Genomic DNA, 144,179 nt, shown 5'->3' with positions numbered 1-144,179 from the left:
TAAAATTCCAGTAAAGTGTATTTATTTCTTTGGATTTACACAGTACTATAAACATGTTAGCAACCAACCATCTGAATGCACCACCCGGGTGGTGCCAATGCAATTGGGGCACGTTCTTGTCTTGCCAAAGCTGTTTGATGCATCCTTCTGTGAAGACTTAGCCCTCCTTGGAACCCAGCGGTCTGAGGATCTGATCCAATACCTTAAATCAGGGGCCCAACCCACCTGTTCGGCAGGCGCTCGGTTCTCTTTCTGGAAAAGCCCTCTGGCTCCGGAGGGATCCGGAGTTCGGTCCCAGAAGGGTGAACGGAGCCGGTTGGCAACAAAAGCCCCGCGCTTTGGCACTGACGCGCATCGCCCAGTGACTCAAACCGACGTCAGCCGCGCCCCACCACAAGACACTCTCCCTTCCCGGGGAAAGAGGAGCCGCTCCGAGTGATGCTCTTCCGACGCATCCGCTGGATGTTGTCTTGACAGTTGCGGGGATCCAGCCGGCGCGGGGAGGCCGATCTACCTGAGCACCGGAGAGGGCTGGAAGCGGACCGCTCTCAGCCCTCCTGCAGTCGCAGACAGCCGACCCTGAAGCGGCGGGGAGGGAGGCCAGAGCAACTGGGTCGTGGGCGAGAGCGCCGGGGCGAGCGTAGCAGCGGGAGACTTGCGGCGCGCAGCTTTGCAGGCCAATTTACCCGGGTCAGCTTCCTTGGCGGCGGGCTCCTGGGCCCCATCCTGCCAGCGCCCCCGAGGAGTTCCTTCGCTGCACACCGACGGGGCTCTCGACATCAGCAGCTGGTCCACCCAAAGGTAAGGCGCCCTGGCGGCCTCTGTCACGCTCCGTCTCGGCAACGGCTCCGTTTCCTGCCTCGCCCTCCATCTGTTCCCTCCCTCGCCCTTTCCCAGGTAGGACCTGCTTGTTTCCATCGCTTGCAAAAGAAAGGAAAAGCTCCCGCGGTTGCTAGGCGAGAGCGGGAAAAGGGCTCACGCGTCTCCTGGGAGGAGAGAGCGGGTGGGCTGAGGGCGGAGAAGGAGAATGGAAAGAGGCGAGCGCATCACCTGAAGCCTAAAAATACCCAGCGATGCGGAACCGGAGGACCGAAGCCTTTGCAGCCAGCCAGGCTTGGCAGGGCAAGGAGAGAGGGAACGGGCTCTGCTGAATTAGAATGCATTGTTTGCTCTCCTTGGAGGGTACAGCTGACAGAGCTGAAAGATCTTTCACGTCCCTGCAGAAGAGTGACCTTCATTGTAACATTGGGAAAGGAAGCAGAAACCACTCCACCCTCATGAATATTTAAACACGGGAACTAGAATCCCCCCCCCCTCCCCTAAGGCGGTTCACACCAGAAACCTCATGTAGGGCTCGGCTCAGATATGGGCTACTGAGAAAGGGGTGGAAGAGGGAATATTGATAGGATATATTTTGCTTTTATATATATAAATATATATCATGGTCTGACACTCAGTTGTGGCATGAGTCCAGTTCTAGGGCCATTTTTACCTCTGATGTAAATAGACTCCTCCTCCCACCTACGAGGGGAAAGAAGGATGCAGTTCTTTCACATAAACCTGGTACTCTTGACTCATTTGAAAGAGCTTATAAATTAAGAGCTGCGCGATTCCTGGCTGATGCATCTAAGACTTTGACATTTACAAGTCCAGAATGACTTTATTTCAAAAAGTACAGGATAGACAAAGTAGACTGCTGTTTGACTGCAGCGTATCTATCTATATGAAATAGTTTGCGTTTGTGGCTTCTACTCCTAGCATACATTCAATTGGAGGCAGGTGTGTGAATTTCCAGTAGCACTTCCAGACTTAAACTCTAGTGTGGGTCTAGGTTTATATGACTTTCAGAGGAGAAGGCATGATGAAGCCCTTAGCATGCCCTTAATGATTATGTTCTTATCTCAGATAGATATGTGGTGCCCTAGATTAACAGTTCCCTTGGTGCTACCTTATCCCAGGAGTAGGCCTCTTGGAGCCTTCTCACCCATTTTAGTTGGTCCTGTCACTTGCCTAGCATGGTATAGTTGCTAAGAGCAGTGGACTCCAATCTGGAGAACTGGGTTTGTTTCCCCACTCCTCCACAGGAAGCCTGCTGGGTGACCTTGTTTTAATCACAGTTTTCTCTGAACTCTGTCAACCCCACCTATCTCACAAAGTGTCTGTTGTGGGGAAGGGAGGGCAATTATAAGCCACTTGACTCCTTAAAGATGGAGAAAAGCTGGATATAAAAAATTCTTCTCCTCTTTCACTACTTCCAAGACATTTAAAATATCTGAGGCTTCCACCTAGGATTACTTGGTAGTTAGGCTAGCATGATATGATATTCTCTGGACAAATGGCACCGAATTCTCTTGAAAATCCCACTATAAATTAGAATAGCATTTGGTGCACACACATGTAATATCTACGTTATGGTAAGGTGTGCTCTGGAACTGTGGCTTTGTAGCTAAAATTACATCCTTTTAGAAGAACATCTTTATTCATATTGATGTTCTCAAGGGAACATGACTTAAGATGCCCTTCCTCCAGCACTACCATTCTGTGATGATGCCAAGAGTCAATATGGACCACCAGATAGTTTGCTGGTTGTAGAAAAACATGGGTTTCTAACACTAACTATGGATTGTGTGACTGTGATTTGTAGTGATTGCGTGTCCCAGAGCAACCACAAAAAAGGGGGAGCAAGGGGATACATTTAAAATGGGAAGGCTATTAAAAGTGCCATCAACGTTATTAAGCATGAAAAGTAATGCCAGGTAGCCATTGAAATTATTTAGTCAGAGCTGCTTCTCCATCTGTCCTTCCCATCCCTCCCTTTCTCAAGGGGAACCTCAGGAAAGAACACAAGAAGAGCCCTGCTGGATCAGACCAGTGATCCATCTAATCCAGCATCCTGTTTCACACAGCAGCCAACCAGTGGTCCTGGATGGCCAACAAATAGGACATGGAGGTCAAGACCATCCCCTGATTCCTACTAGCACTGGGATTTACAGGATGATTGCCTCTAAATGTGGAGGCTTCCTTTCTCCTTCCAGTGGCTCTGGGCCTTGCAGCTGCACCTTTCTGCCTCTGCACTGCTTTTACCGCTCACAGAACCATTTCCTTTCTCTGGTTATTTCAATGACAGCAGTTTTTGGACCTGAGAGCCTAACTCAGCATATGGTGGAATAGGGAGAGGAGGCGATTATATCCAGGAGCACATCTTTGGATTTATTTTATAATGGTGATGCTGCCTTATGTGACTGAGTAGTTCTTTTTTAAAAGCATAGTCCCTGGCTGCTGTTCTCTGGAGGGAGATGGGGATTGTGTTCTTATAATAGATTACTATTCTCTCCTCTGGCTCCAAGTAGAAAAATATCGTCTTGTGAATGTATTCATAGCATTAAGGAAGTCATATGATTAGTGACTTTCAAGGCTTCAAAAAAGAGTTATATAGTTACAGCTAGTGTTCATTGTTATTTCACCAATCAAGAAATGAAAATAGACTGTACCAAATTAATAGTCTTTTTTTATTTACTTTTTGGCTAATAATGTTGCAAAGTTTTAGGCTGGTCTTAAAAAAAGAAAGGGGATAGAGGGAAGAAGAGAGAGACTGTTATGAAAACATTTAATTGCGGGTTAGAAAGTTCAGATGTTTTTTAAATTACATTAACTCCCTGTCCCTCCTGGCTGGACTTCTATATGTTATTCTGTTAATTGGCTACATAACACTTGATATAATGTATTGGTGTCTTGACTCCTCTGTTTCCAGTGCAAGTGTACAATTTGTTATATATTGTTATATATACAAATATTAATACATTTCTGTAACTCTTTTATAATTTTTACAGCATTCACAACAAACCCATATGGCAAGTGACTATTATTAATGTGTTACAGATAGGGAATTGGGGTGGCAGGATTGAGATTATCTCAAGGACAGTCACTGAATTCATAGTGAATTTGAGCTAACATCTCCCTGGCAGAAGGCCAGCAACTATTGACCTGCAATCATTCTCCTGTGAAAGATGGCCCCCGAGACAGTTCATGTCCAGAGCTTTGCGTATTCTGTGTTATAAATAAAATAAAATTCTGTACTTATCAGGCATGTTTATTTGTTCAAAACCAAAAGTCATCCAGTCAAATACCATATGTCAAAATAATGTGAAAGTAGAAAAGGACCAAGTGCCACAGGAAGGACAGTATCAATGGGACCATATTTCTGTCCCAAAGTAGACTCAGTTATTCTTTGGTCACATAAACACTTATTCTGCATAGTTTATTCCATATCACAACAAACAGCAAACAATTACATCTACATTGGCCACCCCATGACTAATTGAAACCTATGGTTCCTTCCTGGATTTAGAGATTTTACTATGGACTGCCTGTTTGCTATCTATTTATCCATGTCTGCTACCTCCAGGAAACTCTGGCCAGTGTACATGACTCTCTCATCCTACTTTTTATCCTCAGAAGAAGCCTATGAAGTAGGTTAGGCTGAGAGAGTGATTGGCCCAAGGTCATCCAGCGAGTTTCATAGATGAGTGGGAGTCTGAACATTTTGTTCAATTCCTGATGCATAACATTAACCACTGAACCACGCTGGATGTCTTCCAAAGCCATATAAATAGGCTTCAGAACTCAAAACTTCTTTATTTTATAAAATTTATGTCCTGCTTTTCTGCCCCCCAAAGGTCACCAAGGTGGCTAACAAATTAAAACACCTTAATAAAGCCACCTTTTAAGACCATCAAAATGAAGACCCCCAAAATACACATATACACATCATGAAACACAGCTGAAAATACATAAAGATATTAACACAATAATTTGAACACCAGTACAGAAGGAGGGATCACTGAGAGAATGCCAAACAGAACAAATAAGTTTTTACCACTGATGGAAGAAGTCAACCAAAGGGGGCATGTGAATCTCCCTGAGAAGAGAATCCCAAAGTTCTGGTATCACAACTGAGAACACCCCCTCCTGGGTTGCCGCCCACTTAATATCAGAAGATGACATTGCCTGAAGCATGGCCTCCTAAGATGACTATAGTGGTCAAATGGGTTCATAAGGAAGTAGGTGGTCCTTCAGGTATGTTGGTCCCAAACCATAAAGGGCTTTGAATGTCAAGACCAGCACCTTGAATTGTGTCCAGAAGCAAAGTGGGAGCCAATGCAGATAGCCAAGGCTAGAGTGATATGGACTCTAGTCAATTCACTCCAGTCAAAATCCTAGCAGCAGAATTCTGCATCGGCTGAAGTTTCTGAACGCTTCTCAAGGACAGCCCTATGTAGAACACATTGCAGTCATCTAATCTAGATGTAACCAGAGCATGCACCACACTGGCCAGATCTTTTCTGACCAGGAAAGGCTGCAGCTTGCTAACCAGTCAAAGCTGGTAAAAGGTACTTCTGGCCACAGCTGCTACCTGCTTATGGAGCACTAGGCCTAGGTCAAAGAGCACCCCCCAGAATGTAGTCCTGTTTCTTCAAGGGGAGTACAACTCCAAAACAGGTGGCACCTTAAATCCCAGGTCAGACATTTCACTCGTCAATAGCACTTCTGTCTTGTTCAGGATTAAACTTCAGCTTATTAGCCTGCTCAAAGTGACTCCCAATTTCTGCATTTGAAGAGGCAATCTTAGTATGATAGAATATATTGAGTTCTGACAATATCCAGTCAGGAACTTTTTTTTGCATCTTTTGTGCTCTTTGAATCAGGATTAATTCTTCCTGCAGCTTAGTGGGACAGGTTGATGGAAGAGAATCCTGTGCTATCTTTGCACCTCACAGCATGCAGACTGTTCGCATTCCTACTGTTCTAGCCCTCTGAGTTACCTCCAGCTCCTCATCAGAATCAACAGGTGGGGAACTGATCAAATATAGAGTCATTAGAGCAACACTATTGTAAATAGGATTCACCTGACATTGCAAACTGACCCAGAATGCTGTTTTGGTATACCATCTTGGAACAGCACTCCTGTACCAATAACAGCCACCATCACCAGATATTGTGTAGCACCATCACACAAGGCAGTTGAAAGGAATACAGAAATAGTTTTCCCCACATTTATCTGTTCTGCTGTGTAAACAAAGGGGTTGCAATTCAGGAATTAAAATATCTGCATGTAAAGCTGTACACATCACAGGTCACCTATTGAGAAAGAGGGAAAGGATTTCAGACAGACCAAATGTCCTGTCCTGTTCCTACTCCAGATTACTCATCATACTGAAGTATCTCTCTGTGGTAATCTGATACTGGGGGGGGGGTTAAGTTTGGGGTTTTGCCTGGTATGTTGGGAAGTGAATCAGATTAATCTATTTTGCTTTCCAAGAAAAGACATTAGGTCAATTGTGATCATGACACGTTTGTATCTATATATCTCAATAGTTTTGTAGAGGCAGATAAAAACATTTTTTTCAAAAATCTGTATAATACTCGTGAAATGCCATGAAAAATACATATTGCTGATGACTCTTGAAAACCAAAAGTCACGATATGGATATGCAAAACATAGAGGTCAGGAAACACCACTGGCACAAGAAGCCAGGAAACACCACTGGCACAAGAAGATTTTAAGAAGCCAAATCCAAATCCAAATCCAAAACCTTTATTAGGCATAAAATTTTAAGAAGCCAGCTCAGTCAATGGAGTTATGTATAGTGGATTGTGATCCACAGGATCTTAATCCTGCTGCGTATTCAATACATGATGAACATGTTTTGTGATTAATCTCATGGGACCCTGAAGCTACCTGTGTTTAGATCCCTCAGCATTGCTTTTGACATTAGAGTAACTATAAATAGGCACATTTTCCAGGGTTACAGGAAGAACACAGGGCATATTTGGAAGAGATTTTACAGTGCAGTAGTTATGAACTATTAAAATCTCAGGTCTACTATGAACTATTAAAATCTCAGGTTAAACAAGTACCTGTCTCTCTATTTCAGCCCCTCATCAATATATATGAAAGCTGTAATACTGGACCATCATGTAGGGTTGAATTTTAACAGCAGTTGATTGTGTACCTTGACAATCAAATTATAATAATGTATACTAAAAGCAAAAGAGAGTCTTGTGCAGCTTGAGGACCAGCAGATTTATTGTGGCATAAGATGGCATGACCTGAAGCTCATGAAGAACCTATGCATGGGCATGGAGAAGAAATGTAACTAGTGAGGTCAAAAAGGTCATGAAATGCAAGAGGTACAGTTTGTGATATCTGTGTTCAAATGACTACAAAACAGCATGGTGACCATGGTGATTGGAAAAACCAGCAGAGTCTTTCTAGGGTAATTTAACTTCTGAGATTAGACTCAGAACAAACTGCTTCTTTGAAGCAGGTGCTGATGAACTCCCAAAAGAAAGTTGGCTCTAGGCTTCCCTGTTGCTCATTCACATATCCGTTGAAGTCTGTGAAAAGCCTCCCAGGAAGTTCAAGGAAGATTTAAGTTCACAAGTCTTTGTAAATGACAAAGAGCATTCACATTCACATTCACACTGGTAGGCCCCTTTCAAGTTTAAAAATTAAGTTAGTGATGAATTGAAGAATCCAGTTTCCATGATAAAAGAAATTGCATGGTAGATGGTAAAGGAAATCGTATGATGTGCAACCATCTAGAGCCAACCTATTGAAGCAGAATATGAACCTTAAGCAGAGATTGTTCTTATATGTTGCCATTATATGCAGGGGGATGTGGAATGGTATAGTATAGCCCAATCTCCTCAGATGCTGAGTTGGTACTTGGAAGGGAGACCTCCAAGGAAGACTCTGTAGAGGAATGCAATGGTAAACCATCTCTGCGTCTCACTTGCCTTGAAAACCCTGTAAGGGATTGCTATAAGTTGCTGGAACTTGATGGCAGTTTACATACATTATATGCAGTGGTAGAAGGAAAGATCAGCACCAAGGATAGCAGCCCCTTCTCATGAGGTCTCAGGATCCTGTTTGTTTACTATGGGCCTCATTCTGTTTTCATTTCACTGGTGCAACCTTAACTGGCCAAATTGGTGGCCAACTTAGTAGCCATGATGAAGGGAGAAAGGCGGGGTATACATTTTGTAAATAAACAACTCATAGAATCAAACATATTGACTGAGCAACTGCAGAAATTGTGGAATAAAATAAGTCAGGCAGTTGTCTGGAAAGGACCTGCCTGAAATGTTGGAAAGCTGGTGTCGATGCGACAATTCTAGGCTAAAAAAATTAATGTTCTGGGTCTTCACTGGGAAGTTCTGTATATTACTGAAATACTTTCTTCAGATTTAAAATGGACTGGATGATCATCATACATCATTGGGAGTTCATATGGAAGTTAAAATGTGCCTGTGTGAGCACTGCTGAGAGACACAGTATTTCTGGTAATGTTTGTGAAATCCAACTCAGACAGTAATTGCAAGCTTCTTGAAATGCAAACGATTTGCTGGTAGCTTTAAAAAGGCTCACAAGGGAATAAAAATGCTTAGCAGAGAGATATTTTGGACTGTTTTGCTTCCTCACCTCATTATTTTCCTCTTTTTGAGAACTCACAGTTCACCAGTCCAGTTCCTGCTTCTATTAGAAATGCTATTTTAAGTTGCCTGTTGCTAAGATACATGTCAGTTCTGTGGCTAGTGCCCAAGAATGATATATCCTATCAATTTAAGTAGTTTCCCAGATTAAAACAAAAAGTACAATAAGGTCTACTTTGGTTACAGTGTGCCAGTCATACTGTCCTTTTGCACCTTATGGCAGTCACTGCAGGATATTCTATCTCTGAAAACTGTGTCCTTTGCTGAGCCTCATAAAATCTCACATTCTGGAGTATGATTATCACAGGGTCAAGAAGAGCTTTTCTGTTCCCTAGATCACAGTACATATTAAAAGGCAAGAGTGTTAATAAAAATAAGGCCATTGGATTTTGTGTCCAGGTACCTAATGATCTCACCCCAATCATATGTTTTTGGTACTGGCTTAAAAATGTTGATTGTTTGTACGAGGCAGGAACCTTATTTCACTTCTATTATTGGAAATGAAGGTTTTGTACCATGTAGCATTGTCATCTTTCTCAGATCACAGTAATTCAGGATAACTGAAGTGTCACCTTGATAGAAGCAGTTCTCATTACAAAGCACATGAAAGCAGATCACAGATAAAGATAGGTAAGAAATGACAATTGTTGAGTTGACTCACACAAAGTAAAAGAAAATAAACTACTAAATGAGGCCTCTGCAGTTTCAATCCACAAAAAGTGAAGCAGTAAATGCAATCTTTGGTATTGTCTTAGGGTAGCATAACCAGGACTCAATTCTGGCAGCTCATCTTTTTGCATTTGCTCATATGGACTTGGACTACAGGTTTCCTTCACTATATTTCTTTCTATATCACTATATCACTCTTGGTTGGAGTCCCCTCTAATGTAAAATATTAGTGAGCTGAGCAATGCACCCCAAAACCACCTTCACACTCATCCACATTCTCAACCAGATTCAGGAGCTCTGGTAGCTCAGGTGCCTCTGGTGCTCAGCAGCACCACATGGCAATGATAGCTGTGAAGCCAACATGCAGCCAGTGCCTCCATCTCTGCCAGCATGGGGACATGAGTCTCTGTTGCCCAGGTGGAAGGGATGAGATAGATGTGCAGTTTTCCCTGATCCCTGCGGCAATGCACATTACCCAATGGAAATGGAGTTGAAGGCTTGGGGGAACAACAGCTTCCCAACAACCACAGGTGTGACCCCCACTGGCAACCCCTAACCTCTGTTTCAAATGAGTGCAACCCCTCCTTGAGAGGATGGCAAGCAGAACACACCATCAAGTGTTGCTCAACTGCAGCACCAGGCATGAGTTAAAGGGACTGATGTTCCAACAGCAAGGACAAAGGGGACAGAGTCTGTGGTACCAACAAAATAAACCCCATCCCCAAAGGCACTTGACTGGACTGGTGCAACATCCCATTGTTGGACCATTCTTGACCCCATCCCCCAGATTGCATTGTTAGACCAGAGAAAACTGAATTCAATTCCAGGTCAGATGTGAAGTTCACTGAAAAACCTCATTCAAGTCTACTTCCTATGTTTATTTTGATTATGAAAGGTGCAGATTCCACATAGAACTCCTTGGAGAACAAGTAGGTTATGAATGGGAGCAATAAAGCAAGTATTAACTGTGCCAATTCTGATAAACTCTTTCTGAGGAATTTATAAATGATTATTGTGATATAGCAGCTAACACTCTGTCACTTCGTATTGTACCAAGGAATGCTACAATGGGCCATAGCCAGGTCCATTACATAAAAGTCTTTTAAACAATTTAGTAGCTATAGAAGAAGATCAAAAATTATTAACAGGGGCTAGCTTTAACATCAGCTGTAAGACATAGTGCGTCATGTTACTGTCAACATGTCCAGATGTTAACTTATACAACTATTCTGTCACTCAAAGTTGAAATTGTGTATGTGTGTGTGATGTGCTGCCAAGTTACTTCTGGCAGATAACCCTATGAATCAATGCCCCCCAAGTATCCTATCATTAACAATATTGCTCAGATCTTGCATACTGAAGCATGTGGTCTCCTTTATTGAGTCAATCTTCCTTTTTTCCTACTGTCTTCAACTTTTTCCAGCAGTATTGTCTTTCCAGTTAGTCTCGTCTTCTCATAATGTAACCAAAGTACAATGGTCTCAGTTTACCCCTTTTAGCTGAAGCTTTGATCTGTTCTAGAAACTGCTTATTTCGAGGTGGGGGTGGGGTGTGATCTGTGGTATCCTTAAAAGCCATCTCCAATGCCATATTTCAAATGAATCAACTTTTCTTCCTGTTGGTTTATTAAAATTCTTATCCATGTATATTCTGGCTATATATCAGTAGGTTGGATTGCACCATTTTGTTCCATGAATTCCCCACAATCTCCACTATCTTGTGATGTTCTTACTTCAGCCCCAGAGCATCTTATATCAATGGGAGGACCTTTGACAACAGACGTATGGGCATTGAAGAAAATGATGGATTCCAAATTTATATTTGAAGATAAATGGAGTCATCAGAGATTATTCCCATGCTAATGGTATCACTTGTCAGTATTTGAACTGGTTAGGAAATTGTGGGATTATTTGTTTGATTCATGGTATGTTGTCCCAAGAGATACAATGGCTCAATATTTAATAAGCCCTGCTCTGCTAACTCTGATTTTGCTTAGAGACCCAGCCTCATGTAGCTTTACATATATATGGGGTTTTTTTAAATTAGGAAAAGCCTTTGCATTACCAGTTCTTGGTTGGGAAATTGCTGGAGGGGCGAAGTCTGGGAATGGCAGGATCTGAGGAATGAGAGGGATCTCACTGGGGTAAATGCCATACATTCCACCCTCCACATCAGCCATTTTTTTCCAGGAGAACTGGGGTCTCATCAGCCATTTTCTCCAGGAGAACTAATCTCTGTACCATCTGGACATCAGATTTATTTCAGGAAATCTCCAAACTACCAGAATTGAAGGCTGCCAAGTCAGCTTTCAGTGGTATATAAGTACATGTGCAGGAATACTAGATATGGTGTTAATACTCAGATGCAAATTGCCAGATATTATTGTCCAAAATTTCCTAGAATTATTTAATAATGTAGCTAGGATAAGAGTGTCCCAGTGAGAAATTTTGCCACACAAGTATACTATCTCTCTCCCATTAGAAGTCTCTGCAAGAACAGAAATTAGTAATAATAACTGATGATCTTTCATAGTCATGGCCAATAACTGTTCAGTTTTTTAAAATTAAAATTCTGTTCTCTCAGAAAGCCAGATAGTTACTGGTGTATTGATTTGCACAAATTAACATTTGATTGATTTGTTAATCATCTGTAGCAGTCAGAGAAACAGTGATACATTTTAACTTTACATGTGACTTTCTTGGGTTTAGAAATAATATTTATTGTAACTTCAGTAAAATATCTTAGAATGCTTTTTTCTAAGGGGGCTAAATTGCACACCACAGAAGTGATGCATGTATGCACTGGCAGATCCCTCCCCCCCCTTGGTTACACCACTGCCCCGGCTTATGCCACCCTTTTGGCGTAAATCCACTGAGCTCAATAGAGGGCTCTTTGGTGGTGGGGTGTTTGTTTGTTTTTTGCCTCCCTGTACCCCCAGAAAGCCCAGTAGGGCAGTGCTGTTGTGGTGCTGCATCCTGCCACCAGGTTTCTGGATGGGACTGCCTGTCTTGATCCGTATGCACCACAGAAAAAGTGTCACATTCAAGCACTGTTATCACTCTTAATGCAACTATGCTTCTGACAGACCTTCCTTCTCACTATTTCATACTGCCACACTTTCAAGGAAGTCATACACTGCAAATATGGAAACTGTTCAGAGTCCAATCTCTGGCAGAGATTCAGTGAATTCAGTGGGGCTGCTCTGGTTTGCATTGACTGGGATCTCTGTGAAACAACAAGAAGCCCTTTGAATGGACAGGCAGGGAAATCAATTGCTCTACACGTAGTGCCAAATATTTTTGCAGATACTATCTGTTGTAAAATTGTCACAGGCAATTTAACTAGAGGCTTCCTCCTAGTCATTCCAATTGTTGCGATAATGTCAGCAGCCAAGAGATAACCTTGGGGCTTGCTGCTGTCATATAAGAACTACTGAAGCCTGCCCGGTTATGTAGTGCCACAATATTTTAAGCTAAATAGCACCTGACATATTACTGGCACTGAACTTGAAGACAGATGGAGAGAAAGCTTTAGGAGCAGGTCATTGCCAACCCATACATCCAATACAATGAGGAGAAGAAATAGCAGTTAAGAAGTGAATTGGGTCATTTAAGAGAGCTTTTTAAAAACTGGATATACCGAAAGCTACGCAGCGTCAGTATATATACTGAGACCAGGGGATTTCCAGGTTCTAGTTCTCACTTGGCCATGCTCACTGTGTGACCTTTGGCCAGTCATTTGCATTCAGCATAACGTACTTTACAGGTAATTTCAGAGGGCAGCCATGCTGGTCTACAATGGAAAAGCGAGATTTGATTCCGGTAGCACATGACACATAACAAAGTTTTCATTCTCAAAAATATTGTTGGTCTCTAAGGTGCTATTGGACTTGACTTGATCTGTTCTATTTCACAGAATTGTGAAAATTAGTTGGAGGAAGGGAGGACCATAAGCTCCTTGGAGGAAAAATGTAATAATAAATTGTAATAATAAATTGAGTATCAAGGAAAAACTGCAAACTTCCTGACTGGGTCCCCTCCACCTGGCAGATTCCAATATTTTTAAGAAATTGCCAACATACTTTCAAGCCTTAAGAACTAGAAACTTGCTCTTTTTCAAAATAACAAAGGCTGAGTTTCTCAGGGCACTGAGTTCTGCAGGCTGTATCAGTTTCTGCAGTTACGTAATGCGATTGTAGAACAATATATATCATGTTCTTGGTTAACAGCAAGAAAAAATGGGTTTTATGATTTAATTTCATTTTGCTTTGTTTTGCAGGTCCTACAGATGACCAGGATCTGAGAATTTGTCTCCAAAGCCTTTTCAGATAACCCACAAATCCTCTCCTGGGGCAGGAGTAGCTGAACCTGATCATCTCGATGCCTAAAAACAGCAAAGTGACACAGAGGGAACACAGTAATGAGCCTGTCACAGAATCAGTGGCAGATTTATTGGCCCATCAAGAGCCTGTGGACTACAGGCACAGTGTCTTAAACGTAGCTGCCGAGAACTGGAACAAACAGCAGGATGGAGAGGGAGCTGACGAGGAGAGGCCAGCATGGAATAACAAGATAGAGTACATTCTGGCTCAGATTGGCTACTCTGTGGGGCTGGGGAACGTCTGGCGTTTTCCATATTTGTGTCAAAAGAATGGTGGAGGTAAGAGGCTAAAGAAAAAGTACAATGCACAGCTCAAAAGTCATTTTTACAAGCATGCCATATGCATTCCTCCTGTGATCTATAGGAAGGGAGCGCAGACTTGGTCAGACCTCAGAGCTTTTGCCCAGATGGATTTTGCTTTAGAACTAGTTGAATTGTCTGTAGTTCCAGGGATCTGAAAGCAGAAAAAAAGGTTACTTGGAGTTGTTATTCCAACTCAAACTCTGTTTGGATTTATCTATTCCTTCAAGGGTTATTTCTCCATAATGTTTATTATTTAATATAATATATTATATGCCTCCATTATAATATATTATTTATTATATGCCTCCATTATAATATATTATTTATTATAATATATTATATGCCTCCATTTTGCCCAGTCGGAGCCATCAAGACAACTGAGATTTTACTCTGTGATTCTGCCACACACAGCCAGTCTACCCATTTTCCTACTTGCTGCTGGGGAATCACAGTTGAGGACATCAGAGACCTCCTACTTATAATTGGTTGCAGTAAATTTTTGTTAATATCTCAAATTATGTGATTGTGTAAAAAAAACCTCCTGCTATTAACACCTACTCAATAATTTTATTTAATTTGGCCAAGTCTTTTGGTGATTTAAATTTGTTTAGCTCAATTATGCCTGAAATACCACTGGACTCTATTGATTTATTTTGTTTATTTTGATATTTATATCCTGCTTTTCTTTCCTAAGGGACTCAACGTGATTTAAAATATTGCCCCTCTTTTCCATTTTATTCCCACAACAATGACCTGTGAGGGAGATTGGACTGTGAGTGTGAGTCTGGCCCAAGGTCATTCAAATCAGCATGCTCCCTTGGAAGAGGGAAGATTCAGTCTAGGGTGTTCCTGATCCTAATCTGACATACGGTAACCATTATGCTATGCTGGCTTTCAAGTCTCATTTCAGATATACAGTTCATAAGCCATCAACTATTAGGTGTTTGGTTTACCGTGACTGATAGTTTCTGTCTCATTCACTGTGTGTCTCCAATATAGGATGATCATTATTTTTGAACTTCCTGGAGAAAATGATGAAGTACAGATAAGGTATTCTAGACAGAAGAGTGGGAAGAGTAGATAGGGAGTGCTAACTTTTTCAGGTTGACAATTAGAGATACACTGATGAACACTGCTCTTCGGAAAATGTTAATCGACCTTTACATTATCATGTTTTATCATAAAGGTGATCCCATTAGGCCACTTGTTTCTTGAATCTGGACTCTAATCTGGAGAACCGGGTTTGATTCTGCACTCCTCCACATGAGTAGTGAACTGTTACCTGGTGAAATAGATTCGTTTTCTTGTTCCTCCACATGAAGCCTGCTGGGTGACCTTGGGCCAGTCACAGTTCAGTTGTCTCAGAAATCTTTCAGTCCCACCCACCTCACAAGGTGTTTGTTGTGGAGAGAGGAGAAGAAGTTTGAAAGCTGCCTTGAGTTTCCTTACAGGAGAGAAAGGCGGGATAGAAATCCAAACTCCTCCTCATCCTCTTCTTCTTTTAATGGGCGAACATCAAAGACACCTCCCACCTAACTGGGGGGACCTGGGGATCTTCTGGGTGAGTCCAGAGTGGGACCAGGGGATCCTCCAGAATTACAGCTCATCTCTGGACTACATAAATCAGTTCCCCTGGAGAAAATGAATGCTTGGGAGGGTGGACTTTATGACACTGTACACCTCTCTGAGGTCTTGTCCTCCCCAGGCTCAATCCCCAAATCTCCAGGAGTTTCCAAACCTGGATCTGATGATGCTACCACCCCTATCCCCCACAGGTGGCCGGCGGGGATCTGATGACTTAACCCAAGGCCGGGGGGGGGGGGGATCTGGCAACTCAACCCAGGTGGGCCCTAGGGTTGACTCTCCTCAGAAGAACTCCCAAGTTTGGTGAAGTTTTGGTGGGCCATTCAGTTCTATGGACATCCAGTTATCCTTGTGATTGGGCTTCAATTTTTAAAAGGATTTTTATAAAAGGGCCATGGTACTAGGCTGTGGGAAAAGCCAAAAAAGATTTTGGGCTTCATCCAGATAGCTAGCGGGGGTGGGGGGTTCAAGAAAAAAAACATGTCAAAACAATGTATTGTCAAAGGCTTTCACGGCCGGAATCACTGGGGTGTCAAAACACTTTGTGAGGGAGGTTATTTTCAGTTTGGTTTTATCCGCATGCAGAGCCCTAATTCAGGATATTATAAGCAACTGGCCTAGATTAGAGGATGACTCTGCTCAGTAGAAAAAAATGACTGTGCTGGTTTTGTCCAGAATGCAGCAATGTGAATGGAATCTTGATTTCAGAATCCCAGAACATGTCTGTGTATTGTTTGAAATAGATCCCACTTACAGAAGGCAAGGCCAAAATAGAATGGTAGCATGGCTCCAGGTTTTCAAAGGTTGCCGTGCCCTAAAGCACAATCATGGTAGTTAAAAAATGTCAGATCATCATAATATGGAGTAAGTATTGGAGCAATTATTGACAATGAAATACAGTTATCCTTTCCACATCGTTGGCGTTAAGGGCATGACACCCCCTGCAATTTGGAAATCTGTGTAAAAAAAATTTGTACTAGAGAATGAGTCCGAATTTTTTCTTTTTCTTTTCTTTTAACTTTTAAAAAGAAATTGTGTACATTTATGGCATTAAAAGATAAAAATATGTTGATATTATACAATACTATACATATACCCTCTCTGAGACTATGGAATAGGGCAGATAATAAATGTAAATATAATAGAATAGATACCATGCATTTCTGAGTTTCTAAACCTTTTGTGTGTCATCTGCTGGCTTTTGTGTGTCATCTGTGGCTTCTGCAAAACTCCCACAAAATTCCCATTTAATTTCTTATGCTGACACACATTATATCAAAACCATGATGGAGAATGTCATGATGTGGAAGGGATAACTATATAGCTCTAGCTTTGGTTAAGCAGTGGTGAATTTTCTCCTTGGTGAGTTAATTCCACCAAAAATCGGCAAACAAAACCATAGATTGTGTTCAAAATACAAGTGAGGCTGTGGTGATAGCAGGAGAAATTTTCCTATGAGATGGACTTGCATAATTTTGAAAAAAAAATGGAGGTAAGTAACAAGAACAACTGTGCAAATGTTATGAATCATTGGCACTCTAGAAACCCCTCTGTTCATTTTCTTAGGTTACTTAAATGGCTTTTTCAGGTGTTTTCCACACAATCAAAATATTCTGGGATGGGCAAGTGAAATATCCTGGTTTGTGCAGGATTTTTGCATGGTTCCCGATCCTAAATCGTGTCTGCTCTGGGGTTGCCCTGTGATATTTCCCTTATCCTGAGATTTTCAAAAATCGCCAAATTGGAGGGTTTTCCCCCCCAAAAAAATCCTGTGGTGAGCCTACTAAAGCTTGCTACCATTCAAAAACCAATCAGGAGCAGATCCGGTTTATTTTTCCTGCCAGCTGCCTGATCTCCCCGCCTGACGTTCATTCAAGCTGCCATTACAAAACAACAGCCAATCAGAAAATGGGACACCGGGCATAAGAGGCTTTCAGCTAGCAGCTTTCAGCTGCCACTCAAAAACAACACCCAATCAAAATGTGGGACACTTGCAATGTGAATACAGAAGTCCCAGGCTCGGCAAAAGAAATGTTAATATTTCACCTCAGTCTTAAATTGATGCCTTCATGGAAACGCGCAGCCATGCAAAGGGAGGAGCCAGGATAAAATTACCCCAGAATTTATGATCCCAGTTCTACCGGTGAAATTATGCAGTGCGGAAAACACCTCATGGTATTTTTTGAAGAACTTAGTCATTGGCTGCAAGAAAGATAGGGATCACAGGCCATTGACAAAGCTCAAGTTCTTTTGTACACACTAAGTCTGAAGTATTGGCAATCTTTAACATCATTGCAAACTATATTAAATTGCTAAAAAGACAAATTAGTAAAATTGAGCACGATTCACAGAAACAAAAATGAACAAAACAGGTTCCAGTGATACCTTAAAGACTCACACAACTTATTCCAGCTTTTGTGAGTAAGAGGTCGCACAGCAATCCCCCCTCATCATTATAATTTTTAATGTGGTAATTCTGTGTGAATTCTGCAGGGCCTGCAAGACTGAGCTATTCCACCGGGCCTTTGGGGAGGCCAGCTGCTGATATCCGTGCCCGTTAACAACAACTAAGGCCCGCTGTTCCCCTCTTAGAGGAGTTTAGTAGTCGGACGCCATCTGTATTTAACTGGTTGCGATAATCTGAGCGCTGTATTTTAATTGTAATTTTGCATGTTTTTATCTATCCACTTGTTTGCTGTTAATGTTGTGAACCGCCCTGAGCCCTCCAGGGGAGGGCGGTATATAAGTGGAACAATCAATCAATCAATCAATCAATCAATCAATCAATCAATCAATCAATCAATCAATCAATCAATAATACTGTGGTTTACTAAAAGATATACAAGAAGTGAATATTTAAATAATAAACAATCCAAGATGAAAGGAGGTTTTCTATATCAGCACAAAATTGTTGGATGCAGATATTCCTTTACCTGGGTTCTGTCTCTTTTGTGAATTTGTTATAGGTTTTTTTCGTTGGAACGAATGTGGTATAGTGGCTAGAACAAACTGCTTCCTGGATACTCAGGTTCAAATCCCAGTCCTGTTGTGGAAGCTGGTTGTGTAACCTCTGGCCAGTCACATGTTCTCAGCCTAACCTACCTCACAGGAGCATTAGAATGCGACTTGACAAATTCATGGAGAATACTGCTTCCAGAAGGCTTTTTAAATACGCAAATAATTTACTAGATAACAGTGAAAATACTGCAGAATATATCAGCCACATGTTATCATATTCCTAGACTGGATTATTGACAGACTGATTATTTTTGTGATGAGTACAATTACTTGATTTGTGATAGGTGTTCTGCCATTTGGAACAAGTGTTTTGTACTAAAAACACTGTTATATGTGGGGGTGGAAACTTTGTTTTTTCCCTCAGTAATGACACGTGCCTATGTTTTGCAGAGAAAACAGCTTTCCATTAGAAAAAGGGTGATAGTGAGGACAATTCTACAGAACACTTTGTGCTCAAGAGCTCACACAATGATGCTGCACTCGATAAGAGCCCCACCCATCTCACAGGGTGTTTGTTGTGAGGGGGGAAGGGCAAGGAGATTGTCAGCCCCTTTGAGTCTCCTGCAGGAGAGAAAGGGGGGATATAAATCCAAACTCTTCTTCTTCTTCTTCTATTGAAACTCAGTATCATTGTGGTCCAGCTGTATACCCAGACTGGAAAGGCAAATCAATATTCTCTAATAATATTCTCTAACTAGCAGGGCTGGAGTGAGGGGGAACTGCGACCGGGGCACAAATGCGCCCTGCACCGCCCCCCCCCCCAACGTCCGCCCTGTAACACCCCCTTTATGCCCCCACACCGATGCACACCCAGTATGTCGCACCTCTCCCCTTGGTGCTACGCCACTGCTAATTAGTTATATTAGTTGGGCACTAGGATCCAAGCGGAGCATTCTGAAACAAAGATGGTCCAGCACATGGCAGCTGAAGTTACAATTCTACCTAGTTCTTTTTGTTGAAAGGGTATGGGGCTGTGCACCATTTTTTTCTGTATTTTTTCTGTATATTTCAGATTCATGTTTATTGGACCCAAGTTGAATACCAATACTGGCAAATGAGTTGCGGGGGTGTGTGGTGGTGGTGGAGGAGGAGGATTTTTTTTTGTGGAAACCTGAATTTTTTTGGCTCTATTAAAGTCTATGGGGAATTTTTTCAAGGCTCAGGGGAGGGGCTCTTTTTTTTAAAGTAGAGGCATCAAATTTGCAGCATAGCTGCAGAAAGACAGGTGACCTTTCTTAAAAGAACCCCCAAGTTTAATGAAGTTTGGTTCATGAGGTACAACTGTATGGGCCCCTAAAGGGGGGTATGCCATCTTCAATTGGAAACAACGAAAACTCCAATGGAAGATGGGGCATTCTTTTTGGGAGCCCATAAAATTGGGTCCCCTGTGCCAAACTTCACTAAACTTGGAGGTTCTTCTAAGGAAAGTCACCTGCAGCTAAGCTGCAAATTTGGAGCATCAACTTTGAAAAACAGCTCCCTGGAGCTCCCCCCTCTCCTCAAATCTCCATAGACTCCATAGGCCACTGTCACAGTTGAGTATTGGCAGGGAAAGAAGTTCCTACCATAGACTTTAATGGAGGCTGGATAATTGCTTTGCTCCAATTGCATTCAGTTGGAGACTTCTGGGGGGCTTTTGGGGGAGGGGCTGTTTTTCAAGGTAGAGGCACCAAATTTGCTGCTCAGCTGCTAGTGACCTTCCTGAAAATAACTCCCAAGTTTGGTGAAGTTGCAGGGACAATTGTATGAACACCCAAAATAGAGGAAAACTGGATTCTCACAGAATTGAGCCCTCACCCAAACTTCACCAAACCCACAAGAAAATACCAAAACATCCACCCAAAACTGTGCAACCAACCAATTAAACTGCAAAGTCACAGGAAGTACCTCACAAACAAGCTAATACAACCAACAAGTTTATCAGGCCTCAGAAGGATTTCTGATCTGTCATCCCCCCTGTCCTGTGCCAGAAGAGAAGCATTTTAAAGAAAAAAGAGGCCAAGGAAGCCCCTCCAAATAATGCCCAAGAAAAGGAGCTCTGGAAAAACCTCCCGCACAGCATCCACACAAACAAGGGTCTAAAAATACAAAAACAACTTTAACAACTTTAAACAAACTGGGAAACCAAACCAAAGTCTAGACAATTAAGACCCTTTAGGCCTTGCTAGGAAACCAGCCGTGGGGCAGGAACAGGGCAACAGGAGACTGCTCCTTTAACAGCAACCCAGCAAAAAGGGTCTTTTTTGCCAGCACATCAAAACCGCCCTCGAAGCCCACTAGGTCACCAGACAAGGTAAATTGAACGGGAGAGAGTTAAAATTTGAAGTCCAATCACTAGCCTCATTATTTTTCATTTCCTTATATGGGTGGTGGGAATTGGGCCATGGAAAAAGCCAAAAGCTTGAAAAAGCCAAAATGTTCTCTGACTTTTTTCAGCTTTTGGCTTTTCAGGTTTATCCAGAGTGCTGGTTTTTATTTTTGGTCAAAAATAAACCTTAAATATTTATTTTCAGTTTGTCTGTTTGTAACCCCCATGCTCAGAATGGGTTGGCCCAGTAAGGGGTGGAGACTCAGAGCAGCATGAGGCAGCGGACCTCATGTAGTTGGAGGAGACAAGGCTACCAGACTGGGACCTTGATTTCTATAAGCCCTTAACACCTTGTTAAGGGTTTCTTTTTGTGGTTGTAATGGGTGAGAGTTCTCCTGGAAACCTTCATGATGTGGAATCCTGTTCACCAAGCCCTTGGAGTCTTCAGGAGCCAACCCACTTGCAAAGAAGAAATGGACTTGGCAGTATCAGTAGACTGTAAATATAAGGACTTGAAATTGCAACCTGAACAGGACTTTGAAATGTGATATTAAATGTTGATGTTATATGTTATGTGTTAAGAAAGTAAACCATTTTGTTTTTAAAAATTGTTGTTGCAAACTCATTCCAGGTTCTGCCCCACAGAACCCACAATCTGAGGTTACATGTTCACAGCCCTAGTTGTTGTTTGGCTTGATCAGATGTTTCCAGTGATTTTTTCTTAGCTTTAGTATGTTGGGGTTGACCCAGTTGAGAAGCTGTGTGTGTGTGTGTGTGTTTTGTAGGACCTGGCTGAAATGTTATGAATTGTGTCAAAAATTAAGAAGTAGGATGTGCCTAATTGTTTAAAAACCTTCTGACATTTCTAAATGTGAAGTAGTAGAAAACATTCTGCACCTGCAGTCACTTTATCCATTAGAATTATGACCATACCTGTGACACTGATTCTTTCCTTTGAAACACTGGTCAACCTGGATCTCCAGCATGAGGCATTTGGTCACTTAGGTTGGAGATTTATGCAGCTCAGACGGCCCATTTCTCTCCAATTAGCCAGAGATTGATGGTGTTGATGTTTAAAGAAAGTCCTTTATGGAGAGCTTTCATTTAGCCCTTCTAGGAGTCATTCTCCTTAATTACAAAACTGGCACTAGAATAACAATGGTCAGGGCAGCATAGAATTGCACTATATATACGTGAGAGTATGAATGAGTTTTTTAAGACGTGTGTCTTTGTATCTCTACAGATACAAATGAGGGACCTACAAAGGGGTCATTTTCCCCTTTATCACCCTCCCTCACTATTTTCTTTTTCCTTTCTCTAACAGCCCCCATAGCCTACCCCCTTTTCTTGCTTTCTTCTCTCCTTCACACCCACCAGCCAACCTATCCGTACTGCCCCCTGTCTTCACTCCCCACCCCCATCGCACCCTTTTCCTGGCTAATGTCTGGCCCAGTTATGAGGAAGCTGCCACACAGGGTTGCTTGGTTTCCTGCAGAGCTTGGCCAAGTCAGTTGTGTGGTGCACTCTAGTCCTGGCTACAGTTACAAACTTCTGGCTGGGAAACACCTGGAGATATTGGGGGTAGAGCTGGAGGAGGGTGGGGTTCGGGGAAGGGAGGGACTTCAATGGGGTATAATACCACAGAGTCCACCTTACAAAGTCGCCATTTTCTCCAGGTCTCTGTCACTTGGAGATGAGTTGTAAGCAGGAGATTTCCAGTCACCACCTAGACATTGGCAACCATTGTCTTGGGTCAAGTTGGGCCAGTTGTGTAGTGGCTGCTGCCAGTCCATCTTCTCTATACTTTGGCTAGGCTGCTATTATGAGGCATATCTCAATGTTGCCACATGATGGAGCTGGGTAAACCAGGTTCAATTTCCAGTCTTTTTTGCTAACCAGTATTCTTAGACTACACATAGCAAATTTCATACTTTGATATATTTTAAAAATATCTTGTTTTATTTTTACACTGGTTTGTTATGATTTTAAAGTGTTTTTAATTATAAGCTGCTTTGAGGAAGACTCTGGAAAGATGACATAAAATGTCCTTCAATCAATCAATCAATCAATCAATCAATCAATCAATCAATCAATCAATCAATCAATCAATCAATCAATCAATCAATCAATCAGTCTGTTATAGAAATACCTTATTGGTTTTGATCCCCTTTCATGAATTAGTGATGACCAAGTTTCTTTACATATATAAATATTGTTTGTACATATTCTGAAGCGGAAGTTTTTTCCGTTTTAAATTGATTAATTTAGGCATTCATAAGATTCAGTACAAATAACGGAGAAATTGTGATCTTTGTGAAATTTATTCTGTTAACGCTCTCTGGCTCAGTAGACATGTAATATTCTTGAACTCCTACTTCTGGCTGTGAAATTGACAGCACCATTCTAACCAGAATGGATTTAGAAGCCTGCAGTTCTACATAGGACGGCTGCACTGCCATAGAGTGCCAGCAGTTCACATGTTCCTTCTCCTGCACAAATTCTCTGCTTCCTTTCATGATTTGTTTTAACCATGGCTTAGCACTAATTCTGTATGGGCTTGGTTAATGCCAAACAGGGTTGATCTTAAACCACAGTTTGAAACTATAGTTGGTGGGAGAGAGGAAGGAGTGCGACCATAGTTATGAGGTAGTTGATGCTAGTTGTAATTAACAGTAATGTAGACATAATATTATGCAATCCATAGAAGAGATGATGGGATCTGGATGACAGAAGGAAAGTATCATGAGCCTGTGGAAATAGGGATTATTAAATCTCCACTTGGCATTTGCCACTATAATATTCAGGATTTTGTTGTTTTTGTTTCTGTTTTTTCAGTCATTGTGCCTTATAGATTTTCAGAAGGAACCTAGTAATGAACATAAATTCAAAGAACACTTGCTTTTGTAAACATTCACAGTTCTTCAGAACTAGGATATTCATGTTCAGTAAAACATGTCAAATGATAAATCTGAGAAGTGCAAAGTTTACTTTGTTATTGTTGTTTTCGTCTGTGTGAATATTTCTACCACTACTTAGAATGGTATATATACCTTTGATGTATGCTTTGGGATATGTGCCTACTAGATACTAATAGATAGGGTGTTTTCTCTCTGAGGATCGTGTAGGGATCAACTGATGGATAAAGCACAAGCATGATAGAAAATCCTATGTCGTAGCATTAATGGGTCAGACAAGTGATGTAAAGCAGATGTGGCTTAGAGGATACAATCTTCTTGCTGCCTTTTGGCCTGTTTCCACTTTCACTGATCTTTGCTTTATATAATGTAATGTGGATATCACTAATAGTCCTTCTCTTTCCTGACAGGTGCCTACCTTGTCCCATATTTGATACTGCTAATCATCATTGGAATCCCTCTCTTTTTCCTGGAATTAGCTGTGGGTCAGAGGATCCGCAGGGGCAGTATAGGAGTGTGGAATTATGTCTGTCCTCGGTTGGGGGGCATTGGATTCGCCAGTTGCCTTGTGAGTGCTTGGATGAGGCATGCAACTACTGGTTGAATGCCCAGGTGGTTTTACATGGGTTGTCTAGCAAAATGTATATGATATGCCCTTTTACTATTCAATTTAAAGTGGTTGGTTATTGCTGAACACAAACAGAAGATACCAAGCTGTGAAATAGATTAACCCAAGATTGACTTAAATCTTAAATCTCTAAAATCTTAATAAGTGCAGGCCATGAAGTCTGACCTTCTTGAATTTCTCCCAAACCATCTGGGCCAGTTTTTTACACACAGTTGAACAGAGCAGACATATTCTTTAAGGTTTATAATGATGTGCCTTAACCATTTGAACTTCTGTATGTATAATACACAACGAGCCTCGTTGGGGCCCGCTGGAGGGGGAAGATCAGCTGGTAGTGTGCTGAGATAAAGGTGCACTGTACCTTGTTGCTCTGCTACTAGAGAACCCAGGCTCAGCACTGCTACTCACACACAGTTTTAGCTTAGCTTAGTTGTACCAAACATCTTACTTTCAAGCAGAGGGATGGTGGCCCTGTGTCCTAAGGCCCTGTGTCCTAAGGACCCTCAGAGTGGCTTGGATCTGCTCATTTGTTTTTATTATCAATTATCAGTTTTGTGAGCTGCTGGAAGCATGACCAAATTAACAACATTTAGCAGTGGTGGGATTCAAATAATTTAACAACCAGTTCCTGTGGTGGGATTCAAATAATTTAACAACTGGTTGTTTACAAGCACCATTTTAACAACCGGTTCTGTCAAAGTGATGTGAACCTGCTGAATCCCACCGCTGCATTTAAGTCAATGACACTTCCTATTAATATTTCTTGGATTTTCTAAAATTTTAAAAATGTTACTTGTATGTTTCCTGTCTTATTCTATAACCCAGGGGCTATGGTACCCTTTCACAGCTCCTGGTCATTTCAGTGAGGCTGGCCGAGGGGCATTTTGTGTCAGAAGTATATAACCCAAGGGCATAGCCAGGCAATATACATGAAAGTAGGAAATTTACAGGTGCACATCAAGATGTTGATGGGCCAAGATATTTGTTCTGGTTCAGTTTCTGCAAGTCAGTTTGCATAGTATTTCTTATACAGATATTAGATTAAACATGTTTAAAAATATTATCACAGACTTTTAGTGTACTATAAATGTGGTGTATATTATAGATTCAGACTATATTCATCAATAAGGATTAATCAGTTGTTAAAATTATTTCGCCTCTTAGTAACTTATCACTGGAAGGATATGAATTAACCCATTCCATAATCATGTAAAACCCATTATTTAGAACAAAGCTGTTTAGTTCAGTTTCTTTCAGTGCCAATTATCCCTTCTCTCATTTCCTTTCTGAGAATATTCTGAATTGAGTTTATTCATAAATTCATAGGTGGCAGATACTATATCATCCCAACCCAGAACCTTGCATATGCTTTAATTTGTATGCACATGCAAACTGCTACATTACATTCAATTGAGGAAGCAGTCATTGCTTGTTCTGCTATATTAGCAAGATGGGGGGCTTGTATCATAAAGGCATACTTTGCCATCCATGCAAAATAAGCACAATGTTTGTCTAAAGGACATGTTGTCAGACAGGCTCCAACATTTTACATTCTCTTTTTGCCAGGTTTGCTTGTTTGTCGGGCTCTATTACAATGTGATCATAGGGTGGAGCATCTTTTACTTTTTTAAATCCTTCCAGTATCCTCTGCCATGGAGTGAGTGCCCCATCACAAAAAATGGCACAGTGTCTGGTGAGTACCTTGTTTTTCCCCCCCAATGATATATTCTGTGGGCAATAACAAAATTCAGCTTTGGGGTTGCCATCATTCTAGTAACTTAGAACTCAAAGGACTTAGAACTTAGAACTCAAAGGACTAGACCAGTGATAGGGGTTTTTTCATTTCTTTTTCTTCTTATTTATCTGTTGGTGGTGAGTGTTATTTTTTAATTCACATAATCAATTTTGGTAATGATATATATTGTTTTTATTATAGAACATTTGATTGAAATGTACTTTTAAAAGTAATGGCTGTGAACACACATATAGGTAGATAAATTTACTCATTTTTCCATCTTCACAAGACAGAAAAAGAAAGACCACCCACACACTATACTTAGTAGTAATTTATTTCATTAGAAGTACTGGTAGGAACCAGCACCCCAGTCCAAGCAATGGCAGCAACTGAGGTTTGTTTCCAGCTGGTATGCCTTGTTCAACATAAAGAACCAAGGACAACTGTGAATAAATATGCCCCCACTTCTTTCTGGAACTTCTTTGTGGAGTAATGCTCCGCTGGGGTCCTAGTTGGGGTCCTAGTGCCTCCCTTTCTCCCTCCGTTCACTGCCTTGGCTTCCCTTCCTTCCCTTTGGTCCCTGTTCCAGGTCTCTTTTTTAAAATGGTGGAGTTGGCATCTCTCTCCAGTACCAGCAATACTCTGGGTCTTTGTAAGTGTTGGCATAAAAGCAGCACTGGCAATTGTACCCATATCAGCTGAAGAACTTGTATAGGGAAAGCACTACGGAGACATCTCTTTGTGCAAAAAATCAAACAAGACTCTAGACAAGTGGAAACCATTTTGGTTTTTGATACTATGGGAGAAGAGCAATAATTAAAATAGCGTTCTGCTTGAGGATTAATGTATTACCTATCCAACAGAACCTACCAGTAATACTATCAGATAAAATATTTCAGAAGTGGAAAATAATAATTAACAAATTCATATGGAATGGTAAAAGGAAAAGAGGCAAATATTTGCAAAATGATTAAAGCCACCTCTATGGAGGTTTTGCGTGCCAGACCTGCCTCCTCATCTGGCTGTGAAAAGCATGTGTCAGTTACCTGGACTAAAGCATGGATAAATTAAAATACTAATCTGCTTACATTAGGGGTTACAATTTGCCACAGAGGGCTGTGAGCCGCGTTCTTATTCCCCATAGAACACAATAAAAACTTTAATAACTTCAACACACATTTAATAAAGAAAGCACTAGCCAAGAATATGAAGTTTAAAATACAAAAATTGGTTCTGAGAGACTCCATATGGATTTAGAGTAGAATCCTTAAAATTGAAAGAATTCAGCAATACAGAGAAATGGGAAACTTACAGATTTGCTTCAAAAATAGAAGGCACAACAATTAACCTAAAAGAAGAGAAGAGATAATGAATTCAGGGAAAGAATGTCAATGGTTCCATTATATACAGATAAAAGAAACATATAGGAAAGATTCAGAAAAAGGTTTTCAGATAAAGAAAAAAATGAGTTTGAAAAAAGCAACATTAGAAGACAATAAAGAAAACAATTCAAAAAAAATATACAATATGTTGTTAGGTTATAAAAGCGGAACAAGAAAACATAAGCGATAATATGACAATCTGGGCCCAAGATATAGGAAGAAATATAACAACAGATGAATGGGAGAAAATGTGGTGGAATAATGCACAGTAACTGGTGGAGCCATGGACCTCTGAAAACTGCCAACCTTACCGGGAGCTCCCTTGGTATTTTGCAGCCAGTAAAATTACAAAATGAAAAGCATGAACAATGATAAATGTTGGAATGTAAAAAAAAAAAGCAGAACGTTTTACATATGTGAGGTAAGGAATGTAAAATAATAAAAAATTATTGGGAAGAGATAATTAATCTTATTGAAGAAATCCTAAAAACTAAACTACAAAAAAAAGCAGAAATTTTTCTCCTGGGTCTATATAATAACAACAAAATAATACAACGAAATAACAACTTGTTTATGTACCTAATCACCACGGCAAGAATGGAAATTGCAAAATATTGGGAAAAAGACCACTGCCCTCCAGCTCCAGTCCAGTCTGGGTTAGAAGACTTTTTACTCAAGTAATGGAGGCGATAAATTAGCATGTTAAAAGATAACCCAGAAAAAATTTAAGAGAACATGGAAACTATATGTGGATTATTTAGAGAAGCGTTAAAATAAGCGGAAAAAAAAATTGTTTATATAACTGAAGATATTGGCATAGAACTCTCTCTCTCTCTCTCTCTCTCTCTCTCTAAAGGAAAGCAAAGAAAATGATGAAGACAGACAACATACAAATGCAATAAGAAGATTGTCTCTCTCTCTCTCTCTCTCTCTCTCAGAGTTTAAGGTTAAGTCGATACAGCAACCTAATAACCGGGACTGTGAGGAGGAGGGATAAGAGTTTAACAGGGTACAAGGTATTAAAAAAAAAGAGATTTGTACGAAGGATGTACACAATGTTTAATGACAAGATGTTACTATTTATACAGTTAAAGACATACTTGCCTTAAGATATAGAATTAAGAACAGGAAAGGCAGAAGAAATTAATAGTATAAGATTACCATACTCCTCAGAAAAGTTATAACATTCAGAGCAATGAGAATACAGGAGTGAATGACTAAAACAAGATAAAAGGATGAAAAGAGTAAACAATAACTTTGCTCTTTCCCTCCCTCTCCTGAACCCCTGGTCCACCTTCAAGTATTCAAAAGGAGGAGGGAGAAGGGGAGATCTGCATTCCTCTTTGGAGAGAAGCAGCAGGAAGCTTAAATGTTGTAATTGAACCTTTAAGAAAGGAATATATATCGGTTGATTGTTTATCGGTGACAATGTTTATTAAATATAATGGTCTACACATGACCAATAGAGAAGGATGAAAGATATGTTTTACAGACAAAAACAGATAATGTTGGATTCCTAAATGTTGGAATGATCTATTATTTCATGTAAATTGTTTTAAAACTTAATAAAAATTATTTAAAAAAAAAAAGAAAAAAATGGCAGCTGGCCATTTCCTCCTCGCTGTGAGGAGACCATTGCCGTTCCTTTGTGCCTCACTCACCAGGCACTTGGTTAGCCTGCAGGTCAGCCAGGAAGGCTCCCAGGCTGTAAAGAATAATGGTTTTGATGAAATCAGTGCTTAAAAATAAATGATAATTCTCATATTCATTTGGAACTATTTTCTAGTGTGGTAGCATACTACTTTCATTTCCTCTACACAATGAAAGATTGCACTTGGATCTTTATGTTGATCAAGGTATAGAATATGGAACTCTATTATGACATTGTTGTTTTCCTAAAAGTGCAACAAAAACATTTAGTAGAATCTTAACACCTTCCAGTAGGCAGAGAGAGAGAGATTTTATAGCAGATGTAAACTACCTCATTTATTTAACTTTTTATTTCAGTCAGCAAGATCTTATATTTTTCCTCCTAAATGCATGTAGGCATCTTTCTAGAAGTGCCCAGTAATCCCTTAGAGAGCCTTTGCTCTCATTTTAAGTCATGTCTTCATGATTCCAAAACAAAGATCTGTAGTTCATGCAATCTCTTGTCATTTTCAGTTGTGGAACCAGAATGTGAAAAAAGTTCTGCCACTACTTATTTCTGGTACCGTGAAACTCTGGATATTTCCAACACTATTTCAGAGAGTAGTGGCCTGAACTGGAGAATGACCATATGTCTACTAATAGCTTGGAGCATTGTGGCCTTGGCAATGATCAAAGGCATCCAGTCCTCTGGGAAGGTAGGTAGTCACCAGAAGCAGGATAAAACTGTACATGCCTGTGATAGTTTATAATTGGTGCAATTCTCATGTAACTCTTAACTTGTAATCCTGGGTAGCTATTAACTATGGCTTCACATTCATCCACCTTGATAAGTTCTTAGTGGCCAATCATGATACCACAGTACTACCCAAAATGGGAGAAGTCTCTCCCTTTTAAAGTGGGGAATTAGCAGGAGCAGACTCTTGGCTTAGCTAGAGGTCAGGCAATGCAAGACCTTGATTGCCTAAGTATACGAGAGCCAGCTTTTGCAAAAAATTCACAGGAGAGTGAATAAAGTTTAACAATTGTATTTAGGGATAACGGGGTACACAAGCACACAATAAAATCAAAGCAGCAGAACACACAGTCCTAGAATATAAGCAATTGTGAGAAGATAAGTCTGGAATAGATTAGGAAATTGAGGGGGGGGGGTAAGGGTTATAGTCACCTGATCTTGGAGCAGAATGATCTGATGAACAGAACTGAGTGACCCACACTTAGTTCTGGAAGAATGCATTGTGGATCAATATCACAGATAGGTGTCCAGAGATATTGAACAATAGTTACTTAGAGAAGGGGCTTCTTGTAGGGAAAAATGGATCCTCAAAGTTATGTAGAATGATTCTTAGTTTCCAAAGACAAAGAGAGTTCCTGCCTTTCCTGGGAAAGACAAGAGACAGATATCAATGGTTGGGCTGTTGATCTAATGTTTTGAGACATCAGCCTGATGTTCCAGACTTGGAAATGTCTCCAAGAGGAAAGTTAGCTGATGAAATTACAGTTATAAAACAATGACAATGTAAATGAGGCAGTCATTAAAAGTATTAGTCAGAGAAAGAAACATTAGTTAGTACAACACTGGGCAGGTAAGCATGTTAGCACATCCATTGTCTTTGCTAGGAAATATGGTCCAGGGAACTCTCTCCAGGGTGAGGTCTTTGTTTCACTTAATCCTGTCAGGAAGGGTGTGAGAGAAGCATTATGCAGGCTGATTTGGAGGAAGTCAAATCCAGACATAATTCTTTCTCCTTAGGGTGCACTGAGCCAATACGAGGAATGGGCTCCCCATTTTGGCACTGCATTGCTAGGCACCCAAGGTTTGGTTGAAGTGGATACAGATGCCATTGTCCTCCAAACAGGGTCCCCTTGGTCCACCATAGATCAGTCTGGCAACAACAGCAAACAGGCTGGGAAAGAGGAAGAATGCAGATCTTTTGTTTCCAGTCACTGAATTTAGGAATGCCACTTATTCTTATCCCGTACTTCACAGCAGCCATCTGAAAGGTGAAGGGATGCCAGCCTCTAGTTGGGATCTGGCAATCCCCCAGAGAAAATAGATGCTTTGAGGGTGGACTGTGTAGTATTGTATCCCACTGAGGCCCCTATTTTCCCCAGGCTCCATTCCCAAATCTCTAGGAGTTTCCCAGCCTGGGTCTGGCAACTCTACCCACTTCCATCCCTTGCTGGAGACCAGGAAGGCATTGGCAACCCTAGGAGGGGAATTATGAGAGCCTGTAAGAAATTAGGCCCGGAGGTGTATGACTTCTATCAGTGATACATTATTGTTCCACCTCTTTGAGGGCTCTGTTCAGTGTAGATGGTTTGGGACAAATTCATAGTACTAGCTTAACAGACACTACATCTTCCCAGGAAAATCATTCAGTCTCCCAGTCAGTGAAAGAGTAAGCTATAGATCTGTAAAAGAAAAAAAATAGTCCCTCATGAAACAATAGTTCCCAGAATTCTTTGCAGAAAGGCATGACTGAGCAAGTGAAACGATAGATAAAAAATTATATTTCTAATATAAAGAGCTAGACTTCCACTGCAGCCTGTCTTGGCCCCTGCTGAGGCAACATGGGAGAAGGGTGCTTTTGGTGCCCTGGATAATGTTTACCTAGGAGGCATTCTTTTTATGTAGGTTGATGCTAATTTATGTCATGTGGGGTATTCTTCTTCTTAGGTGATGTATTTCAGTTCCCTCTTTCCTTATGTGGTACTCATTTGCTTCCTGGTGCGGGGTTTGCTCTTAAGGGGAGCAGTAGATGGAATCCTGCACATGTTCACTCCCAAGGTAAGCCCATCACACGTGCCATATGGTTTGAGACCTTTAGAGCAGTCAAAGCAGATTCTCTCCAAACCTTGTATTCTTTGGAACAGAGGACTGGGTAGAAAGTTCATTATTAGCACCACATTAGTTGTGAACATTGTATGCCCACATTACTTGTTATGTACCCCTTTGAAATACATGGAAACATTAATGGGAAAGGTCTGGGGGCACACTTTCAAAAATTTTGAAGGAAATAATGTGTGTATATTCTTCTCAGCCTCATGAGACAAATGTATTTTGTATTTGTGTATCCATATCCAAAGTGTACAGGTTGTGCTGTAAATAGGATGAACAACAGAGGGGAGGAGTCTGTTTTGCATTAATAACAGTTATTTACAGTTAATCACAAGGCTTTTTGCAAAATTGTTGCTGTTCTGGTTAGCAGCCTGACATTCTGACATTGTTCCAGGAGCTCTTGCTGGATATTTGGCCTCTTTCTGGTGTGTATAGCCCAGGTATTGGCAAGCAATAGGTAGTGCGGGTAATATGGGTAGGGTAGGAACCTAGATCTGGGGTGGGGCAGCATTCTGGGGGGTCTTCTTTAGGGCTTCAGGGTCCCATGCTAAGCTCAGTACGGTCTTGATCAGTACTTTGTCTCCTTCTCCTCTGTGGCTGCTCAAGGTGTTGGATCATGCCAGAATTTTTCTGCTGACCAGATTTCCTACAGATTCTCTAATGACTGGCCTTTATTTTCCAGGGTAGAACTAACTGAGCCTTAGAAACACAATTGACAGGTGTGTGTACTTGCCCACTTCAGACTGATAAACATACAAAACTTTAAATTTTTTCTGTTGCTGTAAATTTGCTAGTTCCTCCCATCTTTATCTATTTCCTTTCCAAATGTGCTCAGGTCATGTTTGTTTTCTGTACAACAGTTATTTAAAGAGACAGTAAACCAAAAGCATGCAAATAAATTAAATCATGCAAATGACCATGTTTTGCATGATTCAAATGCCAGATTTCAGATTTTGTGGCACAGAGTCCCAAGTATTTTGGCTATAGTACACTCACCATGCCATACATATATTAAGCAATAAATGCAGCTGAAGGAGGAGCACCAAATTAATGTGAAGGAGCATTCAATTCTATGAATGAAGAGATGAGTGAAAAACCAGCCTTAAACACATGCATATCAATGCATCAAACCAGAGGCGCATCTGCCTGGTGACATGGAGTACCCATTGTCCCTGGGCGCACGCCATCTGGTCATGTGGGGGGTGCAAAATCGGCCTCCCACGTAACCAGCGAGTCATGGAGGCTCAGTGCGGGCGTGCCCTCCCCTCTGCTCGTGCTGCCACTGCCACCAGCCGCGGAACTCAGGAACCACGCAAGGTGAGGCCCCCGCTCGTTTGCTTGCCCACTGGCCTCTTTGTTAGCCTATTTAGACGTCACCGGGGCTATGTGGGGGGTAGGGCTCCGTGACCCATGGGGGGGCAGGGGGGTGCCTGAAGGAGGTTTTGTCCCCAGGCACCATTTTCCCTTCATACGGCTCTGCATCAAACACATAACCCTCTATTTCAAAACATGTTGTGTGTGGCAGCTCACCATACTGTAGTACAAATAACCAAGTTTTATGCAGGGCCTATAATAGTCAGTGGAACTATATCCCCTTAAATGGAAGCGCTGAAACTAACCTGCTTTTCCCATTGCAGCAGAACAGCAGCAATATGTATCTATCAATTAATTAGCTAGCTAATTAATTCTTCAAATAATGATGTAGATGATTCATATTGTGAAGCTGATGGAAGACATTCATCCTGATTAATTTTGAATAAGACATATGAAAGCATGAACCACAATCCTACTTGCTTTTATTGTAAATCGGCTGTTTTGCAATTGCACATTTGTCATTAGAAACACTCAGAGTGACATTACCATTTATGAATGGCATTTCCATCCAATTTGTCAGGATGCTAGAAGATCAAAGGTTGACTGCCGCATGGGATCAGCATGCAGTTTGATAGGTCACTGAATGCACTTCTTGCCATGAAAGGGGGATATGATACTTCATATGTAACTCAGCCAGAATTAGACTGACTTAATATGCTAGTTCACAACAGGCAGTCAAAAGGTTGCTAACATTAAGTTTGACTGTCTTGGATATTCTTTAAATTTTGCAAGGCTGCAGACATTAGTCACAAGGTTTCTTGATTAATTAATGGGGGTTAATTCTAATTGGTGTCCTGAACTTGATGGCCCAGGCTAGTCTGATCTTGGAAGTTAAGCAGGATTAACTCCGGTTAGCACTTGTCCACAGTGGCTATGCAGAGGCAAGCAATGGCAAACCACCTCTCTTCTTCTCTTGTCTTGAAAACCCTGCTGGGTTCCCATATGTTGGCTATGGTTTGATGGCATTTTCAATCACCAATTCTAACTGGTAGGGAAAATCTGAATTGGTGAGTTTCTGATTTCTAAACTTCCCTTTGAACACTGCCTCTGTTTTCAAGCCCCTGCTCACCCAGCAACTTGACACTAAAACCCTACTTGCTTTTTAAAAGGTTTTTAAACTGCCAAATTCTATACATGATGAGCCAACAAATGATCAGAATATACATAGCCCTTGCCATGCAAGAAATAATTTGGGTGCCATCAAGAATTAGGCATGCTTAATAACATCAATAGGATTTAAATCAGTGGTTCTCAACCTGGGGGTCGAATGGCCCTTTCACAGGGGTCGCCTATGACTCTCTGCATCAGTGTTCTCCATCTGTAAAATGGATAAATATTAGGGTTGGGGATCACCACAACATGAGAAACTGTATTAAAGGGTTGCGGCATTAGGAAGATTGAGAACCACTGATTTAAATGAACAGTTAAGGGTTAGGTTTTGGGATGCATTGATTCCAGAGGGTTTTAAACATTCATAACATCCTTTGGATTATAACCACAAAATTATGAGGTGAAAGTGTGTGCTTTCTCTAGCACATGCAAAAACAGAGTGTGCATGCAAGCAAATATGTACTGTCCAGCTGTCAAGTAATATATATATAAGGGTCTCAGATGTGTACCGTGAGGCAGGATGCATCACTTGGATTCCTTTTCATGTCTCCTTACAGCTTGATAAGATGTTGGATCCTCTGGTGTGGCGAGAAGCAGCCACACAGGTCTTCTTTGCCCTAGGCCTGGGCTTTGGTGGAGTTATTGCATTCTCCAGTTACAATAAACAGGACAATAACTGTCACTTTGATGCAGCCCTTGTGTCCTTAATCAACTTCTTCACCTCAGTCTTGGCCACCTTGGTAGTCTTTGCTGTGCTGGGCTTCAAAGCCAATGTCATGAATGAGAAGTGTGTGATTGAGTAAGTATCAGTTTCCTGTCTGCCTTTGTAGAAGGTGCTATGGGTCTCCTCCTATATAAAATGCTGGAAGTTCACCTTCCTTATTTTGTGGGTAGAAGATGTTCTTCAAGTTGTGCTCAGAAGAAGGGGAACAGCAGTGGCTGGGAAATGACTGCGTACTGACTTTTAGTTTCTCCTCCTTAGGAATGCTGAGAAGATCTTGGGTTATCTGAACCACAAAATCCTGAGCCATGACCTTATTCCACCCCACGTGAACTTTTCTCATCTCACAGCCAAAGACTACAATGAGATGTACCATGTGATCAAGACGGTAAAAGAGGATCATTTCCAAGATCTGGGCCTGGATCCTTGTCTACTAGAAGACGAGCTGAACAAAGTATGTTTACAGCTAGGCTTCCTTTTCACAGTTTGTCAAAACCCAAAACAGCCACCTTAGTCTAAGTAGAGCCAGTCTCTATGTTCAGAAAAAGCATATGGTACAGTCCTTCTGAAAAAATACCATGTCGATATGATGTTGGGGGTTCAAATGACAGAGTTTTAGAAAGGCTCCCTTGCATTTAGAAAACTAGCACATCAGGGAGAAAGTCAGGTAAAGGTTTTCTGGAGGCTGTTTAAGTAAAGATCAGCTTTACTGCAGCTGTTGCCTTGTGGTGGCAAGACAGCTTACTAAAACAAATGCAACAGTGTTCACATAAACAATAAAGAATGGTACAAAAATGCATGAAGGAGTAATTGAAGACTAGAAAAACTACTCCAGGAAGAAAAATTTAGCTGCAGCATTCACTTTACTGGTTTTCTGTATTCGCAGAACAGTTTAATCCTCAGTCCTTAGGAATCCAAAGAGTGAGCTTATTCACCACGATGAGAAATATCAGATAATACTGCCCAGGAAGACAGACTCAGAATTCCATTCAGAGGTGGTGGGAAAGTGAATCCGCTGGTGGAAACAGCACATGGCTGTGCTGGTGGATCTGCTCTCCCTGGGGCACTTGCCCCAACAGAAGGGCGAAGCTGCTGGCATGTGGCCACTCCCCCCTCCTCAGCGCTGGGATGCAGTGCCGGACATGGCATCAGCCTCCCAGCACCTTTGCTGGTGGTGGTGGTGGTGTAGTGGGGTTGGGCAAGGGTATGGCTGGGGAGGAGCTGACTTCAGTTGGCTCCCTCCTGGCCATTTGTGGTATTATGCTGCCAGCCAGGACTTAAGGCACCTAAAAAGGTGCCATAAGTCTATTAAGACCAGTGGGGGCCTCTTGGCAGCTGGGAGGCATTTTACTTTTCAAGCCTTCCCTTGCCACCAGGAAGCCTCTTTGGGAGAGGCAGCTGGTTGTACCCACAGTACCACATCCAGACCCCTGGCTCTTGGATAGGCCTGCCCATCTTTTAATCCCAAACTTGTAGTTAAGGTTATTTCAACAGAGATTCTGTAACCTTTACAGTGCAGTCCATGGGGGAGTGGGGGGCTGAAAGAATTATGGATGTGATATGAGGGGGGTGCTGATGTGGGTGCCCTATTTCCAGGGGTGGCAAATATGCCAGTGGCAAGACACTGCACAACAATGCTGCACGGCTCTGAACACAGAACTTCATTATTTTTTTTACAAAAAATTATTTCCTGCCTTTCTGCCCTCACAAAGTCCACTAACATTGCTTTACTTGTGCTAGATCTTGTGCAGCACTTAAAGCTTTACTCCCTCTGTCTTATGGTGTTCAGCAACAAGCTTGCACAATATTTTGTGCAAGCAAAGAAATGATTCGGGAGAAATGTTTTACTTGTTTCAAGGGGCCAGCATGAGGCTTGTTATTCTGCTTGCATAAGGATCCTGGTTCCCTAGATACACCTAATGGACAGGCCTGCTTGATCTTACTTACTGTATGAAAGTACAAAGATAAATTACTTTACTGCTGTACTGTAGCACCATCATCAGTCTACTTTGGTAGTTGTTCAGACAGCCTTTCATGGATCCTTTCTGCAAAAATCTCCTAAGATGTTTGTAAAACATTTATAAAGTATTTTCAGTCCCCCCTTTTGTTCACACCTACCCCCTGAAAATGATTCTTGGCTGCATTACGTGATTTTCACCCCTGCCCTTTTTTAGTTCTGTGTTGAATTGACGCCTCAATGCTTCAAAGTCTCATTCTGCATTCTATACTCATTGTACACTCAATGCTTTGAAGACTGCCCCCCCCCCCGCCATAAAAGAACAAACAGAGAAATGCTGTAAATAAACAGGTGAGGGGGAACTGAGTGAGCTCAGGAAATGGCACCGAGGAGGAAGTTCAGGGAAGTGGAGAAGCGTGGGAAACATAATCAATAGATAGCACAGCATCTGAAGACGTTTTGAAAACCATTCAGCCAGAGAATCATTTTAAAAGGGAATTAATTTACAATGGTTTGAGGCTGGAAATAAAACATTTTGGGGTAAAAACAATGTGGAACTCCATGGAGGAAACATGTTTTTTCCTGCCTCAAAACATTTTAAATGAATTCTGTGGGAAAGCCCATGATTGTAGCAATATCAGGGCAGTTTATCACAAAAGATGTTTCTGCCTGCCACTGAATCGAGTGGTAGTTGATCTTCTTTATCTTGCTAGCATATTTCAAACTCTCTGCACAGTAAAACAACTACTGGGTAAATATGACACAGGCCTTTGAGTGTAGTAGAGAAGAAACTTCCAGGGTCACCTGACTGGGCAGTAATTTCTGCTAGTAGTGGTATGTATTAAAAAGTGTCTGCAGTTCCCATAATCACTGAAGGACCTGAGTACGTGAAAAGTGGAAAAACTCAAAAAGATTTGTGCAACAAATGTGCCAAGGTGGTATAATGGTGGTGAGTCTGAGCCATAAATACAAATGTCAGTTAAGATATGGTGTACATGTTCTGGAAAGCTGTCGCTAACCACAGGTTATCAGAGTATGCATGTTTCAGGACAGTTGCTTGTGCAGTAATTCCATGGGATGATTTATTTTTTCCAGTACTTATCTATATAAGAATTTTGAAGCTCCTGTAATTAGTTGTTCATCTCTGACAGTCAGTGAGTAGGCTTACAGATGTAACTTTAGTTGCATCTGTAATATTATATGTAACAATAACAATTGCATGCATGCACTTCTGCTTTTAAAATAGTCCGTTCCGCAAAGAGTAATCACAATCTTCTTTTGGCTGTGTTCAGTCAGTTCAGGGAACTGGCCTTGCATTCATAGCTTTCACAGAAGCAATGACCCACTTTCCAGCTTCTCCTTTCTGGTCAGTGATGTTCTTTCTGATGTTGATAAACCTGGGCTTGGGGAGCATGATTGGGACCATGGCTGGCATCACCACCCCCATCATTGACACTTTCAAAGTGCGCAAGGAAGTATTAACAGGTAAAGTTTCTCTTGGTAAATTTTTGATACATCAAATCTTTTATGTGCACTGCAGAGATCATGACCATCACTAGCAACGTTTGGTGCGTCCATATAATGTTTTGAGTGGTATCATGTTATTCAAAAAAAGACATTGTCTGAAATGGTGAATAACTGCTCAGTTCTTGAGCTAAAATACATTGCATTATCAAATTAAATATCAGAGGGATTTGGCATTCAAGGGAAGAATTTGTTCCCTGTTCTATTGGTCCTTTGGCAAAAGGAAGAGTGATAGGACTCTCCTTCTGGTCCTATCAGAGTTTGCAGTCTCATTAATTGTGATAATGAGGGAGTAGTTGGAGGGATGACATTTCTGGAAGAAATCACAAACCCAAAATATAGTGACTGTCAGAGGTGGGATGCAGCCTATTTGCACCTATTCGGTAGAACCAGTTACTAAATTTTTTTCAGTTCGGAGAACCGGTTATTAATTATTAACTCCACTAGGGACAAGGGGGTAATCTCTGTCCCTGGGTACAACAAATCTCGTCAAGTGAGGAATGCAAAATCACCACCCAGGGCCCCCTGCGGCCCCCCTGCCCCCCCATGGCACTCCTGACGCGTGTATGAACTGTATGAAATAATAGAATATATAGTAATTCTATTTTTTTGTTCATTGGTATAAAGGTTGGGAAAGTATTATAGGTAAAGATTTTTCATTTTCTTTTTTCCCCTTGAAATTTATATTGGAAAGAGAGGAGTTTAAACTACTCTTTTAGATTAAGGATTTTGGACCTCCCCCTCTATTAGTTTTCTTTCAAGTGGAATAGATAAAGTAGTTATAGGAATCTGAAGGGGAAGTAGAAAGTAGGGAGGGAGGGAAATACTGGAAGGAGGGAGGCAATATAGGATGTTTTAGTTGGGAGGGGTTTTGAGAGAGATGGACAATTAGATATGTTTGTAATATGTTGACAATTGTAAACAGTTTTTGGTTTCTCTCCTTACTTATGTTATTATTTAAAATCAATCAATATAATTATATAAAAAAGAAATAATACACTACCTTTCGGTATATTGCTTTTTTAATACTTTAAACAGTCATTATTTGAATCTAGAGGCGGAGAGCGAAGGGAGCTACACACAAAGGGGCGCCCTGCAGCAGCACCCTGTGTCCCTTGCCACAGCCCGCCCAGGAATGCCCCACTTACCTAGGAGATGCTTGGCGCCCCGTCGTGCCCCACCCAGCCCCATTGGCGCTATGCCACTGTTTGAATCCCACCACCATTGGAACCTGTTACTAAAATTTTTGAATCCCAACACTGGTGAATGTATATATAAATGGACCTAGATTGAATTTGGTACTCTCATCGTTAAAAGAGCTTGGCTTCACAATAACTCACTCTTAATGTGAAAAGGGGTTTGGGGGTAAGTTGGCAGATTGGCACAGAATATAGGGAGCCAACACCAACAGCTGAGGTAACCAAGGTCCAACTTTATTGATTTTACAGCAAGATAAGCATTAGCAGTATCCAAAGACAAAAATTCACTTCCGCTTAATTACAGTGTGGGCAATTGATTGGATGCAGAAAATTCAGAGTTTCTCTGTACATCTTTTTTTTTCTGGGTGAAACCACTCTGGCTCCAATCTCTGATCTTTCAAGTCGTCCACTGCCAGACATTTAGTAGTGCCATGAGGTCTTTGGGTTATGGATAATAGCACCCCATACCGGCATTATCACCTGGAGAAGGTGCTTCCTCTGAGCCATTGAGATCCACACAATCTGGTTCTGAATGGGGTCTAGTGGAGTTAGGAATCCCAAAGCTCCCGTATCTTCCTCCAGGATTTTCTTTCACTCTTCCTGTTCATCCTTCAGTCTGTCCTGCATCTGAGACCAGCCCAGGAGGTGACAACAGTGATCACTTAAGATGCCCACAATCACTACTTAAATGGCATAGGACCCTACGGCCCTGAAGCCTGTTTGTTAGTCTGTTTAGAGCAGTGGTTCTCAACCTTCCTAATGCCTTTAATACAGTTCCTCATGTTGTGACAACCCCTAACCCTAACATTTATCCATTTTACAGATGGAGAACACTGATGCAGAGAGTCTTAGGCGACCCCTGTGAAAGGATTGTTTGACCCCCAAAGGGGTTGCGACCCACAGGTTGAGAACCGCTGGTTTAGAGTGTTTCATGGCAGATATTTTCACTTAAAATAACACTGATGAATAATTATACTGACACTTCTTTTTGTATGTCAGACGGGTTCTAATGTGTCTCTGATTCTTATCCTTAGTCATTACAATCAGTTCACATGTGAGGGTTGTGTCAGAGGTTCCTTAGACATGTTACCTCTGTATTGTGGAATATACTGCAGAATATCTCCCTCCTACTAAGATAAAGACTTTCCACATAGCAGAATGAGATCCTTAGCTCCAACTCTGTGTTACATACTCATGCACTAATCGTGACCCTCTGCTCTTTGCAGTTGGCTGCTGCATCTTTGCCTTCTTTGTTGGGCTGATCTTTGTGCAACGTTCTGGGAACTACTTTGTCACAATGTTTGATGATTACTCGGCTACGTTACCACTCACTTTGGTGGTTATCCTGGAGAACATTGCTGTGGCTTGGATTTACGGTACCAAGAGGTTAGAGTCATTTTTTCAAAGGGTAGCTTAGGGGGTAATATTCTTTCTTTCTTTAATGGCTTGACTCAATGACTAAACTTTCATCTTTTAACACTGCCTCTACAAGCACTAAATATGTGAAAGGATTTATTGCTTTTGCTTGTTTGATTACCACCTCTACCACAGCTCGAAAGAAAATCCATCCAGAGTGGAGCAAGGAACAAGGACTTTGTGTTTCATGAGTTAGTTTTGCTTCATTTTTCTTTGTAGGTTCATGCAAGAACTAACAGAAATGCTGGGTTTCCGGCCTTATCGGTTTTATTTCTACACATGGAAGTATATCTCCCCCATCTGCATGGCTGGCCTAATGGCAGCCAGCATCATTCAATTAGGACTCCATCCACCAGGTTATAGTGCCTGGATCAGAGAAGAGGTAAGTTGGTGAATAAGGACATGTTTCAATGATCACAAGAAAACTTCCAGCCTCCTACAAGAGCACAATGTCCTCATATATTATTATTCTTGAAAGTTTAATACTATGCCCAGCATTTCAGTATGAGTGTGCAAAAGAAAGAAGGGAGGAGGGTGGTATCTGGCAGAAGTTCTTGCAATTTATTACGGTGATCTGTATGGGTCATGCTGGTCCATCCCTAGATGGAGTGTCAGTAACCAGAGTTTGCTTGCCTTGATGTCAGAAGAATACTGACTTTTATCTTTATAGTCATATTTGCAGTGAGATTGACAAATACTGATTACATTTTTCTTCCAGGCTGCTGAGAAGTTTCTCTATTATCCACCATGGGCTACAGCCATCCTTGTCTCATTGATCATCCTGGCCACCCTTCCTCTTCCAGTCATCTTCATCTTACGCCAATTCCATCTGATATCCGATGGCTCCAATGCTCTGTCAGTAACATATAAGAAGGGACGAATGATGAAGGATATCTCCAACTTAGATGACAATGATGAGACACGTTTCATCTTGAGCAAAGCACCCAGTGAGGCTCCGTCTCCAATGCCTACACATCGTTCCTACTTGGGCCCAGGAAGTACATCCCCTCTGGAGATGAGCACTGTTGCCAATGGACGCTATAGCAGTGATTATCTTATGGCTACAACTCCTGAATCTGAACTGTAATAATCAACAAACATCCCGCCCCCCTGCTTCCAGAGCAAAGGAGAAGAGGTCTTAGAGGAGGAACCAGTGCTTTAGATATCTTTTCCAGAATTTACAGGAGTCACGGCCAGATGATGATAGCAAAGTTTAACTGGGAATAGGCCCTCCTCCTGGCAAGTTCCAGGCAAAATAGTGGAATCCTCCTCAATGAATACTACTACTGCTGCTGCTGCTATTACTGCTATTACTACTACTAATAATAATAATAATAACATTGCAATAAATTTTATGAGCATAAGGAAAAATTCACCAACCAGTACTGAAAAACACAAATCACTCATGCTCATGCAACCAGAGACTAGCCAAGGGAACAAAATCAGGCAACAGCTAAAAGAAAAGGATTCAGATTTCCTGGAGCCCTCTCCTTGCCCATCCCTTTTCTCTAGTTGGGAGAAGAGATTGCCTCAGCACACTGATCTATGTAACACCACTATTCATAGCACAACCAGGCTTAATTTGTTGATATGGATTCTACCAGCCCACCCGTGGTTCTGCAAATTGGTAATACTCTAGCTCCATGGTAAACACATTGTACAAGTCTGGGCCAAGATATATTTTATGTCGACAATGCAGTACAATGCTTGGCAATGGCATCGTGTGAAATCAGCCACATCATTGCTTCTGTTGGATCAAAAACTGTAAGCACTGAGGAGATCTTGTTTCAGTGAAGTTTGCATTGGTGTGATCACGAATGTTGCTCACAGTGTTCCCCTACCAAAAGCTGGTTCATGTAGTGATGCAAATGCTAATATGTGCACATGTGCCATGTGTGTAGGTTAGAATCAAAACTCTATAGATCTCATTTTTCTAGAATTCATGATGTCACTCCTGAGATTATCTGCATAATTCCAACAAGGCTTTGACATTATATATTTTCATAATGAAAACTCTTCTAGTAGTAGCTATTCTCTAGAGATTGTGGAGGGCATGCTCTCACATTATCAGGTTTTGAGATATTAAAAGCACATTAGAAAGTACTAAATCACAGACTGCACATTTTCTTTAAAGCAAGCACTAGTGCTTTGGAGTATCACATTTTCTGCACGAAGTGGGAAGAAAATGTAATACTTCCTCCAGATAGTGACTTATTTACCACATGGAATGTTGTTATGCACATGGCATAGTCATGTGTTGGCCAAAGTTTTTGACATTATTAATGGCTAGTGACACAGCTCTGGCTTACTGCTCAGTCACATTCAGTTGCAGACTCGGACAAGCTGTGCCATTATTATAAGCTATGTTTTAAAGTTTTATATCATCATCATCATCATCATCTTAGTTGCTTAGAGATTGTGCACATCTGCTTGGCAAATCATATGTGGGAGTACACACATAGTGAGCATCTTTAAAAAGTTACCCAGGTATGCCACATAATTTTCCAATCTTTCTTAAGTTTATATATATATGGAGACACACACACGCCCACCCCCTCTTTCATGGAACATGCAGCTAGAGATTTTGTTGTTGTTGTTGAATTGTCACCTTGTGAGATCATACAGTAGTTAATGTGTGAAAAGAACATCTGAGGGAAAGAGCTGTGATGTAGTAGCAACGGACATGTTAAGCATGCCGAAGGTCCCAGGTGCAATCAGAAGCATCTCCAGTGAAAGGAACTCTAGCAGCAGGGCTGTAAAAATGCTTCGCTTTGGAGAGGCCCTGCTAGTTGGTGTGCACAATAGCAGATGAAATAAGCCAGTGGGCATCAGGAAGCTGCCCTCTATGCTTTGAATGTTCAGGCAGAGCTGGAAGTATTAAAGTGTCTATGAATGGATGTTATAAAAAATGGGCATGGCTAAATTTCCTTCGTTTCCCTAGCTCTACTAGAGGAGTCTTATAGGAATGAACACAGGAAACCGAAGCTCTGTGCATTTTCATGTCCATGGGATCAGGTTCTCATGAACAAATCTTCGTAGGCTTAAGCTGGGGAAATTCCTGGCTCAAGAAGTGCATGCCTGTAACAAACAGCTGCGAGTAGTGGGCCATTTTAGGGCTGGTGCATACAAACAGGCAATCCTGTAGAGACCACTTTATGTGGTTTTCCATGGAAGCAGACCGCAGCTACTCCCTGCGGTACAGATAGAGTTATTTTCTCCACTCCAGAAAATAAAAAGGCGTGCTGTGGCACAGAGAAAAAAACCATTCTGCACTTTGAATCTCTGCACACAAACAGCTTGTTGAGACTCAGATGAGAGAGCTATTTAAAACCTCCACATGGCAGCTATTTCGTATTCACCTGACAAAAGCACCAAGTACTTATGTGCTGAATCTCCTAGTGTCCTTTCCATTAAGAATTCTCTGCAGAATCTAAGCACCCAGAAGCTACCTAAGCATTTTCTGGGAGGAAAAAAAATCCAGTTAGTAAGCCATTCTAGAAAAAAAAAAAAGTAAAATCCTAATTGCAGATGGAAAACTCCATATACTAACATGTGCCTTGGTCTGGCTTTGCAAGATTGTCTTCAGGCTCTTACCTTCAGAGTCCCCTTCCCATATATGTTAAGGAGCCTATTAGCCCCAAGCAAAGTAACATAGGCCTGTTCCGCATGAGTCTTTTACAACATTCCCGCCAAATGCTACATTTTATTGTTAGAATTCCACATGCTTTTTGACCCACTTGGTTCCAGCAAAGTTTCCACCTAACTTTTCCTCCATTGTTTTCATAAACACTTTTACTGTGACGGTTTTCCCAGAAATTGTTTCCAAGCCAGCTTCCCTTGAGCCTCCAACCATATTGAATCGGTGTTTATTTCTCAACCTCTCCAAACATGGGGCCTTTATCCACACTCACATGTAGTTGCCCAACTTTCCCTTGTTCAGCGATTTCCCCCACCCCCTCCCCCCATTTCCTTTTTTATTTTTCTGAAGATAGACTAGCAATAGAGTGCTTCAATGAATGCACAGGTCAATGCTACGCTAACTGTCCTTTTGCCGCAATCAAAAACTAGGATTGTGGAGAACACTTTGTCTTTCCCATGCATGCTGGAGTCCCATGAGTGCTTGAGTCCATGTCTGGACAGAAAGTGCTTGCATACATGGTACAGGTTGTTAATTCATCCCTTTTTGTATTTTAATCACCCTTTGATCCTTCTGCAAAATGCAAAATGTATTACAAAGCAGCAAACTGCAAAAGCAGAAGTTCTGCATGGAAGAAAATAAAATATGGCATATCCTCTCACATGAAGCAGAATATCCAGCAGAATTTCCTTTCCTCTGCTTTCTTCCCTTTCCCCCTTCTTTTCTTCATTTCATTCACCTTAGTTCAGTGAGAGTTTAATTTTATGGTGCCTTCATAATACATTGTTGCTAATAAAAATCTGGTACTTCCAACGTTGTAAGCTACCCTGTTAAGGGGAAGGATGGCCTAGAAATCAAATTATAAATAAAGTAAATATACAGTCAGATTTGGTATTCTGTTGCTGTGAACCAAAGAAGTCCACTGGAATCAAAGAAGTCAAAGGGCTTCTACCAGCTGGAGATTTGGTTTCACAGATGTTTAGCAAGTGATATCAGCAGGTAATGTTGTTTTGCTATGTCTGTCTCAAAGGCAGAGCCACACATTATGCATACAGTGGTAGCCTCTTGGACACCATCTAGAGTTGCCAGGTGGAACCTGGAGATCTCCCACAATTACAACTGATCTTCAGACTACAGGGATCAATTTCCCTGGAGAACTCTATGGCAGGGTGGACTCTATGGTATTATACCTTCCTGAAGCCCCTCCCATTATCCTCCCCAGTTCCCCACCAAATCTCTAGGAATTTCCCAGTACAGAGCTGGCAGTCTTATGAATACAGTTGTGTGAAGGAAATGGACAGGAGGATATATACTCTCACACTCACAGTCCCTAAAACAGAAAAGGAATATTGTTGAAGGCTTTCACGGCTGAATTCAACTGCTTCTGGTGGGTTTTCCGGGCTGTGTGGCCGTGGCCGTGTAACAGACTTCCCTCTGTGATACACCGCTGAAGATGCCAGCCACAGATGCAGGTGAAACATTAGGAACAAGATCCACCAGACCATGGCCACACAGCCCGGAAAACCCACCAGAACCAAAAGGAATATTGTTTTCTGGCAGTCTTTGTGCCTAATGATCACTTTACACCCTGATTTGGAGATTATGGTGGAGAAAACCATGTTGTGTCCAACCTAATTCTAAAAATACATTTTATTATGAAAGTAAAACTTGTAGATTTAAATGAAACTTATTTTCACTTCTTGGAACTACAGAATTCTGCATGCTTTAGCATGCTTTTAATTTTCATTTTTTCATTATTTTTTTTGCCATCAAGTTAGAGTCAATTTTCAAGGATGTTCAAGGAAGAGAAATTCAGAGGTCATCTGCCATTGCCTGTCTTTGCATAGCAACCTTGGACTTCCTTGGTGGTCTCCCATTCAAATACTGACCAGGACAAATCCTGCTTAGCTTTTGAGATCTGACAAGACTGGGCTATTCTGGGCTACCCAGGTCATGGCACTTTGCATTTAGGGAAAATTTATTACTAAATCTATTCCTCTGTCTCTCTTTCCATGCTCTTTTCTCCTCTTCCTCTTTCAACTAGTGTTTTAGGATGCAGTCTGTCAGGGATTAACAGCCTTCTTGATGTTTATGTATATTTTTGCTAGCCATGCTTCTCAGCCAGTGCACACTGGCAAATTCCAGTGAGTTCAGTGAGACGTACTGGAGCCAGTGTCAATCAGTGCACTTCAATTGCCGTCAGTGGAATCTACGGATGTTGCCCACTATCTAATGGGGCTGGCCAGTGGCTCTGGTCCATTCCGCACAGCACAAAAAAAGACATCTGTGGGACGTCTTTAAAAGAGGCAACTGCCTCTTTTCACTCAGCATACCCAAAATAAGATGTCTGGGGGACAACTTAAAAAGAGGCAGCTTCTGATGTGCTTTCCAGACAGCAAAGTCATCCAAGGGAAAAGAGGCTGTTCACTGTCCAACCATTTTGCTCTCTGGTCAGTTTCAACCTCAGCTTGCGCCTGACATTTTGTGTGCCACTGAAAGGTTTCTCCCAGCCACCATTTGCTGAAAGTTGCCCCAGGATGTTTGCTCTGCAGGCCCAATCCTGGATGCCTTTTCAGCCCAAAAAGTACACAGTTGTGCTCAGCTGGTCCTGCTGATTCTGGCAATATATAGTTTTCTTTTTAAAAAATTTCAGTGAGCTGTCTTTGAAGCTACACTAGCTACAAACATGAGAATCTTAGCCACCCAGAAGACTCATCTACCTCCCATTGAGAAGTATTGGGTTGACCTGCCCTCTGTCAGCAAAATTTGTTTTTTTCTGACTGCACAGATAAACTGTCAGTCCATGGAGGGCAGGTCAACCCAGTGCTTCTCAGTGGATTGCAGACCCATCTTCCAAGTGGCTAAGATTCTTGTATTTGTGTCTGCATAGCTATGAAGATAGCTCCTTGAAAATATATTTTTTCTTAAAAAGGAAAACTATATATTGCTGGAATCAGCAGGACCAGCTGAGCACAACTATGTACCTTTGGGGCTGAAAAGGCACCCAGAATCGGAACCTTCAGAACAAACATCCTGGGACAACCTTCAGCAAATGGCAGCAGGGAGAATCCCTTCAGTTGCACACAAAATGGCATGCGCAACCTGAGGGTGAAAGTGACCAGAGAGCAAAATGGCCAGGAGGAAAAATTAAGACACCCCCTGAGCTCTGAATTCTGCACAGCCAGGCAGGAGGAGTCTGTAAGGCAGCTTAGGAGGGAGAGGTCCACTTTGAAGCATTCTCCTAAAAAGATGCCTTGAGCTAGGACATCTTTGGAGGAAAACTGTGCGAAGTGCCTTCCCAGGATGCCTTTTTTTTTAGCATCCCCGGGACATCTTATTTAGGCTGTGCGGAAAGGACCTCTGTGCTGGGCCCATTGTGTTTCCCCCATCTCCTGAGGTGGCAATATCATGGCAGTGGCAATGAGGAAACAAAGAAGCACTATCTGATATGTAATTGTACATATATATAGAAATAATCTATAGATTCTATTTCTATTGTATATTTTATTCTGTAAATGTTGGTGTAAATGCTGTTAAATGACAAACATATTCCAAAAGTGATCTGTGAAACTATTTTCATTCTCAGTGCTGTACAGATCTATTTTATTGTATATTTGATATATTTATATTTTTTTTTAGTGTATGATTGGTGACCAAACCCTGCTGAGCTGCCCACGTGGGGTGGGTGGGGGGAGCACAGAGGTGGCACTGCCTTTATTCTTTCTGTGGAAGTGTAACAGTATTACATTGTGGTGTTTACTAGGCATTAGGCTGGGGAAGTGGTGGGATTAAATGTTAGATGCCTTTAGCAGTTGCTCCATTGAGTCTCTGTGTATGTGTGTGTTAGGGATTGTAATTGCTGTTGTATTTATATTTGTTATATTAGGGTTAGCTTTTCCTATAATCCAATCACTTTCAAAGCCATTCTGTAGTTTCTGTTGTTGTGGATGTTTCCTGTCCAGTGAGCGTGGCTTCTGGGTGTTCCCAAATACATGGGCTGTTCAGGCAGAGGTGAAACTGAGTGGCACAGTTTGATGATTGGGCTATACCTCATTGCTACAAGGCTGAGCCCAAAAATATGATCATATGTACATTCCATGCAGAAATGGATGGAATGTATGGGGAGCTTCTGAAGTCAACATTTTCACCTTTTAATATAGGGAAAAAGTCATCTCACCATTAATTAGTTATAAGCACTGGCTCAGAAGTGTCCACACTGCAGAAACAAAAGCCATTGAATGACAACAGACTAAGTAAGAGTTTTTTCAGTATCCCACCTCTCCCTCCACTCTTGTGATATCTGCCTATGTAGGGTCAGCTAATTTCTTTTAGCACACACTACAACTTCTTGAAGCACAACAGCCCAGAAGGAAAAAGCAACACTCCAACAATCCTCCTATTAGTGTAGCTTACCTAGAATATATACTAAGCACCTGGGAGCAAGCCCAGCATACAGAATACTTGGCCAGGGCTACTTTTATTTGTTTTCTATCTTCTGGCCCTTTAGACACAATCAGGTTTTTGCCTGAGAGTCAAATAATATCTAAGACGCTGAAATGGTTGCCTTGAGCCAATCCCAGCCTTGATAAGCACATTTATACACTCTTAATTCCACTTGGCAAGGAAGCGGCTTTCGATAACAGCACACAGGAGATTTATGCCCAATCCAGAAAATATAATCCACATGTGACAGTCAGTAGATTTCTGGGGTGAATGGATTTTCTCTGGATCAAATACTATAGGTATACATTGGATGTACATTCAGATGTTCACTCAGATGTTGATGGCATCTATCCAAACTGCATTGCTTTCAACTGATGTGCATCCAGGTCTGCATCCCTGTCTACACTGTAGCACAACTAGTCACATGTGAGTGTAACTGGATTGAGCCAATAGGCTCCATGAACAAGCACATTGGAGTTTGATTTTATCATCAGGATGGTATCAAACCAAGTCCTTCATATTTAAACCACTGCACATTTTCTGGGTTATCTACAGATTTGGACAGCTACACTGTTAGTGCTGTCACAGGATCTGTGGTTTCAAATGAAATCAGCAAGCTTTGATATCTGATCCATAGTTGGTATGCATCAGAACCTAGTCTACCACTGTTTCTAGCTTGTTTTTCACTCTATGAATTGAGCAAACGTTTTCTTCACCGTGACATTTACTTAAATGTGTTTCCAAATCAACAGGTTCTAACATTTGTTTAAAATATGAGTGATGAATGAGGATTTGGTCACCAATATCCAGGGTTCATCACATGTTAAAAGTAAAAAGGGTTGACTGAGGATGGGATAAGTTTCAGCATGATAACCTGATTCTAGGCAGGCAAGTGCACCTAAGTTCCTTGGTGTCAGTGGGCTTAGGAACTACTAGCTCCGCATCTTCTGTCAGATGCCCAGTCCATCACAGAATGGCCTTCAGTTAGCTATCTGTACACTACAAAATGGTGGTCTCTGAGCTTTATCCAGAGCTAGAGCAGAATGATCAACATTTATAGAGCTAAAACTGTAGCTGGAATTCCCAGGGTCTGAGGAGGGCTCCATTCGTTATCTTCTCAAGAATGCTAATCTGGAGCTGTTTTATATTTGCTTTTACCAGCTAACAGTTTATACTCTGTCCTCAAATTATTTAATGTTCTGGTAAATCCCACCCCCCATATACACACAGTTGTTTCACATTGCTGCCGCTAAAGCAGAATTTGTAGGCTGCTTGTAATTTAACATTCTGCAGCTTGCAAAAAATAACTGGCAAGGTGATGCAACATTTTTTCACCCTGTCAATAGTACATTTTGATGCAACCTTATTTTATAAACTCAAGTGCTATTGATAGTATACTGGGAGGCATCTGCAAAACAGGACCTCTGAATATTTCCTACTTTACTTTCAGTTAATCCCCTCCAAATGGTTGCTTAGCTCCTACTGTACAGTTTCTTAATATCAATACTAACTTTAGCCCAATTCAGTGGGGATGTTTGTGTACTGTGCCTAGTGGGTCTATGGGAAGAGGAGCAAAGATCTTTCCCAAAAGAAGAGCTCAAATGTGATATATTCCTCTGGGAATATAAAACAGTATAGAAATACACACCTCAGCTGAATAATAGAGATCACGAGACTACATTTCCCACAATCTACTGCTGAATTCATTTGAAAACAAAGGCCTGATCCATTAACACAATTGTCCATTGACTTCCTAGTAAACCCTGAAGCAAGAAAAAGCAGAATGATTAGCTTGAAGAATGGAGAAAAACTGAATGAGAAAATGGGGACAGAATATATAATTTGCCATTCTCCAGATTGGGCTTCGATATATCCTGGAATTACAAATGATTTCCAAATGACAGAGATCAGCTTTCCTGGAGAAAATGGCTGCTTTGGAGGGTGGACTCTATGGCATTACACCCTGCTGAGGTCCCTCCCCAGGCTCCACTCCCCTGAATATCCCCAGCACACAATGCTTCATGGTCCCACTTTGAGAAAAAGAGTCCCAAATCCCACAGGTAGGTCTCTAGCTACAGCGAGGAAGCAGCATTTCAGTGGGGTCATTAAGATTTCTGAGCTGTTGCAATACCATGCCATGTTTAAATTTGGAAAGCACATGTTTCCCATGAGACTTTACAGGGTGGGGTGGTGAGGAACACAGATCATAGTGGTTTGTCTGATATATAATGTAGCTAGCATATCTACCCTATGCACCTTGTTATCAGCAGGAGAATTCTGTTGTGTGGGAGAAATACTGTAACAATCTATAGCATCTTACAATTAAAAGGATGTCTTCTTTACCATGCAATGTCTCTTGGGTCTCCTTTCCTTCGGGTTTATAATACCAGAGCACATGGGAACAATCTTCAGAGTCTTTTGGTGGAGGATAAGGTCTGGAGCAAGAGTATCGTGTTCTTTGGTCCTTGTCATTGAATGAGGGTTCAAAAAGTACTCAATTGGCTCGTAGTTGTGAGGCCTTTATGAGCTTTTTTTGTAGAGAAAGTCACTACGCCACAACCTTCCTGTCACATTTCACACAATTTGAGAACTGGAGGCTCCGTTGCCGTCTTTGGGTCCGGTTTTGGGCCAGTTTTCCCTGCTTGCCGAAGCCAATGTTGACAGAGTCCTGGCTGCTGTTAGACTTACAGAACCATACCTCTCCTGTGCTGCACCAGCTGCACTGACTCCCAATGGAACACCGGATCACCTTCAAGGTGTTGGTGTTAACCTTCAAGGCACAAGGTGTTGATGTTAACCTTCAAGGTATGAGGCCTGGGGCCCTCATACCTTAGGGACTGTCTGTCCCCTTACATCCCCTCTCGACCCCTGCATTCTGCAGAGGCCAATTTACTGGTAGTCCCAGGCCCCTCTGCAATCCGACTGGCCTCCACCTGGGCCAGGGTCTTTAGTGCATTGGCCCCGGTTTGGTGGAACTCTTTACCACCATCCATCTGGGCCCTGCGGGACCTTGAACAGCTCCTTTGGTGGGGAGGAATAGCCATGGAAAATATGCCATCCCCTATTCTGTGTTCTATGCTTCAGATTACCATCTGGCCTACCCTTCTGATTTTTATATTTATATGTATATTGGAATATTGGTTTTAATCTGTATTTGTATTGGAGATTGTTTATTTATATTGTTTTAAAGTGAATTATACACCGCCTAGAGCCTTCTGGGAGTGGGTGGCCTATTAAATCCAATAATAAATAAATATCTGATTAAAAAATACTTTTGCAGCCCTTAGCATATTGCAGCAACATTCTTTAACTATCATCCCTGCTATAAAATACTCTGGAAGCTGTTCAATTGTAGTGGTGAAGTGAATTAGCTTTGATACAGGGAAGTTGCAGGTTCAAATTTCATTCCCTATCTGGAATACTGGGCTACCTTGCAAGGCTGTACTAAATATTACTGAGTTACTGTGTGTGAAGCACTTTGGACAGTCAAAGTATAATAGGTCGATTCCCCACCGGAAAATTCTATCTAGATCAAACCAAGTTTGGAAATAAACTGCACCTTTTAATCGAGGTTTCAGCCTCCCCACCGTAGCTGTTTCCAGACATCTAGCCCTATATCGCATTCTGGAAATGTGACACTCCCCACTACCATGCGATCGCAATGGCTGGTCTTTCCTGATTGGCTGGAGTGCTGATTTGGGGCGGGACCGGTTTTTCTATGAAAAACGTGATAACGTCATGACGTGAGCATGTGCCGCTTTCTGGTTGGTTAACATTTTCTCGTATTCTCATGATCTTGTGTTCTCATGAGATCGGCGCCATGTTTCCGTTAGCGGCTAGATTTAAAAAACTTTTCTGTAAGGCTAGGAACAGACTTCTTATCTCTGCCTAGGTGCTATGAAGGTTGATCAGAGGGCAACTCTGGTTCAGTGCACGGGTACAACAGGGTTCTACTTTCTGCCTCATAGGCTTTGCCTCATTTTCTTCATTGACTTGGCTTTGGGCACATTTGGCATAGAGGGAGAACCTCATTTAATAGTTTAATCATATAATCGTGTCACTGTCCTCCCATTCGAATGGTTCACCAGCTCACGTTCCCTCGCACACGTGCACACAGACCCAAAAAGCAAAACTGAAACCTAGAGCTGCGCGCACATTGAGCCAGCCCACCAAACGTCTATTGGCTGGAAGACATTTGTGTCACGCTCAACGGCAGGAATTTGGAAACCTGATTAGTCCCCCGATCCTCCCCACCAAAGAGGTTCAGTGATGTGATTTTTGAAAAGTTCTACTTGCAACCAGGTACCGAAAAGACGCGGAACAAGGGGGAGAATGAGTAACAGAACCTGGAAGAAGACTTGTTAGTTGTTCAGGCAGTGGGGAGTTCGTCCATATTCCATGATATTTCGCGTGAGTATCACGCGATTAATCAACTGTGAGGAATCGACCATAGAGATACAAAGTAAATACATAAGAAATATACTCTTCTACTTGCATTTGAGTTGTTGCCCTACCATCAAGGTTTTTAGCTATGAGCTTAGAATTAATATATGTTATAAGTCCCTCAGATTCATATGCCTTAGTTGTAAAATTGCCAAAACAGCAACCTGGAGAATAATTTTCCCTTCAATTTTGGCTATTGTGATTTGTGAGGTGTACAGAAGGCAACACTCCACCACCATTGAGAGGTTACTGAGGGGGCCAATTTCTTTATCAGCAGATGTTTAGAGGTATACAGCAGTGCCCCATGCTTACCTGCTGGCCAGTCAAGTACTTGTAACAGCTGCCTCTGATTCTCTTTCTTGTGGCTCACCAGGTTGGTCCTCCTATCCTCCAGTTGCTGATCAACAGTGGCTGAACACTGCCTCCACATCACCAGATATACTGCTCAATTAGAAAGAAAAACTGTTCTCTGGATCATAACTATACTGGGAGGATTGTGTAGAGAGCCAGCAGCAGCATAACTTGAGGAGGGGGGGCAGCACAGCTGCTAGGATTCAGGGTTTCTGGCAGACAAGGGAAAAACACAGTCAGGTTGGTGGGTGGGAAAGAAGGAGGATATGAGTGCCTGATGATGTGCAGAGAAGGGGAGCGGGCTCTGGGAACTGTCTGTCCTGGCCCCCTGAAAACCAAGAACAAGCCCTGATTGTGTAGATATAGCTAAAGTACCTCATCTCATGGAAAATAACTGAGATATAGGAGCTTTCTAATCTGCTTGTTGGGCATGGCAAAGCACATGCAATCGGAATACTCTACACTACATTGTTGCTCATTGCACACTGGCATCCAGAAATAAACAGCATAATATATATTGACTTCTGCAGAAATATTTGATGTAATTGGCCAGTATGACTCGGGATAGTCTTCGGCTACCCCCATTTAGAACACACAGATTATCCACCACCCAAACATACGAATTCTTATTCAGCTATAGTCATGCTTTAAAAGAGACTGTTTCTATTAGAATATGGAGGGCACTATACATTTTAATATACATCCTACCGAAATGATAAATCATGTCCATCCTCCAGCATGCATTCCATTTAAGCTTAAAATTCCTGTTTAACCAGCAAATTATCTTAAACAATAATCTACTAAGGAATAGAATGTCCAATGATGAACCCGCAGCCAATGGGTGGGCTGGACTCATTCATTGGCTGCAAGTTTGCCTTCCCGCAGTCCATGATTCTGGCCCTGATCCTGGCAGAGGCGTACCTAGGCAAACTAAAGCCCTGGGCAAAACCTGAGTTTGATGCCCCCCTTGGGTGGCCACCCTCCCCCACCATGACCAAACAATGATTTTTTCCACCAGGTCGTTTCAAAATCACCATCACGTTATAGAACATGCCCCAACTCACAAATCTGAACACAGCAATGTACCATGCCACACAGCAGAAATAATTTTTGGAAAACATTTTCAAAATGCTTTCAAAATGTTTTATTACTGCTATGAAAACATTTTATGGTGTTGTATCCAGTCCCCCCAATTGGGGGAAACAGCATCACTTTCAATGTTATTTAAACAAGTGATCCACCCCCAAACAGCATCATTTTCAATGGTGTTTAATCTAGGGAGCCCAGATTTTCCTTTTAAATCCACCTTAAAGGGTGAATCTGGGGTCCCCAGTTTAAACAACATTGAAAGTGAATCCACTATTTTGGGGTGGATTCTCCCCCACCCTGAAACAGCATCCCTTTCAATGTTTAAGCTGGGGACCTCAGATTCTCCCTTTAAATCCATGCTGAAGGGGGTGGATTTAATAATAATAATAATAATAACCTTTATTAGGCATTGAGAGAATAAAATAAAAAAGAAAACAAACATTGACAGGAAGGGGGTGGATTTAAAAGGAGAATCTGGGGAAATTTAGGGGGTGCCTGCTGTCAGGGGTGCTACTATTAAGATAGCAGCACCAAAATTTCAGAGTATCTTCATGAGCCCCTATTGATGATACCACCCAGGTTTGGTTCAGGGGGTCCAAAGTTATGGACCCTCAAAGGTGTAGCCCCCATCTCCTATTAGCTCCCATTGGAAACAATGGGGGATGGGGCACTCCCTTTGGGAGTCCATAACTTTGGACTCCCTAAACCAAACCTCACCAAACCTGGGTGATATCATCAGGAGAGTCTCCTGAAAAATCCCTGAAATTCTGGTGCTGCTAGCCTAAAAAATACGCCCCCTGCAGGCCAAAAGCGGAAAAAACTCTGAAAATACAAAATCCCCCACAAACAAACCTGCAATTTTGTCACCCACCACAAGGTGGCGCCCTGGGCAACTGCCCACTTTGCCCAATTGGATGAATGCCTCTGGATCCTGGGCACTGTACTCAGCAGGATTGGGACCTCGGCCTCCCCTCCCCGGTCTCAGCTGGGCCACGGCATCAAGTCACAGCCCCATTGAAGGCCTCCCCCGCCCTCAAGCAAACAGCATCTCCGCCCCTGGGGCAGTAGGGGTTTGGTTGCCCACGGCTGCCTGCCAGCCCCCCATACACTCTCTCCTAATCCCCCAACAACATTCTCACTGCCCACCAGTCCCCTCCCCAAACCCCTGAACCATTTCGTAACCTACTGACAACACGCTCGCTGCCAGGGCATTCACACACCACACACCAACTCAGGAGAGCTGGGTAACTTATTAGTGGCAGCAAACAGAGAGGTGAGTAAGGGGGATGACAGAGAAGCAGCTGCTGATGTGATCGGTGGTAATGGTGGTGGAGAAGGCAGGCAGGTAGGTAGGAAAGGCAGTGCACCTCCCTCATAAAATGGGCTTGGCTTCTAGTACATGTATAGAAAGCCTGTGGGCCCATGCAGAACTACTCAGCGGCACTTGGGCAGCTAATTTTAAGAAAACTGTTGTGTCCCAAAGTGGGGAAAAAGTTTATATTTATGCTCTTCCCTCTGGTATTAATAAATGCTGTACATGGCTATGTACTTTAGATTACAATCTGATAGCATTTGGCTGGCTCTACAGTTTAACTATTCTGGATTTCAGGATATGGGACACCCCCATCAGAGATTTTTTTTCTATAAAAAGGGCATGCTTCTCACTACTTTCATTCTTCTTTGTCTGTTCCAGTACAATATGCCACGTTATGATGCAGACATAATTGTTTTGCTGAGTGGCTAATAATAGCTATGGTTGCCTGAAAATAAATTATCATCTTTGGATTTCTGTTCAGGATTCAGCCCTATGCTCACTTACATAGGAGTAAACTGCAATGAACCAAGAAGTTCTACTTACATGTAAACATGCATAAAATCTGGGCATATGGGCAATTCTATCATACATATTCATCGCTTAAATAAATCAAGCTAACATCAAATATTGTCATGAAGATTTGACTTTAATGAGGCACATATTCCTGCAATCCTTTTCTTATGTTAAAAGACTGGGAACGTGATGGGACACAAGCTGTGGAAGAGCCAAGCCTCAACCACCCACCCCCAGCAATCACTGTGGGGCATGTTCAACCACTAGGTGTCTCCCCGCTCCCTGAGAGATGCACAAGCTCATTCCCAAAGATCTTACTTCTTGGTTTAAGGAATGGATGCCGACATTCTCAGCAAGAGTTGATCAGACAAGTTCACTAATTTTCACTCATCCTGTCAGACCAAAATAAAGTTATTTGCTGTACAGTATTATAGCTGTTTAACAGCACACAGCAGTAAGATGCAAAGCACAGGTAAGAAGAGTATTGGTTCCACATGGAACTAGAATTACACTCCAGCCACAATGCATGTAAGTGAGCAGATTGGCTTTTGCTACTGTCATGGGATCTCTAATGTCCTCCTGCATGGCAGTAGCTTAGGGGTAAAGCCTATGCTTTGCATGCCGATTCAGTCATCTTCAGTTAACCCTGTTTTTTGGAAAACTGGTGCCAATCAAAGCAAGCAGTACTGAACTGCTGATCTAATGCCACACGCAGCAACTTAAAGTCATTGCATTTTGATAAAGATTGTTATAACTATTACTTCCATTCATACATGTTCTGTGCTACTACTATATATTGGTTTCATTGAAATGCCTCCTGGTTTTAGGCAATTTAATAACCATCTTGTGGTGCTTTCAGAAGGCCCACGTTCATTGTGGTGGATCCAAACACTCTGGTGGACTCTGCACATTATAATAATAACAAGTTGCATCCATTATTTTGAATCTGGATCCATTTTTTTTCCATCGCATGAGTGCCCATTTTCTGTGAAGGAATCGAATTGAGGTCGAGGAAAATAATTTGTTTTCTTTCTGGTCCTTTGCACAAACCTGTTATTTTTTAAACTCTTTTTTTACAATGTATACGTAGCTACGCAGGCACAAACATCCCAATTTTCCTGCATTCTGATTGACTGTTCCATCACCACAACCCCACTTCCTCCTGTTCCCACCCTCTGCTAAGGGAATACTTCTGATTGGTGGAGAATCTATTATCAACCCCTCCTCCCATTTCTCTAGCATGGAAAAAAGTTTAGGACATTGAAACCATGACACATGTAAACATGAAGCATGCAAACCCCCCCTTTAATTTTGTGATATACAAAATAAAAAAATGTGTCCAAAAAGGGAACAAAGCTATATGTCCCATCCAAATTCAAAGACGTGCATCTACATAGCGACATATTCTGAGCACAAATTTTTTTTTTTAAAAAAAGAAACAGACCAGTTGCAGTGAATGCATTTCTGTACAAATATGGGTGAAATGGCACTCACAGTCACTACCATGGGGAGAAAACATGCCTGGGGGATGTTTCAGAAATGGTGGACTGTGAGTCATGCTAGGCGGCAACTTAGCAGAAACAAAACAGAAATGAGGTAAGGCAGCAAAATGGGCAACAGGTGGGAATAATAAAGCATTTGGCACCTGTACTGTTTCTTTGGATGTGGGTTCAACCCAGGTTCAGGTAAAAAAATTGCTAGTTTAGCGATTTTTGAAAAACTCAGGTTGAGGAAAATATAATGCGCCAATCACACTTTGGGGAAGAAACCTCTGTGAAGTATTTTCCCAAACTGGGATATTTCCCGTTGTCAGCCCATTATATTTCTACCATGTGAAATCCACCTCTGCCTAGCAAGTTTAAGCCTTCCTCCAGTCTAAGGAGGCTTCCTCCACCAGAAACACCATTTAAGAAGGAGGAGGGCTCCCTCAGCTTTGCTGAGCCTAATGGCGGGACACACACTGTTCCCATTTGGCCCTGGATAACAAAGTTGAAGGAGGAGTACAGCAGTGTGGCTTCCCAATTTCTTCAGTTTGTGGAGACCTAGTTATGTGGATGTGATGCCAAGCCTTAGTTTGACTTTATGCAACAAATGCAACAGAAGAGAATCTCTTCTGCCTATAATGATTGTGTAGCAGAGATATTTGGGGCAGGGGCTGTTTGCGATAACTCTGACCTTAGCAGAGACTCTGTTATGCAAACATGGAGCAATGTAATTATCAAAAGGCCTCGAGCTGGTTGGCATCAAGACATCACTCAAATGCCCAAGAAAAACAGGTTCACTTTTTCATAGACTGCTGCACAATTCAGGTTCTTTGTGACTGCTGTGAATTCCACATTGGCCACTACACCTGTTCAGGCCAAATGCAGAAACTTATGCAGCTCTTTCATGAGTAGCTTTCTCCTTCACCTCTCCTAATGGTTTTAAACTCATCCAGTCACAAACAGGAGGGGAAATGTACCTCCTTTTCTAGTCTCTTGTTACCGCCATGGAAAGAGTGTGCCTGGGGACTCTCTCCTAAGGGTTTTTGTGAGATAATGATTTTTTGATTGACAAAGGAGGTATTTTGTCTTCACAGGAATTTTGTCAGCTGTTATACTGGAAAATTTGGCCATGGAAGTACAGTTTAGGATAGCATTTCCTTTTTAAATTAAAAATGTATTAGTACTTAAACAACTTTATATCACAAAAAAACATAAAGAAAATCACACAAAAAGAAAAATCACAAAATCACACAAAAAACCATTAAGAAAATCACACATTTTCCATGAGGACCCCCAATTTCATCCCAATTTAGGATAATAGTTCCAAAGCTAACTGTGACATCAGATACTTAATTGGAAGAGTGGGATGCTCATAGTACAGGAGGCATCATGAATGCATACCCTGCTTCTTGGTAAATCAGCTGGTTAATCTACTAAACAGGACTGCAAAAGACCACAGTGGTGAAGGGGTTGCCCTCACTATAATTGAAATTCATCAAGTGGTCCTCTGTGTACTCACACATTCCTGCTGCCTTTCTTGCTATGGGTTCACTGTTGTTAAAAGACACTAGCCCAGAGAGAACTAAGAGGGAGGTTTGCTCTGCATTCATTTCTTCATGACTAGAAATGAGAAGCCATTAGTGACTTCTCATGGGAGATCTCGTAAGTTTCTGCAGCTGGCCTATGGATGCACGTTTCTAAAGTCAGGGCTACATGAGGGCTCTCTCTGAACATCAGTTACAAGTAACTGTAATAATTTCCTGTGTCTTCAACTTTGCGCCCATATATGAAGTTACCCCAAGCCAAACTGAGCAATTCTATTTATGAGGTCAAAGCAGGTGAGTCAATGGTAGGCAAAGAGTTGTGGCAAATCTAATATCAAACATTTCAAGGAGGAGGCAGAGATTTCAAGAGTGCATGGAAGGTTTGACAATGCTTGTGGCTGAACTGCTTGTGGTACTGACAGGTTCTTACCTAAGGTAAAACAGCTTGGTCCTTTATTGCATGTGATCATGCTAGCTGAATGGACTCTAGGGAAGTAAGGCAAAAGCAATAAATAGATAAAAATAAAAATAAAACATACTTTAAAAAAGAATTACAATGAAGGATTGCAGCACCATTATGATCTAATTTCGAAACAAGGCATGAAGCACTTGACTCTCTGCACTGTAAAAATTGCAGTAACCTTATTTCTGGCTCAAAGAAGATTTTGAGCTTTGAGGGTTTTTGCAGAATAATGCAATAATGTAGCTTTCATTGCTCTTTCTTTCGGTGAATGGCATTAGATTAGTTGCTGTCTCTTCACCTCACATCTCACTGGGTTGTTGCAAGAATAAAATGAGACAATGACATGTTGTAATTTGCACAAAGCATTAGGGATGTGCTTGGAAAGATATCAGCAACAACAACAACAACATTATTTAGGCACTATCCTTGCCTAAAATCCATAGCAGAAAATGCCACTAACTTTGTTTTTTCTTATTATCCCAAATAAAGCACAGCACCACCACTTGCAGTGTCCACCAGCAACTGATATCTTCTCCACTTTCATGTAGTTATTATCAATTAAAGATTTATTTATAGTCCGTAAATAGTCAGAATGAGTCACTTCTTAGGTCCCAGAATGATACTTCCTCCTATTTAACATTTCCTATTTGAGGAGATGGTTGTTTCTTGAAAGTTAATCAAATTAACAGGGGTGTTTCTGGTAGAAAATCTGTGCTTAATTAATTTGTCATATCGATGATTTCTGCCAATTATAACAGTAAAGTGGGTTGCTACTTTCTTTAGTCTCAGGGGCCAAGTTCTGAGCATTTAGCAGCAAATAACATTGGTTGGCAGAACAGTTCTTTATGTGCTAAGTTAGCATAATTGCAATTCTAAATGCAGAGCCAGTATCTGATTGGATGGCTAGTTCACGCTTTGCTAATTTAATTTCTTCCATTTACCAGGCTCCTTCAGCTCAAGCTGATTAAAGTTACATACATTAGCGCTGCTCTTTATTGACCTGTCCACTCACAGCCTGATCACATACATACACCCTTTGCTCCTGGTGAAGGATATAAACTTGAACAAGGAGGAGATTTAGACTGAGCTGTCACACTGGAACAAACATGACACAGTTGGGTCATTTAACTGCAGAGAAAAAGGAGAAGCAGAGGGCACTCTGGACAATCCCAGACATCATCTTACAGTGAGACAAAGACAGGAAGAACTGAACTGTTCATTCAAGTTGCATCCCACAGATACAGTCATATGGCGGATGCTTGCTTCAGATTAAAAGAGCGCTGAAGATATTTGCTCAGATATGCCCAAAGGAACAGCTAAGCATCAACTATCCAAAGACCAAGATAGTGCATTTTAATGCCAAATTTAAGAAACTGAAATGGCAGTTGTTAGGTCATCAGATTGAACAAATAAAGTGTTTCAAGTACCTAGGTGTGGTTTTCCAGTACAAAGGAAAACCCTCAGCCCATATACAATCAGCCATGCACATAGCACAAAGGAGCTCACAGGCAATTCTAAGATATTTTCGATCACAAGGGGGTGGATTTATTCCAGCGGCAATTAGATTATTTGAAGCTAAATCCCTGGCACAACTCACCTATGAAGCCCCATTGGCAATAATCTCAGATTTCACTCTATTAGAGAGAGTACTATCCACATTTCTTAGAGCTCTTTTCAACACTCCTAAATGTAGTTTTAAGACAAGAAGCAGGGTTGGTCAAAGTTGAGACAACCTTTTGGAGGCTTATTATCAAATACTGGCTTAAAGTCCTTTCCCACCCCACGGGCTTATTGCCTTTGCTACTGGCAGCAACACCATATCCAAGCTGGCTAGAAAAAATAACATTTAAACTTATACAGTGTGGCTTGGATCCTGTACAACTAGTGGAACTGGATCATTGCAGAGCAACAGCCCTAGTCTATCAACGGCTCAATGATATTGAAATGTAAACAGATCTCCCCTTGTTACCGGTGTTATATAAACCATTAAAATCTTGGACAGGTATCTCGGCTGCCCCTTACCTGTCCAACATAACATCTACAAAATGCCGCTGAGCCTTTTCAAGGGCCCGTTTTGACGCTTTTCCATCAGCCAATTTAATGGGCAGATTTCAAAAAATCCCACGACATAGGAGATTATGTGTTTGTAACTCAGGGGAAGTGGACTCTGTATTACATATTCTATTGCATTGTGAACTCCATAAAGGGGAAAGGGAGGCTTTAATTCATCCATTGTTCATTCAGTACAGAAATTTAACAATAGTTAATTCCGATTCAATTCTTGTGAGAATTTTACTGGAAGACCGAGTTTCTTTTATATCTCATCAGGTAGCTAAATTTTGTATGCGGGCACATAATAAGCGAAGAATCATGTTAGGACCAAGAGCCAGACCACATGAAGGTGACCATAATAATGCTACAAGCTGATGATATTTTTTGTGTATAGACTTATACCATGGATTTCTGTACAAATTCGATTTTTCTTTTGTTTATTGTTCTTCCTTTTTCTTGTTCTTCTCTATTCTTTTTTGCTGGCCTAATGGCAGTGATAAAATTGACTGAAACTGTCTGACTGCTTCAGATTTATGTGCCAGCATAACTCAACCAAATACCCTGGTTCTCAAGTGTGAATGAGGCAGTGAGGTCACTCACAATGTCTCAGTGAAGTCACTCACAATATATATATATATATGCCCAGTTTACTAGTTTCTAACTGACCATTGCCAAGTAAAGGGGCTTAAGCATTGGAGATGCATCCCAAAGCACAAATCCTTGTATTGGGGTGGGGTGGGGCAGGGGGGAATGAATGGCCTACATTGTTAATAGTGCTACAGTTATAAGAATGAGGTATAAAAGCCACCACACATATTCTTAAAACAAATTGCTTTTTGTGCAACATAGTGTGAATAGGTGGGATGCTGTATGGTTTCTGGGCTGTATGGCCGTGTTCTAGCAGCATTCTCTCCTGATGCCAGCCACAGATGCAGGTGAAACGTCAGGGGAGAATGCTGCTAGAACACGGCCGTACAGCCCGGAAACCACACAGCACCCCAGTGATTCTGGCCATGAAAGCCTTCAACAATACATAGTGCGAATACATTCCCAAAACAGACTTTGAGATCTTCTCACACATCTTGACCCCCACCCCTTCTGAAATCTGGAACTTCTTATTCCCAGCTTGTCTCCCTAAGGAGGCCCAAGCTCTTCCTTTACCCCTCCTAATGTACTTTCCAATTAGAACAGGAAAATGATGGAGATAAGGATGAGATTCTGGAGAAGAATATTTATCCTGATGTAGGACTTGCATCCCAGAGACTTTCAACTGCCATGAAAAAACAAGCTGATATCCCTCTAATGATATTCACCCTTACTCATGTAGAACATATCTACTGCTCTCTGTGGTATACTTATCTATACCACTCTGTCTGCACCACATTTTATTTTGTTTTCTTGGGCTTTTTTAAAGTTCAGACTGAGAACCATGCACACTGAGTAAGTTTGTGCAAAATAAGCAAGCCTGGGTATAAGGTAGCGGCATAATTTTTAAGCACAGAATTAAAGACTTGTGCATACATTTGTTTTCTTGCTACAAAATAAATTAATATAATTGTGCATAATGTGAATCACTGGCACTCATCTTTTCTGAATTCTGCTTTACAAGATCATAACAGTTACCAAAAGAGGGCTTGGTGCCATCCAAGAACTGGTTATGAGTATGTTACTCATAGGAGGTTAGAGTATACCCAGAGAAAGAAATGCAAGGAAGGATACAAATGTTCCCACTGAGTATGAGCTTTATTAGTTCAGTCCAGTCCTTTGTATTAAGCTCTAAATGCTGTCTGGAAGATGTGAATGGCTGTGGTCCAACAGTACCAAGTTCAGTCTTCAGAAAACATGTTGTGCGGCAATCAAATAGATGGAATAACTGGGCCAAATTAATCAAGGAGTACATTAGATCCTCATTTACCATCAGCAGAAACAGCCTGCTGTCACCTTGGAATCATATCACCTTAGAATCATATCCCAATAACTACTAGCTCTTCGGGGCAGAATAATCCAAGAAAGGGGAGAAATAATATGCTCTGCTGATCAGAATGCATTAGACAGGGTCTCTAGTCAGTATTCGTTTGCTCTGATACTGAGAAAACAATGACACATGCACAACTGGGAAGCTTCCATTTTCTCTGCATATGCATCTATGCTCTTAATCCACATAGTATATTTTGGCATGCCAATAAAGTATTATTGCATTATCCATCTGTCAAGTAATTATCGCTGTGAGCCGAGTGCCAAGAGCTCTTTGAGTGCCTGAGAACTACGGGAAGGCAGTTGCCAATGACTTCAGTAGTATCTTCTCCAAGGACTGGGACAGGATCATTCCCCTGTCTTTTTCTTTAAAGCGTTACACTTTCCTGATATTTAACTCTCACACAGTTAAATGGAGAATCAGTTCCCATTTCATTTGCAGCCAGGAGCCCTGCCATAACATTGTGAGAGCCGAGCCTATCTCTGCTGGTAAATTAGTGTTTAGGAGAAGCTGTTGTAGGAGAATCTTGGCTTTTCTTTCTTCCTAAATTATGCTTCTGGGCACATTAATTAATGGGGGAAATTAGGGGAGGCTTTGATGAATCAGGTACCTAGCAACTCAAAACAACTGGCAGAGCAATAAGGAATTAAACATGGAGAAAATTATGTTAAAAGAAACTCTGAATTTTAAATAGCACATTATTTTTTGGTTTTGTAGCTGGACATATTTTTGCATAAACAGAAGCCAGAACAATAGATGTTTCCCCTTATTTTTGTGCCTTCTTATAATTAGACAAAGGGCCCAGTTTGACACAAATCAACTCCAAAAATTAAGTTCTATGTTGACTTGCTACTTGTGACCAGCAGATTTGCCATACAATTTATTTTTAACCTATGGTTCCAAAAATAATGGTTTTTTCAAGTCTATTATTCGAATATAAACCCTACGCTGGTTAAAAAAGGATATTAGCTTTTAGAACAACTCTCGTGTACTTTCTGCTCTCCATTAGAAGCATGCATACTGACGCACTAGTAATGCTTGCAAAGCTCCAAATTGTGTTAGCGTCACATCTGATCTGAAAAAAAAATAACCACCTCACTTATTCCCGCCAGAGAGACAATAGTTGGCATATCCTGAGATTCTGGGTTTGCATTCCACGATGTGTTGGTGCGTGTGCCCCTCGCCCTAGAAAATCACAGAGGGGAATCTGTCCAAGAAGCCCTGCAAGAAGCCCAGCAAGCAACTAGCCCTCCTTAGGCTCCCCCTTTCCCATAACAGAATGGCCAAACTACTCTCAGGTGGAGCAGGGCGCGGATCTACTGGACATCCGTCAGGACAGACTTCTGGAGTGGCAGGAACGGCCCTTTTTCTGGAACCGACAGAACTTCCTGGGAGTGGCCCCTTTTCCCCTACGGAAAGCCAATGTGGTAGTGCCCGTGCTACCACAGTATAATACTTCTAAGACTATGGCCAGGTTCCACACCATGGCCACATACTTTCTTTGATCGGGTTTGCGTGGTGTAAGGGTGTAAGGGTGTAAGGTCCTCGTCCGCTTGCCAGTGATGCCCCTCGGCGGCTCCCAGCCTTCCTGCTGCTGGCACCTCACACTTCGCATCTGTCCGCCGCAAGTTGCGCTGGCCCCCTTGCCAAAGAGACTGAGAGCCGGTTCTGTTCCCCGGGGCGAATCACAAGGATAAAAGCACGCTTTGTGCTGTGCGAACATCCCGCCGCCCCCGCCCCCCAGCCCAGCGGGGAGCTGGAAGAAATACAGCACGGATGGGGTTAACATTCGTCTCCTGCTAGACATGCAAGCTCGGCGGAGATGGGCTGGGCAAGCAACAGCCGAGTATCCGGGCAACAGGCGGCGGGCAGCCACTAGCTGGAAAGCTGCCGGAGTTGGCCCGCTTTGTGCCGCCCTCTGGAGAGCGCCCCCTCTGGACGAAAAGCGAAATGCGCCAGTCCCCGTTCGCTTCGCTCGGCGGCCGGCGTCTTTACCGCGGGGCACCGTGCAACAGGGTGCGGGGGGGAGGAGGGTCCGCTCTCTCTCTCTCTCCCCCTTCCCCCGCGGCAACTTCTCGCTTGCCCCAACTTGCCCCGTGATCAATGGTTCCCTCTATAGCCCCTCCCAGCACTGGCGAGGGGAGGGGAAGAGAGAGGCCAAGTCGCCTAAGCGGTGCGCGCCCACTCCCTCCCTCTCGCCCTCCCGCCGTCTGAAAATGAGACAGCTCCGAGCTGACTCTCTCGCAAGCGCACCTGCGGGCCGGCCAGACCCACCGCCACCACCCCTGGCTGGAGGCCCCCCAGGAGCGCCCTCCCGCCTGGATCTGATCGCCTCCCAGGGAAAACGGATTCCTCCCGGAGCCTGAGAGCTTTGCCTAAGAAGGCGGAGGAGAGCCGACGGGAGGAGGAAGCCAAGGAGGGGAACCGGCTCAACCCAGAAACAAGTGCGAAGGATGCGCCTCGGTAGATCGCCTTTCCCTTGCCGGCTTCTCACGTCGGGGAAATAAACACAGATTTCTGTTGACGGATCGCGACCCTGCAAGGCTAAGCCCCCGGGCAACACTTCTGGAGCAGCAGAAGCAAAGTGCGAGCCGCCGGTAGTTGGCTGCATGCCTCGATGTGGGAAAGGAGGAGGGCGTCGATCACACCGCGTCCTGGAAGATCGATCTGAGTTTAAGACCTCTTTTCAAGTCAAGGGAGGCTCCTGTCCACTTGGGAAAGATTCCCAGTGACCTGCTGAGTACAGGAGGGGTCATAATTTGCTGCTGCTGAGAATGCTTGTTTGTTTGTTCCTCCCTCTTGATCAGCCTTGTCACATTTTATGAGTCCCTGCCAAAGACGTGCAGTGCCGTTGCCATCCATTTCCAATCTGCGTAGCCAGAGGCAGAATTCTCCAGGCATCTGGCTTAGCCAGTGAGACCATCTGACTTTCAGTCGGGGTCATTTCTTTGGGTGCAGATGTTGCAGCTGGCCTATGCTGGGAAGGAGTGAGAAGTCCTCTCCTCACTGCCTGGCCTCGCTCCAGCTGGTTGTGTGAAACTGAATGCCAGCCTTGGTCTCTGAAATAGCTCTTACAGCCAAAGGGCAGGGTTGCCAGAGGTCAGGAGGGAAGAACCCGCCCCCCAACTCCTTAACAGCCAAAGGGTCCTTAGAGGGCACCTCTGGTCCACCTAACCTGATCTATGATCAGCTCCGTGTGTGTCTCATCTTACCGCGGGCGCAAATCGGGGAACAAGCCACCCTCCAAAACATGCCTGAAGGAAGAAATGGCCAAAGGAGAAGAGTTGGACAAGATCACCATCAACGTGGGGGGCACCAGACATGAGACATACAAGAGTACTTTGCGCACCCTGCCTGGCACCAGGCTGGCCTGGCTGGCTGACCCCGATGCCCAGAGCAACTTTGACTTTGACGGGCAAAGCAATGAGTTTTTCTTTGACCGCCACCCAGGCATCTTCTCCTATGTGCTGAACTACTACCGCACAGGCAAACTGCACTGCCCCGCAGACATCTGCGGCCCCCTTTTTGAGGAAGAGCTCACTTACTGGGGCATTGACGAGACCGATGTGGAGCCCTGCTGCTGGATGACTTACCGCCAGCACCGAGATGCTGAGGAAGCGCTGGATATCTTTGAGAGCCCTGAGCCTGGTAGTGGGGGGGCTGCAGAGGAGCCTGAGGATGATGGGGCCAGGGAAATGACTTTTCAGCGCCTGGGCATGGACGACCGGCCATCAGGAGCTCCTGGGGCTACCGGAGGAGGCGGCTGTTGTCGCAACTGGCAGCCCAGGATGTGGGCACTCTTTGAGGATCCCTATTCATCCAGGGCAGCCAGGGTGAGTTGGGGAGCTGTGCATGACACCTGGTAGGCTGGGTTGGAGGGGACTGTAGTAGAACCAGCTTTCACAGCTCTGTTGATCCTTTTCCCCACGCTCAGTTTTTGGGGGTTAGGGTGCTTACCATTCAGTTATACCTCTTTCTGGAGTGTAGTAGTCCCCCACTTTTGATTAACTTGGGGTGCAATAGTTAGTTCAGAGTTCATCCACTTCCCAAGGTCATTTAATGGACTTCCTTTCCCCTTCTCACCCCTGTGCCAATGACCTTGCTCCTTCCCACCCCCACTTTTCACTTCTCTTGCTCCTGTCATCTGACTTTTTCTCCTTTCTTCTGCTGTTGCACTGGAGATAGGAAATGTTTCTGTCTTCCATTTCACTGTAGGCTTGACTGTATATGGGGTTTTGTTTTGTTTTGTATGTAGACCTGCCATGAACTAAAACATCTCATCCAAGGTGCTGAATGGGTGAGTCCTCTATGGTTGCCTCTGGGGACTGTTGTTACCATAACACACTCCCTATGGTGCAGCACTTGGGGACTCTGTGCAATATTGGAGCCATCTTCCTCTTCCCATTGGCTTGCAAGCATATGCATGAATGCTTTGGAGGTTTCTTTTCCTCTTCCAGCTCAAGATCTGTTTCAGGAGAGCCGAAGAATGGCAAAGTAACTTTTCCCTGCGTGACAAACTTGTATTTTGTGTCCTGGATTTACTAGTGGGTGTACAGAGCACTTGATCACTTGATCCCTTCCTCACATATGCATATGTGTGTATATACACAGACACCCCCAAGTGCATCTCTGTTCGTACATGCATAATACTGTAAATGTCTCCAACAAAAGCATGAAAAAGAAACCATAGAAGAAGTCGAGGACCTCAGAAGGCCCTTATTACAGGCCTGGGAGGGTAGTATTATTCTGCCTGTTACTGCTTCCTACTGCCCTGTCCAGTAGAGACATGGGCTAATTAAAGGTAAACCATCCCTTGAATTACGGCAGCTGTGAAACTGCCACATGACCTTTCCCATTCCAGCCGTCATGTATATTTTTTATCTTCAGAACAGTAACTTGCGAGCCAATCTTGCTGTCTGCTTCCAAGTTTCAGGACTCAAAATGCAGCTGAATGGAAATCTGCACAATACTTGTTTTTAGAAATTCTGCTTCCTTTTTCATGCCATACTAATGCAGACACACCCACTGCTTTCTCATTCAAACAGATACAAATTAACAGTTATTCACTTCCTTCGTATGCATAGCTCAGGGGCACAATTCAGAGCTCTTCTCTTTACCATACAGTCTACTCCTGCTTTCATACTCAAGCCAGTCCCATATCTGTTTTCTTAGTCACATGGGGTATATAGTTGCTGGTGTACATACTCGGTAGTTCTGTATCTCACATGCATGCTCTTGGGATGCAGAAGAACTGTTGACATTTAAAGGTGTAAAAATACAAGAGAACATTCTGAGATTTTCTTGCCTTCTGGCAGGGTTCATATCAAAATACATGTGTTGGGAGGGAGGGCAGATTATATCAAGAATGTTTTCTTCCATCTAAAGAGATAATTTAGGCAGCAAAATATTTTCCAAAAAAGGCACATTCTGAAGATGGAATTACAGACTCCTCTTGTGTCTCAAAGGTGTTAGATTTCTAGAGTAGTGCTCAGTGTATGAGAGGGTCCAAAATAGACTCACTGAAAACAGCCTCCAGGGATTTTCCCACAGTGCAATTGGCTGCCTCTTAAAAAAAGCTTTCCTCGGCCATTGACCTCAGAGAACGGAGGCATTGTGGTTATAACTACTAGGAAACCAAAGATCCTATTGAAGTTTATTAAATTGTAATAGGCACGCTGAGGACAGGTTGCCCTGTCTCTCTGCTGTTAAAATGGGATAACCTCATGTTTTTCTTTATTTACTTATTTTTACAATAGCTCGGTAACTTTTTTGTAAAGGTTTTAGACTTTAGGGGAAAGCCATGTGGCCCAGTGTCAGTGTAGAATCTGCAAGGAATTGTGACTCTCCCTTTGCAATGTCCTAGGCACAGGACTATACCACTATGGCTTTTAAAGAGTCAAATTAGACAAGATATGAGTGATTCCTGATTAGGATCTCCCCCCCCCTTTTTTTAAAAAAAGATAATTAGTAGCCCCATGCAGCTACAGAGATCAGGGAAGGGGAAAGGACTGTTTGACCCCTCTCCTCCCATGCTTCCAGTGATTTAAGTCGCTATTCCAAAGCTGCAGTAAGCTTTGCAGGGACTGCACTGTCCTTTTCCCCCTTCTCCAGAGTTAATTATAGCTTGAGGAGATTAAAATCATGGAAGAGGAGTGGTAGGTATGGGTGAAATACCCCTTCTTCAGTCTTCAAAGCAGCTGCATGGGACTGCCAATTAGCTTTTTTTTAAAGTGAGAACTCTTGATTGTTCATTTATTTAAATAGTTTTGTTATGGTATTAGCTTTGTATTATTTATCTAGTTTGTCCCCAAGGTGTCTTGATGAACAGAAGTGGAACATATTCACATCTGGGTGGCTTTATTTAGCTGGCATAACTTGGTTACTGTACTCTGTGGGGAAGTAGTTGGACATGAATGTTCAACTCTTCCCCTCTTTGAACTCTCATACAGCTGTGATAAGAATCCACATGTGGCTTAGGTTCAGCTGATTTCAAAATCTAGTGAAGTTCAGCAAGGTTATGTCACTTTGTACCACATAAGCATCTAACACTTGTGCTCCTAATATTACATGCTAGAGTTGAGAAGAGTGTTTAAATAGTCCATAAAATATGAATGAGCTACCTTGGAAGGTGCCCTTGTGCTTCACTAGGAGCAGCAGAAATAGCTCTCTTTTTTTGCAGGTTCCTGCTATGAATTCCCTACTTTGGATATCTTCCAAATATTTTTTTTCTACAGCTTCATTTACCAGAACTTGGTCCCTGGTCCTTTTTTAATAACACGAGGAGTAAATAAAAAAGAACAACAATTTATTTTAAAGAATTGTCTTATTAACAATTGTAAAATAGGAGTCAATTTTTGCATGAAGTTTCAGCTTGCTTCATCAGACCAGACAACATTTTCTAAATAGTAGCAATTGTTCTAACAAGCCATTAGACAAAGATAATAAATAGTCATCAGACCTGATTCATTCTTGGTACATCCATATTTCTAGTCAAGAGACTTGGGCTTCTGCATGTCTGTATCAAGACCTGGAGAAGAAAAGATGGCAGGTGAACTTAGAGAGCAATCATAGGCAGGTCTACTCAGACTTCAACCCAAGTCTATTCCTTAGGGTGTAGACTTAGGAAAGCATCATTAGAATTGTGCTAGTAGCCTGTAATCAATGTGATTTATGCTTAGTTGTTTTACACTCAAATAGCATTAGCTCTGAATTTGATGTTGACTGTAACATGGGTCCACTGGAAGAACTGCTTAATACACTGCCCTTTCTATTTATGGACCTCTTTGATCCAATTTCCATGACAGATAATGACAATCTCCTAAAATCAGTGTTGATCACTATTTGTGTCCTGGATCCCTACCCATCCTAGTTTCTAAAATCTTACCACTTTTTATATGCCATTAAAGGTATTGTATTTGTATTTGTTTGTTTGTTTCTAAAATCATGTTAAGACTATACCAACAAATCCTTAGTATCTGTTGTAATTGGAATGCTAACTTAGGGCACCTTCCCTTGGCCATTCAGAGGTGGTTATCTGTCTATTCTGAAAAACACTATCCCTAAAGAAAATTTTTGTAGCCAATTATCACTGTCTCACTAATGTTCTGTTCCTGGGCAAAATGTTTGAGGGAGCGGTAGCACACTAGATAACTCATCTACTCTAGACTCCTTTCAGTCTGGCTTCAAGCAAGACTATGGGACTGATACTTCTCTGCTGGCTTTAGCTGATAACCTCCATCTAATATAGACAAAGGTCAGACCTCCCTATTGCTCCTATTGGATTTATTTGCCACCTTTGATACAGTGGACCATCCCATTTTGTTGAAATGCCTTGAGGCAGAAGTAGACATAAGGGGTTGTGCGCTGGACTCGTTCAAATCATTCCTCATGGACTGGACCAAAAGAATTGCCATCATAGACGAGTTTTCATCAATGTGGGACCTAACCTGAGAGGTCCCACAGGGTGCAATCCTATCCCCCATGGTCTTTATGGAAAACTCTTAGGCCAAATATTTCATATTTTGGGGGTTGGCTTCCATCAATATGGTGACCATACTCAGGTGTATACATCCTGATCCAGATCATCCAGTGATTTGGTAGAGGTCACTGCTGTGGTTAAATGTCCTAAGTGTGAACAAATTGAAAGATAGAAGTAATGCTGATTGGGAAGGCAGAGATATTGAGGGGCATTGTATTCCCCACTTTTGATGAGATTAAGCTGATCCTTGCTGACTCAACTGAAGAGTCTTGGGATTGTACTGGACACAACATTAATGCCGAAGAAGCAAGATAACGTAGTTGCAAAAAAGTTTTCTTCCATCTCAGCCTGGCTCAAAAATTGGCCCTTTATCTTGAGAGGGCTGATCTGGCCACACAGATACATGCCACGGTGATGTTGAGACTAGACTACTGTAATGGTAATTCAATATGCATTGGTCTTCCCTCCAAATCAATCTAGAAACTCCAGTTGACGCAGAATGCCATAACTCAGCTATTATCAGGAGTTAGATGGAGCATCCATATTACTCCCATTCTACAGTCACGCCACTAGCTGCCCATTATTAATTGGACTCAATTTAAACAATTGGCTGTTACATGCAAAGCTCTTCATGGCCTTGGACCCTCTTACCTGCAAGACTGCCTCTCCCTCTATTTTGTGCCACAAAAGCTTAGTTCGTCTGCCAACCTGGTCAATTGAAAAAAAAATCAACAGCTGCCCTGTACATGAGACTTCTCTGTTGTAGCCCCCACCTGGTGTATTGGCCTGCCTAAGGAGGTGAAAAAGAATCTCAGTCTCTGGTTTTCCGCAAACTATGGAAAACTGAGTTATTCAGGTGTGTTTTTCTATGCAGGCAATAGGGTTGCATTGTACAAAATGATTTACAAATTACTTGGATAAATTATTGGGGACTGTGGCCTGTTCTACTGCGTATAGCAGTGATGGCGAACCTTTTCAAGACAGAGTGCCCAAATTGCAACCCAAAACCCACATTTATTGCAAAGTGCCAAAACAGCAATTCAATTTGAATACTGAGGTTTTGTTTAGAAATGTGTTACTCGGGAATAAGCTTGGTGAAGCAACCATACAATGCTTCGAATGGGTGAATCACAAACCTAGGAGAGTTTACTCAGAAGCAAGCCCCATTGCCAGCAACCGAGCTTACTCCCAGGTAAACGATTGCACCCAGGCCAGCCTAGATATGTGTGTGGGGGTGTGTGTGTGATTTTCCATCCCTCCACATGACGGACTCTGTGCACGCTTGCCCACAGAAATGGCTCTGAGTGCCACCTCTGGCACCCGTGCCATAGGTTCGCCATCGCTGGCGTATAGTTAGCTGTGGGTTGGATTCGATTGTGTGATTTTACATCATTTAGTGTGCCACATTGACACTTATGATTTGCTTCAGTTCTGTTTTTAGACTTCTGGTTGGTTCTGCAACCATAAGAACATAAGAACATAAGAACTAGCCTGCTGGATCAGACCAGAGTCCATCTAGTCCAGCATTCTGCTACTCGCAGTGGCCCACCAGGTGCCTTTGGGAGCTCACATGCAGGATGTGAAAGCAACGGCCTTCTGCTGCAGCTGCTCCTGAGCACCTGGTCTGCTAAGGCATTAGCAATCTGAGATCAAGGAGGATCAAGATTGGTAGCCATAGATTGACTTCTCCTCCATAAATCTGTCCAAGCCCTTTTTAAAGCTATCCAGGTTAGTGGCCATCACCACCTCCTGTGGCAGCATATTCCAAACACCAATCACACGTTGCGTGAAGAAGTGTTTCCTTTTATTAGTCCTAACTCTTCCCCCCAGCATTTTCAATGAATGCCCCCTGGTTCTAGTATTGTGAGAAAGAGAGAAAAATTTCTCTCTGTCAACATTTTCTACCCCATGCATAATTTTATAGACTTCAATCATATCCCCCCTCAGACGTCTCCTCTCCAAACTAAAGAGTCCCAAACGCTGCAGCCTCTCCTCATAAGGAAGGTGCTCCAACCCTTCAATCATCCTCGTTGCCCTTCTCTGCACTTTTTCTATCTCTTCGATATCCTTTTTTTTGAGATGTGGATGCGACTGTAACTGAACACAGTACTCCTGGCGCGGCTCGCATTCACGGCTTTATATAAGGGCATGACAATCTTTGCAGTTTTATTTTCCATTCCTTTCCTAATTATCCCCTGCATAGAGCTTCAGCTCTTTGTCACTGCTGCCATGCATTGAGCTGACATGCCCATGGAACTATCAACTAAGACTTCAAATCCCTTTCCTGGTCTGTGACTGATAGCACTGACCCCTGTAGCAGTATGTGAAGTTTGGATTTTTTGCCCCCACGTGTATCACTTTACATTTCGCTACATTGAACTGCATTTGCCATTTCTTAGCCCACTCTACCTAATTTTATCAAGGTCCGCTTGGAGCTTTTCGCAACTCTTTGTGGTTCTTACCACCCTACATAATTTGGTATCATCTGCAAACTTGGCCACTACACTACCTGTACCCCTACTTCCAGGTCATTTATGAATAAGTTAAAGAGCACTGGTCCCAAAACGGATCCTTGGGGGACGCCACTCCCTACATCTCTCCATTGTGAGAACTTCCCATTTATACCCCCCCTTTGTTTCCTGTTCCTCAACCAGTTTTTAATCCATAGGAGGACTTCCCCTCTTATTCCTCTGGTGAGGAACTTTGTCAAAAGCCTTTTGGAAATCCAAGTAGACAATGTCCACTGGTTCCCCCTTATCCACATGTCTGTTTACACCCTCAAAGAACTCTAGTGAGTTTGTAAGACAGGACTTGCTCTACAAAAGCCATGCTGACTCTTCCTCAGCAGGTCTTGCTTTTCTACATGTTTACTACCTATCTTTTAATGATAGATTCTACTAATTTACCATGAACAGATGTCAAACTGACTGGACTGTAATTTCCCTGGTCCCCCCTAGATCCTTTCTTAAAGATTGGTGTGACATTGGCCATCTTCCAGTCTTCAGGGATGGAGCCCTGATTTCAGGGATAAGTTGCATATTAAAGTGAGAACATCAGCAATTTCATGCTTGAGCTCTTTAAGAACTCTTGGATGAATGCAATCTGGGCCAGGGGATTTGGTAGCATTTAGTTTATCAATGGCTGCTGTGAACTTCTTCCTTGTCTACCACTAACTTCTCGCTAGTTCCTCGGATTCACCTCCTAAGAAGCTTGGTTCAGGTGCAGGAATTTTCCTCACCTCCTCTTGGGTGAAGACAGATGCAAAGAATTCATTCAGCTTCTCTGCAATCTCCCTGTCACCTTTTAGCACACCTTTTGTTCCTTTCCATCGCCTAATCCTGACTCCACCGCCTCCCTAGCTGGCTTCCTGCTTTTGATGTACTTGAAGAACTGTTTGTTGCTAGTCTTGATGTTCGCAGCCATGCCTCCTCATAATCCTTTTTTTGCCTCCCCTTTAAGCAGCTGCTAACTTCTGCTTCTCTTTTGCCACCATTTGTGTTCTCCTCTGGTATTCTTCATCTGCTAAGTTGGACTTCCATTTTCTAAAAGACATCTTTTTTTTTCCTAATAATTACCTCAACCTCCCTTTTGTTAACCATGGTGGCTTTCTTTTGGACTGGGCGCTGCCTTTTCCTAACCTCATGAACACATTCCAGCTGAGCTTTTAAGACTGTGTTTTTAAATAACCTCCAAGCACCTTGGACATTTTTTGACTCTCTCTTGATTTTCTCCCTTTCAGCTTCCCAAGCACTATCCCCCTCATCTTTGGAGAAATTTCCCTTTCTGGAAGGCAAATGTAACTACATTAGTAGTTGTCACTTGTTCGCATGCAGAGAGACTGAATCTAACAGCATTGTGGTCGCTGTTCCCTATCGGCTCAACAACACTGACTTCCCCCCACCGGGTCCTGGGTCCCATATAGAATTAGATCTAGGATCACATTTCCCCTGGTTGGTTCTACAACCATCTGCTCTAAGCCATTAGTCATTTAGCATATCCAGGAATGTTCTCTCCTTACTAAGACCTGGAGCATGCATTTTCACAGTTTATGTGGGGATAGTTAAACTTATCGCCCAATACCACTACATTTTTGCTTTTGTTGGCCTCTCTAATTTCTTTTTCCATCCTCAGAATCCTCTCAGGCACTTTGGTCAGGGGGACGAGCACATATTCTTCACGTTAAACTTTGCTTCACCCCTGGTATTGATATCCACAGTGCTTCTGTAGAGGAATCAGCTCCCCCTGCATTGTCTATTTTATGTGACACCATGCTCTCTTTGATGTAGAGGGCCACCCCCCCCCCAATACGCCCTGTCCTATCCTTCCTGTAGAGCCTGTAACCTGGGATAACAGCATCTCCACTGGTTCTCCTCATTCCACCATGTCTCTGTGTGATGCCCACTTTATACCAAATGTCCTCCTTCAAAACTCTGTACTCCATCTCCCCCATTTTAGGTCGAATGCTTCTTTACTATTAGCATAGAGACACTTGTATACTCTGTCTCTGTCCTTAACTCCGGGATTTATGTGTTTTGTCTCTAGCCTTTTAGTAGACACCTATCACTTCTATCACATTGCTATGCTCCTCGCTTGTATGTGGTTGATTTAGAAAAAACCTCTCTCTGTGTCTGCATCCCCATGGACTCTGTATTCCGAACCGAAGTCACCTCAGCTCCTGTCGGCTTTCCCCCAAGGATCAGTTTAAAAGCTGTTCTGCCACCTTTTTAACGTTGAGCCGCAGCAGCCTGGTTCCTCTTTGGATAAGATGAAGCCCGTCCCTTTTGTACAGGCCTGCCTTATCCCAAAAAAGGTTCCCCAGTTCCTGACAAAGCTGCAACCCTCTGTCTTACACCACCTTCTCATCCACTTACTGAGACTCCCTGCATCTCCGCTTGCCTAGCTCTCCCTGCGCTGCGGAACAGGTAGCATTTCGGAGAATGCGTTACCTTGGGGGTCCTGGATTTTAACCTTTTTCCTAGCAGCCTAAATTTCGCTTCCAGAACCTCCCGGCTACATTTCCCAATGTCATTGGTACCAATGTGGACCACAACTGCTGACTCCACCCCAGCACTGTCTAACAGCCTATCTAGACGAAGCGTGACATCCGCAACCTTCGCACCAGGCAGGCAAGTCACCATGCGGTCATCACGCCTGTCACAAACCCAACTCTCTATATTCCTAATGATCGAATCACCCACTACAAGGAGCCCCCCACCTCCCCGAGGGGTATCCTCAGTGCGAGAGGATATCTGACCACCAGCTAAGGAAGGGGTCCCATCTAAGGGAGCATCTTCCACCACCTCAGACTGGCACCCTCCGTCACCCAGACTCTCATTCTCCATGACATCTGAAGAGATGTCACCTTGGGAGCGGGACCTGGCTGCTAGGTCCCCGAAAGCCTCGTTTGTTGCCCTCTCTGCCTCTCTCAGCTTCTCCAGGTCTGCCACCTTGGCTTCAAGAGAACGCACATGTTCCTTGAGTGCCAGGAACTCATTGCAGCGAGGGCACACCCACGACTTCTGCCCTAGTGGCAGATAGTCATACATGCGACACTCAGTGCAAAACACTGGAAAGCCCCCATCCCCCTGCTGGCTTCCTGTCTTCATATCTAATTTTGTTTAGATATTCAAATACTAATTTTAATTAGTGCCTCCCTCTTAAGGTTTCTATACCTTCTACTATCCCTTAAAATATGTTTTTATTTAGTAAAACACCTGCGCGCGCCGTTAGGCGCGCGCCGCTGGTTCCAGAGACTAACTGAAAAGATTTAAAAATGTGAGAAGCCCCCCCCCCCCATTGAGAAAAGCCCTCTGTCAAGCTCCTCAGCCCTTTCTGGCCCACTGAAATCTTATTTCATTGTTTATTGAATGTCCCATCTTGATGATTGTATTGACTCACTCTGTGTAATCCACCTTGCATCTAAGAGAGAAAGGCAGACTATAAATAATGTAAATATAAATATAAATGATGGTTTCCAGATACATGGACAGGAAACTACTGCTCGTGTTAACTGGCAGCCTGATCTTGTACGTTATTTTTAGATACCACTGCAAAAGCTGAAGCTGGATCCTGACTTTGGAAGGCAGGACTGATATATCCTGCACTGTCTTCTTCTTATTGCATATTTTGTTGAGGCCCTTCTCCTCTAGGCCCTTCCTCCAGCCATCTGGAATGGTCCTTTCTACCCAGAGCACCTCCCCTCTCCAAATCCTGCTTCCTGCTTCTTGTTCCATAAAGCTATGCACTGAATGGAAAGAGCTGCAGTAGCAAAGTGTGCTGTTGTGTCAGTGCATTCGCTGTAGTGGTGTGAACCTTTGCACAAGCATTCCAAGATTTGGGCTGTACTTTTCACACCCATACAAAATGTAATTCTAGATCATAAGATACAAATTAAGGCACGGTGTAGCGACAGTTTTGGTTTCTCCTGAAATGGCACAAAACCAATTTAGAAAGTTCTTTAGCTCAACATATGCACTGCTGTAGAATGCCTGATGGAGTGCTGTGAAAGGGAAGGCAACCAAGCCAAAAGAGAACAGCAAGCAAGCAGAAGAAGAGGAAAGGCCTCATTTGCCTTCTTATTAGATACAGCGAAGTCTATGTAGCTAGCTTTGGAGTAACAGTAGGGAGCAGTGCTTTATACAGGGAAGACATTCTGCACCCCTGAGTGATGAACAAAGAAATGGCTTGCTGGAGACTCACACAAACTACTCTGTTCATGAAATCGTACAGCATTCTGTTTCATATGGGCAATCAGACTTTAAAAGCTCCAAATGAAAGCAGACCTTCCATCCATTTTCTCCCAGATATTTTTCTCTATTGCTTGCATCTCATTATAAAAAACAGTGACAGAACTGTATAGGTCACCAGAAATTCCCTCAGAGGTTCTTTGAAAATAACAGAGCGCTAATGGCAACTGTACCATAGTCTTTCACAGGATGGACACTTTAGGTCACAGAGCTCATCCCAGTGGATAGCCCACTAAAATTATATGGACCTCAACCAAGAAAGAGAATGAGAAGCATCCATAAAGCCAGCACAAGATGGCCCAAGCGGTGGTACACTGGCATACTTATTGCCAGTGCACCCCCCCAGGGCCATTCGCACGGTGCCCTGTGAATGGCCCCGGTGCTCCAGCAGCCCACGGAGACACATTTGCATGGGACCGCAAAGATCCCCTCTTATCTTGTCTCCCAGCTGCTGTTGCACTGGAGAGGTCAGGGGACATGCCCCGTGGCCATGGCGATGCCTCCGGGGTCGAAGGCCAGGAGGCGTGTCCCCTCGCCTCCACAGAGTGCTGACAGCCAGGACAAGATAAGAGGGGACCTGCAGCAACACAGAGAAAACACTGGCTTTCATGTGGAACCGTTCGCTTGGCACCTGGTGGAATCCGGAGTTTGAGCCGGGTCGCTCAACTAGCGAGTCAGGAAAATGTTGTGGGTGTGTGTGTGTGGGGGGGGGGGGGGACGCTGCTGCAGCTGCACTCCAGCAGTGGATTTCAGTAAGGCTTTAGACAAGGTCTCTCATGACATTCTTGCAAACAAGCTAGTAAAATGTGGGCGAGACAATACCATCATTAAATAGATTTGTAATTGGTTGACTGACCAAATCCAAAGGGTGATCACCAATGGCTCATCTTCATCCTGGAGAGATGTGACTAGTGGGGTGTCACAGGGTTCTGTCTTGGGCCCAGTGCTATTCCATATTTTTATCAATGAATTGGATGGTAGAATAGAGGACATGCTAATCAGATTTGTAGATGACACCAAATTAGGAGGGGTTGCTAACAGTACAAAGGAATTCAAAATGACCTTGACAGAATTCAGGCTCAGAATTCAAAATGTGTGTGGGTGGGGGGGACGACTCTGTTCGCACGTGCCCACAGAGAGGGCTCTGAGTGCCACCTCTGGCACCCGTGCCACAGGTTCGCCATCACTGGTCTAGATCAAGGGAAGTAATAGTGCCACTCTATTCTATGTTGGTCAGACCTCACCTGGTTCTGGTGTCCAGTACTGGGCACTACAGTTCAAGAATGATATCGACAAGCTATAGTGTGACCACAGGAAAGTGACCAAAATGACAAAAGATCATCTGGAATCCATGCTCAATAAGGGGAAACTTAGGGAACTGGTCATATTTAGTCTGAAAAAGAGAAGGTGACATGATAGCCATGTTTAGATATTTGAAGGGATGTCGTGTTGGTGAGGGAGCAAGCTTGTTTTCTGCTGCTTCAGAGACTAGGACAAGGAGTAATGGATTCAAATTACAAGAAAAGAGATTCTACCTAAAAGTTAGGAAGAACTTCTTGACGTTAAGGGCTTTCAGCAGTGGAATACGCTGCCTTGGAAGGTGACAGGGTCTCTGTCTTCAGAGGTTTTTAAACAGAGGCTGGATGGAATGAGGAATGTTTTAATGATAATGTATGTAAGCTGCCCTGACCCTTGCAGTAGCCGGAAAGGGTGGGGTATTAAATTTAACTAATAAAATAAATGACCATCTTTCATGAGTGGTTTGATTGTGTGTTTCTGCATGGCAGGGGGTTGGACTGGATGGCCCTTGTGGTCTCTTCCAACTCTGTAGTTCTATGATTCAGCTTATGCCTTCTGATTTCCATACCCTGCCCCAGAGCCCAAGTTATGTGATATGGGTTGTGCTCACTTAGTGATGAAGGAAAGGAAAAGGACTCTTTCCACACTCAGGGACAGTTGTCCATGGGTGAATTAGTTGGAATTAAGCTCTGCATAAGGAGATGTTTTCTCTCAGTGTGTTTCCCCAGTTAGCCATCTGGAGCAGCTCTAGTTAATTTATGTATGTACAAGAACACAAAGGGAAACAATTTAGCCAGATCGATTGACACAGGAAATGATGTACAATTACTGTATAGTTTCAGTGGTCACTGTGGCTACCCTTAATTTCCCTTTCAGGAGAAATTAGATATTCAGAAATTGATCCCTAAGTGATATGTCCAGTACAACATGTAGAATCTCAACAGAGCAGGAATCCATTTTGTCCCCCCCCACCCCCAAGCCTAGAAAAGATGGATTGAGAACTGTCAAGTCTAGAATAAAGGTTATTAGAAAAGAACCATGATGCTTTGCAGAAATGGAAGCGAAACCTTCTTCTGAGCACTGGAGAAACATATAAGTGTTTGTCTGGTAGAGGCTTCAGGAGTGGCCCACTTCTGATTGATTTCCAGCTACTGGAGCTGATTTTTACATAGTTCCTGCTGTTAGTTGGACATAGCATGCGAAGCATAACTAAGTTACTTGGACATAACGTGCTAGGAAGCTGCAACAGTGGTAGCAGAGCAGGGTCATGCCTTCACATTTCTAAACTCATGCATGATGCCAGCAATGTCATAAGCAGACATGAACTCAGATGCTACCCCTGGACTGAATGCTGCTTCTGGCATTGACAGTGAGCTGAAGGCTGTGCCCCAGAACTGACATTGTAGGGCACCTTGGGGAGCAGTCTTTGGGCTTGCACCTCAAGGTGGTGCCCACATTGGTCCTCCTTGCTCTAGAAACTTGATACACTAAGTATTTCCAGTTACAGTGAATGCTTGTATGATCTTTGCACAGCATACACTTGATTTTTTTCCATTTATTCTTTTACTTCATTTATATACTCCCTATCTCCTCACTGGAGTCCCAAAGAGACTTATATTGTTATCCTCTCTTCCGTTTTTCCTCGCAACAACTCTGTGAGGTAAGTTGGGATGAGAGTATGTGACTGCCCCAGGGTCATCCAGCAAGCTGAATGAGAATTTTCAGGGCTCAACCATTATACGTGGGCAGCACTGGGGAAGACACATGCAGTACCCCCCCCCCCCTAAAATCTGATGTGTTCCTGTGGCAGGGGTGGGATTACTTACTTTATAATGGATAAAGACCCAGCTTTTCAAAATCAGTCTTACGGGGTGAGTCACTCCTTTTGGGAATGTGGCACTGTCAGTATCCCCATCATGTCTCAGGCCCTGACAGAGTAATATAGTTAGTATAACGATGAATCTATTTTCCACAATTTATGGGAATCCTCATTGCTTCATTGATCTGAACAGGGATTGCTAATTTAATAGGATTGTGCATTGTGACTATGAAGCATTCCATTGATCTATGAAGCATTCCATTGATCTATGAAGCGTATTGTCGAAGGCTTTCACGGCCGGAATCACTTGGGTGCTGTGTGGTTTCCGGGCTGTATGGCCGTGTTCTAGCAGCATTCTCTCCTGACGATTCGCCTGCATCTGTGGCTGGCATCTTCAGAGGATCAGATGAAGATGCCAGCCACAGATGCAGGCGAAACGTCAGGAGAGAATGCTGCTAGAACACGGCCATACAGCCCGGAAACCACACAGCACCCAAGATCTATGAAGCATTCCAAAACCAGCAAAGGATTTATGATCTCCCTAGTAAAGAATCACTATAATGGCCAGATTTCACCTGGGATTGAGCAGTAGAGATGTAAAGTTCTAAGAGGCCGTTCTGTTTTGCAGCTACATGTTCATTACCAGGTCTATATGACTGTAAAGTTCATTACCAGGTCTATATGACTGTAAAGACTTATTTTCCCAAAAGTCAGAACATACAGGTGCTCCCAGGGAGATGAGGTGTGTGTGTGTGTGTGTGCCCACTTGTTCTTATTTCACATTTGTCCCAGTTATTCATTTCCTGAAAGATCCTGTGGAGCAGTAACCAAGTAGATGAATTAATCTGTAGAATGGTGAATGTAAAGGCTGTCAGCCTGAGGAGGAAAGGGATTGTGGTGGTCAAGCAATGGATTATAATAAACACATCTAACTTTTTATTCAAATCCAATTTTTAGTTATTGATGGACAACTTATTTCCACATGACATATCACAGAGGGGGCTTGTTCAAAAGAAGCAACATAATGAAAGCTCTCTGGGCTCATCGTTCTGTATAGATTTAATAGTTCTGTGAGCCTTAGAATCAGTGCATTGAGAATGCCAACCAGAAAGCCATCATTTTCACAATGGCCCCCATTTAAAGAGATACAAATTTTGAAGCACAAATGTCATGTAGTCTGCATGCCCAAAAGTTTTGAATAAGTGTAGTTAATATGAAGGCCCTATTTACTTGTGCTGTCATTATACTATTCAAATAATGTATTACTAGTAGATGCAAATGAAAGCAGTCTTTCCTTGGTGATTTAAATACAGTAATGATTTAAAACCTTTACATAAATTCTTTCTCCATCTGTTAATGAATCAAAGTGTGGATAACCATCCTGTATTAGTGGGTTTTAATTCCTGCCTGTGTTGGCAAGCTAACTTGTTAAGAAAAATGTACACAAATGCCCCAGAGTCCCAATTGGATAATTGAATTCTTCCTGTTTATTGTTAGTATCAGTGGAAGGTGTCAGCCTTGCCTTTGGGGTGCTATGGAAACCAAACGTTCCATCAAATTTCAGCACAATCAGTGACTGACTTGGCAGATTTCAAACTTGCCACTGGAACTAAAAAAGGACCTAATGAAAAGGAAAGGAAGTTGAGTCTCCTGGCCTATTCATTTCTTGCCTAATCTGGGAACAAGCTAAACTGATGACCTTCCTACAAGAGTATAGAAGGAAGAGATGAGCCCATTTCTGAAATTCTGTTTCTTTTAATATTTTCTCATATTTTTGTCAATGATTTTGTGTCTCCACCTTTCATTTTTTGGCACTGTAGATTCAGTTTCATCTTGTATGCATATTCTACGGTCTTTTATACACAATCTGTATGGTATTTATTCGTGCCACGTATGACATGTATACACCCACACAGTGTATAATACTAATGTATTAAGTTACATATAATATTGAAGAATACATGGGGATAATTTGATATGAGGAATAGAAAATAGCAGTTAACAGTTGTCATGAGCAGGACCAGAGTGAGGGGGAACTGCGCCCGGGGCACGTGTGTGCCCTGTGCCTTGCCATGCCCCCGCCTGACCTGGAACGCCCCCACCACAACCCCACACTGGCACGTGCCCGATGCGGTGTGCAACCCTCCACCCTCCGTTCCCTTGGCACTACACCACTGGTCATGAGTTCAATTTGCACAAGGGAGAAGTGAAATCAAAATAAAGATTTGGGAGCCAGAATAGCAGGGATGTGAAATCTTTGCTTACAGGTTCAGTGTTCTGTGAAACAAATACTCACTGTATCTGCAATGTTTGTCTTCACTCTCTCATCCAACTTTGACTTTGAAGCTAGCCAGACTACCCAGTTTCATTTGCTTAACAGACCTGGGTTGAAAGTACTGCAGGAACTGAAAAGTAGAATCCATTCATAAAGAATATGAATATGATCCATTTAGGTAAGGATTTTGAATTCTGTCCTGATGGACCGTAGGATGAAGAAGATAAAATGGCCATGTAAAAAGTACAATATCTGTAATATCTGTTGATCATGACTGTGTATCTCCCTAGGGTTGGATCTTTATTTCTTGTCATAGTTGTAGTGGTTAAGAAAGGTAGGCAAGAAGGAGAAAAGATTAAATTCATTTTAAAGTTCATTGCATCTCTCTTAAGATTTCTTTTTCTACCATGGCCTGTTGATTCTAACCATTGAGATTATTTTTACTTCTCTTCAGGTAATTGCCTTTGCCTCGCTTTTTTTCATCCTGGTGTCCATCACAACATTTTGCCTGGAGACACATGAAGCCTTCATCATAGATGTTAATGTGACTGAGACGCTGGTGGTGGGCAACACAACAGAGGTCTTTGTGATGCGAAAGATGGAGACAGAGCCCGTTCTCACTTACATTGAGGGAGTCTGTGTGCTGTGGTTCACCCTGGAGTTTCTAGTGCGCATAATTTGCTGCCCAGATAAATTGGTCTTCATTAAGAACCTTCTTAACATCATTGACTTTGTAGCCATCTTGCCCTTCTATTTGGAGGTAGGACTCAGTGGCTTGTCATCCAAGGCTGCACGGGATGTTCTGGGTTTTCTGAGAGTAGTTCGTTTTGTCCGGATCCTCCGAATCTTCAAGCTGACTCGTCATTTTGTGGGGCTTCGGGTGCTGGGCCATACACTACGAGCCAGCACCAATGAATTCCTTCTTCTCATCATTTTCCTGGCTTTAGGGGTTTTGATTTTTGCCACCATGATCTATTATGCTGAAAGGATTGGAGCCAAACCATCTGACCCCAGTGGAAGTGAACATACACATTTTAAGAATATCCCCATTGGATTCTGGTGGGCAGTAGTGACAATGACAACACTGGGCTATGGTGACATGTACCCTAAAACTTGGTCAGGCATGCTGGTTGGTGCTCTTTGTGCCTTGGCTGGGGTCCTTACCATTGCCATGCCTGTCCCTGTAATTGTCAACAATTTTGGAATGTATTACTCATTGGCCATGGCCAAACAAAAGCTCCCAAAGAAGAAAAAGAAGCACATACCCCGTCCAGCACCACTGGATTCTCCAACATACTGCAAGTCAGAGGACAACTCGCCTCACAACAGCATTCAGAGCTACAACAGCCCCCTGGCAGCAGCAACAACAACAGCGGGGGTGGGAGAGAGGAAAAGATCAGGTGAGATACAAGATTCCCAATGGAACCAAAGGTGGAGAGGAAGGAACTGACAGTAGGGATCTGGATATATTTCAATGCCTTGTGGAAGTGTAAGGGCAGCTTCTACATCATTTATGTTGAAGCATGACATGTTAAATCACTGCTGTTACAGTGCAGAATTCATCATAAAACTAAGATTGACTTACAGCCCGATCCAGAGGCTATGGTGGCCATAAATCTGGGTGGCATAAATCTGACTCCTGCAGTGGGAATGTTCTGGGACCAAAAGCCCAGTGGAAGCTGAGGTCAGCTCTGCCCCCAGGAATGCCCCTACTTGTGCTGCCACTTTATGTTGGCATAGCTCTGTGGGGTATGCTGGCACAGCCCTGCACTGACTCCAAGAGTCAATTCACAAACACACACCCATATTGAGCTGCCCAACCCATTTTCTCAGTACATAGTTGTATTAATGGTTCATGGTTCATTAAGAGTTTTTATTCATGGATCAGGGGAACTGTAGATTTCCAACCAAGTCAGTGATTATAACAATAAGGAAATCTCTTTCTAGTAACTAGAAATTAAGCCAGATCTACTTCTGTATAAAAGAAGTAAATTATTCAAGAGGTGAGTTTGACCTAATTAATACCTGTTTGTACTACAAGAATTAGGGCCGGTGTTAGATTGGGGGTGAAAGGCTGGTATAGCAGTGTTCTGCTCAGTGGTCTTTCCAGCAACTGAATCAGTGGCCTCTTTGCACTAAGCATCTAGTTATCGGCCAGCTTTGATTCCAAGTTCTGTAGACCACTTTCCATTCTACTATTTCCCACATGCTGTCATGTCAACACAGAGTGGTTGGAGCAGCAGTGAAGACTGATTGTATGAGTCAATTACAAATTTTCCTTTTGCTCTCCACTTGTAGCATTCAGAGAATTTGTTCATTTCCCTTGAGCAGTAGTTCATAACCTGGAGTACGGCTACCCCCTGGGGTATGTGAAAAAAATAATGTAATGGGTTTGCTAATATGGGGTATAATTTTAGAGAAATGGATTGGCAAGAAGTATGCAAATGAAAAAAATGTGGGAACCACTGCCCTAGAGATTAGACAGATATATGATGTGTCACCACCGAGGCTGTCAACATCTTAGTTGAGAACGCTGAGGATTTCACTAATTAATTTAATGCGTATTTTACACATTAATGAAGCATCCCATGTTATGTGAAGCTACCCTCCTTGCAGTCTGTCAGTGCATTACAGTGGCTTGCTATGTCTGAGCTGTTTGAAATGATGAACTTCCTTCTTAGCTTTGATCAATTGCTTGATCTTCCAAGCAGCCATAATTGTCTAAGACAGGGGTAGGGAACCTGCGGCTCTCCAGATGTTCAGGAACTACAATTCCCATCAGCCCCTACCAGCATGGCCAATTGGCCATGCTGGTAGGGACTGATGGGAATTGTAGTTCCTGAACATCTGGAGAGCCGCAGGTTCCCTACCCCTGGTCTAAGAGGATATTTGGCATCCTCAGGTCAACCAGGAAGCCCCAACTGTATATCACTTGTTAAAATGGAAGTTTATTGATGCAGGCTATTTATTTCCTTTTAATTCCAACAATTGGTAGTGTTAAGTGAGATGTTGTTGCTACCCAAGGCTGTGAATCTCTAAGGTTTCTTACTGTAGGGTGTTGGCTAGTAGTAGAAAGTACTCTGGAGCCTTTGTGGGGAATACACAGCAGTAGCACTTACAGGAGAAGAGAGATTGTGCTGCCTGTCTGCTAGAAGAGAAGTATGAATATTTATTGAAGAATATTCCAGCAAGTGATTCCTGAAAAGACTTGAGTAGGGTGTGGTAACTGAGAAGAATATTGATATCATTGGAACAACAACTAAGGATATGGCTCAAATGTTTTTTCCCCCTCTGTTCAATTGTAACAGATAATATTCCAACTGGATAAAAGGTTGAAATTCAAGAAAAGCATAGCTTGCCCAACTACAGCTCAATAAGGGAACGTCTAAAGTTTAATAGTTCCATTTTTTCAAGTTTCTTGGTGACCAGATGAAACTCTCAAGTAGCTACATCTAGAGAAAAATATTTTGGGAAGTGGAAAAGATCTGAAAATCGTGTCATACCTCCCATTGCCTCAAAGTTCTCAACTATATAATTCCCAACTATGCCTTCTGCCTGTGGATATCTAAATCCACAGATAGGGGCACACTGATCTGCAACAGATATTTCTGCAGGGGCCTTCCAGGTCTTACGAAAAATCTGAAAATTTAACACTCTTCAGCAAGTGCTGCCACAGAGAATTGGGGTCCATGTTGTCCGCAGGACCAAAGCTGTAGGGGAGAGGAGGAGGCCTTGCTGCATTTGCTTGGAGCATCACTAGGCAAGCTGGCAAAGGAAGGGGGGGGGGCCCTCGCCCAGAGCAGCACCAAGGGAGGTGGCCAGAGAGCCAAGCTGAAGGGAGTCCTAAATTCTCCTCCCTGTGTCACAGGCACCCACTTGCTCTCTCAAATAGCAAACTTACTAAACCTATATTGATCAGTTGGGCAGCAAAATGGATCCATCCATAAATAAGGTAACATTTCTGCATGCCCAAATAACTCTCCAGGTATGAAAAGTATTAATTTGTGTTTTTAGAAGTGTGGAGGTTGCCCCAACAAGGAATGAATATGCATTTTTCTCTCGGAGTTACACAATAGTGAGAATAGTGGAACGTCATAAAGGAAGTGGGGAGTAGGTTGGGAAATTGACACGATTGAGATTTTAACAGTTTGTAGTATTGTATCATCGTGAATTAGGTATGCTGTGAGCACACACACAGAGATGTGTACTGTTAAAGGCCTGACCTCTTTAAAGCCAGAGAATTTGGAGGAGGGGTTGTTAGGATTGGAGGAGAATTACTTTCTCAAATCCTCCTACCCAAGAACTCCTGCATTTGGGAAGGGGCCAAACTCCTATTCCTTTATAGTATCCTGGAATCAGAAATGAAAGAAAAGTTAAGAGTGTGTTCATCCCTCAGCCCAAAACTGTCCCTGGCTTTGGTCAGTTTATTCCCCTTCCTATGCTACATTGAACATGTTTTGGGCTAGATTATCAAAGCCACAAACCAACGTTGTAGGACAATTGCCCTACAACACTGAACTTCTGTGGTTTCCACAGCTTCAGAAAGTTTAGTTATGATACTGGGAGGAGGAGATTCCTCCATTTTTTAGTCCTCCTGTGCAGTTCCTTGCAAGCACCATACCTGTCCCTCCGAACAGTGAACTTTGTGGACTTGTTTCTTATCAGTAGGGCACCTGATTAGGGCTATCCATACGCAAGTTTCTGTGTAGTCAGGGGCAGTGGTGGGATTCAAATAATTTAACAACTGGTTCCAGTGGTGGGATTAACAAGCACCAGTTTAACAACCGGTTCTGCCGAAGTGGTGCGAACCTGCTGAATCCCACCACTGGTCAGGGGGCTCGAGTATGTAAGGAAATATTAGTCTGTAAATATTTTAAAAAGAAAAAAAACTCAAACCCAAATATCTTGACAAGGTCTGACTGTGGTCATCAACTTCCATGAGTCTCCAAATACTGTCAGCAGTTGAACAACAGCTGAAGAAAACCAAAAGAATGAAGGGCCTACTTGTGCCCCTCAAATACCATGGAGTACAGGATGATGCTATGAGGACTAGGCTCCTCTTATTTTCTTTTTCCCAAACATAAGTTGTAGACAATATTTATTTATTTATTGATGTCATTTATTTCCCACTCTTCTCCCCCAAAGTGGCTTTCAACATTCACTCCTCCTCCATTTTATCCTCACAACAACTCTCTGAGGTAGGTAGGTAGGTTAAGAGTTTGTGACTAGCCCAAGGTTACACAGCAAGCTTCCATGGCAGAGTGCAGATTTGAAACTGGGTCTCCCAGATTCTAGTTTGACACTCCAACCACTGTACCATGAACTTAAAATATATTGGGGGGGGGGGGTTAGAATTGGAGGGAAGTACTTCCTTCACGCTTAGTTCCTAACCTTAGACACTTTCAACTGTGAAGGAGGTAGGGCCCCAGACAACTTAATTCTTTTTGGAATAAGAGAGTGAAAATGGAATTGGAGAGAGTGTATTATGAAGTGGGTATCCCTCAAATAAGTATCCCTGACGTGCAATCCTCTCCCACACTATTTCCCATACAGTTTTGGGAGAGAAAGATAAAAATGTACTGCTCAGATTCAAGGTACAATGACCAGCTTCTTTTCAGGATTATGGAGCAGGAAGATTCTACTCTAGCCCTGGAGATCAGCAGTCTTGGGTAAATTATTTGTCAAAACCTGCCTTCCCCTCAACATTCAATGGTACTCAAAGTCCCTGTTGTACTATAGGGTGTGGGATTTTATGGTTGCTCTATCTGTCTCTTCCTGCTCTACCAAATAATTCCTCCTGTTCCCTCTATTTGTGAGCTCCGTTTTCAGTAGAAAGATGAACCTGGAACAAGGCAGCTAGTATTAATGCAAATACCCGAGGTTCTTGCTGAAACCAGCAGCAGCAGCAGCAATCCAAGAATTGTGATGTATGGCAAGTTCACAGTTCTCTCATTTTTCAAAAGGCATCGACTAAGATAATGGTCTAAAGAAATGAGTGCTTTGAAGAAAGAGATGTACTAGCACCATAGTGTCATCACTGGAAACGTGATTTTAGCACTTATATAGAACAATGATACCATGTATAATGTTGCATGGCCTTAGAAAGTATAATTGGCTATGAATTCCACATGCCATCAATACTGTTCAGTACATCACACACACACACTTCTTTACAAATTTGTGAGTTGTAGGGCAGGTGCCTTCCACAGGGAGATACACTTTTTCCTGTAGTGTGCAGTATGTGTTGGGTCCATCTTGGTGCAATGATAATGGGGTTAAGTGCAGAATCACAGCCTGGAAGATGAGAATCTGAATTCAGTATACTTTGGAAACAGTCCAAGATTGTGTCCAGACTCCCAGAAGGTGTAAATTGTCACAGTTTCATCAGAATCAACAAGGCACTTCCCAGGAGACCTTGCGAGCCCCAACTCCTGCAGAGGCCTCCCTGGGGAGGGTGGGAAGAGGGCCTTTGTGGTTTCTGCTGGCTGTTCCGTGCTTCTGGGTCTGGCAGGGAAGGGGGAGGGGTGTGTGTGTGTGGGGGTGATTTTCTGCCCACACATGACCCCAATGCCATGTGCCCGGGGTACGCCCCCCCCGCTCCGTCACAGCTACACGACTGCACTAATCTTTTCCCTTCACACTACAATCACTTGGGCATGGTGGATTTTGCCCATCTTGCAGACTGTTCCTTCAGGGAACTCTTCAGTGCCGTGCATCTGGGTTTTCAATGGCTAACTCTTTGACCTGTTCTACACATGCAGCAGAACAAAGTGGCAGAATGGTGAGGTGGTAGAATGGAAAGTACTGCATCAGATTTCAGATGAAAGCTTACAGTTTTTCCATTCCTTATCTGGGAGTAACCCCATCACCCCCATTTGTACCAGAAGCAAAAGTAAGAAGGCTGACTGGAAAAGCCTGTGCAGTATCATGTGAACATCAGAATTTTGCCTTGCCTGATGGCATGGCAGGACAATTTACCTTCAAAGGAGTGGGCCTGTCAGAGCTGGGCCTGATCAAGAGGCTGATGGCACACCCAATACAGCAGATCTGGATGATGGAGGTAGGAATGAAGCTGCTTGGGCCAATGCTGACCCTTAGCATACCAGCATCAACTGGCTGTAGGAGATGGAGCAACCATTTAAGGGCGGTGGAGGATAATGTTGGAGGCCAACCTTATACTTGATTGAGTTCCTGCTCATCAACCATGGAGGGTGAAGCAACCCTCAGAGGAATGACTGGGAGATAAGGGTCAGGGACTCAGGTCCAAGAGGTGTAGCTCTCCTGCTGATTATCTGGCGACAGGGAAGGCAGAGGAGATAGAGAGGAGGAAGGTCTAGGGTACTTTCCCCGTTTCAAGTCTGAGGCTTTGGAAGATGTGTTGGCCCTGTCTGACCCTGACCAAAGTGGACTCCAAATTAAATATTTTCTGAACACTCCCATAAACTTTTTCTTTAGCCGTGTAATCTACCAGTAACATTAAAAACTTATGCCTGACATCTAGTAAAGTGAAAAATGTCCTTCAAGTTCACTGATTCTGTTCCTTTTCCTCACAATTTCTCAGCCAGTAGAACAAGCAATAGTGGAAGGGCTGAGGGAGACTTCAGTGGCCTCAAGATTCTTGGAGCCAATCTCTCCAGGAGCCTGCTGCTGCAGATTTCCTACATGTGTTATGAGTCCTAGTGCTGTTCTCAGAGCAGGTACAGACCTGGTCTCCTCTTCTCTCAGGTGCTGAAATGTGTCATCTTTCTTCTTCCAAAGATACCAAGCAGAATGGTGATGCCAACGTGGTGCTGTCAGATGAGGAGCAACCCCTTTCATCATCACAGGAAGAGAAGCTACCCATGAAGCGCTCAAGTACCAGGGACAAAAACAAGAAAGCTGACACTTGCTTTCTTCTGAGTGCTGGAGATTTCTCTTGTGCTGCTGATGGTGGCATCCAGAAAGGTATGAGTGAGACCAATAGACATGCGCCAGTGGAGAAAGAGGAGGTTGCAGATGAAGAAACAAGTATATATGCCTAAGGCCAGCTGGCGTCTCTCCCAGTCGCTATCATTTATTAAAAGTGAACAAAATGCTGCCATTTTAGTCTATGGTTCTTTTCCTGTCTGTAGTAGGGGAGCTAGGTTGGAACCTGGAGAATGTACAACCGTGCCAGTGCAGCAGCATCAGGGTAGTCACAGCTTCTCCATTACATTCCCCCCTTAGTTTTGATGATTGCCTATTTTTCAGCAGCCGGGGCAAGTACTGCTGTACCTCAAGTGGGGGAAAGGGCTGGATGACAAGATTTGGAAGGGCAGGCGGGAAAAGCAGAAGTCATTGTTGCAGTGACTCCAACTGTCACATGAAATTTACACTGCCCTCCCCCTAAGATTACTGCAGTGGATTTAGCAAGGTATCACTCTGCCTGGATAGCAAATGAGCTGTTCTCTTGAGTTACTACCAAAATCCCTCTCTGGAGGTGTCCATGAAGCATTGTTGATGTGTATCTTTCACATTAGAAGCAATGCATACTTTGCACACGCAAAGAGTTGATTAGGAAAGTGTGTCAAAATAGTCCCTGCAAGCTTCCAGTTTGTCTCCAGAAAAAATTAGAGAAAATTATCTGATACATTCAGTTAGGATTTTACTTCTCATTTTTATTTACATATTTTTTAATTTATTTCTTCCCTCATAAGGGACTGCTGGTGTAGTTAACAGATTAAAAACATTCACAATAAAAACATGCCTTAAAAGTAATTAAAATCAAACCAAAATGCATCATTAAAACCAAAGCTACAAAAAAATCAACAAAATACAGGGAAGAAAGAGATTTTTATTCCACTTTGCTCCTATAAAGCAAGACTCAAAGGGGCTTACCACAGCCTGGCAAGCAGCAGTATAGACAGCCCTAGCTGAGGGCTCCATTGGAGGCCAGAGCAGTCCAGGAGGTGGGGCAGGGCAACTGGAGGAGCTCAGCACCTGATGGAACGGCATCTCCTTTCAGTCTTCACAGAATTTTGGGTTTGTGGTCTGTGTTTTTGTTTATTCAGTTTCTTTTTTCCCCTTTGAGTATGTCTTCACCTGGATCTTTTGATTAATAGTTCTTCACATTTTCTTTCATTTGGATTCATGTCTGGCTGTTCCTTGATGATGTTGTATTTTCTGTCTCTGTGTGTTTTTTCCACTTGGACTTGTGACCACAGAAAACTTATATAAAGTGCTGAATATACTCCTACCCACGCAGATTTTGCTAAAAGGCAGCCTATACTTTTGTGGAACTTGAAGTGTTTGGTACAAAGTTTTAAAAAATAAAAAAGGAACATAGTGAAGTTCCAGAGGGCTTGGCTGCTTGAGTAAATAGACAGCAATGCACATTTTCAGCATTCCAAAACAGAACAAGGCTATGATCATGGGGGCCAGATCAGACAACAGGGGCATCTTACAAAGGTTAGTATTTATTTAATAAGCTGCTAACTTTCATGCAGAAAAATCCAGGAGCATTCACTGGAACAACACAAAGGATAGGACATGGGCTGCACCTGCTGTGAGCAATTTATTTATTTATTTTTAGGCCACTCTTTCCGAACAAGTCAGACTCAGAGCAACTTAAATCATATAATCACAAATTAAAATATATTGTACAATTAAAACCATACAAAATACATTCAGGAACACGCAAGAACAACTTTCGCAGATGTATACGTTGCCTCCTTAGTGGCATTGCCTTCATCTTTCCGTTTTGTCAATACTGACATTGCTTCTGGTGTTTCCATCTGACAAGCCAACTAGTTACATCACTCCATGAGCCACATTTGCAGTTACACAAGAACAGCACTTCCATATCAGGGAGACGTGTAGCTTATCCATTCCGCTGGTGCAGGGCTGGATCTACTTTTTTAAGGAGGACAAAAGTACAAAACTATGATGACTGAAGCTGAGATTAAGCTTGGGAGAGCCACTCTTATCCCACCTCTGTCTCGGGTCCTTTTCCCTCCTAATGACTCCAGACCAGCTGATTGTTCAAGGATTTATTGTAAAAGTTCAAAACAAAGAAATAAAACATAAATGCGTTTAGAGATTGCTCAGCTGGTTACATTCCTTTTGGTTCTTTGTCCCCATTCCGGGAACCCATGGCCCAGAGATGCTTCCCTGACCATGTCTCAAGATGGAATTCAAAAACCTTTGTTTTCCCCTTCTCAGGAAAACTCTGTTCAGGCCACGAGGTAACTTAGGCCTTTGAAGTTTCATCCTGGCACCTTTGCATAGTTTCCTGTCCTCCCTCCAGGAGATCAAAAGGCAAAGATGCTTTTCACAGTCATATGTGACTTTGCTAGTTTTACAGTACTATTCCATCACAAAAACATTGCCCCCTATATGTTAAATGCATACTTTTCTTCATAGATATGCATATAAACAGCGTATAGAATCAACACTCTTTTAAATGATAGCATAAATTATGTTGACCTCTGTTAACTGTTATGAATAATTATATTACTTTATCTATTTATAATGTTCAAATATTCCCTCAAGCCCTCTGCTTAGGCCAGAGGCGTTCCTCCCATTGGGCAAAGTGGACAGTTGCCCATGGCGCCCCCTTGTGGTGGGCGCCAAAAATGCAGGTTCGTTTGTGGGATTTTTTGTATTTTCAGAGTTTTTTCCGCTTTTGGCCTGCAGGGGGCGTAGTGTTTAGGCTAGCAGCACCAGAATTTCAGGGATTTTTCAGGAGACTCTCCTGATGATATCACCTAGGTTTGGTGAGGTTTGGTTTAGGGAGTCCAAAGTTATGGACTCCCAAAGGGAGTGCCCCATCCCCCATTGTTTCCAATGGGAGCAAATAGGAGATGGGGGCTACACCTTTGAGGGTCCATAACTTTGGACCCCCTGAACCAAACCTCACCAAATTTGGGTGGTATCATCAGTAGGGGCTCACGAAGATACTCTGAAATTTTGGTGCTGCTATCTTAATAATAGCACCCCTGACAGCAGGAAACCCCTAAATTTCCCCAGATTCTCCTTTTAAATCCACCCCCTTCCTGCCAATGTTTGTTTTCTTTTTTATTTTATTCTCTCAATGCCTAATAAAGGTTATTATTATCATTATTAAATCCACCCCCTTCAGCATGGATTTAAAGGGAGAATCTGAGGTCCCCAGTTTAAACATTGAAAGTGATTCAATTATTTTGAAAGCATTTTGAAATTGTTTTTAAAAATATATTTCTGCTGTGTGACATGGCCCATTGCTGTGTTCAGATTTGTGAGTTGGGGGATGTTCTATGATGTGATGGTGACTTCGAAATGACCTGGTGGAAAAAACCTTTGTTTGGTCATGGTGGGGGAGGGTGGCCGCCCCGGGGGGGGGGGGGCGCATCAAACTCAGGTTTTGCCCAGGGCTCCAGTTTGCCTAGGTACGCCAGTGGCTTAGGCTAAATGTACTTAGGACGGCTCTGCAAATGTATTTACTTGGTCCCTGCCCATTTAACCTATTTAGAACATCATCTCGCCTACAGTTACTTTTTTCAAATTTTGTTCTCTGTGCCATCCTGTTCCAACTCCATACCCCCCCACCCATCCCTTCTCATCAATTCTCCTTCACAGTGTTCAGCAATGGATGCATATTTTCCTTTGAATTACATGTGTTATTTGCATCTTTTTGAGTGCAGTGAAGATATACTTTGTTTTACACTCCCATGCATGGGAGAAGAAAAATACATAGCTGTGTTTTATCAAAGTCTTTACTACAGTTTCTATCCCTCTGGCAGTCAGCTGCTCTGTGGAAGTTCTTTTAAGAAAGAGTGGGAAAAGCAATTAAATAGGGCTGAGTCAGTAGCATGAACTTAGCTCTTTCTTTTTTGCTGAGATTGTTAACTGCTTAAAGCCAAAGTGCTTGCCATGTCAGGACATGGTTGTTCAATGGGCAGGATCCATTGGGGCATGAAAAAAGCTTCTGGGAGTCAAATGTATTTCAAAAAGTATTACAAACTCTAATTTAAAAGTTCTTCATGTGTGGATATTCAAAATAAAACTTAGATACACAAAGTGAGATAGAACATGGTATTTCAAGTCCAGGATATACTGTTGACCAACAGAAGCTTGTGGTAGCCTGGAACATTGTGGTTGCCTAGCAACAACCCCTGAGGGAATCCATTACTTAAAGCTACAGGTATTGCTTTTATCATATTGGTGTTTTAATGCCCTTTTTATTTACTTACGTATTTGTTTAAGATTTTTCCTTCATGCACAGGGAACTTTTCAGGTTTGTAAAAAGATCTGATTTGCCTGTTCACAGCTCCAGTCACAGGATTTAAGCATCCACAGGTTTGGCTGACTTCAAAATTAGAATTTAAGATGACATTGTAATTTGGGACTGGCAGATGACATGGAGACTAGAAAGGTTCTTTGGGCAGGCTGTCTTGGGCACAACAGTGCTGCTGTTGCTGGTATAGTGCATTTATACCTGTCTTGTGGAAAGACCTAATTGTGGCTTTGGTAGATTTACATATTCATATTTAATTGATAATCAGTAAACTATGTGTGTCATATGCCAATAAGTGTATGTTGAACGTGCAGGCGAACATTGATTGGTGTTCAACATAAATGCACAAAATTATACTTGTGAGTACAGTGGATAGTAAATATCATTTGAGAACACAGAGGAAGTCCATGATAAGGCTCATGTGTTTTAACAACTGTTTGGAGTTCTGTCAGGTGCAGCTGCTCCCCTCATCACATCCCTGGCTATTAGAAGCACTGAAGCCCTATAGCTACTAACTGTGGCAACTTTTAACTTTAAATTAAATTATATATGTCTCTTATATACATGGCTATGGAAATGAGTAATTGGTAATTGGGCTTTGCAGCACACTTCATTTATCCATGTACATGTTTACCAAAGTACACAGAGATTTTTTCCCTTTTTTGGTAAGTATTTTAAGTAATAAAACTAATAAAATTTGAATAGAAGGTGCAAAGTAAATGGAGCACTACACATCTTTGGAAATGTGTGCTTCTGTACACTGAATACCCACTCATGGACAACACTGAACCTGTGAAGTATCAGGACACCAAAGAATATCAGCTGCTTTCCTGCTGACACAGATTTCTTTACAAGCAGCCTCCACACAGCTCCTTGGCAACAAACAGACCCATTTTTAACCAGTTAGAGTGACCTCAATCAGCACCTGTGTATACTGCATAAAGAACAGCTTGACTAGATTAGCTGAACTGATGGCAGTTGTTTATGTGTTTAAAAGATCTGTTTGCCACACTCTCCAATTGAAGGTGCTCCAGGCAACAATCAATTAAAAGTATAAACAAGAACCACAAAAGCAACAAAAGGAGATAGTCTAATAGCAATAAACTCATGATAAAATTCCTAACAAGGCAAAGATAGAGTGAAGTAGTAATCAAAGGGTAAAAGATGTTCCTGACCAGCAATAAAACCACCACCACCTCAGTAAATTGTCTGTAGACTCAACTAAATGTGTAGGTAAATAATGTACATGTGTCTGTGAAGGATTGTGTGTGTGTGTGTGTGTGTGTGATTTCAACTTGCTTTCTTTCACCATTTTCAGTTTTAAAATACACCTCTCTCACAAGTATCCCACTATTATTATATGTTAATTGTGTCCACCTATTTTGTTTTCAAGGGCTGTTGTCTGCTCTACATGGAAGAATTACCACAAAATGGGTTTTTTTCATCTGCCTCAAGTTTGGCAGGGAAGGATGCCTTAATGAGAGGGTAAAGTACTAAGAATTTCATTTCCATGAGATAGTGGGAAAGTTACAGACAGAAATGTGTTTCCTACTGAAACAAATGGAAATGAATAACATAAAATGAACATATTTGATAATAGTTTTGTTAAAATGAAAACAGAGTAGATTTGGTTTGTATCCACTCCATCCCCTTTCAGTGGGTGCCCTGGATAGGCAATGAAGAATGGATTGTATATACTGCTACCATTTCAATCATTCCTGCTGTTGTGCCATTCTGACAGGCTGATCTGATGCCATCAATATATATCTAACCTGCATCTTCTTGGAATGCCAACACCATGAGAAAAGGACTGTAGGTACTAGTGTGGGGTTATCACACTTTATTAGACTGATCTGATTTACATTTTCTCTCCATTAATGCCTTTAAGAAAGTGAAACACAGACACAGCCTATGATGATACAGAAACACACAACCCCAAGGACTTTGGAAACTACTTTAACATCAACTGCCAAGTAGTAGAATTGTAAGATGGTTTTGCTCTGCTAACATTCAGGTTATGTTACTGTAGGGCATAGTATGTGGAGCTGTCTTTGAAGACTGTTTGCCAATTTGAAATGGTTGGAATGAAGTAGCCAAACCATTGACTGGTCCAAGATTTAGTGAATAAGTCTTGCCAGTTTTAAAAACTCTACACTGGTTGCCAACTGATTTGTGAGCGCAATTCGAAGCGCTGACGCGGACTTTTAAAGCCGTAGATGGCCTGGGATCAGGGTGTCACAGCACTGCCAAAGAACCTGTCCATCAGGTCGTACTCTCTGCTCCCATCTTTGGGAGTAAGGTGCATGGTGATCATGTATTGCCTGGGACTTTTCTGTGCTGCCATTTTGACTACAGAATGCCCTTCATCAGTGGTTGTCTGGCACTGAACTTTGGTCCAAGCTAAAAGCATGATTCCTTGTAGTGCAGTGCCTCTCTCTCTCTCTCTCTCTCTCTCTCTCTCTCTCTCTCTCTCTCTCTCTCTCTCTCACACACACACACACACACACACACACACACACACACACCAGGCTTTCATATCAGAACCAATTATTGCCAAGCATTCTGAAGCATTTATAATCATACAGATTGTTAGGTTGGCAGAGTTTTCCATTGGGAAAAGAGTGGCATTCACTTCTGCCATCCCCCTGTCCCCACATCAACTCTGCTGCCTGCAGGATTGTTAGCTACCTGGAGAAAAAAAATTGTCCTGTCTCTTTGACAGAGACTTAATAGGATATTATTTATCAGGGAATGTTATTTACTGCCATGAAAAGCTCCAACTGCCCTTTTCTGCATATTAACGAGTTGATTTTATAAATGATTTTTACTGAATATTTTAAGTATGTATGTAGGCCGCCCTGAGCCCGGCTTTGGTTGGGAAGGGCAGGTATAAATTAAATACATAAATAAAATCTCTTTTAAAGGGAGAGACCATTTTCTCCAGGTTGTTGGCAAACCTGGCTTCCTGCTTGTATTCCAGTGTGCTGAAGCAAACCATTTGCCCTGGTAACAAGCTGGACAGAACATTAAACAAACATGCACATGTTCTATTTCTGATAACAATGGCTTAAAGCAGATCCAATAGCTCAGTCCTGAGTTCAGTCTGATAGTCAGCATAGAAGCAAGCTAGCCACACAAACTAGTTGAACCAGCAGAAGAAGAAGAGTTGAATTTATACCCTGCTTTTCTTTAGCACAAGGAGTTTCAAAGCAGCTTACAACTCCTTCCCTTCCCCTCTTCACACCATTGTGAGGGAGGTGGGACGGAGAGAGTTCTGAGATAATTGTGACTAGCCCAAGGCCACCCAGCAGGCTTCATGTGAAGGAGTGGAAAAACAAGATTAGAGTCCATTGTTCATGTGAAAGAATGGGGAAGAATGGGGAATCAAACCCAGTTCTCTAGATTAGAGTCCACCTATTTAACCCAGGACTTAAATATCCTGGTGGGCAAAAGCCCCACTTGTTCCTGGGCTCCCTCTGACCCATGCTGGATTGAGCCCCAGTCCTGTGAAATACTATGAGCATTTCAGACATGATCAGACTCACTGACTAGAACACAGGTTGTTCGCCTGGGGCTTCTTTGTCAATGAATCACTCCCTCATAGACCCACCATCTTTGTTGCTCTCACCAGATGGGTCTGTGTGTGGAAATTTGAGGGACTAGTAGTCAGAAGCATACGGCCCCAGCTGCACACCACTGAGCCCACCCCCCCCTGCATGAAGGTGGGTGGGCAGGGCTTGGTGACGGGCAGCTGCGGCATCCACAGGCTGCTTACTGCTGCTGAGCCCTGCCACCAAGCCCCGCCACCAAGCGCAGGGAACACGGAGGCGGGGAGTACCCTGAGGAGGTGTTGCCCCCTGGCACCATTTCCCCTCAATACGCTTCTGCTGGTAGTTCAGGATCCAGCTTCCCAGTAGGGAATTGTCTGACTTGCAGCATTGCCTGGAAGTGTGCCTTCAGGGAACAGGATCTTCAACTGGGGTCTTGGAATCCAGGGTTCTGTGTCTGAAGGGGATCCAGTTGTGTTGGGCATCCTCTGAGCCATTTGATTTTCCCCAGGAGTGATCTCTAGCTCCTCCTGGTCATTTTTGGACGAATCTATTCCTGAGCCCAGGAGTGTTCACCACAACAGGTGCCTGTACCACCTATATAGAATCAAACAAAAGCACCCACTCCACCTCCAAGCAGTAATGTGCAGGTCTAGTAGTTGTGGTAGGGACTGGTGATGAAGTTACTGACATAGTAAAAATAGTAATAAAATAATGTATAAAATAATCTGCATCATGGTTAATCTAAAATAGATTAAATGCTTATATAATCCTAAATAACAACAATCCTGAACTTCAAGGTTCTTGGCCTTCAGTTTCCTGACTGCACACATCTCTTAATGCTGTGAAAATCATTCTCACATGCAATAAGACTTCCTGTTTCTAAAACTTGAGAAAGATAAAATGCCAGGGCTCTAACCAACTGGCAATCCTTGTGCTCTGGTGCCTGTGAACTCTGTACTATGCCAGTGAACAATCTGCTATTCACAGCCAGCAGGTTTGCCAGGCATTTGTTTCTTAAGGGTGCAGGTTGCACTTGTGCGATTTGTATAATTCAGTGTATTCATTTACCTATTAATCCTGCCATCCTCAACACTTAGTGAGTCATGCAATAAACATGCATAATATTGTATTCCTTATTCAGCCAAGAGGAAGAAAATAGGCTTCATCTCGTCACTATTACGATAAACCCCCGATATGTGTCTCTTGTTACTGTGCATCTGTAAATATCATATTCTACTAGCGGGCCCAGCCACGCGTTGCTGTGGCAATTGTCCTTCTTATCACAGTCCGCAACCCACACAGATGTCCATGCAGGTCCAATGATCCCCAGCATAGCCTTTTTGGGTGGTCAAATGGAATCCCTCTTTCCCTTTTCAATGCACATCATTATATGGTGCTGTCTTGTTTTTTTAGTATAAGGCAGAGGTGGGATCCAACCAGTTCTCACCACTTCTCTAGAAGTGGTTATTAATTTTTTTTCTGAGTGCCGAGAAGGGGTTACTAAAGCAACCTCCCTGCCCAATAGGAACTGGAGGTGCGTGTGTGCGGCGGCGCCACTGTTTGAATCCCACCACCATCGGAACCTGTTATTAAAATTTTTGGATCCCACCACTGGTATAAGGTAACCCTTTCCATACCACAATGGAACTGTCCAGAGTGTGAATCCCGCTGTCCATGAGGCTGGTTGACACGCACAGCCCTGACTTGGGTAAGGCAGAACTGGGGCAAGCAGGCTATCCCAGTCAGGCAGCAGAGGCAGGGTGGTGAGGCGCTCAGATCGAGGCAGATTTTCTTAGAAGAAAAAGGCAAACTCCAGCTCACTTTTAGTAAAAGAGAGCTGTGGCAAATATGGGTGAGGAAGTGGGTAAGTGGTGGTTGGATGTGAGGGAGGGCAGAGTGAGGTGTGTGAGGATGAGCTGGATGTGTATGAGAGTTTGTGTGTTGTGTGGTAGCAGTGGATGAGGCACAGAGAGTGAAAGTTACCAGCGTGTGAGGGGGGGGGGGACCCCACCTGACGTCTCACACGGCAAAGTGTGTATGTGTTTCACTTCCACTCGTATTACCTAACAGTATTACCTATGAACTGTTTTCACTGCTCATCTCTGGCCATCTCTGCGAACATTCTAAGCCCTCATACCAACCCCTCAGGCCACAGACATGCTGCACGAACATTCTAAGGGTGACAGTTAAACACAGGCAGCTTCATGGCCTGGTGCACCAGGAAAAAGATGTTTTACCTGGCTCAGGTATGGACTTCCAGCTATTTGAAGGTTCGATTACCTGCCCGCAACAGGGAGGGACGTCCTGTGAAAATTTGGGGGCGATCCGTCCAGCAGCTTCTGAGGGAGACCATCAGGGACAAACACACTGTTAGATTTTTATATAGATAGATAATGGGCTCAGCTGCACAGCATTCCACTTTAGAAGGAAAGACCAGATAATGTCAGTTATGCATGTAGGAAACTACATAGTACTTATTTCAAGGACTAGATGTGTTTACGGAAAGCTGATGCAGGCCGGGGCAGATTAAGTAATTTTTACTTTCATGCCTATGCACTCTTAACTCCTCTATTTCTTGAAAATCCTGTACTGAGCAGAAAGAAAGAAAAAGTAGATTGGTATGGTGAGAGCAGACACTCTTTGAGACCCTGAATTAGGGGCAGGGAACAGCTGTTGATAGCTTCTAAAGAAAGGGCATGTCAACATTACACTTCTGCAGTGTCTACCCTAGAAGATAACACAAACAGAGGAATAAGCGCAACACCCCAAGGAGCATATGATCTACACTGGATCATATGACTTGCCCTTGCATCAGGCTAGAGCAATCTTGCACAACTTGTATCCAACCAATTCCAACAGTCTCTGAGCCATGCTTTCTGGCTTTTGACATGCTTGACAATGTCTCTGTTTCTGCTGTCTCAGGCAGACAACAAGACCTGAGGGGCCCTCTATATATAGCTGGCAGGGAGGTAGGTAAGGGGGGTGGGGTTCTCGGGTTCAAACCCCTCCCATTACATGTCTGGCTTGCTTGAAACAATGCATGGAATGGAACAGCCGGAAAGCCCTCAGTCACCGAACCCACCCCATAAAAAAATCTATACCTACTTCCAGCTGGTATATAGGACTTGACTTGGTAGGTCTGAAGTTATGTGCTGCAGCTGTTCCCTACTGATGTCCCCTGGTTTTTGGCTACTGATTGAAGGCCATTTTCAGTGGGTAATCATGTTGGTCTACAGCAGAACAGCTAGATTAGTGTCAGTAGCACTTTGGAGACCAACAAGATTTTCAGGGGCTGAGCTTTTAAGAGTCAAAGTTCCCTTCATCAGATATGCATTGGAATGGAGACCCCCTGAGTCTTTATATCCCAGTGAGAATGTACAAGGGGTGTTTCAAAGAAGGATCTCAGGATGCAGAGGTACAATGTACATAGTAATCAGCTTGATTAGAGCAGGAGGGAAATGCTTGGGATCTGTTAATGTAATAATCAACAGGAAAAAGCAGTGTGTTCACAGTCCCTTTGGTCAAGGCTTTGGCTCAGCCACAACCAGCTTATTCATCACTGGTTAGGCTGCTGTGGCCTTTGTAATTCAGGAAGTCAAATCACATTACCTCGGTGAACCTCCTCATTCACTAGTCCAGTCTCATGCTTCACAAATAATGCCCTAACATATTCATGCACCATGTTTGTAAGGAAACCAGTGAGGGAATGCTGAATGTTTTGATAACTATCTAAAAGAGATCTTTGGCTCTGGATTGAAGTGTAGGAACACTGAGATGGTCTGAGAGCAATAATCTCAACAAACACAGCTAGATGGATTCTGTTCTTTGCTTGCTGCGTGCAATATAGACGTGTGGATATTGAATCTGATTTGTTCTTTAAACCAAGGACAAGCCTATTGCTGTCTGACATGGAAAATCCTCAGTGGACCAAGCATTCCTAATCAGCAAGGATAATATTGTTTCAGGCAAGGTTTATTAGAACTGACATGTAGCTATGCTATGCAATTTTTAGACTTGGCATTATGCAACTTGGTATATAAAGCATGACTAATAGTCCTGCTGCTCTGAGAACAAACCCAGAATTAGAGATACTGAAAGGCTTAGTAGAAGACTCTACATGATGGGGAAATGAAGGCTTTTTCTCACCTTTTCTTCCGGAGCCTGTAAAGATCAGTCTATAATACTGACACAGTGGAAATATTAAATTTTCTCCAGAGAGAGCCCATCCCTTCAAAAATCTTAGTGACCAGGAACATTCATATTAAAGAGAAACTTGCAGGCAATGTAAGCACAATGCAGTCTTAGATGCATTTTCTTGAAAATGCTTTCTACTGAAACCTATACTTCTAGGTAAATATATTGAAGATCTGAGTGTATCAGAGACTCAGATTTGTTTATAGAATTGCCAAGATGCAACCTGCAGAACACACATTCACTATTAAATGGGCAAAAAAACCTAGAGATGGTAGTTACTAGTTGCTCCTATGGATTTCTCCAGCTCTTCCCTCATCCATTCTATGTTGGAGGCAGAGCTCCATATTTTCCCTGCAACAGGCAGTGGAGGGGACACACAAGAGATCCAGAAAAGGAACAGACAGGTGCAGTGGAATTTGGGCCAGACTCAGTCTACTTAGTAATTATTACCTTACGGTCTGTGTTAGATGTTACATGTGTGAAAAGATACATAATATGCACACTCTTTAAAGGAGAGTACAGAAATGACAGAGTTTACTGTCTCTATACATATTTACAGTTATTGAGTTCTGCTTCTAGCGCTTTGTACTTGTAGTTTATCATGGTAGACTGAGAGCTGTGATCTCATATCATGGGGGGAGGGGCTGTTCTGCTGTCTTCTTATGTTAGAATATTCACCCCTAAGTTACCCTTCAATTCAGTCAACCTGTTTAAAGGCAAATACTGATTTTACTGCAATAAAAAACTTCGTATTTTGTTTGAAAAATAAATCACTGCCAGATGAGTTCTTTATAAAATTAGATAGTGTACAAGAATCAATTATTATTATCAAGGCAATTTATTATCCTGCTTTTCTCTCCAGTGGGAAACAAATGTGGTTTACAAACATACTTAAGTATAACGTAAATAAATAAAAAATATACACAAAATGTATACATGCTGGATATTTTTAATTTACTTTCTTTTTGTAAACCTAGTACATTTTCCCCAGAAAAGTCAAGACAATTTACATAGAATTTTTCTCACTGCATATTGTCTGTTGTACTTCCACATTACATGCACAGAAAAAAACAACCCTATCCAGTCCTGGTGGGATCTCTTTGTTGCTCCTAGTGGCAATGTGTACAAAGGACTGCAGTTGTGATCTATAGCAGAAGAACATTACGTTTTGGTGTTCTGGTACCTCACAGTGCTATTTCAGAGTTGAGTTGAGGGCAGTAAAAGGGGATGAAAATATCAGCAGATAATATGAGCGACAAAGATATTGTCCCTAGTTTTTTTAAAAATTCTATATCATTGACACTGGCACTGCCATTTCTATCTGTGCATGCTGAGTAAATTCTTATTGAGTCTGTGCATTAATAGGCTTCTTGACTTGTTTTGCTAACAGCAGTTTCTACTGGTATGACTGCAATCTGTGCAGACTTACTCTGGTCAGTCCATTGAAATCAAGGGGCACAGACTGGAGTAACTGCCAGAGGCGTACCTAGGCAAACTGGAGCCCTGGGCAAAACCTGAGTTTGATGCCCCCCCATGGGCGGCCACCCTCCCTAACAGCATCCCTTTCAATGTTATGAGCCTGCAATTTTGTCACCCACCACAAGGTGGCGCCCTGGGCAGCTGCCCACTTTGCTCAATGGGAGGAACGCCTCTGAACTCTGCACAGGATTGCACTGTGTCTTACCGAATCAGACAAATAGTCCCATCCACTGTGGCTGCCTAGCCACGGCCACACCCGCCCGCCATTCCAAAGGAAGCATCCCTGTGTCATGGGAAGGCTTAAAATGCAAAAAAAAAAAGTCTCCCCGCTGCCAGGAAGCCACCATTGAACTTACACCATCTTTTTGGTGGTGTAAGTCTGAAGCCTCAGCTGCTGGTGTAAAGAGGGAAATGGCCAGGAGGAAGTCGACTAGCATCAGCTCCTCCCCTGGACTGCCCCTGCTATGCCAGCACTATGTCCCACTGCTGAGAGGGCTGTGGCAGCTGCCTGCTACAAATTCACCCCTTCACCAGGGCAAGTGCCCCAGTAGGGCAAATCCGGCAGCACAGTCCCATGCAAAGTGGATTTGGCACCCCTTTTGGATGGGGGTGAAACAATGCCATCCTAAACAGAGTTTCACTCTTCTAAACCCTTTGTCTTCAATGGCATTAGAAGGGTGTGACTCTGCTTAGGTTAGCACCATAGCAGGTTCTCTAGTAGAGCACTGTCTCTCACAGAAGATCCAGGTTTAAGGAATGTCCCTCCCCACATCCACCATCCACCTCCCCACATCCACCAACATGCTCTATTTGAGAGCCAGTGTGGTGTAGTAGTAAAGAGAACTCTAATCTGGAGAACCAAGTTTGATTCCCTGCTCCTCCACATGAATCCTGCTGGATGACCTTGGGCAGTCACAGTTCTCTCTAAACTCACTCAGCCTTACCTACTTCACAAGATGCCTGTTGTGTGTGTGGGGGGGGGGAGGCAATTATAAACCACTTTGAAACTCCTTATGGTAGAGAAAGTGCGGTATAAAAACTAATTACGGTATTCTTTTTGTCCTGGCTAGTATCCATTGATCTCTTCCTTGAATTTGTCTAATTTAAATAACAACAACAACAATAATGATAATAATCAACATCTCTCAGATTCAGAAGGCAGCCCTGCTGGGATCCGCACAAATACTATGCCGATACATGACAACATCCTAAGCCTCTGGGTGAGGCTCGAGTTGTGATGAAAGGTCAACCACAACCAGCTAAAGAACTGGCACCTGTGATATTGAACAAAATTAAATAATAATAATAATAATTTGCCTTTCTCACTAGCACCCAAAGTGGATTATAAGTATGATAAAACTAGAGTGCTAAATTTTAGTTTGTATTGGGATCCTTAGGGAAGGGGGAAGACTCATAGTACAAGAAAAATGTTTTGTTTCTTAATATATATTTCCGACTTATAATTTCTCATTTTTCTCTAAGGAGCCACTTAGTGGAGAAAAATGCGGGGAGGAGGGAAAGACAAACTGTTAGCCAGCCAAGAAGTATAAATGTCAAAGCAATAATTGAGCTGCCCAGAAATCATCTGTGCTCGTTGTTTCCCTGCATTGCCAGCAAGACTCCTGTGTACTTACTGTTAAAAGAAAAACATCAGAAAAGCTTTGCTGATAATGATGCAAAAGAGAAGTCAGATCAAATGCAACCATAGTATGAAAGGAAGACTTTCTTGAGCAAACATGGACTCCTGGTCCTTTGAACAAGGAGGCAAAATACTTCTGAAAAAGCAAAACACATGTGAAAGATAGTAATATCACATGAATAGTCACAGTTTTGTATTTGGGGACAGGAGAGGAAAAAGTGAGCATCCTTATACACTGATTTATGAAAATTACAGAAACACTAAAGTAACAAGTGAGGGGAGAGAATAAACTATCATGTGAAAATTGCACATATGTGCCTGTATTTGGAAACAGGTGCATGCTGCTATTTCCAAACATAAGTCCGTGCACTATGTACATGCTTATGGAAATCAGCACTTAGCTTCTTTTGTGAGGGATTTGGCCACATTAAAAGAAATCATAGAGAATTCTGTGATGTACTGTTAGAAGTGCACAGAATTGCTACTCTGACAATCAATCTCATCTCATGCACACTTTGGAATAGCTACTTTCCCCCCTCATTGGGGCTTCCTGCCTTTTAAGTGCTGTTAAACACACCTCAGGCAAAAGGATGATGACCCTTATGAGAAACTGTGTCTGTTCATAATAGATCACACTGGGATGTCAGTAGCAAGACAACCACAAGGAATAGGACAAGAATTAGCGGATTACATTTTTCCCAAGCAAAGGCTGGTCAGGCAGTTAAGCTTTAGAGCAAAGGTCTAGCAGGTATTTAATTATCTACTGCATTTTATAACTCAAGTGAGTCAGCTTTCTACAACTAAGTAATCTGCTTATAAACTGAGAAACACCCAGAGAGTCATTTTCTCTTGTCCAGTTAGTTAAGTTCTTTGTAGGAGGGAGGTTGTATCTATCAATGTTTGGCTCACAATCTCTAGGAAAAGAGAAGATAAGAGATGCATTGTCTAAGTGTCCCTTTGCTACAGGAATATTATATTTAGGGATCAATTAACTGTGGTCAGGGCCAGTTAGAAATTTTCCAATATATGTGATCCAATATATGTGACCCACCTTAGCAAAATTCTTCCTCCACATATTATTTGGACTTACAAAATAAGATATTTGTTTTTCAGGATTTAAAAATAGCAAAAAAAACCAAACCCTTCAATAATAAATGGAAATTCCTGCCAAAATAACATTGTAAACAAGGAAGTCCATCAATGTCATTCTGCATGACATACTCAGTTCTGTTAACTACTCAGATCATGTACTAACATGGAGAATAGTCACCATTTTCCATGGCTAGTATATGCACACAGCTGTTTCAGTGGTCATTAAAGATGTTTTTTAAATATCTGAGGCTAATCTAACTTTCTGTATTCCAGCTATTGCAGTTCAGTGAAACTCTGCAGTCCCATTTTCATTTAAATTCTGATAACAATTTTAAATATAATATTTATTGTTCTATCCCATCAAGGCCCTCCTATATAATTAATAGGGAAGAAACAAATTGCAAGATTGCACCATTATGTTTTCAGATGGGGAAAGCTGAGATATTCTGATGAACCACACTTGGGATGTCAACCTAAAATACTGTCCTTCTAGTTTATCCTAGACTAGCAGTAAAACAAATACACTGGGCTCTAGAAAACTGCTGGTGGGCTAATGGTACACACTGAGGGAGCCAACCCCTCCTGTCTTTCTTCCATGCTTGGCCCTACAATTTACCACAGATAATGAAAATCTAGCCTAATTATTCAATGCGGGAAAAACTTACTTACAGATCCACTCCCACCCCCACACAGACAGGCTCTCCTTTCTCAGATCTCCCACATGCACACAGACAGACAGAAAGGAGAGCCCATTTGCAAAGTTAGGGAAGCTTGTCTCCGGGGGGGAGGGGGGAAGCAGGGGGATCTGAGAAAGTGTGCTTGTCATAGTTATTTATACATACGGATCACAATACCTCTAGAAGTGCATACTGAGCTCATCCCTTTTAAGCAAGTGGTTTGGCATGCTTACTACATGCTCACTTAATTGCTCACTCTTATCAAGTTTTATAACATTTAATGCAGTAATCACTCCGTGCACAGTCAGTGAGTTGGACTGAAATATAAACTTTTCTGAGGAACTTTCACATGTGGTCTGAAACATGAGGTGGTTGTACACACATGCTACTGTATAAAAGAGCCTAACATATGAAAACATAGTATAATTAAGTTTCAGGCAGGTACAGTACAGGCAGAGTAACAATGCTCTCTAACCCCTCTGTAGCTGATAGGACATGGCCACCAGTTCCTATTGAGCTGTTGGCATTTTCCACACAGTCCAAATATCCTGGGATGGGGAGGTGAAATATCCCAGTCTGCGCATGATTTTCGCATGGCTTCCGATCCTAAATCAAGCCCACCCCACGAAATTTCCCTTATCCTGGGGTTTTCAAAAATTGCTAAATTGGCGGTTCTTTTAAATATCCCGTGCTGACCTTGCTGCCATGCAAACACTGCGGGAGAAGGACAGATTTTCCCCCCACCTTGCTGCCTGTTCTCCCCACCCCCTGCACCCATCCAGGGTCTCGCCCCTCCTCTGCTGCCCCCATTCAGTGAGCAGCAAACTAGGCATTGTCCCGCAGGAGGGGCAGGATAGTACCTTCCTCCTCCTCTCCCTCCTGCACTCAAATGAGTGGTGGTAGCGGGGTGGGGTGGGGGGAGCCAAGCAAAAGGAAGAAGCTGAGGCCGATGGACAGGTGGCAGCAGAAATGAAGGGAGCAAACAGTGGGGAACACACACACCCCACCCGCTTGCATTGTAAATACAAATGAACTGGGGATTCGTGCAAAATTAACTGGAGTACTTCAACTCAATTCCTTCATGGAAACGGAAAGCCATGCAAAGGGAGAAACCAAGATACAAACAACCTGGTATGTATGATCCCGGCTCTACCCAGGGGTAATTGTGGCATGTGGAAAACGCCTTTGTCTTCTCCCTCTGACTCAGCCAAGCTACCCTATGTGCTGCCTGGGCAGTTTCTTCAGCCTTTAGAAGGCTGAATGAATCATCGCCTTTTTGAAACTGGATCTCATTTCCCCCCTTGTTATATTTCATTTAAAACTATTCATTTCTAAGAATTAGTGGGAGGAAAAAAGTATATAATGGTGTTTTCAATGTTTGGTCTCTTTAATCCAAAGAACTTAAAAGATAACCCTCCAATCTAAGTACCTCTGAGGCAAGCATTGGTCATGGGACAAAGAGATACACCCCCAAAAAGGAACATTGGTTGGATCACTTCTTTACCTGCTTGAAATCTTTTACTGGGAAAGGCCCTGAAAATCCTTATTTTTGCAGGACTGTTGAATTCTCACTGTCATTAGAAAATGGGATTGGCTCAAGCAGTTTTTCTATTAGTAATGGAAAGGGGAAGAATGTAAACTAGGAGAACCTGAGTCTTTGCTGCAATCCTGCTTGCTTTGTATTTGATGTATAAAAACTTGTTTGAGACATCCTAGGGTTTCTACACATGACCAGTGTCATCACGCTGTACAAACACCGGCTCTGTTCCATCAGCAGTCAACTCCTTTTTATTGTATTGACTGCTTTGTTAGCTGGTATAATTGTTGTTCTCATGTTGTCGCTTAAATGATTCCTGGACTTGTCAAGATGGACTTTATTAATCTTAGATACCTTCCTGCAGATTCTTCAGTATGCAAATGACAACTATTGTCTGCAGATCTTATTTTTTAAAGACTCCATGGTGTGTGTTCCAAATGTTTCCAATATAAAGTTTCCTTGCCATAAATGATATTCATGGAATGGTTTTGGGATTTGAGCTTAGTGGATGTTGTGAGGAGAAACTTTCACTTTCTGATGAAATACCCTGTGGATGTGTATAACAGAAAAAAGGCAGAAGTGTTAGGCAGGAGAAGTGATTGTACTTTTTCCAGTACTGTTACTAGATCCCAGATAGTATTTAGAACCATTATCTTCTGAACTGTACTCATGCCTCTTCCTGTCAAACTGTACTGGCCTCCTAATAAAGAGATCTGGGAGCTGAGATCTAGTTTTGTGTGTTCCCTCTGTTGTCTCTTCTTTTATTCTTTGTTGCAAACAATTTTGTATGAAGATGACCCATTATCATTTGAATCTGACCTGTCTCCTTGTCTCTCTCTCATCCCCCTAACTGGCTAAACTGTTTGGGAGATGTGCAAAACTCAAACATCTGTTATGGGAAAATGTAAGCATTACTACTGATGTCACTTCCAACAAATTTTAATATTGTTTGCGTTAACATCGCTTGCTATGACTCTCCTCATTCCAGGTCAAACATATCACACTGATCAAAAAATTATGTTCATTTTAAAAATGTTATTGTCATAAAAATACTTCAAAAATGTTTACCATCACTGCTTGTCAATTTTTTCTTGTTTTACCAAAGTGCCCTTTTGGGAACATTCAAATATTAGGTTACATTTGAGGATTGTCATCTGACATCAAAAACCAACCAAGCTGAACTGCCACCTGCATGTTTTGGCAGCAGCACATCACTCTAGCAGTTAATTCCTCCCCAAGCTACTATGTTAGATGTTTGCAAAGCCAGGAGGTCCTTTTATATAACAACCTGAATACAACTCACACAACGTGTAACGTGACATGATTGAATGTTTGTCTTCTACATGCAGAATCTCTCTCAACAGGTTGGCTGCATTCGCTTTCACCTGCCAGAGCCTATTCAAGCAAAACACTGACCACTGGGGAACATTGGCTTTAGACTTTCTCACTGCTCCACTGGTTGAAGTGAGTTGATGTAGTAGATTTGGATAGCAGATTAAACAAGAGGCATTATTTTCCTGCATCCAGCCTCTTTGTCTAGCAGTTAAAAATGTACAAACAAATGGGGTGGTGGGAAGAGAGTTCTTTGAGCTGCTTTATTCAGCTACTAAAATATTTTCGACTGGCACTTCTCCCCAACATGAGTGGTGCATGATCTTGGTAATCTAGGTCAAGAGAAGCTAGGGAGAAGGGCCATGGGGGAGGGGCCTAGCCACAATGGTGAAGGAAATGGTGAGTGACATCAGACCAAAGAGCTTTTTGTTCCAGTGTGCTGTAAGAGGTACTGTTTGTGTCTTGTTTTGACTGAGGGGAGTTTGATTTTAGTTTACCTGTTTCCTGCATGCCCTAGGCAAGAACTTGAAATGCTGCATATTGGATCAGAACAGAACTCTCTCTCATTCCTGAAGCTCTCACCTTTGACAACAGCAGTAGTGGTACATTCTTCTCAACCCCCTTTGAGGCCATGAAACAGTGGAAAGCTGCCCAGTTTGTCTGGCTGCTGGAATCAGCCTCACTCATCTAAAGCCATGGGTCTCAGCAAAACTGGAACAAAAAAAGCATCAATTCCTGAGCAGTCCATGCTTTCTGGCTTATGGCCAATCATCAGTTACAGAGAAAACCTCTCTCTAAGACGTGCAGAGAGACTGTATTCTTCTCAGTGCGATAAGAGTGGGAGGAAGTCATTTGCACATCTGATTGGCCTGAAAGAGCCTCTACTGGGTCCATAATGACATTGGTGGCATTGCTGGAGCACTAAGAATATTATTCAGCAGGGGCTGTTTCCAAAATTGCTACTGATCGGTATCAGCAGTTGCAGCTGCTGGTGTTTGAGCGGGGGGGGGGGGGGCGTGGGCGGGGGGATGAAGTCCTTCACAGGGCTCCAGCATCCCTGGTGAGGCTATGATTGTAGTGATCATGGTGCTAATTTAATGGCAGGCAAGTTCAAGAGTTCCTTAGTACAGAATGTATCTTCAGGTCATATAGTCATCCTCTAACTGACATGTAGTTGTATAATTAATGTTATGAGGCAGTCCAGATGGGTGAGTACTTTTGGAGACATCAGAGACAGGCACGTGGCTTTAAAAGAAGGATCAGGTCAGGGACTAGACTATTTCAGAAGCCAACCCTTCTTCCTTGGCAGCTTTCTTCCCCTACTACCAGATTTGTTTATTGCTTAAAAAGTCCATACCCCGACTTTCCCTCAAAAAGGGCCTAAGGTGATTTTGGCTATAATGCGTCATTCAGTATTATAGTATACAGTATGGTATAGTTCATAGGTGTCAAACTCGTGGCCCTCCAGATGTTATGGACTACAGTTCCCATCATCCCGTGCCAGCATCATGTTGCAGGGGATGATGTGAACTGTAGTCCATAACATCTGGAGGGTCACGAGTTTGACACCTGTGGTGTAGTTCATATTATACATTATAGTAACACTTTGTGAGACATTCAGCACATACTCCATCCTGATTAGTTCTCCAGCCTCATTGCTAACCACAGGTTCTAATAACCCACTTGCTCCAAAGCAATATAACTAAGGAAGCAATTCTGTGTTTGCAGAATGAATAACGAAATCCTACTGAACAGAATGGGAATTATATCCAGGTATACGTGCAAGAGGTCAAGGTGCAAATTATTTAGTAATCATGCAATACGGTCAGGGGAAATGGCTACCATATGAACAGAAAAAGGCAAACTTTTCAACGCACAGGAGCAATCCAGGCTTCACTGCTGTTTCCCAAAAATCTTTGGTGCAAAGCAGGTTTGAGAAACATCAAGAAAAAATGGGGAAAACCCTGGATGTGCACAAATCCACCCTGATGATGTGGGGAACAAGGAGAAAAAGTCAGTGCCCAATAGTACTGGAACCTGAGGCAGATGACCTGTGTTGAGAATGGCCTGTATATTTTGATTGAATTGCACAGATTTAGAAACCAGGCATGTTTTTGTACAAGTTTGGTGTCAATGGTATAGCTTTGGTGTTACACCAGTAATTCATATAAGGCTTTAGGGAACATTCTTATCTGTCCCTTTGAGAGGGGGCTGGTGTGACTATGTGGAGAGGGATTAAAAAGTGAATCTTTTTCTGTGAAGTGAGCATGATTTCCCCCCTTCAGCATGTCACAAAACCCCAGTAAGGAAGACCTTTGCCTGGCTGGCATTGCTTAGATCACTGTCTCTTGGGACAAATCTATCCCACACAATAAGAGGGGGTGAATAAAGACTGACTAAGCAGACAAAAGCTCTTATTCAGTTCCTGAGAATAAAGAGGGTGAGCGAACTAATGTGTGTGTGTGTGTGTGTGTGTGTGTGTGTGTGTGTGTGTGTGTGTGTGTGTGTGTGTGTGTGTGTGTGTGTGTGTGTGTGTGTGTGTGTGTGTGTGTGTGTGTGTGTGTGTGTGTGTGTGTGTGTGTGTGTGTGTGTGTGTGTGTGTGTGTGTGTGTGTGTGTGTGTGTGTGTGTGTGTGTGTGTGTGTGTGTGTGTGTGTGTGTGTGTGTGTGTGTGTGTGTAACCTGAAGGCAGCCAGTGGATGAAAAGATCTAAAAGGCAAGACAGGCAGTAAAAGAAAAAGATAGGGGGAAGCAAAAATTGAGAGAAACAGAAAGAATGCTTGAATCCCAAAATAGAACCTCTAATTAGAACATGCCTGGATTGGAGCTTGTGAATTGTTATTGAGTATAATGGAAGCATTTTAGTAAATAAAAGTAGTATAAAATGGAATTCATCAATGCTGATGAAAAACTCTTTTAATCTCAAGAAAACAGCCTAAATTGTGGACTAGGATTTGAACCAAATAGATGTCTATTTTGTTTTCCCAAACTCAGTGCTAATTTAGCTCTCAAGTTACAATCAGGTTACATATGCCTGGCTTTGTTCCTAACATTCCACCCCTCCTAAGGCCCCTCCCCACCTGGTTGATTCAGGTATGCTTTATGGAACACTTTAATCAGCCTAAGGGCCCAGACTTTGAATGCATCCACCCATTCATTAAATCCAGACTGGTAGTTAGTCCATGTCACCAAATATTGTAAGATTCCTTTAAACAACCGAGAGTCCACAACGCTGTCCACTTCCTAGTGTAGGTCTTCACCAATCTGTACCGGGGGGGGGGGGGGCTATTAGCTTGGGGTGGCAACGATCGGCTGGGGCTTCCTTTTTCAGTAGGCTGCAATGGAACACAGCATGTATACCTCGTAGTTCTTTGGTAACTCCAACTCAATTGCCACTGGATTTATTACTCTTAACGCTTTAAGGGGTCCAATGAATTTGGACCCCTTATAGCAAAATTATGTCTGACCATATCAATACAAGTGGCTAACCACATGGTTATTGGGGTTCCCATGGCAACATTGTCAGACATATAGGACTTGAACCCCACTTATGAGGCCATTAAAGCCCTGTTTAACTTGCATTCTAAGATAACTGTAGATAGTATTCTATCTTAATTATCTCATTGCCTGAGTAGAGCCATTAACAAAAAGACAAAGAATATTTTCCCTGAAGTTCCTAAGGGGAAAGAGGTGAATGTAGAGCAAAGTCTCATTCAGATGCTTTTCAGACTTTTTACTCTGAAGTGTGAACAAGCTTGAAAGGAATCAAGGAAAAATGAAGGAATAAAGGAAAAATGAAATGTGAAAGATAAAGAAATGCGAACCTGACCTCCCCCCCCCCATTTCTAAAGAGAGCTTTAACAGGTTTCTGAATCAACTGATGATAACGGTGATTGGTTTTAAGATTTTATTGTATTGGTTTTTAAATTTGTCTACTTCAAGCAGATCTTTAGAGAGGCATTCTAAATTTTAAAAAGTATTTCAACTTTCCTGTGCTTTAAAAGGAATTTGATTTCCCTCTCTTTTTTGCCATCAACTCACAGCTGATTTATGATGACCCCTCGTGGGATTTTTAAGAGACATTCAGAAGTGGTTTGCCATTGCCTGCCTCTGCGTGATAAACTGAACTTCTTTTGTGGTCTCCCCACCAAGTACTAACATTGGCTGACCTTGTTTAGCTTCTATGGCCCCTTCCGCACATGCAGAATAATGCACTTTCAATCCACTTTCACAATTGTTTGCAAGTGGGTTTTGCTATTCCGCACAGCTTCAAAGCACACTGAAAGTGGATTGAAAGTGAAATATTCTGCATGTGCGGAAGGGGCCAAAGATTCTTTTGCAATGTGGTGTTGGAGGGAAGTTTTACAGATACCATGGATCACCAAAAAGACAAATAAGTGGGTTCTAGATCAAATCAAGACAAGGTATCTGCTGGAAGTGCCACTTTATGAGCTCTTGTCCTTTAAAAGAGAGGAAGTCAAATTATATTTCCTTACCCTGAGATGTTCTGCCCAGAGCAGGAGCTGGACTGAATGTTACCTGAAACTATATGATTTTGTTGACAACAGTAACTGGCTACAATCCAACTATAGTTAGTTGGCACTAAGTTCTATCACTTTTTGTATGACATTCAAGTGTTAACTTTAGCCACATTCAAGCCAATAGCTTTAGTCCTGCTAACAACATAGAGGTGTAGGTATGAGCAATAGCATAAAAGAAGGAGTAATTTCAGTTAACCTTTGTAAGTTGGAGGAACACATTGTTGGTCATGTACTGGAACCTATTTAATTCCTTAGTGAACTATTGTGAATTGATAACAAGTTCTGTGGTGACCAAGATGGACATTTCTTGTGATGTTCAGTGAGACTTTATTACAGCTGATGCATAAAAATTCTGGGCCATAGCAGAAACCATAGCAAAAGCAAGAGTCACTTTATGATGCATATTAAAGTTCAGGAAGAGAATGTGTATTTTTAGCCAACAGGGTCGCCGAATGGTATTAAAATTCAGTCTGTGTTACAGACTCTTGGGCTGAATCAGTATTCCAGCATGTGTCTCTTCATACCAGCATTTTCCATTGAGTGTCTGAAAAGCAAGAGTTACCATGGAGACCCAGCTCCAGGGCAACAGAACTTCCTGTCGAAAAGGGGCTACACAGGTAGAAAGATGGCCCAACAGAAACCTAAGCAGCTTATAGCATGTTAGATGGCTCATTTCCACAAAGCAAACATCTTTAATAAACTCCACCTGGGAAACACAGGCTAAACTAGAATTAGGATACTTGGCATGAAGATCACATGAGGAAACTGGGTTTGAAAAGAACAAATTGAAATTGTATGGATATTTCCCTGGGATCTTATTTCTATTTTGTTCATCCCACCCACCCGCCTGCCCCCGCCCCCGCTTACACCATCTCTTATTAGTTCTGAAAGTCCAAAGCCCCTAGAGAGAGAGAGAGAGAGAGAGAGAGAGAGTCCAAAATCTTTTTTGGTAGAAATGTAAGAAAAATACATCAGAAGACATGAGAAAACACATGTGGGCAAGATGGGCAAGATTAGAAAAAAGACCTTGAGGGTGAACATGCAATATCAAAACTAATGGCATCAACCACCAGTACCAGAAGTGTTCTTTCCTTTCTTACACTGACTGATTTTTCAACTCATTCAGTTGGATTGTTTTGTCTAGAATACTAATTTCAGAATGTCGATTATAAGACCCAAATAACATTGGATGGTGGCAGGACTGTGTTTTTCAGCTTGTGTCAATCAGGCCCAGTTGCATATTCAGGCATGGTAAAAGCACAAGGGAGCATATGGATAAGGGAGTGTTGAACCCTCCTCCGCCTGCTGCTTTTCCTTTGCAGCGTTCTCCACCACTGGCTTTTCCCCCAGATGGGCTCATTTCTAGTATTTCAGCCTGGTTAAAGGAAAAATTCCTCTGGAAATGGCATCTATGCTCTCCTTTAGACCTTTAAAATATACCTCACCCTCTGCCTTATGTACTACAGGGTTAGACCTGTGTTTAAATAGGTAGGTCTGTTTCTGTCACATGGAAAAACCAGCACATGCTGTTTCTTTTTTGCAAAGGAGGAATAAAATGCCAGGACAGATTTCCCCTATATACTCTGTGCTCTACAATTGAATATGTGCACAATCATGTACTCAGATGTCCTGTACTGGGTAACAACTATGCATATTTATTTCTTCAAAATTTATTGGGCAGTTCTCCAGCACATCAAGCCTTATTGTGATGAATGGGAGCTACAGAACAACAACACAGCTCCCATTCAATGCAGTAGGAGAACTCCCTGGGGATTGTGCCCATAGTTTGTTTTATATCTTGCTTGTCCTTAGCATGCTGCACTTAATCATCTTAATTACCAGTTGCCTGATATCCCACCCCCAATGTTCCCATGGCTCCCCCTTTAGGAACTGCTAATCTAATTGCAAACTTAAACAATCTTTGGCAGTACTTGTCCAGTCCAGTCTTCAGCAGGAAGATTATTGCCCCTTACTCACCATCATTTGTAATACTAACAGTTAAATACTTGAAAAACTATTTCTGCAACTTACAGTCAGTTGCACTTTTTCTATGCATTTTCCCCTGCCATGCCACTGGAGTGCTTTTGGTGAGTTTTAAAATGCTCGATAATTGCTGCAGTTTTATAGCAATGACCAAGCTAGAAATAAAAATTCTCAAAAAGCCCTTAAGGCTATCAGGCACATGTGGTTTTTGTTGGTTCCAGTCTCCAACTGCAGCCCGCTTCTTTTCTGTATGTGTTTTCCTGCCATTAGGGCTCACTTTGATTCCTAGTTGCTTTTTCCCCTTGTTTTTTTGGGGGGAGCACATTTACAACAAGATTTTTTTTCTATCCAATTCTGAATCAACTTCACTCCTATGCATAATAGTAAGTGTTCCTGGAGGTACCCTCTGGAAAAAAAAGTCTGACAGACTGACCTCACTTTGCTATCTATCTTGCTGCCTCTATTTATGTTTGTCTCCTGACTTCTTCTATCCTTCCCTCAGCTCTTGCCTCACCTCATTAGGAGCAGGGGTTAATGAAGTCACAAAACCTGGGGATTCCAAGAGCAAGAATTCCTACAAACCATCTCTCAAAAGTTCCAGCTCCAGTGTAATATCAGCACCTGTATGCAAGTAGCATTTAGGCTTAAATTGGCTATCAAAAAAGGGATCAAACCTGTGGCATATACCTGCAAAAGGTGGTCGATTCCCCACTCATGATTAGATGCATGCTCGCCACTCCAAATATCCAGGTTTCCTGCAGAACTCCCCACTACACCAGCGCCGAATGTGCATTCACCCCGTTTCTGTCGCCCCCCCCCCTTCTGTCGTTATTTTAAAACCTGGAAGGAAGTAGAACTTTTCGAAAAATGCGTGGTCAATCTGGAGCAGTGGGGGGTGAATCTGGATTTGAACTACCCGCCCTTGCAAGTGATGTGGAGCCTCCCATCCAATCAGGGCGCAGTGGGCTATTATTATTTTTATTTCACGTAGCTAGAATCCACGTGGATACAAGGAGACAAAGCATCACAGAAACGGGGCATTGCGTGCAGTTCTTCTGCGCATGCTCGCGCATACGGGGATCCGAAGTGCAGAAAATCAAAAAGAAATCCCGTCCCAGCACAACGCAGCAGCCAATCAGGAAGCCCCTGAGCGGATTGCGCAGCAGATCCGCAAACAGTGGGGAATTCAGCCTGGCTGCTGCATCGCCTGGAGCAGGGGTCGTTTGGCTGCAGTGGGGACCATGAAACCGCACTGAAAAGGTCCCGAATCAAACCAAACCGGTTTGTACCCACTTTCATTTTTTCCAGTGGGAAATCGACCAGTGTTGGTTTTCTAATAACTGTCAAGGTAATTTACTCATTTGTGTGGATGGTTGTAGGAAGAATGCCATTGAGCTGCTGCAATCATCTGTGTCTAATTTATAAGTAAACTTCAAGATAGCCCCTCCCCACCTTATGATTTTTAGCACAAAAGTAACTTGTTAGTACACACACATTAAGAAATTGGGAGCTGGCAAAGCAGCCATAAAGCCACATGTTTAAGTGGAGTAATCTTCACTTGAAAAAATACCTTGTTCAGACAAATGCATGCTATTGAGCCCTGGCATCCTCTTTTCAAAAGGAAAAATAGCATTGACAGATGAGACTGTAGTTGAGAAGTCCATGGGGGGATGTTTTCCTCGCCTACCATTTATCTGCCCCAAATTGCATTCCCAGGTGCCGTTTCTCACCATGTTGTTTGAGGCATGTTTACTTTAACAAATGCGCTTTTGTAATATTGCGAAAAACTGCTCAGGTCCATTCACATACGTCTGATTTGGCATTGGCTAGTAAGCCGCCCTTCACCTCCCTAGTTGTTTTTTTTACTTTATAAAACAAAGAAAAGAAGAGGCTGCACCAAGGCTAAAAGAAGACAAGGAAACACATGGTGGTGCAGAAGGAAATGAATTCTTTAAGAATTGTAACAACTCATATGTGTTACGTGTGCAGCTTCATTAGGGGGAATCTTTCAGATTCTTTTTAGTAATGTCCCCATGCATACATTAAGACAAAGGTGTATCCATATGCACTGCTGAATGTTCTGTCTCTCATGTGAAGTCGCTATAGTTCACAGTAATCTCAATTTATTTTATGGACTGTGACTTGCAGTAAGTGCTTTTCAAGACCAGCAACAAACAGTTCTTCAAGTACATCACAAGTAGGAAGCCAGCAAGGGAAGCAGTAGGCCTGTTAGATGATATGATCACTCCCACTCCGTCAGACATTTTGCCAAGAAAAAGTGTGACACAGTTTTTAAAAGGCAAGTACTGTTGATAGTAGTTCTATGCACTACAAATGCTCTTGTATCAAAGTCCCATGTTTAACAATGCACAGAATAATGCTTTTTATTTATTTATTTATTTATCATATTTATATACCGCTCTCCCCCAAAGGCTCAGGGCAGTGTCCATCAGTCATAAAACAATTTAAAACATATCATAATAATACATAAAATACTAAAACTTGCAGATGGCTTCAACCCCTCCCTCCCTCCTTTGTGTACCCACGGGAGGCCAGATGTTCTTTATGGCGAAGTTGAAATCACCCCGGCTGGCCAAATGCCTGGGGGAACAGGTCCATTTTGCAGGCCCTGCGGAAACTCTGTAAGTCCCGCAGGGCCCTGATCTCACCCGGAAGCCTGTTCCACCAGGTAGGGGCCAGAGCCGTAAAAGCCCTGGCCCTTGTAGAGGCCAGCCGGATCGCCTTGGGGCCAGGGATCACCAGTAGGTCCGCCTCCGATGAGCGGAGGGGCCTAGAAGGGCGATATAGGGAGAGACAGTCCCTCAGATAAGCAGGGCCAAGGCTGTGAATGGCTTTAAAGGTCAGTACCAAAACTTTAAACATGACCCGGTACTCAATTGGCAGCCATTGTAGTTGGTATAGGACCGGTGTAATCCGGTCCCTAGATGTTGCCTCGGAAAGGAGCCTGGCTGCTGCATTCTGCACGAGTTTCAGTTTCTGGATCATGGCTAAAGGTAAGCCCGGCTGTGGAAGCCCGAGAGTTACAGTAGCAGATCCCTGAATCTAGAGGTGACCGTGGCATGGATCACAGTGGCCAGATCGGGACGGGAGAGATACGGGGCCAGTTTTAACAAAGGTGATGCTTAAAAATGCATGTTAATTCTCATATTCATTTGGAACTATTTTCTAATGTGGAAGCATACCATTTTCTCTTCCACCACACCACAACTGACCACACTTTAATCTTTTGGTGGAAGAGAGTATAACATTCTGTTAAGTACTGCAGGTAGGGTGACTTGAAATTTTCTAAATTTCAAAATACAGGAAAAATATGTTTACTTTTTACTAGTCTCCCTGTTCTGTGTCTGCCTTTCATGAATTCTCAAAATAACCGTCAGTGTTTCTGCAATTTTGTCCATCAATTGTTTTGGCATTTGACTGTTAAGCTGTGTTAAACTGTGATTTAAATCAGTTCAGACATGGCAGACATTCTTTGTGCTGTTTCGCTCTCATGAACCACATTTTTTTTTCCTTTCTTGCTTTACATTAATGTGGCTCAGCCTGTTTTCAGGGGGTTTTTTTGTGTGATTAGGGAAGGAAACTTGGTGCTAGGTGATTCATTCTTTTTCTTAACAATTCACCTTTCCTATTATATAGTTGGCCCCTTATGTCTAACATCTTTTAAAAGTCTGCTTCTGGTTTTCATTGTCCCTTGCCAATCTGATTTGTTCTCTTGCTATTTTCATTCTATACCAGCGTGTATAAAGACATACATTTAAAAGACTAACAACAAAGAGCAGCAGTTGCTCCACTCTGGAAGTACATAAAGATAGTTATTTTTCTCCTAGATTCAATTTGGGGGGAATTGGCCCTGCAGGTTTTGCAGCAAAATTAGTTGTATACCACACTGATTGGTTAGCATTTGTTTCAGGACTCACCCACCCCTTCCAATCCATCTAACAATGTTTTCCATATTGTGTTTTCTTTTCAAAAGGCATCAGATTTGCCAAAAGCATGTCTCATTTATTAAAAATGCAAACAGCTCTCTAGAAACATAAGGATAAAGGCTCATGACAGACACCTCTATCTGCATTCAATACTGGGTTGGCCCAGAGGGAGGAAAAAACCTTCAATGGCCCTTTCCCCACTTACCGTTTGCTGCGCTCTACTGTCCCCAAATAGCGTGTGGTCCAGCGGTGCTCCCCACGAGTCCAGGCAGCGACAACGCAGCCGCCCCGACTCTGCGCTCTCACGTCCCCTCAGCGCGCGTCATTTCTGACGCTGAAGAAACTGCACCTTCTGACTGCCCCGCGCCGGAAATCGCTCGCACTGGGAGTAGCGCTCCGCAAATCGTAAATGGGGAAAGGCCCAATGATTGGTATGTTTGAACTGTGTTTCCAACTGTAGATCTGGATCTAATAACACCCCCAGACTGAACTATCTTCTTTAGGGGAAGGACAGGCTAACTGTCCTTCATTGGCTACATTACTGACCAACAATGCCTCGGACTTATCTAGACTGAGTTTCAGTTTACTAATCCAGCCCATTGTCTCTCTGTGCTGTGGTACAGAACCAATATGACTTGAAATGCCATAAACTGTCTTTATACTTAAGAACATAAGAACATAAGAACTAGCCTGCTGGATCAGACCAGAGTCCATCTAGTCCAGCACTCTGCTACTCGCAGTGGCCCACCAGGTGCCTTTGGGAGCTCACATGCAGGATGTGAAAGCAACGGCCTTCTGCTGCAGCTGCTCCTGAGCACCTGGTCTGCTAAGGCATTTGCAATCTGAGATCAAGGAGGATCAAGATTGGTAGCCATAGATCGACTTCTCCTCCATAAATCTGTCCAAGCCCTTTTTAAAGCTATCCAGGTTAGTGGCCCATCCCACCACCTCCACTGTGGCAGCATATTCGCATACACCAATCCACACGTTGCGTGAAGAAAGTGTTTTCCCTTTTATTAGTCCTAGATTCTTCCCCAGCATTTTCGGTGAATGCCCTCTCTGAGATTCTAGTATTGTGAGAAAGAGAGAAAAATTTCTCTCTGTCAGCATTTTCTACCCCATGCATGAATTTTATAGACTTCAATCATATTCCCCCCTCAGATGTCTCCCTCCCCTCCCAAGAACTAAAAAAAAAAGGAGTCCCAAAGCGCTGCAGTTCTCTCTCTCTCCTCATAAGGAAGGTGCTCCAATCCTTCAATCATCCTCGTTGCCCTTCTCTGCACTTTTTCTATCTCTTCGATATCCTTTTTGAGATGCTTATGATTTGATATGCCATAAGCAATCTTTAAACAAAAGACTCTGGAGAGTTTGGCATTAAATTGTATTTTTCTGTGGCTACAGCAAGTTAAACCTTTTCATTCTTCTTTTCCCTTGCCAAGTTCTGTATTTCATACCATCTCATCCTAAATTTAGCTCTTTTATTTTGGAAGAGTAGGACATACTCTCCTTAGATACCTACAGCGTAATAAAATAGAGCTCAGACATTAAAGGCCTTCAGTTCTAAGCAGAGGTGACAAGGCACACATCATTAAAAATATTTGTGCCAAAATAGCTTTGAAGTATTTCACATTACAAAGAAAACATTTCAAAAGCAGGACAGGAGGAACTTCTATAGACACATCTTGAATCAGACTTGCTGCTGGTCCTGATTGGTTCTGTGCTTGCCTCCACAGGAAAAGGGTCCATGTCAAGAGATGTGTGAGCATAATTTTATAAATGGAAAGAAAAATAAATGGAAAATTCCCACACCATTCTCTAAAGAGACATTTTCATCAAGTTTCATTCCCCTGCCCTAGCCCACCTTATCTATGGAAGGTTGTGATATCATCCTCGCCTGCAATGAAATAAGCATTTCCCACTAAAAGTCACAGGTTTACACCAACACTTTGAAGATTGTTTAGTTTTTGATTATGGAACAAAGATTAGTCTGCTAAAGCAATAACCCAAATTACTAAACATGAAAGGATGTTTAAAAGACTTTCTCAGAATCACTAGGTATTCTCTCTGAATATTAACTTCCGTGATCTTCTTGTTTCAGACATGGTTAATCAGCAGCAGCCAACGTTGTCTTGGTTCTGTGACCTAATTCACAAGCAAAATTAAGGCTAATTCATATGTGTCAGGGACTTAATCCCCCCATCAGTAACCCTGCTACCATTGGACCAACATGATGATGGTGGTGGACACTGTGGGCCCAAGACCTGAGGCAACACAACAGCTGTGGCCAAAGATGTGCTTGGGCATGAAAAGGATTGTCAGTCCTACTGGTCAGAAGTCTACACTTGTTGTCATCTAGGCAACTGATTGCAGCCTACCCTATGGTCAAGGTTTCTGGGTGTTTGGCCAGCTGCCAAGGCTAGAAGGGGCTGATCCAGTGGTGGGGTAAAAATCAGATACCCGAAAACTCACTGGAATGACAATGGTGGAACTACAGAGACTGGCTGTTATTTCTTAAGTTGTTATTTCGTCAGTTCAATTCGTACAAATGATTCCTGTGCTTGGATATACATTGCATGAATTTGTGAACTGCTCCATGATAATACTGTGAGCTACAACCATGCTTTGAATAAATCTTCATCGGGACAATTCTATGTCAGAAAAATCATGGTTGATCCACATTTGTTGTTTAGTTTGGAATTGCCATAATTGTTCACTTATAAATTGTAAGAGAGAATGGAAGAATATCATTGTGAACTCATTAACGCGCTGATTTTTTTTCTCATTATCCTCTAATCTATTTCAAGGTATAATTTGTGTTGATGTTTTAAAATATAAATGTGATTACTCCACGTTATTCAGTATGACAGAGTACTATTGAGACTTCTCAAGCTTTAAAAATTTTTTACTCCTTGCCTTCTGTTTCAACTTAATTACTTTTCCCTCCAGCTGCTGGACATGGCATTCTTGAATTATTTATTAAATGTGGGGTGGGTGGGGTGGGGGAGAGAATCAAGCATTGCTTTTCACTTTGTAGCCACAATCATTCTGATTTCCTTTTTATTTAGTGTTTTGTCTGAAATTTATAATAAAAATTAAAATACAGGATTGCTTGGGAAAACTTTCTTCACAGGAATTGCATCTTCCTAGGTATTCGTCCCCTGTGAACGAATAAATGCAAATAACTAAATCCATTTTATTCCATAAATTAACTTTGTGCTAAGCAAAGGAATAAAAGGAAATTTACACGCAGAAACAGAATGTTTGCTGAATTATTCCAGATTCTAAGAAAAACCAACCCCTTTCCATTTCATTCTCTCAGCAATTCCATGAGGTAGGTTTAGGTTACTGGCTTCTGTGTCAAGAAACATGGAACAGAAGTGCTCATCAAAAGAAGACAGAAGATTTGGTGCAACATGCCCTGGGAATCATTTCTGGCACTAAATACACAAAAACTAACTTGGTACAGTTAAGTTAGAAGTCACAAAAGCCCTCTTCATGCTCTATGTTGATCCCTTGGTGTGCCATCAGTCTCAAATACAACATTTTTAAGTTGAGGCAGTTCACATAGTCATCTATAAGCCATGGTATTTATTTTATTTATAGTCCATCTTTCTTGCCAAGGATCCAAAGCAGATCATCTATATATATAAAAAGCTAACCGTGTATGTGTTGATGACAGGGTACCTCAGTAACTTCTGGGCCAATTCCTCTGAAAATTCCCAGCCACTATAGTCAGTCAGGTGAGAGTGTTTTCAGATGTTCACCTACCTGAAATTTCATACCTGGCCCAGGTAAAAATGCCTTTTTCCTGGCGCTCCCTGGTGAAGGACAGGGAGGGGCCTGTGTGTAACTGTCACCCTTAGAATGTTCGTGCCCTTAGAATGTTCCTCCAGATGGCCAAAGCATTGAGCAGTGGGGGAAAACAGCACATAGAGCAGTAACCTTTCGAGGTGGAAATTAGAAACACATACGGGCCACACATACACACGCAGGGAGAGGGGAGTGGAGGGAGGAGGGAGAAGAAGAAGAAGAAGAAGAAGAGGAAGAGGAGGAGTTTGGATTTATATCCCCCCTTTCTCTCCTGTAGGAGACTCAAAGGGGCTGACAATCTCCTTGCCCTTCCCCCCTCACAACAAACACCCTGTGAGGTAGGTGGGGCTGAGAGAGCTCCGAGAAGCTGCTTAGCTAGCACAAGGTCACCCAGCTAGGCGTGTGTGTAGAGAGTGTACAGGCTACTCTAGAATTCCCCAGATAAAGCCTCCCACAGCTCATGTCGCGACCCAGAGCGGAGAATCAAACCCGGTTCCCTTTCCAGATTTCAGATACACGTGAGCTCTTAAGCTCCACCTCGCCACTCGAGAGGAGGAGTGGGTGGCATCAGAGATGGGATCCAGCAGTTTCTCACAGGTTCCCCGGAGAGTAGAGTTACTAATTATTTATTGTGTGCCGAGAGGGGTTACCTAATAGTGAGTGATTTTGTCAATGTGATTTTTGCCTTAATTCACAGCAGCCCTTCTCTCAGAAGTGGCATGGCAGAACTTGAAGCAGCTCCTAGCAGGAGGTTGCACCGAAGCGCATGCGTGGCAGCCCTCTTGTAGCCTGCGTCTGATAGCACTGGTTCCCCAACCCAAGGACCGCACAGCTGGCCAATGCGTCCTTGCAACAGCCCCTGCCCAGTAAATGCCCCGCCCCTGGAATGGCTGGCCACGCCCCCGTCGTGTCCCCGCCCAGCCCCATTGGCGCTTCGCCACAGTTTGAACTCCAGCCACCATGGAACCTTCCTGTTGCACTAAAATTTTGGATCCACCACCACCTCGGGTGGCATGCAAAGAGGAAGAGAGGGAGTGGAGAGGAGAAGGGATGAGTGGGGGAGGCATGCAAAGGAAGAGAGAAGTGGGGAGAGAGGGGGGGAGACAGTGAGCTGTGGCATGCAAGGGAGGGAGGCAGGGGCCCTACATCTTGATATGACTCCCTGCCCACCCTACCGGAGGGAAAGGGAAGGGAGGGAGGGGGGGAGGGGTGGTGCATGCAAGAAGGAAGAGAGAGCGTAGAGGGAGGGAAAAGAGAGTGAGGTGGTGGCATGCTACCCACAGGGAGGGGAGGCAGGGGCCCAGCATCTTGATATGACTCCACCCACCCTAAGCGGAGGAGTGGAAGAGGAAGAAGGGAGGGAGGGGAGGGGTGGCATGCAAAGGGAAGAGAGAGAGAAGTGAGGGAGGGGAGACAGTGAGGGAGTTGCATGCAAAGGGAGGGAGGCAAGGGGCCCAGCATCTTGATGCATGACTCCACCCACCAGCGGAGAGGGAAAGGGAAGGGAAGGGGAAGGGAGGGTGGCATGCAAAGGAAGAGAAGGGAGGAGAGGAGAGAGAGAGTGAGGGGGGCTGACTCTGCAAGGGGCCAAGGAGAGGGAGGGGCCAGGCACCCTAGATTCCCTGAATACTGCAGTTACAGTTAAGAAAACCAGTGGCAACGCATTACTCAGGGAGTAAAGCTCAATTACAGCAACCATGGACATGCACTTTGAATGAAACTGCGTCGCACCCGTCAGAGTGGTTTCCCCTCCAGAGCGGCTTACACTCCATTGCCACCAACCAAACTTACTCCCAGGTAAAGGATCATGACCAGCCAGCCTAGATGTGTGGGAGGGGTGCCTTTCCATTCCCCCCCCCCCCCACCAAGGAATGCGGGCACACACATCACTGACATCGCACAGTATCAGGCTGCATGTTTGCATGAGCATGTACTGCTGGCCTCTGCAATTGATTTGCTGCTACTGTTCCTTTCCCATTTCACCACAATAAGCCACAGCAACGCGTGGCCGGGCCACGCTAGTAGGATATAAAGCAGTGTGATCAGACAGCATAAACCAACCAATGAACAATGCAATAGGATCAGGACTATACAATAAGGGAATAATGCAAACAACAGACTAAGGCAAAAACATACTAAAACAATACAGAAAGTGGATTTCAAGCTATGAAAGGCACTACATGCAGGTGATATCTACAATAATCATTTCTGTGGACCACATCATATTCCATTATAAATCAAGAAACTTGCCTATGAGAGATCAAGTTATGTTCTTGCATGTCAAGAACTGAGTACAGCCACCTATACAATGTAGTGTGACTGGGCATCTTGATGATGGGGTGAGAAGTAATAAAAACAGACTGATCGACTCCTGAGTTCCTGGTCATTTTTTGATCTCTTTAATTGGTCAATAAATCTAATACCTCTTTTGCCCAAATAGTTTTTATGTTGGTTGTGGTGGGTTTTCTGGGCTGTGTGGCCTGGTAGATCTTGTCTTTACGTTCCGCCTGCATCTGTGGCTGGCATCTTCAGAGGTGTATCACAGAGATAAGTCTGTTACCCACTGTCCAGTGAGAAGGGAAAGTTTAGTGGGGTATATATGGTCCATGTCCCAGGGTGGGGACCAATCAGTAAGTGTTTGGGTGGAACTTGCTACACAAAGGCGTGGTTGAGTGCATTGTATTGCAGGTGGGGTTATCAGTCCATTTTTAAGTTGTGATAGCCAAGATTTGTTAATTTTCAGAGTCTCTTCTTTCCTGTTGAAGCTGTCTTGGTGTTTGTGAGTGTCAATGGCCTCTCTGGGCAGTCTGACATAGAAAGCTTCCAAATTGTCTAGAATTTCAGTGTTTTCAAATAACATGTTATGTCCAGTTTTGTTTAACACATGCTCTGCAACTGCAGATTTTTCAGGATGGTTAAGCCGACAGTGTCTTTCATTCTCCTTAATAAGAGTCTGAATGCTGCGTTTTGTGGTTCCTATGTAGTTTTTATGTTATCAACAAAAGATTACAGGAAAAGAAAAAAAGTTACCAGTAATAGCAATAAGAACAATATATCTAAATCTCAACATGGCCAAATCTATGGATACATGAATCCAGAGACTAGAGCTATGAAAAGAATCCAGAGACTAGAGCCATTAAAAGATCTTTTTAGAAACCTGAGAAATCCCTGGTTTGCAGAAAAATCTGAAATCTAAAAAAACCAAAAACAATTTCAAGTCACACCCCACACAACCACCACAACTGGAGAGTTGAACCCATGCAAAATAATAGAAGCAGCACCTACACCTTTAAGAAACAAATAACCTCTGTAATGGGCATTGTGGGGGTTCGTAGACAACCACAATAATATTGTTAGCCTTCAAGCCTTGGTTTCTATCAGCCAAAAAGGGGAGGGGGTGCAGGGCTCTTTGTAGACCTATTTTGACTTTCAAAGAAGAACTTATCAGGGCCAGGCCTGGCAGGAATCTCTGGTAGGCTCAGCTGCTCACTACAGTTCAGCAGCAGCCACGGCACAAAATCTAGTATTGTGAAGTGGTTAGAGTTTCAGATTAGGATATGGAAGACCCAGGTTCGCATCTCCAGTTTCCTGTCAAAGCTCACTTGGTGACCTTGAGACAATCATACACTCTAGGCCTAATCTATCTCACAGAGTTGTTAGGATAACAAGGAGGACAAGAGAATAACATAAGCTGTTTTAGTCTCAATTGGAGAGAAAGGTGAGGTATTAATGAAATTAATACAGCTGAAAAATAGGGGACAGATAAGATGAAGAATTTTTTATTTACCGTATATACTCGTGTATAAGTCGACCCACATATAAGTCGAGGCACCTAATTTTACCACAAAAAACTGGGAAAACTTATTGACTCGCGTATAAGTCGAGGGTGGGAAATGCAGCAGCTGCTGGTAAATTTCAAAAATAAAAATAGATGCCAATAAAAATTACATCAATTGGAGGCATCAGTAGGTTAAAATGTTTTTGAATACTTTATTTCAAAGAAAAACAGTAAAACTAGCTCTGTAAGTGGAAAGAGGGTCAACAAGAAACAATATGGTATCAAACTTAATAACTTCCCAAAAGTACTGCAAAACCTTTAGCTCAAACCCAGTAGCTTAGAGTGCTAAAACACAAGAGTTAAAATCCTTCAAAACTGGATTCCTCACCATCATCTGTATGTCCAAATGTAACCCAACTTAGATTTTAAAGAGGGATATTATCAGAAATGGAAAATCTACTATTAGCTTCCATTGTAAACAATGCGGGATGGGGCATCCCCTTTGGGGGTCAATAACTTTGGATCCCCTGACCCAAACTTCACACCAAACCTGGCTGGTATCATAAAGAGACTCTCCTGATGAGACCAGCCTGGTTTGGTGAGAGTTTGGTTCAGAGGGTCCAAAGTTATGGACCCTCAAAAGGGTAGCCCCATCTACTAATAACTCCCATTGAAAACAATGGGGAATGGGGGCACCTCCTTTGGGGGTCCATAACTTTGGACCCCCTGAGCCAAACTTTAGCAAACTTGGCTGGTATCATCAGGAGTGTCTTCTGAGGGTACCCTGAAATTTTGGTGCCGCTAGCATAAAAACTGCGCCCCCTGCTGGCCGGCAAATAAAAACACAATTTTTTTAATGACCTGCATATAAGTCGAGGGAAGCTTTTTCAGCATTAAAAATGTGCTGAAAAATTCGACTTATACATGAGTATATACGGTATATCCCGGCCCACCCTCCCGCAGCAAATGGGCTCAGAGCACTAGGTGGGAAGGTGGGTGAGAAGGAAACGGGCAGGAGAGATGATGCGGAGGCAACTAAGAGGAGAGCAAAGGAAACAATGAAAAGGAGATACATGGAAAAAGGAGATGCCTCATAAATCTTTGTAGGGCCCCCACTTGTTGCTTTCTAATGTCTTTCCCCTGCTCATCTACTCCCCTCGGCTTGACTCCTACCTATGCTGCTCTGTTTCTCATCTGCACCCTATTGTGAGCACTCTGCTCGTACTGTTTTCTAGCTCTGTCATCTTAACATTCCAGTGGGTTGGAAAGTACATAAAATTAATATTAGTTTTCATATTTTTATTTTCCTATTGCATCAGGACACTTGCAGTGGTGGAAACCATGTATTTTGGCTCAAATGCTGTCATTCACACCCTGACAAACTGCTGTTTTCACATTTCACCATCTGAAACAGGAGACAGTGGTGGCATTTCAGCTCCATCCGTCTCTAAAGTATATGCTAACAAGATCTGCTTGGGTTTTCTTGCCAAAAGGCTAAAATATCAGTGTGGGAGATGGTGTTATTTCTCTTTTGAAGGAGTGTGTGCACACAGTAAACACATTTTTAAAAAGTAGTCATGTGAAAGTGTGACTGTAAGAATGTAAAGCTAACCAACAGTCCACAGGAATCAACTAAACTGTGGAAATGTAAAATTGTGGCAGGAGGAGCATCCCTAGCATTTTGGATGCATGAGCTACAAACACAACGTTCTTGTTTCTTTCTGCACTGGTCCTTCTCCAGGACCATCCATCAACTTCTTCCTCTGCATTTGTTCTGTCTCATTCTGTGACATCAGCAGCGATAGTGAAGCTTCTCCAAGGTGCCAAAGGGCATACACATGTTGTTTGACAGACCTTTACTTACATCAGTGTGGTACCATGATATGATTGGAAAAGTATTAAGAGAGAAAGGTGTTAGCCATTCCACCCAACCGAAAGACATATAGGACTCTGAAAAGTCTAGTGTGAGCTTAATCCTTATTCAGTTGACCAAGGGCAACCATTTCTGACTAGAAACAAATCATAAATTATACTTTTGTTCCAAATGTACTGACAGCCAAAGTTAGGAGCTGAAACAGGCAGACTGATGCAAGCAAATTATATTCAGTGCCTGGAAAATGGGCATAGCAAGAAATACAAAAAGACTGGAAAATAAAACAGACCACAGATTACTCAGAGAGGAAAAAATGTCACCAATCTCTTACTGCTAAGACTGCCGAGAGCTGCCATGTGCCCCCCCCACACACACACACACGGGTCCTCCACATATGACCCTGGTCCAAACTATATGTCTAAATTTGTAACTTTATATTTGTATATACACTCATACGTGTACCATTATAAGACACACTTTTTACATCTGATGAAGTGGGCTGTAGTTCCCAAAACCTTCACATCACAATAAATCTTTAGTAAATTTGGTACACAACTATTTAAGTTTACCCTTGTACCTTTAGCTAGCACAAAAGCAGGACAAGTTTATTATGTAGTGGTGCTGGATGAGAACTACTGGAACCAATGGGATTGATTTTGCTGACATTTTTTTTAAAAAGGTTGCTACTGTAGATGCAGAGGCAGATGTCAGGAAGGCTGCAGCCATTTTTTTGGAGAATAAACAAGATGTGGCGCTCATCAACCATTACCCTAAAGACCAAGATCCGCCTATTCACCTCCATTGTGATCCCTTGAAGTCAACAAGTATTAACAACAGGCTTGATATCTTCCAACCGAAGTGCCTATGCCGAATCCTGAAGATCCAATACTATGACCACATCACTAACGAAGAGGTGCTCCAAAGGAGCGACATGTGCAAACTCTACACTATTGTTGCACACAGAAGGCTTCAACTGGCTGGCCACATCCCCAGCATAGAGAGCGGTCAGAGAGGGATGATGAGTGGAGTCACACCAGATACTTCAGGACAAAACTGGGAAGCCCAGGCAGCTCAATGGGAAGAGCCTGGGACTCTCAATGGGGAGGAGCCCCCTGCTTGGCAGGCAGAACGTTCCCGGTTCAAACCCCGGCAGCATCTCCAGTTGAAAGGGACCAGGCCGCAGGGGCTGGGGAGTGGCGTAGGAGGTTAAGAGCTCGTGTATCTAATCTGGAGGAACCGGGTTTGATTCCCAGCTCTGCCGCCTGAGCTGTGGAGGCTTATCTGGGGAATTCAGATTAGCCTGTACACTCCCACACACGTCAGCTGGGTGACCTTGGGCTAGTCACAGCTTCTCGGAGCTCTCTCAGCCCCACCTACCTCACAGGGTGTTTGTTGTGAGGGGGGAAGGGCAAGGAGATTGTAAGTCCCTTTGAGTTTCCTGCAGGAGAGAAGGGGGGATATAAATCCAAACTTTTCTTCTTCAAACTCTTCATATGGCTTGATGAGCCACTTATGGATGGGGAAAGCACCATCACCCAGGACTCGGGGTGGGGGGGGCATTGTCACCATTCAAAAGTAGAGATGGAGCAGAGGGGAAGAAGACGCCGCCATCCAAGGCCCAAACAAACTTGCACCCATAGAAAATGTGGGCATCATGGCTTTTCCCTGGATGGCCCATTTCCGCGGCATAGAAACGTCCCCTGTGGTCGCAGATGGCAATAAGGACAATGGAGGGAAAACTCTTCCTATTGACGTACTCCCCTCTGCTGTCTGCAGGATTCTGAATGCAAATGTGGCATCCGTCAAGGGCACCAACACACTGTGGGAATCCAAGGCTAGCAAAGCCATGCATCACCTGTGCAGGGAGTGGAGAGAAAGGGAAAAGTTGTTAGAGTCCAAGCCTGTTGTGCTGCAGGAAGTGTAGGTTTAGTGGTAAGGTGGGTCGAAAAGCCTATATTGAGAATAGATGCCTTATGCCTGAACTGGGGCATCTTGGTTTTAGAAATCTTATCTGGATGCAGTTCATCTTTAAACTGCATCCAACACCCAGGGCTAAATTTACCCTGTGTTTCTTGGGAGATGCCCTGAACAAGCGATCTGCTTGTTCACACACACACACACACACACACACACACACACACACACACACACACACACACACACACACACACACACACACACACACACACACACACACACACACACACACACACACACACACACACACACACACACACACACACACACACACACACACCGGAAAACCTCCCACCAGTCCACTGCAGAGGAAATGGTGGAACTGTGAAGAGAGGGCCACCGTGTCACCATGCCCCAAGACGTATAAATGGGGAGGGGTGGGGGCGTCTTAGCCTTCACGTACCGTGTCGATGGACCGATTCATTCTGACCACTCTTGGGAACAGCACCTGTTGGACCGCCCTGCAGAATTCATGAAGCACATCTGCGGCACTGGTCCGCCCAACGCTGAACTGCTCCGTCCCTTCCCGAAATGTGTTTTGACTTCCCAAGTACCAGAGAGCCATGCCAACCCTCATTTCCACAGGTAAAGCATGGCACATTTACGTGTCCCGGTAGTGCATGTGCGGCCTCAGGTTTTCGACCAGCCACTTAAAAGTCGCCTTGTCCATTCTGAAGTTTTCTGTCCACTTCTTGTCATCCCAGTATGGCAAAACGCAGTTTTTCCACCAGTGCGCGGAGCGGTGGGGATACACCCATTGATGTGGACAAGGGCGGATTACCGAAAGGGCCATACACTGGGCAAGAGTAACTAAGCTCCTGTGGCTAAGCTGCCTGATGATGCGGCAGCAGACCGTCGCCACAGTCTGCAGTAGACTGCTCAAATGTGCAACCATGATCACAATGGTTGCGAAGATATCCTCCAATTCAGGATCCATGACGGTTCACCAGCCTGGTTGTGAGGAAGCCCGTAAAGTCGCACCTTCGGGACAGTGTCGCGAAGTCCACCCAACATTGCGACATGCTCGTAAAAGAAGGAATTTCACATCTCCCACCATGGAAAAGGGAACCAATCGGAGCGCAGGGCTGGATGACACGCAGAGTTGAACCTGCCCAATAAGTGCTGGTAAGGAGAGCCGAGCTCACCAGCTGCGGAAGAATGGCAAATCGAGCTCAGCACCCTATTTTCCATGTCAGCCAATAGAATGCACGGCAGGACAGATCATCCCGCCCTCTGAGCTTGGCTGAGGATGTACAAGCTCCGCTCAGGAACAGCGAGCTTGGCTGCAGTACAGAACGACAGCGAGTTGAACTCATGAAGAAAATTTCGCCCAGACTCGAGTCGAGCTCTACAGAATGTCCTGTGGGAAATCGCCCTTTGACTCCAGTAGCACCTTAGATTCCGACACGATTTTCAGATTATGAGGTTTCAAGAGTCAAAGATCTTTTTGTCAGCTGTGTTTCCAAAGTTTTGCTTCTTTTAAGGTGGCCAGACTTGGAAGCATGTTTGTAATGACAGCAGCCTTTCAGCAACGATACAATGACCTCAGAGCTAGTTATGGATCTAAACCATGGTTTCTTAGCAACAAAGCAAAGTAAGTATATGTGGCATGAATCTCTGGGATGCAGATAACTACAAATGTATGCTGTGAGGAAATGGCTCCTTCCTTCTCCACCTCCCCCCCTTTCCTTCCGTTCTCCAAGCAGGTATCATAAATTTGGAGCACTTAAAAATGCTAGAGGGACATCAGGAAGAGCTACCTGACCTAGGGGGGGAAAGATAACTCAGACTGACCCTAAGAGAGGGGTGGGGCCTGGGAACTGATAAAACTGCTGGAAGCAGGGATGGGGGGGCTCTTTTTGCTGGGCTACTGAAGGAAGCAGAGCTCTTGCCTGGGTCTAGAGAGAGCAGCCATTTTGGAACAATCTGCTTACCCAGGTAGCTGATCCAGTCTTCCAGGTAATGGGAACTCTGTGAGAATTGTAACCTTCTAAGTTTAAGGGCCTACCTTGTTGTAACAACTGCTAGGGTATGTGTAGAGAAAGGGACAGAGGAATTGTGTTTATATCTCATTTGTTTTGGAAACCCTTTCTCAATCTAGTGCAGTGCTAAAACATATTTGTATCCATTATATTTTTAATAAATACTTTTGAACCTTAGACGTGGGAAACAGTTCTCTGTATCACCTAGGCCTCCGCTCAGAATAGGAGGGCAACAGGAGGAAGGCTGGCAATTGGCAAGCAGCTGTTCCTCCAGGCCTCCAAACTGCCCTGTGGAGTCCAGGAGAGGGGAAACAGAGGCTAGGCCTCAGAATTGGAAAGGAGACTGGGGTGCCCTGACCCTCTCCAGCAGTAAGTTCCTCAAATGGTCAGGTGGTGACAGCAGTTTACCCAGAGAGAGAAAAGGTGCCTGGCAACCCCTAGCAGAGGCTTGGGGTGGAACAGGGCCTGCCGGGCAAAGAGATCCTGTTCTGCCACATATGCTGCAGGGAAGCAAGTATGCAAGAAAAAGACTGGTGCAGCTGTGGAAGACTGGAACCTGACAGCCATTTTGTGCATGCTGCTAAACCACTGACTGGAAAAGTTACATTTCTCTCGGGTTTTTTTACTGATATCAATCCATGATAGAAGAAGACAATTTGGGCAAAATGAACCCAGGGACCGCCTCGCCCATGCAGAAAAGCAAGATGTCCAGAGATCCAGTAGGATTGACATGAATAAATTAGGCAAGTAGCCAATATTCTCCATGCTGTTATCTCACTGGGCACCAGTGGCATGGCGCCAAGGGGGTGGAGGCGTGTGCAATGCACCGGGTTTGCACTTGTGCGAGAGTGTGGCATGGCATGGGCATTCCGGAGGTGTGCAGTGGCGCAGGGCGCACGTCTTCCCTGGGCGCAGCTTCCCCTCACTCTGGCCCTGCTGGGTACTCAGCTGCTAAGGAATGCTATTCTGAAAACTTTCCTAATTTCTGACTGGTGGGCCTATGATGCTGCCTGTTTAGGTTTTCTAGGACATTCTAGGACATTAAAAAGTTGAGAAGGTGTTAGGAAGTGCTTAATAGCTGCATCCACACTCACTGTTCCTCTTTAAACTTTCTGTTTGATTCAGGAACTTTTCTTTGCTGGACTTTCCAAACTAGTAAGCTCTGATACTTATGGACTCAAATACAATCCACTTGGGAACCAAGCATCTGACTTAACACCACTTCTCTGCTAAATTCAGCATATGGGCTGAATGCTGGAAGTTGTTTTATACAGAAGCCCCAAGTATATGTTACATATAACGGGATTGCACTGGGGACTTGCAGAAGGACACTAGCTACAAGTTCCCTGTGGGAACTCAAAACACCACCAGGGCTTCATTTGGATCATGGGGGGGGGGGGGGTTGTATGGGAGGAATTTTACTCTCATTATGCTGTTTGCCTCTAGGGGCAGGGTGAGGTGGCTGCAAGTGCCATTTTGGGTCAGGAAGAACTATGCAGGGAGAAGGATGAAACCTTTAATCTCCCATACTAATAGTCCTGATCTGAATTGGGGGGCCCTGCAATTGGGTTGCCACAGGGAACTCGCAGCTGCCATGACTGCAAAGCTCCATGGTTATCGCATGTTACATATACTGTATAGTTTGGGTTCCCTTCAGGGTCACTATTATGTATTTTGACTTGTAGTGGTTCTCCGGGATCCCACACAGGAGTCTTTTGCATTTTTTAGTCTTCCGGCTTTCATATTTTAAAGAGTAATCCTGAGGCAGGGGTGGAAAGGTCACAAGGAGCCAATCAGGCATTCTGCTGGCTTATCGCTGAGATATGGTAATGGAGCACTTTGGCTGGGTGCTGGCATGGCAGTACTGCAGAGCACTGCTGGTGCTAGCTGCTGCGCAGGCAGGAAAAGAGGATCTAGGAGTGTGGCAGGAGTTAGTCGACTCCATACTGGAACACCTTGCAAAACTAGGGGAAAGTTATGCCATCAGGCACCAATATACTGGAAAAGACCACATTGAGGACAAGGAGTGAGATCCAAAGGTGAATTGCCCTCATTTGGGAGATCTAGTTATAGGAAAAGTTGAACCTCTGGCTATAAGAGGGGCAATCTTTCTGGAACAAAGCAAAATTCTGTTCCCAGGCAAGGACAATGCTGTGGAAAAAGGTTTGATTGGATTAAGACCTGGGAGTGCCCAACTTTTGATAAGGATTGGGCTGCGATTATTAAATTAAGACCAGGGGCGTTCCAAGTCTGGATGACCTTGGAATGTTAGAGCAAAAGAACTCAGAAGGTTGATGGTTCTCTAATGGTTGGACATATTAAATTAATGTTTGGGATAAAGGATTCAGGTGATCTAGTCATTCTGCTGACAGAATGATGGTGTGGGCATTTGCAAGTATTTGTCAGGTCAGAGACAGATGTGCCTTCTCAAGGTTCACCGTTGTTATCCAGATTTGAGTGTCTGAGCCTTTGGGAAAGGCATAGTTTGGGAAAGGCATAGTTTGCTGCTGTGCATACTTTGGGAAAGGCATAGTTTGCTGCTGTGCATACTGGAGTTCTTTGCTGCTGTGCATACTTGATATCATACTTGAATGAAAATTGGTGTCTTAACCTTACACAGCTTCATGAGTCTGGTCTGTCTATGATACCAAGAAATGACTGGTAGGGGCTCAGAAATACCTTCCCCCGCCCTTCACCCTGTTTGGCTATTGGCTTGCGTGCCAACACAGGGCATAACTCATTTAGAGTTTATGCTGGGTTCTACCAATGAATTTTCTAGGTTCCATGGTAACAAGGTGATGATCACCTTTGAAATTTTGGCTTAAGTGATGTCTACACATGCAGGTAATGTACTCCTTTTTGGAAATGTTTACATATATATTTGCAAATGTACAGATTACTCCAGATTCAGCCCCGCTTTGGGTTCCTTTCCCTACCTTTTCTGAATGTTTTGATCCACATAGAACGGCTACTTGTTGCAATTAAATATGGTTGTTTCAATTACCTTTGAGATTTGCCCCTTCTTGTTTTTGTGTTCTGCTGCCACTGTTCCATTTTCCTGCCAAATCACCTGATCTTGTGGCTCAACTTTACTCCATTAGTCTCAAAATGTTAGAAGGAACTGAACAATTACTGCACTTATGAGTGTATAAGTTCGCTCATTATTTATTAAAACTCAGCACCAATAATTTGTTTGAAAAACATGACTGGGATTGATACCATTAGAGTGATTTGCTCTGGTTAGATGTTTCATCAGATGTTACAGCTCAGATTCTGGAAGCTATTATTCCTGCTAGCTAAGGTCAAATGATGATGAGATGGAATATCACATTAGGAAACACAATGGGAAAATTTCTACACAGTGTGTGCCCTCTGCTGGTCTGCATTAAAGACAATATGCAAGGTGTTCTAACGCAGTTTAAGCAACTCTTTTATTTCAGTGGACCAGCACCAGTTATACTAGCTTTATTTCAAAATAGAGCCCAGTGAATTGACTTTTGACTTATGACGTGGTTAGCCACACACAGATGGAAAACAACATTAAGCAATAAAGATTTTGGCCACCAAGGTAAAAGAAGAAGACAGCAAGTGATTTGGATGAATCCATTCATTTTGATGGTCATTAGATGCTATTTACTTAAAACTGTTTTGCAAACACCAATCGATTTAAGCACAAAGAACTCTGATTTACACTTTTTGGGTAGAAAACGGATTTGTTCATGTGAGCAGGGCACATGCTGTCACCACCACTTACCCATTTAGAGAGTAGCAGGAGGCAGATCACTTTGCCACAACTTCCATTTGCTCCTTGAGGATGTTATGTGAACCTCAAAACTTATGTTAACTTCATGTTTTATACAGTAGTGGCTTCACCAATAGTTTTCTAAACATTGAAGTACACCATACTCCCCTTATCACCACTGGCTGCTCTTTCCATATGCGTGTAAGACAAGCAATACTGAATAAATGAAAATCTTCATTATCAACTAAACTCAGTGTACCCTCTGACACTAAAATGCAGTAGAAATGTGTTGGCGCTGGACAGAAATGAAGAGTGTGGTCCTGGGAGAGATGATTCTAGATGGCAAGATCCAAGTTTAAGTGTTACTAAACTGTATTATCTTGTGAATGGAAGTAAACATATTGCTCCAGGATGTGTTATCAGTGATGCATCATCATCTGAGATGTCTCTGAATTTTATGTAGTTTTATGCATTTGTTTTATATTACAAAAAATACGTGGGAGATAATTAGTTGAAGCACTAACAGTTTAGACATTATATTCAGTTAAAAGCAGTTGAAAAGTGATGTAAAATGACAGATTACGGGCGATGAGAATCTGGTCTAAATTGCATTAAGATCAAAGCAAGCTGTGCTTGTTCTTCTGCCATGTCATCCTTTTCCAAATCCAGGAACCCAGCCCAAAATAGATATTAACGGAGGTTCTGTCAATGTGATTTGAAAATAGATTCATGCTAACTATTAATTCGTTTCTATGACACCCAGTCTATTCTTCTGCTTGTCTCCTACACAGCTAGTTAGAACTTTTTCTGTATGAAAGCAACCCATATTGTAATGTGAAATTACAGGCATTTTCTACTTTTAATACACCTCAAGGTGGTTCAGTGTAAGAGTTCAATATAAACTTGTAGTCCAATTGTCAAAAGACCAGGAGTGTGGGGGTGCACGCCTGTCTTGTAAGTTCTGGGTTCTTTTTTCCAGATACTCAAAAAACACTGAGTCTTCCAAATATTTTACTGAAAAACAGAAAATAAGAAAATGTTCTAATACACAGATTTCTCAGGTACAGCACCGTTCCAAACATGCCTTGTTGTAGACCTGGGTCAGGAGCTGCTTTCCCCTGCCCGGCCTGGATCATAATCTGCTTTGTTCTCTCCCCTTGGTTCCCAGATAAACTCCATTTCCTGCCCCCACCCCCCCTAGATCAACCTCTAGTCTCCAACCATTTGGCCACTTGCTTCCTTTGTGTAATTTATTCAAAGCAACTAAGCTTCCTATATCCAGAGATCAAAGGTCCTTGTCAGGCTAGTGTGAATCTGCCTGATACTGGAACTGGAACAACATCTTCACACCAATCCAATGACTAGTCAACTAAAATATCTGCTTTTAGTCCAATGGAATCCTACCATCTTAACTGTAAATGGCCCATCAGTTCTCCTAGGAAGTTTAGCATGTGTTAAGGATCACAATGTTACTACATTTCAGTCTCAATACTCAGATTTGGTGAATCCAAGAACCAGTCACAGGCTGTTATTTCATCTTAAATATAGAAGGGTTAATTGCCCTATCCCAGGCTAGCCCTGTCTCATCAGAACTCAGAAAATAAACAGGGCCAGCCGTGGTTAGTATTTGGATGAAAAATACTAACATCAAGAAAGTCTAGGGTTGCTGCACAGAGGCAGGCAATGGTAAACCACTTCTGAACATCTCTTGACTTAGAAACCCTACAGGGTTGCCATAAGTCAGTTGTGTCGTGATGGTATAAAAAAGTACAAATTAATACTGAACCAGACCACTTAAAGCTACACCAGTATTAAATGGTGAGGAGAGCAGTGTAACAAGCTTAAATGTGGAAAAATTGGATTCAGATCTATGCTCTACTGCAGCTGAAGCCAGTAATGCATGCCGGTTTCATTCTTAAAAGCCGGAGTCGTCTAGGACAAGGAAAGGGTTTAACCCTCAACTCAGGTTTAATGTGATAAAAGTGAATTTGTTCCAATGGGAAAAGTAAAATGCTGTATTTGGTGTCAGGATATCTTAATTCAAAGACATCCTGGTAAGGGGGAAAGAGACCAAAAGCAAGAACACTTATGCCCTGGAGTTTGAATCCACAAACCCCAACGAAGTAGTTGCTGCCGCCAGCTGTTTTGTCTGTCCCAACAACCAGAAGCCAAAGGGCAAACTTCCAGCTGTCCTGGAGTACAAACAGGAAAGTCACCACTGCATTATCAACTATCAACATTATCAATGGTCCACCAAAAAATGGACCATTTGTAGAGTAAGTTTCCACAAACAGTTAACCTGGTAGGGTGTAGCCAAGAAGGTTAGAACTGGATTTAGACTGCTATTGCACACCATAATTGGTCTGAAGTGACTATTAGTGGCCTGTAATGAATACTGTTCTAACAACGGCCTGACACAAAATTCTAAAAAATCTAAGATTGTAGTGTTTTCAAGATCTTGGAAGCCCTCTCGATGGCTGTTAGGAGGCCATCAGTTGGAACAGGTCAAATGTTTTAAATATCTGTGCCTGCACCTTCACTATAGAGCGGGTTGGGATAGTCACAGAGACCATGCGATTACAAATTGTGTGGCCAGTGTCTCGTATTTCTTCATGCATTTCTTCTATAATAAGGGCAAACAATATGTACCAGTGGCACATAAAGTCTTCAATGCCAGGGTATCCCAGCAGCTTTTATATGGGGTTTCACCATGGACGTAGGTAAGGGCGGGGTTCTCGGGTTTGAACCCCCCCGTTCATGTCCGAAGCTCCGCCCACCCGTTTTTAGGTTTTTAAAACATTTTAGTGCTTTTTCGGTTTTTGGCCTGAAGGGGGCGCATTGTTTGGGCTAGCAGCACCAAACTTTCAGGAATTGTTTGGGGGAGTCTCCTGATGATACTACCCGGGTTTGGTGAGGTTTGGTTCAGGGGGTCCAAAGTTATGGGCTCCCAAAGGGGGCGCCCCCATCCTCCATTGTTTCCAACGGGAGCTAATAGAAGATGGGGGCTACACCTTTGAGGGTCCATAACCAAACCCCCTGAACCAAACTTCACCAAACCTGGGATGTATTATCAGGAGAGTCTCTTATTGATACCACCCAGGTTTTGTGAAGTTTGGTCCAGGGGGTCCAAAGCTATGGACTCCCAAAGGGTGTGCCCCATCCTCCATTGTTTCTAATGGGAGCTAATAGAAGATGAAGGCTACATCTTTCAGGGCCCATAACTTTGGACCCCCTGAACCAAACTTCACTAAACCTGGGATGTACTATCAGGAGACTCCCAAAGGGGGTGCCCCCATCCCCCATTGTTTCCAATGGGAGCTAATAGGAGATGGGGGCTACACCTTTGAGGGTCCATAACTTTGGACCCCCTGAGCCAAACTTCACCAAACCTGGGTGGTATCATTAGGAGAGTCTCCCAAAGATACCCTGAAAGTTTGGTGCTTCTAGCTTAACCATTGCACCCCTGGGACATGCAGGTGGCACCCCCCAAATTCTCCCCAGATTTCCTCCTTTTAAATCCACCTCTTCGGCATGGATTTTAAAGGGGAGAAATCTGAAAGGTTCCTTTCAGTTTAGAAGAAGAAGAAGAGTTTGGATTTATATCCCCCTTTCTCTCCTGTAGGAGACTCAAAGGCTTTGCCAATCTCCTTGCCCTTGCTCCCTCACAACAAACACCCTGTGAGGTGGGTGGGGCTGAGAGAGCTCAGATAAGCCTCCACAGCTCAAGCGGCAGAGCAGGGAATCTCCAGATAAGCCTCCACAGCTCAAGCGGCAGAGCAGGGAATCAAACCCAGTTCCTCCAAATTAGAATGCACCTGCTCTTAACCACTTTGCCGCATTGAAAGTGATGCTGTTTCAGGGTGGGGGATAATCCACCCCAAAACAGCATCACTTTCAATGTTGTTTGACTGGGGACCCCAGATTCTCCCTTTAAGGTGGATTTAAAAGGAGAATTTGTGCTCTCTAGTTTAAGCACCATTGAAAGTGATGCTGTTTGGGGGTGGATTCCAGCATCACAGCGGCTGCTTCTGGCGGAGGCAAAACTCAGATTTTGCACCAGGCTCCATTTTCCCTCTATGCCTCTGCCCAGAGGGGAGGGGCAGGGGAGGGCAGGGCAGGGCAGTCTGCCATCCCCGACCTCGGAGAGCTGCTTTTAAAAGCGCTAGGCCGGGGGGGGGGG

General features: G+C 42.9%; 2 protein-coding genes across 4 annotated transcripts; both read left to right on the top strand.

Annotated features, from left to right (window-relative positions):
• Window positions 1-665: 665 nt before the first annotated feature.
• Window positions 666-46,280, top strand: SLC6A17 (solute carrier family 6 member 17). The gene is made up of 12 exons (XM_048498135.1): window positions 666-801; window positions 13,444-13,824; window positions 24,084-24,241; window positions 25,868-25,994; window positions 29,582-29,763; window positions 31,746-31,856; window positions 34,949-35,190; window positions 35,374-35,566; window positions 38,362-38,554; window positions 41,019-41,178; window positions 41,428-41,590; window positions 41,927-46,280. The coding sequence occupies exons 2-12, from the start codon at window positions 13,545-13,547 to the stop codon at window positions 42,293-42,295; spliced, it is 2,178 nt and encodes a 725-aa protein (XP_048354092.1). The 5' UTR covers window positions 666-801; window positions 13,444-13,544; the 3' UTR covers window positions 42,296-46,280.
• Window positions 46,281-66,417: 20,137 nt separating this feature from the next.
• On the top strand, window positions 66,418-125,162 carry KCNC4 (potassium voltage-gated channel subfamily C member 4). Of its 3 annotated transcripts, none has more exons than XM_048496962.1 (4): window positions 66,418-68,350; window positions 85,089-86,034; window positions 92,393-92,578; window positions 124,936-125,162. In XM_048496962.1, the coding sequence occupies exons 1-4, from the start codon at window positions 67,700-67,702 to the stop codon at window positions 124,998-125,000; spliced, it is 1,848 nt and encodes a 615-aa protein (XP_048352919.1). In that variant the 5' UTR covers window positions 66,418-67,699; the 3' UTR covers window positions 125,001-125,162. The 3 variants fall into 3 exon arrangements, with proteins under 3 accessions (XP_048352919.1, XP_048352917.1, XP_048352918.1); XM_048496960.1 differs by lacking the exon at window positions 124,936-125,162 and adding an exon at window positions 98,260-99,303; XM_048496961.1 differs by lacking the exon at window positions 124,936-125,162 and having other exon boundaries at window positions 66,422-68,350; window positions 92,393-93,869.
• Window positions 125,163-144,179: the final 19,017 nt, after the last annotated feature.

The sequence above is a fragment of the Sphaerodactylus townsendi genome, linkage group LG05 (assembly GCF_021028975.2).
Source record: "Sphaerodactylus townsendi isolate TG3544 linkage group LG05, MPM_Stown_v2.3, whole genome shotgun sequence".
In the NCBI taxonomy this organism is placed as follows: Eukaryota; Metazoa; Chordata; class Lepidosauria; order Squamata; family Sphaerodactylidae; genus Sphaerodactylus; species Sphaerodactylus townsendi.
This window is presented reverse-complemented; position numbering and strand designations above follow the sequence as displayed.

What these genes read in the sequence shown, in the direction of transcription:
- SLC6A17 (XM_048498135.1), top strand. Translation starts at nt 13,545, where the DNA reads ATGCCTAAAAACAGCAAAGTGACACAGAGGGAACACAGTAATGAGCCT. An exon ending in AAAAAATGGCACAGTGTCTG is followed by an intron (nt 25,995 to 29,581) that starts GTGAGTACCTTG and finishes TGTCATTTTCAG; the next exon opens with TTGTGGAACCAGAATGTGAA. An exon ending in TGGATTTACGGTACCAAGAG is followed by an intron (nt 41,179 to 41,427) that starts GTTAGAGTCATT and finishes TTTTCTTTGTAG; the next exon opens with GTTCATGCAAGAACTAACAG.
- KCNC4 (XM_048496960.1), top strand. Translation starts at nt 67,700, where the DNA reads ATGATCAGCTCCGTGTGTGTCTCATCTTACCGCGGGCGCAAATCGGGG. An exon ending in ATTCATCCAGGGCAGCCAGG is followed by an intron (nt 68,351 to 85,088) that starts GTGAGTTGGGGA and finishes ACTTCTCTTCAG; the next exon opens with GTAATTGCCTTTGCCTCGCT. An exon ending in TGATGGTGGCATCCAGAAAG is followed by an intron (nt 92,579 to 98,259) that starts GTATGAGTGAGA and finishes TTTGTTTTCAAG; the next exon opens with GGCTGTTGTCTGCTCTACAT.